At 39.6% G+C, this 144179-nt stretch overlaps 1 protein-coding gene across 1 annotated transcript; it reads right to left on the reverse strand.

The window, feature by feature from the left end:
• Positions 1-25008: 25008 nt before the first annotated feature.
• On the reverse strand, positions 25009-100958 carry SPTLC3 (serine palmitoyltransferase long chain base subunit 3; the record flags this gene model as incomplete). The annotated part of the gene is made up of 12 exons (XM_079532497.1): positions 25009-25122; positions 27521-27650; positions 28533-28668; positions 40339-40465; positions 42550-42769; positions 49206-49311; positions 59349-59442; positions 61113-61237; positions 71371-71519; positions 72388-72542; positions 73807-73998; positions 100842-100958. 12 exons carry the CDS (start codon positions 100956-100958, stop codon positions 25009-25011), a joined length of 1665 nt encoding a protein of 554 aa, XP_079388623.1.
• Positions 100959-144179: the final 43221 nt, after the last annotated feature.

The raw sequence follows: 144179 nt of genomic DNA on the forward strand, positions 1-144179 counted from the left end.
CCCTTGGCCCAGCAGTGTGTGTGGGGCATGGGAGAGCCGGAACTCACAGCGGACCTCGGACAGGTCTGGTGTGTCCAAGGGCTCCAGTCACAAATGAGTCAGAATGCTGGCATGTTCCAGGCAGACAGGTTGCCCTTCCAATGATAATGCTGTCAGACAGGGAAGTGGTTAAAATAATTGCACTGAAACACTGTTAGAAATGAGACCAAAAGCCACAGAACCCAACTGTTCAGTTTAAGAGTTTTTAACCTGCTATGAGCGCTGCGGTAGGAAGGATCTGCACAGACATCAGTGTCCTGAGCACTCTGCCTCATGAGATCACTCCTCGAGGAGCACCCCGTATAGCACCCGTGTGCCCAGATACACAGGGAAATTCTACAAAGCCATTCCACACTACATAAAGCCCTAACAGCGTGTGGGACTGTCATGTGGCTCTAAAAGAAGGTTGTGTTTTCTTTAACCCAAACATTCCTTGCGCTAATCAAAATACCGAGGAGATAAAAACACTGATGTGCTTCAGATGTCATTGCTCAGCCTCAGCTTCCCTGGTGCCATTGCTGGGATGTTGGCAGCCAGTGGCAGCAGGCAGGAAGTAGGGGGCAGGGGAAATCGAGCGGAAAAAAGGCAGAACGGTCCTCCAGGTGAGGCAGAGCCTGTCCCTGCCTACTGGCTGTTGGTGGCTCCTGGCTGTTAAGGAAAAGTGGAAACTTTCCACGTGAGTTGTGTATTTCAGAGCTCTATGGCACAAATCTATGCCCAGGGGGACAGGAGGCCGTAATGCGAAACAGTCCAAGCGAAGCCTGGTGAGACGCGCACACATGGATCTGCTGCTGAGCTCTGGGTAATGTATGTTCTCCCTCGCCTTACGAAAGACTGAACCAAAAGACATCTTTAATCCAGATGAGATGGGCCCAAGCTGGTGTGCATTTCCTCATGGGACATTAAGTTTTATGTGTTACGCTGTTGTGGAAAGACAGAGGGATGAAGCAGTGCTACTACTGGCAGTGATTGGCTGGCAGCAAGAAATCAAAGTCCCTCCCACTTGAAAAAGCTGGGACAAAAGCGGCACTCGTGTATGGCGACAGTGCTGTGTGGCTGTACTGGGGGAGAGCAGGAAGCACGTGTGCTGTAGATGCCAACTGAAATTCACAAACAGTTAAACATCGATGACTTCATTAATGAATTGCAACCTTTAGGGCAGATGTACTCAAAAGCAACCATGTTTTGAGGACTATCTCCTGTGGAGATGTTTCAGGGGTCGGTCAGGGCTCTGCTCGTCCCGTCCACCAAAACAGCACACCGTGGTCACTGTGCCCCTTGCAGTATTTATGGCCAGCAAGCCGTGCATGGGGCTGTTTGCTCTGAAGGGTGAACCCCACCCCAGCACCACACGGGTACCTACACTTGGTATGAGTTCCACTCCTGGAAACCAAGCACCACCCAGCTGAGAAATGACACCATATGAAGCCTGGGTGGTCCTGCTGACTGAAATCATTAGTACGTTAATTGCACCCGCTCAAGTGTGAAAAATCCTCATTTTGGATGATTGCTGCCGCCAGGTGACATCCTTCAAAGCTAGCTGAAGAGAGGGAGGGAAAACATAACATGATGTGATGTAGCACCACCATCAGTACTGCATTTCAGGAGTGCGGAGGAGGTGGAGGTGGGAGCAATAGATGAACCAAGCGTGAGTGCCACTGCCAGTGGTGTCAGCACTGTGGTTCAGCTGGGGCCCAGCTGTCCCAGCAGCCGAAGGATGCAGGTGCTCACCTGTTTGTCTAGGTTGTTCCTTTAGTGTCAGCCTTGCTCCAGGACAGTGGAGGTGCCCTGCTGGCAAGGCTGACAGCTTTTCAGATGTGGCTGCTACAGCCTTGCTCTCTCCTCATCTTGCTCCTCCCTGCGCCCACTCAGCATGCTGTCGTTTTATCTTTAAGCCCGGAGGTTGCTTTAAAATTGTCTGCGATGAAAACCTGGCTCCGGTAAAGTTGTTGGCAAAGCTCCCATTGACTTCAGAGGAGCCACGATTTCACCCGAAGACACTTTGTAGATGAGTGGTGAATGGAAAGCATATATCTGGCTTCCCGAGGGTTATTATAGGTGGTGACGACCTCTGCTCTGGTGAGCATTGAGCAGTGCTGGATTGAGACAGTTGGCTAAAGCTTCTCCTTCCTCTTCCCCACCTTTGCTCTACGGCTCTTCCTGGATCTGCTTATCAAGGTGGAATTCAATGCCTGTTTGCCCACGCTGCCCTTCCCCCAATGCCAGCAGATCAGCAGATAGGAGACAGAATGGCTGATGAGCTTCCAGCTCCAGCCTCTAAGCTGGGAGCTATAAATGCACACACAACACAAGGGTCTTTAAAAAAAAAAAAAAGAAAGAAAAAGTGAAAAAAGAACAACCTTCCCCCGGTGACAACATCAGCCTTTCTCTGACATGTTTATCTCAACAAATTACAACTGGAAGAGTAACACCATCTTTTTACAATGTCTGGTTAGCTCAATTTCCTGCTTCTCCCAGACCTGCTCTCTCCATCCTGCCTTCATACTCAGCCCCCAGCCAGAGCCGGTGGCTGGGACACCACTGCTGAATTGTGTGACAGACTGGAAATGCAGCGGCCACTTTATTAACACCTGAAGTGGAAACATATAACGAGTAGAGTCTGAATGAGAGAAGATGGAAATGGAGAAAACAGTGCAGCCCAGTTTCCCGCCTCTATTATTTTTAATACCGAATCGTGTTTATTTTACTCTCCCCCACATTTTCACTTTCCTATATGCTGTGCCTTTGTTACTGATGATGTGCAGCTGCACCACAGCGTTGGTCAGGGTGCACTGGTAGGTGGCTGTGGAAGTCAGCCCAACGGGGAAACATTCCAGAAGTGCCCAAAGAGTCTAAATTCTGCTGACATGCACAGGTACCCTCCGCAGCACATTTACAAGCAACAACCAACCAAAAACAAAGAGATAAACAGAGGAGTTTACACCTTCCACACTTATGGTTTCCAACCCCTTTATTTCCCCAAGGGAAAACATCACATTACTGGATTGCAATTGGCTTTTTGTTCAAGGTTGTTTTTTTGTGACTCTGGAAGTATTTAATTAAAACCCAAAAGAAAGCCGAAAGGGGAGGGGAGGATTTCACAACAAACACGGTGCTGGTGGATGAGACGAAGGGCTGTCTCCATTGCAGGGAACTTCACATCCCAACAGAATAAGTGAATAAAATTCAGCTCATTTCTTGATGGCATCAGACGATGTCACCTGGCAGAGGGCTGTGCTGGATCTCTGCTGCAAGGGCTGAAGATTTCATTAGTGAGGTTGTGCCTCCTGGGTAACGGCTGCTACAAAGTTGGCAGAAACAGGGACCAAGAGGACAGGTGTTTCCCTGCCATTCCCTTCTTTCTGAGGCTCTGGTGCCAAGCCCGCTGGTACCCAAATCCAAGCACAATAACAAACACTGTAAACCCTGCAGAGCTGTCTGAATGATCCGCTGCTTTGGCAACAGTCTTTTTAAACAGGTATGTTTGCTGAGATGAAGGGAAAAGGCATTAAATGTGAAGCGAATCTTCCATAGGAATGGTGGCAATGTGCTTGGTGTAAACTTAGCTGTTACGCAGCCATGTGGCACACTGTGAGGAAACAGCAGGAGGCAGCTCACAGTTATTAATGCAGGTGAAGAAACCAAGTAAACTAGCACATGTGCCCCTCTCTTAGGGTTCTTAAGTTTCTGTTCCTAAATTCTGTTGTGCCAGATTACATACAGGCGGTTGGGTTAGATATTCCTAACAGCAGCGGGGCACAGCAGGCTGGGTTTTGTGTCCTCTCTTAGCACAGCTTTTAGCAGAGTGCTGGCCAGGTTTGCAATACCCCAGTACCAACAATGGTAATCATAACAGCAAACAGGGTAGAGATCCTGTGGAATATCCCAGGCAGTAGAGGACGAGATTAATTTGAAAAGTCTTTGTAAAGGTCGATATTATGTTAAGTAAAGCAATGGAGAGGAAAAAAAAGAATCTGGGGCCTCTCATCTCAATTATTTAGTTAAAGAATAACATCCTCTGCTACCCAACTTCACACATTGTCTAGGAAGCAAATGCAGGTGGTTCGATAGCAACAGCTTCACCTGCTGTCCATGGCAGGATGTGGAATTCTCCGTGGATCTGGTGGCCAGAACACAGAGCTGGGCTGGGGAAAGGCATCCACAGAGCCTCTCTGCAGCAGGCCTGGGATTGGTGTGTACTGGTGGTGAGGGGATAGAGAGCAGGGCCACCCACCTGTGCCTGGGGAAATCACACAACTGTCTTCCCCAGTCTTGCCAGAAGCAATAGTTTTGAGGAACCTGCTCCAAACTGGATGCACAGGGGTGAGAAAGAGGGAGGCAACAGGCTACGGCTCAGCACACGTTTGTTCGAGGCAGCTATCCTACAGAGGAGAAGTTTGCTCCTTGCCTAACCTGAAGACAACAGCAAGCATGAATGGAACAGCATGCAAAAAGCAATACCTGGAGCTCCACCTTGCTGCCTGCAACAGTTACTTGCTGCTAAGCAAGGACAGAGATTTTCTTCTCAGTTTACTGGTAACATCCTAGAGCAATGAAAATCAGCTTCAGGAGGTAGAGCAAGCCTATGGAAATCCTCAAGGGAAAGAGGCTTCAGTTTTCATTGGTGGAAAACAGGGTCAGCACCACCACTGAATGTCAGCAGAGCCCTCTTTGATCAAGCATGGGCTTTCCCAGAATCAGAATAGCTTGGGCTGGAGGGGACCTTAAAGCCCATCCAGCTCCAACTCCCTGCCATTGGCAGGGCTGCCACCCATTCAATCAGGCTGCAGAGCCCCATCGAACCTGGCCTTGAATGCCTCCAGGATGCTATCCTTGTACTGTGCCAGGCATAACCTGTGTCACTTTTGTGCTGCAATATCTCTTGATAGTTTGTATGTTTCCAGTGCATTTTCTCATGCATAAAGTCATTTTCTTAAAATGGGGGCTGACTGGGCTTGCTGTTTCTATTGAAGCTGCTGGTGGTGTTTCTCTGGGAGAGTCCACCAGTCTGAGCAGAGGGCAGGGCAATCACCTGGCCTTCTGCAGTTTTCTTTCAGAGTTCACTCTTTGCAAGGTTAGAAACGGGAAGGCTGTTTCTAGCACTAAATCCACAGAGCAGGTGGTTGATAAGATTGTTAGCTCAACAAAACAAAGCTTGTGATGGGTCCCGCTATAAAATGAAATTATTTCCAAAAATTGATAATCACAGACTCATTAAGGTTGGAAAAGATGTCTAAGTTCATCACATCCAACCTTCAACCCATCCCCAGCATGTCCACTAACCATGTCTCTTGGTGCTACATTCCACATTCCTTAAATACCTCCAGGGACGGTGACTCCAGCACCTCCCTAGCAGCCTGTGCCAATGCCTGACTACTCTTTCTGTGAAGAAATAATACTCAACCTGATAACCAACCTTACAATCTTACCTGATAATACAACAAAGAAATGAATTTCAGCGCAGGCAGGATCAGACCCTTGTGCATGAAGGATCTCTCTACTGTATAAGGAGACGCTAAGAAGATCCTGTTTCAAGAAGAAACAATTTGAAACAGAATGAAGAAATCTAAAGAGAGAGAGAAAAAAAGCCAATTAACCCTCTTTGACTTCTGGTTCTTAACCTCAAGCAGCTTTTTTTTTAGATCCCTTGGGGGATTCATCTATAAAATGCTCCAGTTTACAAGTGGGTTTAACTACAACATGCTGCTTTTCAACCCCAGGCAGACAGGGACAGATCCAATTGACACCTGCTTCAGACAACAAATGGGACACAAAAGATGAAACTGATTTCAAAGGGTCTATTTGTTTGTCTCTTGTCATGGATTAAACCAGGGGGCCACTATTTCAGGATGGATTCTGCTTTCATTCCAGTCAATGGAAAAAAAAATAATCCTACTTGTGTGGATAGGATAATGCAAAGCTGGCCCTTGGCAAGGAGAAGTGCTGGTTGTTGCCGAAGCTTTACTGCAGTGAGCGAGGATACAGCACTTCTGAAATGCTCGATTTGCACGCCAGATGTTTGAAATATGAATATTCACACTTGTAGAACTTTAAACGGAACGATGAAAGTTTACTGAAAAACAAGTGGGAATACAAGAATTTTGGTAAGAATGCAAAGTACCACAGTGCTTTTTAAAAATAGATCTTCAGATATTTGATTCAAGTCTAACTCAATTTAGAAAATTCTTCCTGTCTAAAGAAATTTCTGTATGGGGGGTGGGGGAAGAACAGAGAAAAATTGCTGAAATTAGGCCGTTTCAAAACAGAAACGAAACGAGAAAAAAAAACCCCAAAGCCTGCCTCATTGCCAGCAGCTTCATTAATGGACATAACGAGATGCTGAAGCACTCTATTCCACCACCCCCTGCACACAGCGTGCTGGCTCCGGGCACGTGCACCCCAATGAACTCTGTGCTGTTGGTTGCCCAAAGGGAAAAGAATTAATAGGAAAAAAGCCCAACACGAACATTTTGGCAGCTCCTTGCTTCACAGAGAACAGAACTTCTGTCTGCGTTCTGTGTGTGTGACAGCTCCGCTTCCAATGCACGCACACAAAGCAGGCGACACACAGGGGAGCACTAACTCGAATTTCCTGCCTCCTCCAACAACATTAACATTAACAAATAATTTTGGGTTAAACATTGCTTTGTAGCATGCATTTATGCAAATGCTTTGAATTGGATTTCTGAGGCCAAAGGACACATGGCTTTGTGTCAGATCAACCCTTCTGGTTTGGAAGCGGAGCAACCTCTCTGCAGGTAGAGACCATGCAAACCAAACGCATGCTCCGATTTGCAGAAGCAAGTGGTACTGGTATTAAGTCCCTTTTGCTGACAACCTCACCTTCTTTAGGGCTTTCATTGATTTAACTGTTTCAGTTGTATCTCTAATTGGAGCAGAAACTCTATGCACAAAGCAGGCACAGGATGTATGAGGGCTGTAAAGCTGCATACTTCCAATTCCAATTCCACCTGCTGGTACAGGTATGACTGGAATATAAGATCTGGAGAAATGAACTGGATGTGTGCGGGACCAAATACCACTGATTGTTGGTGTGCTGCATGACCCAAGTGGTAGCAATGGCTGAAGGCACTGAGCCTGAAACCCTCAGGAATCCCAAATAAATTCACCTATGTTATACAGTTGCCTAATAAGTTAATTTGAAGTAGAAAGCATTTAGCATCATAGGAAAAAAAAATGATTATAGAGATGTTTAAATTGTTCTGCTATGTGGCCTTCTTGCAATGGTCTATGCAATTAAACACAACAACTGTCATTCTGCCCTTTAATAAACTCATGGCAATACTCTTGGAAGCAGTGGGACTACAAACAGTTCTGCTTCCCAGGGTTCCACCTCTAATGACATCTACTTATTGCAGATGTCATTACCATGTAAAATAGTTGATTTGGTTGCTAAGGGAATAGAGCACTTGAAGCATAACGTGACAAGAGATAGGATACCTCTGTGGTCCATTGGCATTCTTCAGCTGTTTCAGCAAAATAACAGACAAAGCCTTCCAGACGCAGCCTTGCAGAAGGACTCTCACTAGCAATTATTTATGAACTAAGCATGGTAGCAAGGACAGAATTTTACCAACAGCCAAAAACTGCTTAAAAAGTAACAATCCAGAACCAGCAGGATAATGCACACATGTGCACATACATCAATTAGACTGGCTGGAGCAAGGCTTTGGGGTGCCACACCTGTTCACTACTTGGGAAGAAGCTGAGAAGCGATGTGTTAAACAAAACTGATACAACTAAAAGTGAAAGAAAAACAGAATAAATTCCCTTCCAAACAGAGAATGCAGAAGTGAAGGAATTCAGATAGAAAAATGTAGGATAAATGACATAGCAAAAATAAGCTTCAGAGGCACTAAGGGAACTCTACCATTCTAGGTCCTACTGAGAACAGCTGAGAGCTGTCTGTGGAGGATTACTCAGGCGAGAAAGCTGTGACATACAGAGAGAAAATTATGCTGAAATCTCCTTTCTCAATGATTTCAGACCTCGGAGCTCTGTCATCGGAAACTCTGTCTCGGAACTCGGATGCAGTCATCTCAAGACTAATTAAAAAAATAAACTAGTGATGGGAATGGAAGGATCCTCATTTGACTTAATTATCTAGGGCAAGGAGAAAACATCCCTTTCATCCAAGGGTTGCATAATTGTCCATTATGGGCTAAAGTTTGGCTTCTTTAAAATGAGTGACAAAACTCATACTGAATTAAATGGAAGAAGGATGTGACCCATAAGGGTTCAGACCTTTTGAAGCATCCGATCTGTTGATCATTGACTAAAAGATCGTGGGAAAAATAGTTCATGGCTTTCAGTGTCTGATAAACCTCTCTACACTCCAACACTATGAAACAAAACCAAACCACCCCCCCAAAAAAGCCTCACAACACCAAAAAAATGTCTCTACATGTATATAATGAAATACGAGTATGGGAAATCCAGAAGCAATCAGCACCCAAAAGACTGGCCGAGGTTATCACTACAAATAGAGAAACCAGTCTTAAGAAACCAGCGATAGTCTGTGTTAGGCTGCTGAACTGAATTTCAAATTAAATTTTATCCAGAATGATTTTTTAAGATTATTTTTAGCTTCAACCATGTGAGAAGCACATGGCTCCATAAATATATTTCCCTCAGGAGTAAGTTAATGGGGAGGGGTGTGTGGGAGGAAACAACCTAAACAATTCATTTAAACTTATTAACTGCGTGAAGAATTTTATGGCTTCATGTCTTAAACGTTTGTCATTAAAGTGTGATTGACTTTCATAATAACATGCATACATGTACCAACAGTGCCTGGGACAGCAGACTGATGGAAGGATTCACACAGGCTCCTAGTAGCCTGCAGCATCCCTGGGCCCTTCCCAGAGCTGAAAGAGAGGGAAACGATTTGCGAGAACTTTTTGATGCTGCTGTGGTAGGCTCTGGCTCTGAAATGCTCCACAAAACAACTTGTCTTTTCCTCTGTTCACTCAGGGAGTCTTTGGGGGAGTCAGGTCGTGTGAAGCCTTCCAGCAGCCACTCTGGAAAACTGTTCATACGAATAAAGGAAAGAACAGTCATTAGCTAATGATCATATATTTCCACCAAATAGGAAAGGAGGAAGCCACTGAGTGCACTATACATATTTGCCCTTCCTGTCAAAGAGGGACCTGAAGAAGGACTTGTGTGACAGAAAATGACTGTTTTCTTTGTCCTGTAGATCTTACAGAAAAGCAGTGTTTCCTCTACTAACCTCTCCTCTCCTCTGGGCAATGACAAAGGTCTTGTACAGTTGGACAAAATCAGAACCTCAGTCTCCAACACTGCTCCCTAGCTTCAAAAAAAAAAAAAAAAAAAAAAAAAAAAAAAGGAAAAAGAGAGGGAAGTGGGGTTTGCTTATTTGCTTATTCTGGTTCTTCCCCTTTCTTCCCAAGAAGTCACAGGCCATCGGCTTGTATCCTGCACTCCGTCAGCCTGCAGGTTGACAAGTGGATTCACACCCTGTACGAGAACAGATCCCAGGTCTGTGAGAGAGGCCTTTTTGACACATTGTAAAGACATTATAAGCACCAACTTGTTATTGCCATGGTGGATTTGTCTCCCAGTCTGGACGGGGACCCTCTGAGGGGTCCTCAGGACCATCCTCTGCACTGATGAAGGGCTGGAAGCACATCGACAATCCTTTGGGTTTGGGAGATGTATTTATTTTCATTGCATTGGATGGGAGGCGCAAAGGTTTTTAACTCATTTTTTATGCTGTGTAACACACCTTGGATTTCTTCTCATAGATGATCCATGTAAAGGTTAAAGTAAATGCAATCACTGTGAAGTTCAGAAAAGGGATCCCATTAGCTGAAAGGGCAATTCATTGTATTTTTCAGTTTGCTGCAGTCTGGACTTCATCTCCCCCACTGAGTATGTCCATGTTTATATCTGATTACAAACTTGTTTTTTCTCTTAAACTCTACGGAGAAGTTTATCCTTGGTTACTTCTACTGTGGACTACTGGCTTTGCCTCTTTTCAACCTACGGATCAAAGACATTATATAAAAACAGTGCAATTATGACTAAGATAAACACTTTAAACTCTGTTGCTGTGATTTCATCCAGATTTTTTTTCTAGGTTTGTTATTAACACTCAAGTGACTCAATCAGCATTGGTAGCTATAAAACACACATTATAATCCCCCGCTGATCCATCATTTTCATTTGTACCAAGAAGACTTAAGTGGTGTAGCCTGTGTTTTATTTCCTTTTTCTAGCCTCCGTCAAAAGTACATGCCATTCTGCAATGTACACGTGATACTTAGAAATCAAAAGAATAACTAATTAATTGCATCCCACCTCCTCATGTGGAAAATGGATCTAAACTAGCATCTAAAACACAATGTGTTTGCTTTAAATAGCCAAATGCAGAGGGACCAGGGAGATCTGTGGGGAATTTCTGGCACCATGTGAAGATTCTTTCAGCCCTCGAATCCCCCACCCTTGAATTCTGTGGTGGGTTAGTGGGGAAAGGATATAAAATTGTGGAATTTTTTTTTAAAGGCCTTTCTCTTTGTTTTCTATTCTCCTTGGCTGCGCTCTTATATTTTAATACCGTATAATAGTAAGGAACAAGGAGGGTCATTCAAAAATATTTTTTAATCGTTATTAAAAACAGAACTGCCTTTTGCTGCTGCTGGACCACATTTACCTACAGAGTCCTAAAATGGCTGAAAGGGCTGCAACCATAGCTTCTTCTTCAGGCTTTTGAGGGGTGCCAACTCAAGCCTGAATGAATGCAAGTGGTAAAGAATGGCAGTCCCACACTCAGTTTTTACATGCTGCTGACCACTTTGGTGTCAAGGCACTTCCTAGGGGTCCAAAATTAGATACCAGCACTGCTTTCAGCCTTTTCAGCCTGGCTTTCCCCACTTACCACTCTTTCATTAAGGCATATTTAACTTTAATTCACCATGGTGGGACAGTAGCATGAATTTAAGGGCTTTGGTGAATGAAGAGGGGATTGCTCATGTATTAATAGCAATGTAGCTCTCTTGCAGTAACAAGAGAGGGAGTGAATGCTTGGTCCTTGTTGTGATGTCACTTAGTTCTCGTGTTTCTAAGACTACATTACGTGAACGTTCAGACGTTTTTGTGGTCATACATATATTGCACTTTTAGACTGTTTTACTGCATTAGGAAAAAAGAGCTGTAAATGCCTGAAGGAGCTTCTGGAAGGAAGGAGAATGGTATAGGGAATATGGGGATTTAGGATACAAGATTTAATTCAGAAGTATCAAGGCTGACTCAGCCTATTCCAGTAAAGGTGATGGAGTGCCTACATTTACTTTTTCTCTCTCCCCAAGCTGTATGTTCTCAGCACCTATCGCCACTTGCACAAATCAGCAATAAAGCCTCCAAACACTGGAATAACAGTTTTCTACCACCTGTGAGGATTTCTATTGCTTGCCTATTTTGTAAAGGATAATGTGGTTCTTAACTCCACATCTCCAACTTCTGTGCCGTGGGCAAGATATCAAACTTCTACACAACAGAAGTCAAATTCACTGGTCTAACTTCTTGAGAATAAGCAGATAATCCAAGTGCCCTGCTTACTCATACAGCCCCAGCTACTGGGAACTGAATCACAGACATTACATTGTATACAACGCAGAATGCAACACAGAACTATTAAGAACATTACTATCTATTAGCAGTCATAGATAAAAGCAAGTAAACAAGAATTAAGCATAAAAGTTAGAAGCAGATCATTGTAAGAGGATAATTTTGCTGTATTTATGCAAAAAAAAACCCCAGCAGTATAAAGAGAATGGTAATTTGGCTTGTGTAATGCATGAAGATCTGCCTGAGATTCTCCGTTACTACTTTTGACCATGGGGAAAAAAAACATAGCATGATTGGAGAGAAAAAAAACCCAAATCATTAAGAAGAGCAAAGTGCCATGTTAAAAATGACACAAACCATTCTCATTAGAGTCTACGTATCCTAGATTGTGCTCTTCAATGTAGTTACAATGAAATAATATTTTTTTCTCAAAAAGAATGAGGAAAAGATTACTTCAATAAATACCGTAAATCTCCCAAAATAGCTTCTTGTCCTGGATTATCTCAGGGCAAATGTCCAGCAGAAATTGCAGCAACATCACAGATATGTGAAGTGAATATCTTAGACCAGTCAAAGTATCTATTATTGCTCGTTTTTATCTTTCTCTAAAGGGAAGGAAGCTATGTTTGACCTCTGTGGAAGGTCAACAACTTAATTATTGTACTCAAGACAAAGCTACTCTGTGCACAGGAAATGAAAGCTACAGAGACACGCCATGAAAAGACAGACATTTTCCTCTCTTAAATAAATGAGACCTGCATAATTCAATATTGTTTTCATCCTGATCAAGACTTGTGGCTGGATGCTAAGTGATGTGCATTGGGAAGAACAGGGAACTCAGGAGCCTTTCTGCATTTGCAACACAAGTGTTAGGGCAGACAGTCAAAAAAAAATAATCTGTATGGAGAGAGCTGTCATCGCTGTTCTTTTGTTAGAATGTCAAATCCTACCTGTGGCAAATTCCCATCTGTGGAGCTGGCTGATCTTCATTTTTGACAGCTTGCCTGCTTGGTGATGACCCAACAGGATGATGTTGAGAGCACGCTGGTGACTTACAGTTAAGCTGGTGAAGTCAGGAAGAACTTAGGAGCTTCTATTGAAAAAAATGCAAATGGGAAAACAAAGGCAGAGGACCTGTGGAAAAACCTCCAGAGGTCATGCAATGAGAGGCTTAATCCTCTCTCACAAGAGAAATGGCTTTAGCTTGCACAGATAACCTGAATTCTGACATTTCTTACCTTTTGAATACCTGACAAATTCTTTCATATATAAAATGAAGAACAACCTGAGCAGCTCAGTCTTGAAAAGTTTATGAGTTTCAAGAAAACGGCAACCTTCCCAATCCAAGATCACCATTTAGCCAAAAAGTCTTCAGTGGTATTTTGAACTTCTTGGTTGCCACGCAGCCTTCTCTTATGAGTGGCAGAACTGCTGTGAAACTGGACTCCTTGTCAGGCAGTCGCCGTGATAACCGGCAGTGTTCACAATCACAGAGGCTTCACTTCAGATAAAGCATCCCAGATGGAAAAGCCCTAAGTTCCAAGTTCAGAAAGGATAATTTCTGCTTTATTCCCAACTATTGGGAAAATGGGAAAACTCTCTAAAGCAGGCAGATTTTTCAGTAAAGTCTCCACAGTGGCTGAGAAGTAAACAGTCTGGCTAGCAAGAATGACCGATTATACAAATCTAACAGAAGGAAATTTTAGGATGGCTGGCATTGGTTTTACGTATGTATGTCTGTATGTACTTACAAAGCCCAGCGCCTGTATCTGGGCCAAGGCTTTCACAGTCACTATTTCCAGGATGCAACCTATCATTTGTAGTCTTTGCTCACCAACACATGACCTTGCATTCTGCTGTTTTAAAATACACGTTCAAAGGGGGCTAGTTTACCAAGTGATGCAGTTTGCCTTGCAGACCTGACCCACTTTGTTTATTTACCACCAGAGTATATCTGCAATTTTTCCAGCATATTATTTATTTTTTCTTTCAAATCCTTGATAATGATGATGAATAGCCCAGGGACAAGAACAAATCATTGCAGAACCTTGATAAAAATACCCTCCTGATACATTTCTGTCCTGGTAGATCAGTTTAGTCATTTAGTATCTGCTACATTGTGGGTAGTGATATTTCAGGACAAATAGGACAAATTTGTACAAATTTTGTACAAATACAAAACTATACAGGATCAAAACTATAATGACTGGTGCCTTTATGTTAACATTTCTTTAACTAAATGTTGATTGTTTAGCACATCTGATTTTCTTACAATTGTCTCCGAACTGATGTGAGGTTAAATGGCCTGTATCTGTCTGGGCAGGCTGGGAAAAGGGGATCTCCTCCTTCGTCCTTTTAAAATAATGAAACATTTGTTCACTTCAAGGTCTCTGGAATTTCCACAGTACCTTATGAAATCTGGGGCTCAACAAGAGATGTTGATATAAAATATGGCCTGCTATAAGCAAGGGTAGAAAAAACTTGGCCTTAAGGCTTGGAAACAATTTTGTAACTCTTAGTTTCAATCAGATCACTGTGGAAATGGATAGTATTTGTTCTTGTGGGTTAGCAATTGGTCCTGGTTTTGATTCTGATGTATTCAGCTCCCTTAAAACAACATCGAATTTCTGCAATTTATATCCATCTAAAATCTCCAATGTCAAATTACTGAGTTGTGCTGACTCCAGCAACACCATGATGTGGCATTACCTGGCTTCCACCTGTTACAGTAAATTTCCTGTGTTTGCACTAGAGTGGGCCCCAGCTTGCAAATATCAGCAGAACTTGCCTGAAGTGCAGGTTTTTATGAGGCTGCCTGAAGTAGGCAATTTCACCTGGTTTTGAGTTTCATTAGGAAAGCTTTGCTCCAGTTACAACTATTTTTAAGGGTAACAGGGCATCACCACACCCTCTTTACAAATGGAAAAAAAAATGTTCATCCTTCAGGAGAACATCACTGCACAGAGACATCACTGGGAGACCATCTGACAGCAGACGTGCTTTTCTAATTGTTTTTTGTTTCGATCTAATTTTGAAAGCTCTGAAAGAGTTTTTGTTTCTTCCCCTACCACACTGAATGAATCAACTCCTCCTTCACTCTCCCATATTTTCAGGCTGTGCATATGAAGAGCCATTTCTGTGGGATAGTGGATTTGCTCTGAAGACACAGTGCCCTCTCCGAGAGCCTGACAGGTAAACAGATGGCAAAGAAAAGTTGTTGCTGGGTACCAGGGTACAGCCCTGAGGAGAAGTATGAAGTTTGTCCTGAAGTACAAGTAACTATGTCCGGTTGATACTACTCCCATAAACACTGGTGACAAATCTATTAAATTGAAAGTTCTGTCTTTTAACAATAAGGATATCTGAAATCAGATCCTTAACTCTGCAGGAAAAAGGGCACTTGAACACTGGCGATATATTAGGAGAAATCCTGCAAGAGAGAAAACTCTTTGATTAAAGATCTGTCTTTAAGAGACTCCCCATAGTGCTTTCCCTCATGCTTCTGAACAAAGATAAAGCTAGAGATCCATCTTGTCTTACTTTTCTTCTCAGAGTACAGAATACCTGTTTGCTCAGGACGTTATTTTCCTTTCATCAAGAAGGATGGTTTTCACAGATACACTGTTTATATGGGCGCAGGGTCAATCTCTGTGCATTTTCTTCCACCCCTACTCACAACAGAAAGAAAAAAAAATTGCATAAAAACGGAATAGCTTTCACCACTACTTTTAGGGCTGATCCAATGTCAGCATTTCTGTTTCAAGAATAACTCCCACTTTCAACACCACAGAGGTAGAACTGGTCTTTATTGTTCATTAAATATCTAGAGGGCAGGACTCCCTCCTGAAGTGCGTTAGGGTAAGTGGCTATTGAGCTCAGTTGAAAAGAACTCAGTTCACACCATGATTTCTTACAGTTCTTGTGGATTCTGACGGCTAGTTTCCCCTTATAAATCTGCAAATATACTTGCAGAGATGGACTTCCTAAGATAAAGAGGTAGCACCAGGTCCATGTCTTCCAGTTTCATGCGTATTTCTTTGAAGTCCTAAACTATTTGATGCCTTTTTGTAAACCACAGAGCAATTCTGTTCAGTGACTATTCTGTGGTAGTATAAAATTGACCAAAAAAGTTTGGTCAACAAGATGATTCAGGCTCTGCCTGGAGAAGAGAAGGCTCTGGGGAGACCCGAGAGTGGCCTTTCAGTATCTAAAAGGGGGCTGTGAGAAAGAAGGGGACAGACTCTTTAGCAAAGCCTGTTGTGATAGGACAAGGGGAAGGAGCTTCAAAGTAGAAGAGGGGAGATTCAGATCAGAGATAAGGAAGAATTTTTTACAGTAAGGGTGGTCAAGCACTGGAACAGGTTGCGCAGAGAGTTGGTCGATGCCCTGTTCTTGAAGACATCCAAGGTCAGGCTGGACAGGGCTCTGAGCAAGCTGATCTAGTGCAGGTGTCCCTGTTCATTGCAGGGGGTTGGACTAGACAGCCTTTAAGGGTCCTTTCCAATTCAAATGATTCTATGACTGTATGATTATAAGAGGAGTCTGGTATGGAGAGGGATGGAAGACTCTAAGTCTTAAGGTTTGTTAGTAATTCATTTATGCCCTATAAAGTTCCTTCTGCTCCTTACATGGTGTGTTTCAGGACATGTCCTACATTTACTTAGGATTTTTCATTGATGTCCCTCAAGTTTGTAGCAGAAAGACTGTGCTGAACAGTGGCATGACAGTTCAAGCAGTTCCCTCAAGTTCTTGACATTTTTGCAAAGACTTTACCCAACACAAATTTGAAAGCATTAGCTGTAATGCACAAAAAGTGCAATCCAGGAGTAGCCAGACAGAGATAACCTGCCTCTCTTTTCAAAATGACAGCAATGGAATCCCAACTGTGCTTTCCTGCAGGCCTGTTATTCAGGTCAGGAGAGGGACCCACCCGTAATAATTCCATTCTTCATCTAATTTTATTTTAACCACATCCCTGTCTTCTCCAGCCTAGCTGAGTGTGAGCTTTTAACAAAATATGCTGGCTCCTTCTTTTTTAATTTACTCCGCAGGCCTTATACTTTTAACTATTTATTTGTTTAAAGGAAATCTGTGAAGAATATTTTTTGTCTCCATTAATAAGATGGCATTAACTGTAACCTTGGTGCATTGGCTGCCAGAAAAGTTTCTTTCTGAAGAATAAAAAGACACCAAAAATCAGTGTTTCACTGACACAGCACTGATAGTAGAGCACTTTCAAAGCCATGCTTCCTACGGTTCTTGTTTGCAGAAAGTGGCTAACTCTGGCCATATACACATAGCAAATACATCCATTTCTGCCTGTAACTTGTGTCTTGGGATGCAGCAAGCAAGCATGGCAATTTATACCAGACACTGGAGAATATGAATATTTTCTTTACTACTCAACTTCAGGAAAGGATAATTACTGTAAGCAAAACCAGATGAAAATCTGAGAATATTTTATGATCCACTTTCATTATAAAAAATCTCTATTAGCCTTAGAACAATGGGGCCAAATTCACACTCAGGGTAACATCACTGACATCAGTAGAACACTAGAATTAATTTGGCCCATGGGATCTACTTGAAGATATAACATACTGTCAAAGGAATGACAGCCAAATTCTGTGGAGAAAAATCTTTCTATACTGACTAATTTAGCATTAAAAAGACAGCACAGCTGTACAAGCAGTAATCCAGTGGGCTGGATCTTCAACTGCAACTCTGCTTATGTCTGTACAATAACTACCTGAGACTCTGGCCAGATGCCTTTTCCAGACAAAGAAGAAGATCACAGAATAAATATTATTCAACACTGGAACGATGTTCATGTGACATTCAGACAAACAAAGAGAAGGACAGTGGGAGGCAGAATTTAAGAGGAACCAAGTAGCCAAAAATCTAAATGAAATGCTGACAACCCTTCCTAATCCTTACTGACCCTGTCTTCTCTGCCTCTCTTTTCCATTAAGCAGTCTCCTGAACAACAGTAAGCTGCACAGACAATCAACCAAAAAAGCAGAAGGCTTTTTTTTTTTTTTTGCTGCTTCTGTTGTTATTCATTTATTTTTAAACTGAAAATTCTCATCTGTATCAGTGATGACGTTTTAATGAATCCATCAATCACTACAAACTCCAAACTAGAATCCTACATAAAAGAGATCTATTTGTAATACGTGCCCTAAGCCCATACCTAACAAAATTAGTTCTCAGACAATGCAGGCCTTTCATTGCTGTCTCCATGGAATCGTAGACAATTAAGCTGGACAGAGCATCGTCGGTCCTCAAATCCAATCCCCTACACCTAGCATCGCTCTATCCCTGAGTGCGTTACCTAATCCTTTGCTGACTGATTTTGACCCACCTTACAACTTCTCTTCCACTGCCAAGTTTTCATTGTGCTTTGCCTAAGCTAGCTCTTGATCACCCTCACAAGTCTCTGGTTCCTTATATCAATGTTTTTCAGGGTCTTCTGAGTGCTATCTCCTCTTTCCTTAATTACTACAGGTCTTCCCAATATTGCCTTTTGCTTTTTCTTTACTCATTTGCCCTGCAGGTCTTATTTCAAGGGCAGGCCAGCAAAGGCTGCCCGTGACCTCTGCCACCAGACTGGGATCCTCAGGGCACATTCATAGCCATATCATAAACTTTTTAGCTGCTGCCATGTGCAGAAAATTCCCCAGGCTCCTATACCACAACTTGATTCTTTGCTTCTCTTTTTACAGCTAACAGATCTGTTACAATCTGCTTTCATTACCTTTGCACCGTTTCTCTTAGGTTGATATTTGGCAATTCTCACTTTGTTACTCTGCTGAATTACTGCAGGATTGCTTTTCTCTGCTGCCCTGCCATTTGTCCTGTACCTATAGCATTTGAACTACTAGGCTGTAGGTACCTAGGCCTATCATGCATAATAGAGAAACAGAAGACTATCACAAGCTGTTAAGCAATAAAAATCCCTACAACATGATCTCTTGTGGTTCAAGATTTTAGTGAAATCCTGGATAGTCATTTGCAAAAAAGCTGACATGCAGGGTTTGAATTTAATGTCACATTTCCACTCAAACTGTGGCATTGTTTGAACACAACAGCTTTGGGATCCTGGCAAAAGAGTAAAACTGTCCAAGCTGTTCCACTCTGGTTTGAATTATCTCTCTTTTTATTTATTTATTTTCAGCTTTGAAGTCTGTGTACTTTAAAAATCAATGAACATCATATTAACAAGCAGACACTAATTACATTTTAACAAACTGGAAAGGCTTGGCTACAAATCTTTGTAAAGATAAATTCCCATTTTAAAAAGTTGCCTAGTCCAATTGACATCACTGGAGCAAGACAAAAGGATCTCTTTCCCAGAATTTTTTTCTATAATACATGAGTCCTCACCATTGTACCATCTTGTAGATCAAGTCTGGTAAGCAGAGTACTCGTGTCTTGTACAGGATTAATGGAGAAATGAAAAGATTGCTCAGGTAATGACAATACTTAGCTCTTTGACAGCTCTTCTCATCAATTCATGTTTTACAAATAAATCAGGATCACTACCACAGTTTTACAGAGGAAAAAAAAGTGAGGCAAAGATCATTAATGTGTCTCATCTACAGTTACTTAGAAGGGTGGAGATAGAACCAAGTGGATTCTTTTAGACTGAGCATAGAGAGCTGTTCGGTACATTACATTGGTTGGCTGAGAAGAGGAACTCTTAACATTTGGGCACTGGAATATACAGTGGGAGACAGAGAGTTCGGATCCACATGTTCTGCAGATAGAGAAATGTCTAAAGTATGCGTATGTGGTCCACAAATTATATCATGTCTCTTTTGAGTGCTCTGGCTGCAGGCAGCTGCACCCTTAGTATTAACGGATTTTTCAGAAGTAACTCCCACATGGAAGTAAGATCCCCACCAATATGTACAACAGTTTCTGTACTGCACAGAGAGCCAAGGCATCACGAGGTTTGTGTGGTAACACGGGGAGTGTAGGACACATGGCATACTGGTGTCTGAGCAAGCTCCAGGAAACACACGGTGGAAGTTGCGCTTTTGTAACATTCCCATTGATTTCATCACTTCTGTGCTATTCCAGAACAGCTGCTGGAAGGGTCAGCAGATGAGAAACCCACTTCAGACAAGAGGCTACCACCTGCAGCACAGCAAAAGCCAGCCTGTGCCAACAGCCATTTATTGGGACTAGAGAGCATCATGCTGGAAGCCAGTAGGCTCAGCAGCCCACTTCATGCTGTGCTCTCACCAGATAAAACAGACCTGCTGCTTGCTGTGCTGGGAGCAGAAATGGAGCTATGGTAGGTAAGGACTGCAGACATAATGAATGATGCTTAATGGTAGCACGAGAGATCAGTTTGGTGCTCCAGAAACTGGAGGATACATACAGTTCTGGCCTACCCACAGGGTAACAGAGGCAGAGAATTTTCACAGAAAGTTCTTTGAGGGACTTTGAGGGACTCAGTGGGATGGTACAAAAGCAAGCTTCACTTGTCATGTTTGGCACTGTTGTTCCACAGTGACACATATCACATTTCTTCTGTTACTGCAAGTACTTGACTTACCTTCAAAGGTCCAGATTTCATGGCAACACCTTCTGGTTGAGCTTGTTTGTCAGAAAGATACTTATCTGCTGGAATAATCCACAGAGCATGTCCTTCTGTACTTGAAAAAAAAGAGATCCACCTGTAGCACTGGCACCTTAGCAAGGACGTGCAGTGAGAGCATCACAATCATCAAAGACTCTGTGCATGACTACTACTAGCATCACCTCTGAACAATTTTCAGCACCAATACTGTTCGCTGCAGATGGTGGCTCAAGCATCACTGCAAACCTGGCTATCCCTGCAGCTCAAGCTATTGAACTTGGGTCTATTGATAGTAATTAATACTACTTGGTCTTTGTGTAGCATCTGGTAGGTGTGACTATCTATAAAACATAAGAGAATATGAAGCGTCAGGGACATCTGCTATAGACTCTGTCTATTCTGCCTTCTCACCATGAACAACTTGGAGTCACACATGGGCTATAGCATCTCTTTTTGCCTAGCTCAAAATCACTATTTGAATATCAAAGATTTAAGTTTCCCTCAAACCTGATTTAAAAAAATGTAAAACTCTTCCAATGCTCACAGAAAAAAAAATTGTTTGCACACACTCAAATCTACCTCTCTATTACCTTTCCATCTGACAAACGTGTTGGATTTATCGCTGCTCCCTTACTACGTCCTGTCAGTGTGTCAAAAGAGACATGCTCAGCTCTTTGGTGACTGCTGAGCATCCGGTCTGATTCAGGCCCCATGCTCTCATTCTGTTGTTGCTGAATTCTTATTTTATGCGGTCAGTTGTGTGGTCGCTTTGGGGCTGTCCTGATGAGTCTGACTCTCCGTTTTACTAATGGACAGAGCGAGAGTCTCATTAGTTTGTGACTGGTCTGCAGCAAGCACAACCAATATTGGATGTGTGAGTAGATGAGAGAAACACTGTGATCTGAGCTCCTTAAAAATAACTGGAGGCTGGAATGTTCAGTTACCAATATTGGGATGGCATCTGCCATTTCTCAGCCTGCAGTGTGGCTTCTTTAAAATTTGGTCCTGATCTGTGTTTAATTTGAAGAACAATTAAACTTTAAGCACAGATAAAAAGCAGATTAGCATATATTAGACGATTGCTATTGCATTTCTAAGGAAGCTAGAAAATATATATTCAAAGAAACACCTTTAGTGTAGGCTGGTTTTCCTACTTTGTTATTTTTCCCTATTTCAACAGGATAGGGAAATATGCAATTCCCATTCAAGCAAACACATTTTGGGAAAAAGAAGAAAAAGGGAAAGAAAATTCAAATCCTACCTTAAATAAATTGAATCCCATGTCATGGTCATCTGTGAAGAGCAGCAGCTGTGGAACAGTCTGGAGACATCAGCATTCAGATCTCTCAGTAACAGACGCAGGCAGCTCACCTCACACTGACAGGTCCCTCTTTAGTTGCCACAGGTTTAAACTAACAGTACCGACTTCAAAGCAAGGTTTAACCTGATCTACACCTGTGTGAGTAATAAGTCAAACCTACTCTTGGTTCAGCAGCTTGCGCAGGTCAGATGTACAGCTGAGAAACTTAGCAACAGCAGTAGGAAACTTTTATGTGAAAATGAATGATTAAGGTCTGCAGGAGCTGTGAGGATACCAGGAAAATGAGGCAGAGAGAGGCAATGCCTACAATCCAGTGATAACACGCTTCAGGTCCCATGCAGGTGCCTGCGTGCTTTCCCTGAGACCTGGAGGATGGAAACTTGCAGAAAAGAAAGAACAATGTAAAGAGGGAAGAACCACCTTGACAAATAAGATAAGCCCAGGAAATGGAGGCTTTCTGAAAGATGAGGTGGGATAAACGTACAGGGAAGAGCAAACAACTCAGCTGCTTTGTCAAACAGACAATTGGAGTCTTCCCCTAGCATGAAGGTCAATCAAGATTTTAGGTAAGATAACGAGATGCTGGAACTGTAGTTTGCCAGCCAAAAGTTGGTGTGCACATACTTACATTTCCGCTGGGTTAAAATATGACGACTTGAGCAATTTTTATTTATTGAAAACAGTTCTTCAAAACCCTCTAAAACAACTACAGAGAACTACGTCTCCCAAGAACATGCGCACTTAAAGATGGACTATATTGCAGGAAATGTGATCCTTATGCTAGATGTGCTAATTCCCTAATAAATACTCCACCAGTTTCTTCTTAAGCTAGCTAAAATAGGGTCTTCCAAGTGGTGATCAGCTCTAAATCTACTAAAATTGATGTAAATCTGGAAAATCTCCACTGAAATTACACTGGTGGAACAACCAGTGCCAGACCATAACTCAGCCTCATGGGGAAAAATCTAAGAGTTTGGAGTTCCTGGGGGTTGTATTATAGTGGGGCAGGGATTTCTCCCAGAACATTCCCCAAGCACAGGGGTAGTCCGCCTGTACTTGCTCTAATGTGTAAGGGATGGAAGAAATCAGAAGAAAGCATACAATAAATCAACCAACAGTCTCTGAAAAATAGCTGTCCTGTCTCCTTAATATGAGAGAGAGTAATGTTCTGAGGGCAGGAGGAATTCAGCCTTAGACAGAAAACATTCCCCTATAGGCGGACAAAAAGTGATTATTCCATAGCTTAATCAATCTCAGGCCTCTCTTTGAGGAAAAAAGCATGCTGCCTGCAACAGCACATATAATAATGCTTGCTGAAATATAAACTACGGCCAGACACCCCAAGATGGAAGGTCAGAAGTCAACTGAGGATCTGGCCGCAGATGTTCGGCAATGGAGATCAAAATGCAATATATCAAGCTCAGTACTTTTCCTCGAGGAACAGGTTGTGAAAATTTCTCAGCCCATCTCCTTTGTAGTAGTGCACTCACCCTGCATGTAGCCAAGCTGCAAATCACAAATCACCAAGTTACTTAAAGACAAAGCCCACCTTTCCTAATTTCTCCATGTCCCATGTCCAAGGATATTTTAATATTTATACAGTGAATTTGCTCTTGTCCACAAACACAGCTCCCTTGGACCTCTGCAGTGCTTTTCAAGTCTGGAGCGAAGAATCACATGACACCACTTAGTCCCGCCCCAGCCCTTGATAAATGTTTCCTAAAGCCAACATCTGATATCATGGAATGTGTTGTAATCAGTTCTTAAAGTTATAGCACCACTGGATTTTTATTAACTTGCATGACAACAACAACAAAAACCCAACAAAAAGTGGCCCCTCATAACCAATCAGCCTTGTTATATCCTGAAAGCAGCTTTAACAAGCAGAGAGTAATATAGTGTAATTGGTACTCCGCAATTTAATTGTACTGTTCTTAAATCTAATATTGCAGCTGCGGGTTAAGTTTACACCACAGCTTTCAAGAGAACATGAAAGTGTGGTACATCTGTGCAACAGAAACCTAAACATCTCTCATCTGATGTGTTTACAATGACATTTGATAGTGTGGAATGGTTTGGAGTTCATTCTTAAAGCTGCAGAACCACTTTTCAACACCACAGAAAAGGGAAAAAGCTACAATATCCCTCCAACTACCCAGCCCACACGAGGCCGATGGTTCTGCTGCTGAAGGCATTGCAGGGAAGCTGCAGACTGTAACATTTCCTCCAAGCATCTTTGAGCATTTGTCACTTGAGCAGTGGAAAGGAGAACAAGGACGTCTTCCTCTCAGATGACATAATCAATTATTTGAAAAATAAGCCACTCAAAAAGCCTGCAGCCTGACAAGCAAAACAATCCCTGACATGCATAAACCAGACAAGAACATTTCAAGAAATGTTATTAAGTGGGTGACCTTAGTGCAGTTAGGAATGGCGGAGCTCTCAATTTAGCAGGTGGGAGAACTGCTCATGGTATCCTGAACGTCACAATTCTGTATAACTAACAACTTGGGCATTATGTACTTGTTAGTGAATTTATTAAGCCCATAAGTAGTTCAGGAAACTTAGGAATGGGCCCATAAATGTCATCTGCAGTTTGTGAACTGCGAGTATCTGACTGTTTTGATCAAGCTTTTTACGGGAAAGTTAAATGGTTATTAAAATTATTTACTGCTGCTACATGAAAAGGGAGCAAGCCTGCTGAGAAGCTCTCGTCGTGCTAAGATGGGGAAGGCTGTAGGTCAAATACATTAGAATAAAAACATTTCTTTATTTCTAAGCCCCAACTTTTCTATAATATGAGGCTTACAGTATATTGAAGTGGCAGAGAAAGGGTCTGTGGAAGGGAGGAAACATTCCTCTTTCCCATAATCTGTTGTCAGAAATATCTGATGAGGTAACTGTTCTTGTTCTCAGCATTAGCCGTCTTCTAACTCTTTTTTTGTCCCTGGAAAAAGGCACGATAGGGCAAATTAGTTAAGAGGTCACTTTCTGCTCTGTAGCAATCCACAGCGATGTCTTGATTTATGCTCTTCAGCAGACAGAATTCAATTTCACTGATGAAGCTCAGTTATACTGCCATACTACACTGGATCCATTTGGTTTTTAACCTTTATTCTTTCAGTCAAAATTAGGACTATCTGAAGCCTCTTCATAAAAAGGGGCCATAACAAAAGCTGTATGCTAGCAACATGATCAATGGATGCATTCATTCTGCATAAAAAATACCATAAGAAGAACAGATCTCCTGGGAGGCAAATCTGTATCAATATTCCAGTCTCTTAAATACAGAAATTTGATACATTAAAACACAAAAATCAAGCCTTCCCTCCTTTCAATTAACTGAGAAACAAAAATTGTCCTTAGAAGGAAAGAAATGCATTCATATTTGGTTTTTGGGTTTTCCCCCCTTTGTAGCATCATAATGTTCTCTTCATGGGTAGAAAACTTAATCTTCAAATTCAAACTGATTTTCTTCATACAGTTCAGGATGAGATGACTTGGAATACCGTGAATATTTCAGCTGTAGAAAATCACCCAATTCATCCAGAGCATTCAAAACCTGTGTAAGAACCATCACACTATGTCAATTCTCTTGGGAAAAGATATGGAGTTTCATTATCTTCAACTTTACAGCAGAAGAACAAGGCCATAAAGCCATCACACAAAGTGTACAAAGGGCAAATGTTGCTTTTACGTTTCTCATAATGAATATTCAGCCACTGATGTACAACAGCATCCATGAGAATGCATGAGAAAGGACTCCTTCAGTAGACCATGGTGTATCAGTCAGAATGTGAGCACAGATTAAAAAGATGACATTCTAGAAGCATGGGGTCAAACAATAATCCAGGTAAAAAGTGATGATTGCTTTTGAAAAAGACAGGCAATACTTCAAAAAGTAAGGCATTTTGAAGTAATACTTCAAAAAGTAAGGCAATACTTCAGTGTTTCCATACAGATCCTGAAGACTGAAATATATTTTCTTGGATGAGACTCAGAACAAAATGCTAATCAGAGTCCTCGTAAACACCCTGCAAGGTATTTCTAATGCGTTCCACTGTTTTCTTGTAGTATCACAGGCAGAATTAGTAATGCTTTAGGACTGTATTGCAATTTGCTGAGCTGTGCCCCCAGCTCTCAGCAGATTCAAAAAGTGCTACATCACAGAAAAGCAGCTAAACGTCTTGCAGCATCTTAACCACACTCAAGAAGTGCCAGACCTTTGGCAAAGAAAACAGCAAATTAGATTGTGAGCTTGTTTCTGTTAGGCCACTGAAACGTGCTCAAGAATAGAGAGAAATATTTCAGTAATGGCTCATGCAAAAAGATAGCTTCAAAATCATTAAGGAGGTTGTTATTGACAGCTTGCCCTTTAAGTGGATCTTTCCTTTTCATAGTTCCAGACTAAAATTCAAAGTAAGTTTTGCCAAAGGGAGGTGGAGGTTTTCACTGTGCTTGTTACCTGTTACTACACTGGATTTAGGAATGTTCACAAAGTATTTGCCCTAAGAAAACCTTTCAGCCTGCGTGTAATTAAACTCAGGGCATTTCCATTCCCCCACAATGTAAGGACATTTAAAGAATGCCACAAACAGTACAGAAATGACTTCAATTTCCAAGGTAAAACCACAGTATGTTCAAGAATGATAGCTGGGAAATGTTTCAGGCTGTCACTGGCACCAGGAAGCAGTGATGTGCAAGTAGGAGAAGCAAACATGCAGTGATGGCTTACAGATGTAAGCTTGACAGATGTAAGCTTGGGGTGGGTGGTGAGGAAGCAAAGGAAAGCAGCAACCTCAAGAGATTAATCTTCAGATCAACCTCCTTTATTTCTACCAGTTATGTAAGCCAAAATCTGTACAGCCAAAGAGTAAAAGGTGACAGCAATCAAGGCGTGTACATAACGTGATTTTACGACATCATACCCTGCTAATAACTACTGCAACTTTAAGAACAGCAGGGATTTTGCACTGCACACATGCAAAGCAGATTTCTCAGTGTTGTTCGAGTGAGGCCCACATTGGCACAGGAGCTGGTTAACCAGGCAGGGCTCCCACCTCTAGCCCATACGAATCTCAGGATGCAAACAGGAGTCAGGGGCTCTTTTCAGGCAGACACAGGTGTTTGCCTGCATGAAGAAGTGGCATCTTCTACTCAAATGCCTTCTATGTTCCCAGGGTTAGTTTTATGGTTTGTTTTTCCTTTAAGCATCATACTTGTACAAAGAGAAGAAAATGAAATCTTGAAACGTACTGCTACCCTCAGCACTGCCTGCCTCTAAGTTGGTTTATTCTGAGAATGATGATTATATATGAAGCCAAGAAAAAAAGACCTTCAGCAAGAAGGGTAGATGAAAAATGTCGAAGAGTTTGTTTTTTTTTTTTTAAACACATTTCTGACTGTGTTGGAATGGAAGTCTCAACGTATTCTTGATAGTCTTTCTATTGTCAGAGAAAGTTACGGAGCTGAAGGGGCCAGACAGCACCAATTAAACCTCATTAGGTTTAAACCATTCTAAATACCGTTTACAGTTTCCACCTGTACCCCCAAGGCTGTCCCATGTACTACTGCAATTTGAGAAACAAGTAGAAATACAGAATGAACACAGGGGCATAGAAAAACTGATCTGCAATTATTGCACATCAGTTCAGGCTTCCTACTCTGATAGTTTTGACCTATCAGTTAACTTTTTTGTCTTGCTGTGTTTTTCATGTATGTCTTCATTAGTTGTGACAGATTTGGCCACTACTAGAAATAGAAGAACATAGTAAGTTAACTGTCTCATAATCTGTATTTTAAAATAAAATATATAAGGCTACAATGCCTTTAAAGATCAAGTGATAAGACTAGAAGAACAAACATAAAAATGAATTACTGAGATACAAAGTAACAGAGACACAGCTCCTCCCAACCCCCTTGGCATCTGAAATTAATTTCAGCAGGACATCTGTGCTTACCGTGTCTAACATCTCCCGTGTATGTGCAGCTGACACACAAAACCGAGCCCTGGACTCTGTGATAGGAGTAGCTGGAAACCCAACCACAACAACCCCGATATTTTTTTCTAACATGCGTCTTGCAAAAGCCCTACAGAGGGAGAAAGAAAAAAAACAGAAGTAAATTACCTCTAATAAACTGACCACAAAGAGAAAACATTCAAGTGTAATAAAACAATGGGTAAAATCTTGACTTCAATTGAAGTGGATGGTAACATTCTCACTGAATTCCATAAAAGCCAGAATCTTATCAGTAGGACCAAATTGTTTGCTGTTTAACAGCTCACAAAACCAAGTGAGTATCAAATACTACTGGTACGACAGCAGAGGAAGTATTGTAGAGTAGAACCGAGTCATTTATGTCAATCAAAGGCTTTGAGTGCAAATCAAAGTGTATGGGCCTTTGCAGACCTCAAGCACTGAAGAAGCCAGGCCTTTGGAAGGTCTTGGAGCTTGTTTCCAGCTCATCAACAGGAATCAAACAAACTGTGTGATGGTTTAGTTGCTCCTACAAGCATTCTGCTTGTTTGGGAGCATTTTGCGAGGCCTGTACTACACCTAGAGCACACAACCACTCTAGGTAACCTGCAAAATCTCCCTGTGTGCTGACCACTATATTTGTTATGTCTGTGTCACAGCATAAGTGCTGCTTGATGGGTACTGAATGGTAAAACATCTTCTCTGTGCAAAGATTGTTCAAATATCAGATGGGGATAAAGAGAATCCATCAAAACCAACTCATACATCAAAGGCTATTTATCCCTTTCAAGGATTGCTAGTTAAAAAATCCAATTTCTAAATGATATCAGGAATGTTATTCCATGAAATCACCTAACAGATGCTGCTTCTCCTATGAAACATCTACCAAAAACAACTATATTTTTCTATATATATCAACTATATATAGCTTATACCAAGTAACCTTCAAAGTGAAAGATGTTGGTTTTGCCTATCAGATGTTTTCAGTACTTACCCTATCTTACCAGGCATATAAAGGAGTAATGGGACCACAGGAGAATCATCATTGCCATAGATGATGAAGCCCATTTCGTGCAGTCTTCTTCTGAAGTATCTCGTGTTTTTCCCTAGCTGGCGCACTCTCTGGAGCCCTGAAATGTGTCAGTTGGGAGAATAGTCAGTGCAAAGGTAATGGGCTGGAAACAGCTGTGGGTAACAATTCAGAAAGTTCAACTGAGATATACACATCGCCGCTTCATTTAGAATAAAAGCATGGAATGAGCAAAATGCAGATATATGGACTGTTATGGCATTGTAGGACAGACAGCTGATATTTCTGTGCTTTCAAGGTGCCTTCCCACTGGCAGAAACTGTCTTGTTTCATATCTTCTGGGGATATAGACGTGAACAATTCGCTTTACAGTACTGCAATAAGTAAAGTCTGCTGAACAACACACACAGAGAAGCAGGTATGAGTCATTACAGACACAGGGCATCATAGATAGGGTACATTCTCAACACAATTCACAGTAAGGAGAACAGATCTCAATACATCAATACATTAATGTATTTTCTCACTGAAGGCATTCTACAAGACTGCTCATATCTTAGGCAGCTATCTTACTCAGCCTGTGGTAAGCTTAAAGACAACTCGCTCTCACCTTCTTTTGCAAAGTAAATGAGGAATGCTCAGATGGAAAATGTGGTGATCCCATGAGATGCTTCCCTATTCTTTCCAGAGATCCCAGAGGCCCAACCTGACAATTCCTTCCATACATTTTGTCACTTGCATCAAACAATTCACACCCTCTCATTCACAGGACAACGCTCAGCTACACGCAAGCATTCAGAGTAAGCAAGTTACGGAATTATATGCAGTTGTGACCATACACGTTACTGCAGTAAGGACAACTGTTAACTGATGAGAAGCTTTAGTTCTGTGGCATGAAGTCTGATTTTATAAGGAATTCTAATTGATCCAAAATATGTTGTCTTAAATCCTGTCTTGCCTAGTCCTTGATACTTCTTTGAACTACCGTATTCACTTCAGTAATGTCCTGTAGCATGTACCATAGGTCCTGCTGCAGACACTCTGCAGACTTGCCCTGGTTTCTGGGGATTTGAGCCACTGCTGTGCTGTGCTCCAGCACACTGCAGGACTGTAGTTTTTCAAACATTTCAGACACAAATTTTGTTTCCTACATTATCCTCATTCAGCCACTAATCCACAGATATTTCCCCCAGCAGAACAGACAGAAGACTTGAAAACAATTATTTTAAATGTAAAAAAAAGAAAGAAAGAAGGCCAAAAACAGCAGAGAAAGTCCGCTAGAAAAGTCAGCTCAGCTTTCTTTTGCAGTGTCACCAAGAAAGCAAACTGACAAGCACAGTTGCCTCCCTACCCACTGCATGCAAAAGAGAAGAGCCACACTCATCATTACTGTAGGCAGGGGCCTACAGAGAATGCCCTTTTCCCACTCTACCCACATTATATTTCATCAGCAAGCTGATCCATGTGCTGCATTTCTAATGCTGTACGGTGCTGACAGGGATGGTGCCCCCTAACCCATACCCACACGGCTGCTGCTTCCCGCTGCCTCCCCAGCACCGGCCCTGGGCTCTCACAGTCACACAATGAATCAAGCCAGGTCCTCCATCTGCCTGACCCGGCCAGGAAGAAAACTGCCACAGCACTGTCATGCAGACGAATTCTCCAACCACTGGCACTGTGCAGGCACTCGTGCTCACAACAGAGGACGTGCTAGAAACATGTAGTCAGAATGGGACTTAGTTGGACAACATCTCAGCTACATTATCTTTTGTTTCTCTTGTTCACTAGCCCATACTTCCAGTACTGCTTAGATCACCTCACCATGCACAAGCACTGAAGTCCCCAGTACAATTCATTCTCTCTTTTTCCATTTGCTTTTACGTTGCCTTTGCACAAGTGGTTTTTGTTTTCACTTTCCATTTACTTTTTCATTTTACTTTCCTTTTCATTCCCTTCATTCTCCACTTACAGCTTTCTGCTGCCACTGTTTCCCAAGCGGGTGCCTGGTTCCTGATGTCCCATCTTGCTCCTTGTAACTCAGGCACTTCCACCTGCTGCACACCACCTCTGACAGACTCGTCCTCCAACCACATTCTGCTGCAGCACCTGCTGTGCCTTTTCTTCCTGTCCCCTCCTGGCTGAAGTGGGGATCACCATACCCACATAAACCTCTTCTCCACTAATCATTTCCGAGCGCGTGTAGGTCTGAACAAGATCTACTGCTTCATCTGTTCTGTATCTTCCCGAGCGAAGGCTCTGTCAATGTTCTGGCTGGAAAATTTATAGGGAAAGTGGGACTTGCCGAACAAACTAGGAGATCTCATAAAACCAGTGAATATGTAACTTTATGCATGAACTGCCCACGCAGACAACCTGTTAGTTACAGTTTCGGTCATTCAGCTTAAAGCATTCGGTGGAAGAGATCTGCTGGGTTAGAGAAGGCCACAAATAGTTTAACCATCTCTCTAATGCTGCTAAAACAAAAACAGCTGTGCCAGAGAAAAGAAAACAAATGAAACACAAAAGCATCCTACTACAAAGCTTTCCAGTCACTAATAAAAACAATAGTCTGTGGTATTTCCAAAAATATTTCTGGTGTAGTAGATCTTAAAGACCAGGAGGAAATAGTGGGGAGGAGTGATGGAGGCAGGGGAGGTGGCAAAGGAAAGGGGCTGAAAGAAGAACTTCAGGACAATGTGGCTGGAGTCTGACGACAGAACCTTTTAATTAAGACTTCATTAATGTCTCCTGTATGCCCACTTTACAAGGAGGTGGGTGGGGAAGTGAGCTGAACGGGGGGCTCACAGCCACCGCTGCTTCTTGCTGTCTTAGCCGCCCCTAAGCTAGTTTCCAAATGCTCAGCATTTGAAACTACTAGATTTTCGATTAGGGAAAGTTTTCATAAATACAGATGTTCTTGGCGGATGCAGCTTAATACTTGCTGCCTTCTCCTCTCTATTCAGCTGTTTACCACAAAGCTGGAAACAAAGTGTCAGCCACGCAAGATTCCAGGCCCTTCAGTATTTATCAAACCATATGCACACGGCATAGGAGTTGATCGTTTCATTTCTCTTTCTTTTAAATACCAAGAACTTCAACTCCAAAGCAAAAGAAACACAACAGCCAAAAGGGCATTTTCTGGCAACCCCTAAGTGCCAAACACCTCCTTTTGCAATTCTACCCTGCTAAATCCATGTCCTCGAACAGCTGGTGATGGGACGGGTATCCTTTTGAAAATCCCCACGGACCTCATTTGAAGAAAGCCAACGCCGATGCAAAAGAGCCACTTCAGTGTTTTAGAAACATCTCGAAATAGTAATGTCACTTGCAGAGATGCATTAAAGAGCCTAATAAAAGATCAGAGCATTCGCATATATCTGGAGGGGAAAAAAAGCACATTAGGAGACGATTGCTACAAACACTGGTGGGTGGCTGGCTGGGAGGAACCTACTTCTTTACCAAGTGTCAACACTTTCCTTTCTCATGTCAAGTTTTGTGGTCCAAGACCACATACACACAGCATATAAACAACCATCTTACGCGCTGTCCTGATAAGAGCAATAAAACCCTTAAGGTTTTCAACTGTATTTCAGTGCTTTTTCTTGTCCTATATGGGACCCTCCAAAGTCAGATAGTGGAGGCAGATCAGAGCAAAATGTTTATTTTGGTCTCATTGGCTCCATTTTCCCCTACACTGCAGATTAAATCAGCATAAAAGTGATGGAATTCAGTTTAGAATTAGATCTTAGACCAAATCTCACTGTGGTATGTTTAATCACAGGCACTTTATTTAAGAACTATTTTCTTTGATTCTTGAGGCTGTCATCTTGCATCTTTTAGTCTTGCTAACCACCTCTTTTTATGAGCAAAAATCTGCAGAGTCAGAACTAAAAGGATACAACTGCATTTATTTGAGGGCAAGAATTTGCCTGTACAGCACTAACTACAGGATCAGAGCCTCAGCAAATATATTTGTTCAGAACTTCCTAGTTTTCAAAATTCTTGAGGATTTACAGCCTCCACAGCCTATGCAAATAGCCTACAGCATAGCTTGGAGAATACTCAGGTTGTTACACTCCCTAAAACAAGTGAACCACAACACAGCACATGTTCAAAGAGAACACAAAGCCTGGACAAAGGAAAACCGACCCTTTGCTAATTGAAATGAAGCCCACTAATGCTCCCCAGTTTGCAGCTATGGTTGAGAACGACCTTATTAAGAGCTGCACATGTTCTTTTTAGCTGAATTGAAAAGGGACACAAAGAGGGAAAACTGAAGGATAAAGGATTCTTAAGCTTCACAAGTTGTCTTCATATTGCCTGGAACTTACAGTGATACAGAGGTTACTGGCATTGTACTGAAGTACTGATTATTTACTTGTACAGTACAACTACTGCTGGTACCTTCAGAGATTACACTTGTTACACTGCTTTAAAATATTTATGTCAAGATTCTAAAGTGTTGGAGATTATAGGAAAAATGGTTTATCTGACATGCATTATTGCACATTGCCAGTTTTAGCTCATTAATCTCTGTAGTCTTTTCAAAGGCATTACAGCTCACAATTAATATGGTTTAGTTTAGGATAAAAACCAATAAAAACTAACAAAAACTAAGAGAAGGCAAGAGAGAAGGCAATGATAAAAGACAGGTGGCCTGCTCATGATTTCTTTGAAGCAACACACTTGTTAAGAGTCACGTGGAGCAGAGGAAGCAAGGGACGCTCAGTGGCACGCTGGACTACGCTACAGACCTGCCTGCAGTGAGGAGCAGCTCTGCACTCTGACAGCAGGAAGGCATCCTGACTGCGGGCCTGATTGCAGATGGGTGTTACCTGGCACAGCTCCACACACTTCAGCAGAGCTGCGCTACTTACACCAGCTGGGGACCTTATCCTGGCAGCAGAGGAGGTAGTAAAACTATCAGCTCCTTGAAACAAAAGCTTGCTTTCCTCTTCCAGAGATGTCTGCTTTTTCCTCCTGCAAGGTTTTAATAATGAGAAGCTGGCTGCGTTCAGTTCTTGCACAAACACGCTGTCTTTGAACTCTTCCTGTAGGCTTCCAACCTTGGAAATTTTGACTCAGTATATTGAAAACAGGAATAAGCAACCTGTAACCTTTCCTATCCAGATCTCAGGTGTATTTTAATTGAAGGAAAGCTATTTTTTCCTGAAATAAGATAATAATAAGATAAAAATAAGATTTTTTTTTTTCCTGAAAGAAGATAATCCCACAATGCACTCTTCTTTGGCATGTGTAGACTCTTCAGAATACAAATTCACCTGCTTTAATCTCCTCCAGCTGCTGGTTCATTGGGTAGATGAATTAGTCACACAATCAAACTTTTACAAACCACTGTCAGTGTGTCTCTTTAATCTGCGTTCTTTGCGTGCAGAACTCAACTCCCTGCCATTCTTGACTAACTAGATAGTAAGGAAGCAAACTTGCAAAGGCTGGAAAAAAAAAAAAAGAAAAAGAAAAAAAAAAAGGAAAACAATAGCTCTTCCTCACTAAACTGTTGCAGATGGACAGATTTTTTTTCCTCTCGTTCCATTATAAGAGTAAGACACATGTACCTCCACATGCATTAAATCACCAATAGAACACTATAAAACTGGGATGCCTAAAGGAAATATGTTCAGACAAAAAAAATCTTTATAAAAAGTAACTTTGCTATGAATTGGAGAGAAGTGAGGACATTTTCTCCTCCAATCTAAAGCCAACTATAAACCTAGCAGTTTCAACTTAACTCAACTGCTAAATAAGCCTTTAAGGACTTACTTAGTTGATCCAATTTTAACTGTGAACTGCCGCAAAACACTTTCCAGAGCAGACTACAGGAAGAAAAAGAGGCAACGTCAGTTGAAGCAGACAGAGGAGAGATTGTACAAATACTACCATTTTTACCTTATTTCTCAAATGAGTCGATTACACCTACCAGCTTCTTATCAACATTCAGATATGTAAAGCCAGCATTCAGTGTCCCCCACAAAAACAGGGACAGAGCAGCCAGCCTTGTCTGCGCCTGATTTACTCCCAGCACAGGTGATTAATCTCAAAGCACATCAGCCTCTCAGCTAAAAGCCAGCCAGTGCTCCATGTGCCCCCTCTGTATCACACCAGGTTTTCTGAAATACCAATGACCTAAATGCAGTTAGAAAGGCATTTCTCTCCTTCATGCTCCTCTGCTGAAAGCAGTGCTGGACTATTTGGGCAAGCAGCACCTGGAATGGAGGAAGGCTCCCTGTGCTCGGTCTCAGCAGCAAAGATACCCCTAAAAGACAGCTGTGTCCCGCTGTCCCTTTAAGAGCATGGCTTTCTTTGCTGGGGGCAGGCTGAAAATCATCCAATAGATTGCACGCTGACACACGCAGAGAAGCTCACAGGCTCATCATATCTCTCCTTTACTTGCAGTTAATGCTTGGTTGCAAACAAAGTGAAACCTATCCATGGGTAGGGTCTGCTAAAGGATCTGGCACTGGTTTAACTTTGACTATGGAAAAAGTGGCTTCCGAAGAGGCAGGATTTGATCAATCCTCTGAGCTCTTGCAAGTTCCACTGTGAATACTATTATTCCAAATTCCCTTCTTAATCATATAAGTGGACTGTCCCTGGATATACTTGGCTTCCTTTAGAAGGTAGATCACACATCACGTGGCTTCACTGGAACAGCATGTCCCACTCTGAGTAAAGACAGCAGAATTCAGCTCTGTTTCATTATCCACCACTGAGACAACATCTGTGATGTTTAGCTTAGACAAATAACAGTCATAACAATGTATTATCAACATCAGCATCTTCACTGTCACACTCCACTAGTCACAGAGCCAACGCTGTGCAAACAGGGACTAAATTTGCTTCAGTGCTCTACATGTAGGCACATACCTATTGGGAATATTAACTTAAAGCAGGGTTCAAGTATTCTGCTTGACGGAGACCTGAGAGAAGCAATCATCTCAGAATGAAGCAGGGGAGAATTTGAGAGGGAACAGTAAAAACCTGTATGGTTCTTTTTTGTCTGCCTGCTTCTGCAAGCTGTTTCAAGCAGGTTCAAGGGGTCTGTCACTGCATAGCCTGCAGTATTACAGCTTACAAAATAGTTTCATGATCAGCTGAGTCTGGCACAGATTTACTCTGCTGAAAACGGGATCGTTCCCCTTGGCTTCAGCTGCTCAAGTCCTGGCACTAAGATTCGCATCCAGCCATATGGCAGACTGGCTCAGGGAACCATTTGGCTGTAGGCTAATCATTCGTGGGGACTTCAGATATTTTTCAGCTAGATCAGTTCCCTGACTCAGTTCACTGCATGGCTGCACGAACACTGGTGCTGGTGTAAGGAAATGGGGCACAAGTAAGGGGCCAGGAATGGGGAGAAAGACTGAAAGGAGTTCCAGGCTGCCCTTCTCAGTGCTGGCTTATGCCAGGTTATCATGGTGTCAAACTAAGGCAAAGATAATGTTCTCAAAAGGTTGCTGAACTCTGATAGCAGTGGAAAACGTTGGAAATTGGAATGTTTAAGAAGCTGGTCCTCCTCCAGTTATGCAAAAATCTAAGGCAGATGGAAATGTCTTAAAAAGGAACCTTTTAAAACCAGATACTCTTAATGCCAAGCCAAAGCAGAAAACAGCATTCTGCAGCTTCTTTGCATTCTGAATGCACTCAGATGCAAGAACTCACTATCTGCTGCAAACAGAAATAAAAAGAAGTAGCTGCAAGAAGACAAACCAATCATCACAAACTGCAAAGTACATTACATTTTAACAAAATACTTTCTGTCTAAACAGCGTCAGGAATTCCGTTTTAATGAAGACTTGTAGATAACTGAGGATATAGCTTTAAGTTTTGCAGCGTCCCATAAAAACACTTGAAAGCGCCCATTGCTGTTGATGAATTTCTGTATGCCATGCATCAGAGAGAAAACCAATGCCTTTGAAAATGCTGCAATTTGATTTTTATACAACTATAATTTATTTAGAATTAAGAAATTTGTTTTACATTTCCCAGCAATTTTAATTCTATCTGATTAGAGGTCTTACTCTTTACCTATCATATTGAAGCGTAAGAATGTTTTCAGTATTCTCAGGCAGAAGGGGAAAAAAAGGTCCAAGGTCCAGCTGGAGGAGCTGCGCCGCAAACAAGTAAGCGCACATGAACATTTGCACGGGTCCAAGCTCTCTGAGTAGGGCTAAAACCACTAAGGCAGCTGCTCAGTTTCCTGAGGTATCTCCAGTGGTGTAATGAGAAACCACAAGGAGCATGTATAGAGAATATTTACACTACAAATCATAAAGAGTAAATGCCAAGGGAAATTCTGCTTCCCATATCTTCTAATAAATGAGGAGAGACACATTTGAGATGAAAAGGTCACCAAGTTTTAAGAAGGATAAAATGAGTTTTTTATAGACTGTATGAGCTGAAGTGTGGAACTTGCTGCCTTATGACATTACTCACGGAAACACAGCTGCCACAAGTTCATACACTTTTGAACAACTCTACTGCAGGAACTATGATAATATCTATGATGTTACACTACCAAGAATAAATGTGCCTTGTTCTAACAGTTGTTGATTTTCAGAGTCCTGTAAAGCACACTGAAAAATGCCAGGAATTGCACTTCCACTAAAAATGCTCCCAACTTCTTTGACTGAGTTTAAGAGGATCAAATTGCAGGATACAGACATCACACTATCATGACATTAATGTTTCAACTTGATCTAGTACTTGATCTAGAGGCTGGCAACCCTGCCTGTGCCAGAGGGATGGGAACTTGATGATCCCTGAAGTCCCTTCCCACCTAAGCCATTCTATGATTCCATGACTGACCTCCAATCAATCATATTTTTAATAATTGAGAATGAAGAAGAAAATAGGGAGATCAATCATTTGGATACAAACCAGGATAAAACACAAAGAGTATTACTGCATTTCTGGCCTCAAGTATTATTTACCATATAATTTCAACTACCCTACTCTTTCAAAAATCAGATGCTTAACATAACTGTGGAGAATAACTGGCAAAACATGGAAGAAAACATAAAAGCACAATATCTGGGAAAATAAGAGAAAACTGTGAAACGCAAAAAAGACTGAATATTTTCTGAGCAGCAATTTAAATGATCAAATCAATCCTCCTTCCCCCAATTTTCTATTAACCTACTAAAGTGTTAGTCATGAAGTTCACAACAAGTCAGATTAACACATCTGTCACCCTATTATTTCAAACTCTTCTCAGAAAGTACCTGCTAGTTAACACAGAACTTTCTAGCAAACGACAGTTTCATTATTTTCCAAAATATTTGCAGTATTTTCTGCAAGGCTCCCTAACCTACAGAAATGCCCTTTGGAGGACAAGCCACCAAATCAGATGCTCTTAGAAAGGATTGCCCATTCTCCTTGGGAAGGGAATGCTATTTGAAATAAGCTGCAAAATAAACTCCCTTTGCCAATTCATCAGGCTTTCAGAGAAAAGCCACGGGATCTCAGTTCCACAGAGGGACCATTATCATTTGAAACCTCTCTGCCTGGTGTCTCTCTACATGGCTGATGCTCCCATAAGGACAGCTCACACCCAAGGTTCACCATTCTCTGCAGCAGCAGACCAAGATAACTCATTCACTGTTGTCCTCGGAAACAAAGCTATCTAGCAGAGACAGAGCTTTCTCTCTTTCCTGTCTGAGTCACCATACTCCTTTCTCTGTACGCCTAAGCAGCATTGCAGTGTGGGCCAGCACAACAGCTCTTCCCATATTTCGGTTTCTTTTTGGTAGTCCAGAAGACAGCCTAATAAAGGAAGGCCCACATGAAAGAAAACACAGCAGACTAAAATAATGAGTCTGGCTCAGAAGGGCAAGAAGTGTTTTTACACATCACAGTCAGTTTGCTAGCCTTTGTACAATACTGTAACCTCTGACATTTGTTTGCCCACTTGTTCTTCTATTTGCATTTCACATTACAAGACAAATTTTAAAGAACTAACAGAACACTAGTTTATTAAAGAATTTGCAAGATGCTTAATAAGCACTTTGTGCACAAATGCAAACATCGTGTCATTAAAGAACACTGTTTGTGAAACAGAAGACATTGCAAACTCTTCAGTCCTAAGACAACCTGACATGCATATAATAAAGGGCTCTGTCTTGAACCACGTTCTTCTAGTAGCCTGCGCTGAGCTGCCTGCAGAACCACACTAGCTGAAGGTCACTTGTAAGAGGCTTTGGAGGTTTGGAAATGCTGTGTGTGTTTAATATCTTACATGCAACATGCAGGAGAGCCCTGAGTATGGCACTCTTGGAAAGGCTCGGTGTAAGGCCGCCCTCTGACGGCAGCATTTCCTACAAACAGTCCAGTGCACAGCAGGATGGGCTGCACACAGAAGAAACATGTCAGAGTTGGTCTCTTACAAGGAGCATGATGTAGACATCAGAATACGTTGCCCTAACCTTTCCACTTGAGGAGGGTAAGTACCGTTTCCAACTTGCCTTCTCTGTCAAAATGGCAAAAGCATCATTTCCTCATTGTCTACACATTGCACTGGAATTTTGCTGCACTTCACTACTGGACTCAGAAGAATTTGGCACTGAAACTGGATTCTGTGTCCCTTCTTTCGTTCACTGGCACCTTGTAAACTCTGGCCTCACTGAAGGGCTGTGATAAACATCACAATAGTCTTGTATCTATCATGGCAGGAAACCAACTTCTAGGCCACTGCAGCAGAATAATGCAGAGCAGTGCAGTGTTCACTTACATCCTCATACATACTTTTTTTTCCTTTCCAACCCACCTTTCCCCCACTTAAATCTACCAGGGAGGGCTAATACAGAATTGCTGTTAGTCCTGTGCTCGGTATGAGAAAACAGCACAGCCCTGCTGGGCTAATATAAAACAGACTGCAATTCACAGCAGAGTCTTATCTGCACCCGCAAATCACACAATGATGTGACACTCAGGTATTGCTGACAAAGACTATACAAATTCAAAAACCACCAGCTTTTCTCTGAGGTACGAACTAATGTATTGATTACATATCAATATCACTTACAAACAGTCACGGTATATATAGATGGAAATATGTCACGGTATCGCTCTGTTGTGTGCTGCACAGAAAGCATGTTACACGGAACGCTGGACTGTACCTGCATCTGCAACTTCAGCAAATATATATATACATAACATTTTGTAAAGATGCCATGTACATGGTTGTTTTTTTTTTTTTTTTTTTTTTTGGGGGGGGGGGAGGCGGGCAGGAGAGAGGTGTGAAGTAAAGGTGGACAAAACACATTTCAAAACTAGTTCGAGGACACCATATCCAATTCTGTTGTAAGGTGGGAGCTATTATAACCATCATCTCATACCACAATTTAACATCCAACACACTCATGTGGAACTTCTGTGCCATACTTCAGATGCTTGCCATTTTGAAGGTTCATATTTATACAGAGCTGAAGTGGCAGCACTCATAGAGGCAAGCATTTCCAAACACCTACTGCAAACTCAAAGGATAATTTCTGTACTTCTTCTATTTGTTTCTGCAAAGCTGATGACTATAAGTGGTAGACTAGAGTCAGAATTCAGAATATGTCCATCTCTGCTGCATGTAATTGTGGAAAAAGTAGTATAGCTGATTGCACCTAGCAAGATGATAATCTAGATATTAATTGTACAGAAAAAATGATGCACTCTGTATTGCATTACCTTCTCAGTTTCCTTCTGTGTGCATCTGTACCCAGTAGATGTAACTGAAATAATGGACAGGCTAAAGAGGGTGGCTTACCTTGCGTTGTTCCATCTAACCCCATGAGACACTTCATCGCTCTGATGATCTGCTCTGCCACAGGTGGGCACATAGATGTGGCGTACACAGCACTGTGAGAATGAGTTCGTAAAAAGTCCACGAGGCCCTTAGACAAGGGAAACAAAGTATGAATAAACTTGGAGGTGCCCGGACATCACATCTCCCCTTTAACTAACACAGAGTGAGAAAGTGCAAAAAAAAGAGAAGGTTTCACCAGCTGTTTACTTTCTTGGCCGCTCCCATTAATACACAGCCTGAAGAAACATTAGGCAAGTGCAAGCACTTTGCAATTTAAGTGAGACAATTACAGCTGAAATAAAACAATGTGTATGCGCTGAGACTTATTATAAAGGAGCCAAAAAGGCCAACGAAGAGCTGCTTTTAAAATACTGTTCAGTCCATCCATGAATAGGAAAGAAATAAAACTTACATGACAACAGCACAGTTTCCCTGCCACAAGATCTAACGCAGGAAAAGTAGCCCTACTGGAATCTGTCTTTGGCTATTAGCACACACATTTCTTACAACATAAACTTCCTATTAGTGTGACAGGTCCAGTCATGTTACAGTCTGTAGAGCTGCTTTAACATTTCCCTGCATATCTAACAGCACAAACCACGATCCTAACAAAAGCACTGCTGTGCTGCAGGCATGATTAAAGCACCAGTAACTCCCGAATGCAGGGATTGAGTAGGAATTCAGAACTAGATTCAGACTACCACTACTGCAACAGAGCATATTTATGAACATATGTAAATTGCTGAGTAACTGTTACTGCACCAAAAGCTAAATGCATGGTAGTGAGAAAGAGATGATGTCTGCTTGAAACTATGCTTTGATAAAAAATGCCTCCAGAAAATAAAGATACTGACACAAATTATTGCCATAAAAGTTGCCTAAGTCTATGCTGAAACTTCAGTGCTAGGAAAAAAGATTTATTTAACTTTACATATGTTGTGCACTGCTGCATTGCTACACCGCAATTGTAATCCTATGGGTTTAACTAAGTAGCTGAGAAAGCTTCTGTGTTCTTACTGACTCAGCAAAAAGAACCCCTGTAAGTTTATGGCTGCATAAATGAAGGTAGGTGAACAGCTGCTGTCAAGGCCCAGAAGCCTGAGGCAAAGCTTAGTAATACACCAGGTGTGAAAAGAGTGACCACTTTCCTTTAAGAAAACTTCCAAGGATTAGATGATGAATTGCTATAGATGTTTCTTCACAGGTTCAGGCATCCTATCATTTCTAGCTTTATTAGCCAATTTTCCTTTGTAAAAGTCAAATCTTCAGACATAAATTCAGGAAGCAAACAAAAGAAAGTTGATTCTTTATGCATAACAGTAGTCTGTTTTAAGATCTCCAAGTGCAAAATCTGCCAAAGATGGTGAGAAATAGATGCTTCACACTTTCTTACATCCCTTTTATTCTACACAAGGGCTTCCTACCTTCCTGACAATATCCATATGAGTTGTCTGACTAGGCTATCTCCTCATTCAGTAAACTACTTTAGAAATACATTCCTGTATTTTTGAGGGTATGAAGAGGGTAAAAAACCAGCAACTACTTGACCTCTTTGCTAAGCAATAAAAATGATGATGTTTCACAATGGCATTGATTACACTTTCTCTTCTCCTACACTCCCTGTTAAAACAAGTTCAGCTCTACTTTCTGTTGACAAGAGGTTGTTTTGTCAATGCATGTGGAGAAACTGAGATCAAAGAGGTTGCTATTGCGAGAGATCCTCAAGTAAATCCTCTTTCTCCATCCTAAAACTGCAGCTATGACAATCCACAACTGTTCAGGAATTTTGTATCAGTGGATGAAACTGTGGCTTTCATTTCTCAATCTTGCTCCACACACTGTTTACAAACAGGAAATAAAGTAGCAAGCAGTCTGCATGAAAATTAATGTAGTGAGGTATATTTAGACAACCACAAAGATTTTAAACTTTTCCAAAACAAACAAAAAGTCATCAGGGTGGCATGAAAATACCCAACCTAAGCAAATTATATAACATGAACATGAGACAAAAATAAGAAATTCTGACAGTTTTTAATGTTCATTTGGGATTTAGACAAAAGTGGCACTATCTGTAGAATTGTGCTCGTGTAAAGCAGTCTATATGAAAAGATAAAAAAGTTCATCTCATGTAATGAGAAAGTATTTCCCCCCCCGTCTGTGTTTTCCTTTTACCTTTTTGCCAGCTATGTATCCTCCAGCTGCACCAAAGCTCTTTGTGAATGTTCCCATTAATACGTCAACATCATCAGGATTCATACCAAAGTACTCCACAACTCCTCGTCCTGTTGCTCCCACTGCACCGATGCTGTGAGCTTCGTCCAAATAGAGGTAGGCTTTGTATTTCTTCTTTAAGGAGACTATCTCTGGCAGCTGCACAATGGACCCTTCCATGCTGTGGAGAGAATCACAGATAAACAACAAATCCTATATCTTCTTTTCTCCTTAAAATACTGCCAAAGAAGCATAGGCATTAAGTGCACAGTGCAGTTACACCATGGAAGATCTTCTGCAAACTCCATTTGTATTTACAGTGCAAAGAAACACTGCAAGCATCTTCCAACAAGTATAAAAGTAAAATAATTTTAGAATTCAAGCAAATAAAAATAGCCAAAAAGTCCCTGAACGTTTGGAAATTGCCAACATGCCATAAAAGAGAAGGAAAAGTATAAAGTGAAGGGAAGATATTCACCAAAGTAGCATATTACGTCTGACTGCAATTATATATATATTGTAATGAATTATAAGGAACTGCTATAGTTCACAGTGGTCCTTCATCCATCTACTGCTACTATGTCAACATTTCTGGATAACAGATCTAGAGAAAAATCACCCTGGGGCAGAGGAATTGGCTCTAATATGGCCCACATGAAATGCACAGACAGTGCCATGGCTCAGAGCAGCCTCAGTCTTCAGAGTGGAGAGAATCAGGGATTAGAAAAGACAATTCAAACCCAATCTTGTTACTCCTACCAGATGAATGGAAAAATGTTTCCATTCTTTTTCTGTTTATTTTCTTAAGGCCACATAGGAAACAGAAATATTCTAAACTTCTCGTAACGGTGTATAGAAAGCTCTAGAAACAAGAAAAGGTGATATATCTTCTGTATTGGTAACTGTATCAGTAACTTAGAAGGCACAGGAGAGTTCTACAACAGAATGAAAGCTCTGGGAAACAATGGGAATGCCCTCAAATTCTATAAAGACGAAGTATCAATAGTATTGCTGTGAAGACTATTATGTCTTGAAAACCTTTGTGGGACAACTAAAGTTGTGCTTGGATATGCTTTGCTGCACTCAGCATTCACTTCATAACCAGTTGCACGCATTCTCTTCATCAGGTCTAGTGAGCAGGCCTTAAATGCTACATACTTTCTATCAAACCCAAAGAGAGTGCACTATGCACCCCAGAAAGCAGCATTCTGTGGCCAAGCATTCTGCAGCTAAGGCGTATCTAGTTGCATGTGCTACAGCAGTTTCAGGTGAGTAGAACTGTCACGTTTGCTCCCAGAGGACATGTAAAAATGAGCAGCGTGTTCAATACAACCTCTTGTTTTGTTTTTGTTTTGTTTGCAGTTTTGTGATCTTGGGCCAGTGGCTTTCACAGACTCTTCTGACTGTCACTCAAGCTGATCTACACAGCTGGAAGGTCAGTACCACAAAAGGGAAATGATGTGTTGGCAATGTTTTACAAGTTTTATACTTTTTCTTTTGTTCTCCTGAGTAAGCTTGGAAACAGCTTGAAGTTTAGGAGATATTTGTTCCCTGAAATCAGCAGTGTCCATTAGTTTAAATGAACAGTACTGGGGAGCAGCCATGGACAAGGATTGCCTGTGCTGATCAGGTTCAGATAGCCTCGCTGTGTCCACCTGTAGGCACAATTTTGGGTGTCAGGTGACTGGTGGCAGATCCTGCCTTTCTGTCTTGTCCAGCCATAGAAGAAGCAGCCATGGGGACATGTATGGCACCACAGTTTCTTGCAGCAAAGGGCAGACAGGCTTGCACTGCAAGCTCTCGAAGACCAAGCTTTCCTTCCTGTCACCCCATGCTGGGGACAGAGCCCTCCAGCAGTCAAGCAGCTCTTTGCAGCTCCGGGAGAAGCAACTTGAACCACCACAGGTATTTTCTTAATAAGAGCAGAACCCACAGTCCTCACATGACCCAAAGTCAAACCATTAGTCCATTTAGCTAAAAATTAGACCAAGCTTCTGGGTGTGTGCGGGTATGAAGCATCCCACGTGCTAGGGAGGGCAGTTTTGGCCATCTGGTCAGCTTGCAGGATGGCTAAGTGCTCAGAGAGAAAGTGCAGGGCCAAGGAGCACCACTGCAGGGAACAAAGAAGCATCCCCCACTGTGTCTTCCAGAAATAGCTGGGGAAGAAAAGAAGAAGGATGGTTTTTCCACATTCACACGGGCATCACGTAACAATGGCTCATGGAGATTCAGGTGAGAAAAACAGCTTTTCTCTTCAAAAAGATGAGAACAAGAGTGGTAAATTAAAAATACAAAGCTTGATTTACTGTGTATTTGTCATTTTCAGTGCTGGGTTAGTGCTCTTGAAAGACACTGGCTGACATAAACATTACAACAGTTGGCAGAGATCCTAACAAGGGCCTGAAGCATCCTTGGGGCAGGTAGAGCACTGCTGGTTTTGTGTGTACGTCCTGGGCTGCTATGCAAACAGGCCTCAGCCCTCCTGACGGCAGAGATGAGAGCCGTTTCTGTGGCACTCTATTGCTGGTTTTGCTTTTGACTCTGGAAGATGATCTGTGATACAAACACCGCTCAGTTTAGAATTGCTCAGAGATAAAACTCACTTCATGTGTCTCCCTGGGTAGTCCAAATGGAAAGTTTACTGAGTCCTTCAGTAAAAATTGATATCAACTGAGTTTAAATCAGAGAACTGGAAGTAAATGAACTGCAGTGCCTCTGTCTCAGTCTGGCTGTGTCACTTGCACAAAACTACTAATCTGTTTCCAGATCTGCTCAGGCACATCTAAAGAGCTGTGTGCAGATGAATATAAGCTGGGTCTGCCCATGCCAGTCATTAGCATTATGTGGTATTACATCCTGTCTCACAGCAAAAATTATTAGCTTGGTTGCAGGGATGTACAGCTTCTAGACTGCAGCTTACCCTCATCTTCCTTGCTCAGAGGGTGGGCAGAAGAGCTTGCTTCAGTATGCACAAAGTTTGAATCTCCTTTCAGACACGAGGACGTAACTCAAAATTTTGGGATCACTGAATTTTGAGGCTTGGTTCAATCCCAACAAGCCACTGAGAGTCTTTCTGAAGCAGCTGATGAATTCTACAGCCAGGTGTGGTGAGAGAGTATTTGTGCAGGCCATCTCTCTTGGAATACAAGCTTGTTCCTGGCAGGATATATATTCTGACAAGTGTTGTCCAGTTTATTCTGAAACTTATCAGTAAAAACAGTTTGCAACAATCTACCATAGTAACATAATTTCAATCTTTTTTTTTTTCTGTCAGAAAAAGTAATCTACCAACACTCAACCTATTATCTCCTTCATAATTCCATCACTCAACTTCTCTACATATGCACCAGCATTACAGTCCTTTCAACATTTGAAAAATTACCTGTTCCCCTTTCAGGTTGATTTGTAATTGGGAAATCCCTCCATTCCTGACCTATTACTCCCAAAATACATGCATTGCATTTTTTATTTATTTTAATATTATCTTCTTACATAAACCTCGGGCTTTCATACAACAATCTTTGTTTTGTAGTTTAGAGTAATAGTTTAAGGAAACTCCAACAGCCCTCACATACAGTGCCATACACTGAAATGACAGAAATGTTGACCTTTAACGCTGGTCCCTGGCCAAGGACATTAAATGTTACCCCACTCTTTTCTAAAGTCCTAACATCCAATCCCAGGAAATAAAAAAATAACCCCAATAAATTTCCTATGGTATTGAAACTCAAAGAACTTCTACTGCATGTGAAAAAGAATTGGATAATATCCAGTTAAGCAGAAAGCTGTTTCCTGAGCTGGAAGAAAATATACTCAAAACAAATGTGGGGAAAAATAGATCATTTGTTTTGATGGGTTTCTGATACCTTATAAATTCCTCCCTCGTCCTCAGCCTACCTGACTCTTAGGTAAATATGTGTGCAAGAGAGCAGAAGTCTACCAGAAACCATGTAAGAACTTAATAACTGATTAATCCTGAACTGGAAATAGTGGAAGCCAAGAAAAACATTAGCTGGATATTTAAATAATAGAAATATGATTTAGCAAGTCACTTTAATTTGTGTGTTAGACATGGCCAAAACTTGTTCATGCATTTTGAGCTGAAGATTGATGGCTGGATCGTCTCCCCATTTGAAACAAAAAGGAAATATATTTGCTCCTAGGCTATTCTGAGTCAAGAACCAGCTCTCACTAGCAGTTAAATTTACTTCCTATGATTTTTCTTTCAAGATGCTAGATACATTAAAAGCAAACAATCATATACTTATTGCTATTTGTTTGACATGTAGCTTGGGTGCTTCCCAAGCCAAAAGGCCAATTCTGCCTTCAGTTGTAACCAAAGAAAATCTGTGGCTTATGGTTTCAAACACAAGTCTGACTTCCAGAAATGTTCGTGTTGGCTAACAATGGCCCTTTTCAAATTTTGCCAGCTAGTAAGTCCAGGCTTACGAGCAGCGTAAATACTTTAACATACCCCTAACGCAAACACTAGGCAATTTTTTTTTCCATACCATCAACTTTACCTTACTAAGACTATAGTGTCCCATACAGCAATATTTATTTTAAATAGGAAAGCTTAGCATTTCTTTTACATCTCTGGAAAATGCATTTCTGTATAAATTTGCCAAATCAAACTTGCAAGTCAGGATATTTTAACTTGGAGAATGGCTCTGACCAAGTTATTTAAATTCTGTATTAGTTGTCCCCAAAGCAAAACTTATTTAATTCCTTTAAAAAAAAATAGCAATATTAACAGTCTTAAGAATGCATTAACAACAGTCTGCCTCCTCTTAAATCCACTAGATGAACGTTCATTTGGCATCTGGCAAATCTTCAAGAGAACTAACTTAGCCAACAGAGGGGCTGGAAAATTTTAGTCTATTTCAAAAATCATGGGCCAAGAAAGGAAAGAACATGCACACAAAAGAAGTAAGTGTATTTCTAGAGTGTGTTTCTCCAGCTTTTTCTTTTGCATAAGAAGTGTTATTAGCTCCATAGACTACATGGCTGGCGAGTCTGTTCCCAGCAGTGCAATGAGGACAGATCAGCTGCGTGAATCTCGGGTTGGCATCGATGGCAGGGACACAGCACAGAGGGGTGTGGTGGTATCCTCCCTCAAGCCAGAGCAGACATGCTTTGCAACCAAACCACAATCTTTAATTTCTGATCAGCTTAGACTACCAAAACAACTAACCAACCAACCTGACTACTGCTGGTGCTGGTTTCCAGTGACAGAATATTAGAGAGCTGAGCTCTGTTTTTGCTTTTGTTTTTTATTTGTTTGTTTATTCATTTTATTTTTTCTCTTTATGCCTTTCACAAGCTTTGACACTCAGGACATGAGTGGTCTTAGAACCGTTATGCTGTTATTCCCTGTCTGCCTGGTATTTCTCTGGTAATCAATAGAAAGTAACAAACTTTCAGGGAAATATAATTAATCTGACTGTGAAATCTCATTGAAAAGCAGTGATTTATGAACCACGTAGGTATCACCTATCTAAAGTAAAAGTTTCCTTTTGGTGCTGTTCTCTGAAGCCTAGAATGTTTTTATTTAGCATCTTAACAGATAGATGTGCAGACTTCTGAAAAGGAAATCTTTTTGAAATCCAACTGCAAAACACAGAGGAAAACAAAGCTTTATACTAAACATACATCTGGAAATGCAGCTGCAAGTATTGCAACTATCAGCTAGTGGGTTTGCCCCAATGTTTAAGTGGATCTATGCCTCACCAATCTAACTTCTCTCTCCCTAATGGTAAATATCCAGAGTAAAGGATTTTAAACTGAACAAAGCTCAGCAGCTAGAGCATTTTCTTGGGCCATGTAACCAAAAGGCATATTTGTCAGTAAAATGTTGGTGGTCCACTTAATTTCTGCGTGATCAAAGTCCTTAAATTGAGACTTTCTTTTAGTAGTGCCAAGCTATGTTTATTTGCAGTTTTGCTCTGTTTACTCTGATTGAAAGGGGACGTTCAGCCTGTTTTGGATCAGCTGATCTGCTGCTGACCTGTTTCAGCTCTGAGTGACAGGTGTTTAGATAAGGACTAATTTGTTCTCTGTGCAGATGGAGAACGTTCGGTAAAAAGAAAGTGCTGCTGACTATGAAGTTGTAATGACATGAGACTGTGAAAGATCTCTTATGAAATACCTAATCAACTAAACTGTACTAGCATTCCTCAGTAACAAGGCGTAACCATCTGCCTGTGTGTACAGACTACAGTTGAGCCCACATGAAATAATCCCTGCATGCAGACTTTACTGTTTTTTTCCTAAACCACGTCACATCCTGTGAATGAACAGTTCTGGCTCCCTTCTCTCTGGTACTACTCCAAACCCTGTCCTCCTTACTCTCACAGTGCATCTCCTGTTCACACTATATGCTTCTCACTGTGGCTTGCTAAATCAACATTCAAAACAACAGAGGATCTCACTGCAGCAAGTTATGCCAGGGTTCACACCGTCATAATGGAAATTAATGTTTTAACAGGATCACTGAAGATGCTACGTAACCTTCATTCATTTCAGACTTCGTTCAGGTACCAATGTTAGCTTCACTCAACATACCATTGTGTTCTCAGAAGCAATAAAGAGCACTCATGTATCTAAAATGCACATACCTGTAAATGCCTTCCACAAGGATGATAATTTTTCTCCATGCTCTGTGGCTTCGAGGCTGGCCATATATTATTGCATCTCTCAATAATTTCTCAAGACTCTGCATATCTTCATTTAAAAACAAGTAAAAGGAGAAAGGAAAATATTAGCACAGATTTTTTTTTGAAGAAATTTTTTATTTTCTATTTTTTTTTCCCCCGTAGAGAAAAAGACAACATTAAAAAAACAACGTATCCTGAAGATAAAATTCCTTTATTAGCAGGCTAGAATCAATAACTTTAGTTTGACTGTATTTAGTTTGATTTAGTTTGACTGAATGCAATCTTGTGAAAAATAGTTTCAAAAAGCTGCCAGTTATGTACTCTACCTGGGAAATTTCTACAGATCTTGACATATGTTTTTATTCAAAAGGAAAATGCAACCATTTTGCTTTAGTACTGAGGCTAATTGCCACCAGTTCTATATGGGTTGTTGATATTCATAATATCTCAAGTCTTTTGAACGAAGAACCTTCATTTGCTTCCCAGCACCATAAAGAACTTGTGAATCACAGGCACTGCTTCAGCAAAGGCTTGGATGAGGCTGCATGAAGTACATCAGGATGACAACAAGAGAAATCCTCACCTTCCCAGGAAGGAATGCTAGTGAAAGACTGCTCATGAGGGAGGGAGAGACAAATGGATATAAACACATAGCGTGGGTACTCTCAGTTGCCAAAATGCTTGGAAATAGCAGAACTTTGATACAAAGAGGCTTGGATGTTGTTAGACACTTAGAAGTTCTGAGTGTGGATCATCTAACAAAATGCTGAAAGGAAAGGCACTATGTTTTGAAAAACACAGAAAAGGCTAAAAAATAATAATTAAAAAAAAATCAAAGGAACAAGAGACAGATCAAAATCCAACTCACAGCGCAGAGCTGAAATGAGGGTTCTGAATGAAGTCTCTCCAGAATGAATTACTCTGGTACTTTTTGGAAATCCAAACTGACACTTCAAAATGTTTCCAAATGACATCTCAAATAACATCTTACAGAGACTCATAATACCCCAAGGAATGCTACAGATGAGGACAAATTGTGGGGGCTGGGAAAATCAGTGGCTTTTTTTTTTCCCACAATGTAACACCCCTTCTTGAGTAATATATCTTAATGCGGTTATTTTTTGCTAAAATGTTACAAAACTAATCTTTAATTCTCCCAGATGAGGCAAATACATCTTACCTATATTGATGTTGACTTATAGCTTTGTTTCTGCCTGACTGTAAGCAAGCTGTTTGTACAGCACTTGTCCATCATGAATAATCAGTGACCTGAGAGATCACCAGGATATGATCTAGCTCGTTATACCCTGGTACTTTGCCCTTTGCTGAGGTGCTGATTTCAGTGACAGATTTCTCAGGAACACCTGTGCCGCTCTGCACCTTACAGTCTAATCTCTTGACCTAACAAGACCTTGCTATATCTTACAAAGCACACTTGCATGATGAGTGGCCTCTTATTTCAACCGTGTAATCATCTGCACAGCTGGATAAGCTCCCAGATGGAAATGCTCCTACGAGTGATGCAATGCAGATAGCACAGTGTCCACTAGGTGGCAATAAAGGGAATAAAAGTTCCGTGCTGCTTTACAAAGCGAATTGATGACCCAGCTAAACATGTTTCATAAAAGACACCTGTTCACCTTCTCTTCTGAATAGATAAAATCTGGAAATCCTTTCTGGTTCTGAGAATTAAAGGGCTCCAAAGGATTACACAGAGCTCGTGAGTTACAGAAATGAGGTAAGATTTTCAGTCACTTAAAGTGAAGTTTTCTCCACTGAATTTAATTGTCTTTTTCATCAAAATGCCTGCAGGACCTTTGAACCTCCTCTCCGAATCACACAGAGTGAGACTTAATTCAGTATTCTGTCTATATATAAATTCTGTCAACATTGGAGCTAGACTTTGGGAAAGTTAGTTTGCCAAACTTCTGAACTGAAATTGTGGCTAGAAAATTCAGTTATTTTAATATAAGATCACAGGGAAAGAAAGAGGAGAGGACAGAGAGGTAAGAAATGTATACAGCTTTTTAAAGAGCTTGTTTTATAAAAACATGGATGTGAATAAATCCCATCCAATCTAGTGTGGAAGATGAAAATGCAAAGGGAAGAACATCTCCAAGTCAGGAGATGCCTGACTGAATTCCCATGTGACAGCCCTGCTTGAGTTCAGGCTGAGGACATGCCTGCTCAATGGAACAGAGCTATCTCATTTTGCTTTTGATGTCTCCTTCTGAAAAACACATAGGGATGACTCTCAAGCCTGCCAACATATAATTTGCTTAGATGCAAATAGATTTTACTGAACATTTTACTCTTGTTTGCAGAAAGGAAATTGGAAGGTGGAGAAAATCTATTACCTTTAATCTCTCCCCCTAGAAAACTGCTTCCTTTTTTCAAAGTGAAGATGCAGTGCTTTCTGTGTTGGGACCTTCCAGACAGTGGGATATAGAGTGTCAGGAAATAAACCAGTGCAACCCCAGCTGACTTTCTTCTATCAAATTATTTGGCCATTAAATGTAGTTAGACTATGAAACACTAGGACAGGGAAATGAGTTGCACAAGTCCATTGCCCATCTTGAATAAAATTAGTTATGGGGAAAATAACTGTCCTTCCTTGTTTGACCATCACTGGCCCTGGCTTTTCAGTGGTAGAGGCAAACAACTGTTTGCCAGGCCCAGGAGGCGGGTGGTTGTAGGAAGTTCACTTGGTTACTTACTCGAAGCATAATCAAATTTGTCCTTGTCTCAGTTCCTGACTTATCCCTGAAATATTGTTTGAATTTAGAAGCTAAGTTTTCCTGAGTAGGCACAGTGGATCACCTGCATTTTTAGAAGTTAATCTGAAGTTGCATAATCCTTGTTTGGGCTCCGTCAGAGTTACTTCAATGGAAATGCCACCACAAATTGCTGCTGGGTGAAAGCGAGCCTGGACCCAGCAGGCAGCGGTGTGTCATGCTGCCTTGCAGTGTAGGTGGGACTCGGGCTCCCGCAGGGCCCTGCCTTCCCACAGACATGCTGTGCCTCCCTGCAGGGAGACACGGAGTCTCCACCCCTCATCCCCACATCGCAGCGCTGAGGACATCATCATCATTCTTTTGCGTGGGCTGAAATCCTCCTGCATGATGTCAACTGAATACATTTAATTAAAATGAAAAGGCTACTGCTACCCTTATCACAGTCCTTTCCTTCAATTTGTGTTTGCCATTCTCATTTCCAGTTTCTCAGTTTGCCTTCTTGTACAAATTCATACAGACACTAGCTGCCTGCCCCTTCCCACTCTGTCCTGCACACAACCAGCCCTCTCCTCTTGTGGGCTCCTTTCCTGGTCACCATCCTGTTGTAGGTGACAAAGTGCGTAGCTCTGATCCTATCCCTCCTTGCAAATCCCTATAGCAAAGGGAAACCACTGCAAGGGTTTCATTCATCCAAACATTACTCGTAGGACTGTAAAATACAATTTTCATTCTAGTGAAAACTAGACTTTGAGAAGTTTCTCTCTGCTGGCAGAGCTCTCAATAGCAAGTGTGTCCTTGGAGGACTTTCCCTAAAATCACAGCTTTGCCTTTTTTTTAATTTTATTTTTTTTTATTATTATTATTATTTTTATTTTAATATCAAAGATTGGGATAGGGGGAAGGGCAGTAGTGGCTGCTGCATCTGTCATACAACCAAAGCCTGCCCTCCCTATCCCCCAAGAAATACGTAGCTGAGTGTAAGTGAGGAGCCTATGAAAACCTCCAGCTCACACCTGACAAGCCAGACACGGCTTTCTCAAATCAGGGAGGGCAAATGCAGACACAGCATGCTCAGAGCAGGATATTCCAGCCTTCTCACTGTGGCAGCGTCTGTGTGTGTCACAGGGAAATACATGCTGAACTGGATTAGGCTGAGGTCAACTTATCTAGTGTAATGATCTTGTCTCTGATAGTAGCCAGAGGCTTCAAACAGGACAAAGCCTTAGTGGGTAAAGCAGCTTTCATCCTGCTCTGTAAGAGCTTGAAAAGTGCCCTCCCCTCTGAAATCCATGGACTGCTTATGCCTCTGTAAGAACCCCCCCCCAAAATTAATGAACCATCTCATACTAAACCACTGCAACCACAGAAAATTTTCACTGTTTCTTACCCTTTTGTTTTATTCGCTTACTTTCTTGAAGGCACGCACATCTATTTTTATACTTCTTTCTTTTTTCCCTAGAGAATACATTTGCACAGAAGTATGAGGGCCCTGTGCTATTCTTTCAGTGTGAACTACAACCACTCCAGATAGCTGAATTTTCTCTACAAGGTCTCCTTGTGGCACACATACTCAACTCCAAAGCTCTAATTTGACTGAGTGGACCAAGAAATGCCATAACTGGAATAACAGCAGCTCACCTGTTGTCCAAACAGGAAACATTTTGTACAGAATCCCAGAGAGCTCACGCCTGCATGACACACATTTGTCATCAACCACCTGATCTCTGAGAACCCAAAAATACCCCTCTCTGTTTTCACAACACTCTTACAAGGTGTGTGAGGAGGAGCTGGGAATGTCCCACAGTGATCCTCACTTTTCAGATGTGGATTCAAGCACCAGATTAGAGGCCAGATTTTCATCTACCAATGGTGCTTGGTTGTGTCTTGCAATTCCCTGCCTTCTTCATAGTATCACTTACTCTGATTGCATGGTGAAGTGCAAGTCCCTTGCAATGAAGGGAACTGGATTTTTTTCCCCTGTGGCTTGACTTACATGTGTAGTCATGACATTCACACAGATTGCTCAAGCAATTGCAAATCTAACCCTGAAAATGTGACGGCAATTTAGTTGCTTGATGCTATGCGGGAAAAATGCAGTAGAACTAGAAAGGGCAAACAAATCCTAACTCTTATTAGGAGAGAACCTAACAGCACCTTCTTATATGAGCTAATATGAACAGAATCCACCTGGATGTAGTCAGGAACAAACTGATCCATTCACTGAATGATGCTATCTTACGCTCTCATCTCATGCCACTGTAAGACCCAGAATTGCTGTGATGGAAAACCCTTGATAAAATCACAAGCTGGTGAATAGTTAGATGTTTGCTTTCGCTTTTCAGCTACTGGAAGGACCAAGGGATTTGGTCAAATACTTAGCCAAGAAAAAGGCAGGAGGTTCTGAAAAAGGGCTTTACAGTATATTACATTACTAAAAAATCATCTTAGAAACAGAAACAGAACAAGGCTGCTACTGCCACAGAGGCAGGAAGATGTCTTCATCTCCTGCCCTTCTCCCTCTGCACACTGGCTGTTAGGCCGTGCTGCTGGAACCACTGCATTTCAGGGGTGTAAGTGCCTCTCTTTTCTAGCTTCTTAGACGGATCGCTGCCCAGGAAATGCCAACATGGTGCCCACACCACGGCAGGGGAGATGGAAGGCAGATGCTTTATGGGCAAGCGGGAACAATTTCAGCCCATTAAAAACACTACTGTGTAAATTGAAGAGTGCCCAGGTCTACACTCATATTTAGGGTTTTGATATCAGGCCAGACAAAATTATTCTTGGTCATTCTACGCCTGGAAAGGACCCCATAATGCAAACTGTTAACGTCATCAATTCCAACTTATATCTACTCAGTAAAGTACCTTCTATTAGGTTAAGAAATACTATCCTAAAAGAGAATTATTTCTGCTGCCAGAAGGGCCCTGCAGAACAATATATTAGAATAAACAAAAAGATAAAGAAAATGCATAAATGAGTATTTATTTTTAAGCAGTGAGCATCTTAGTGATTTGGCAGGTAACTGAAAGATCACCATTGTACCTCAACTCATTTTCACTGGCAACACAACCTAAGTGGCATTGAGTGAGGCTGGAAAAAGGCTGGGTGATGTAGGGGAGAAATTTTAGAAGACCAAAGCTTCCCTTCTTGCTGTGTGAATGTCATGAATGGGAGAGTAGATGGTAGGTTTCAGCCATTACAGTGACTATCTTCAGAAAACAGAAGAGCTGTGATTCACCAACTGGCCTCACCTCACTGCTGTGCTCTTCCTCAAGGTTGTGCTACCCCACTGTTCCCCACTGTTAAGGTTTGACTAGGCTGGGTATGCTCACATGTGCCTCAGCAACAGCAATGACTACAGCTATGCTCACTCCTGGAAGGTTTTGTTTCACCATACCTCCAGTGAAAGAAACCAGGATGAGCTGTATGAGCAAGTAACACAAGGCTCTTAATTCTGATCCTTTTAATAAGTAGTAATAACAGTAATAATAAACAGTAATAACCAAAATAACCATAAACCCTAACCCCACTCTTCACAGAGCATATTCCTGCGACCCTGGCAGGACAAAGATAGCAACATTGCTAGTGAGAGCCACAGGAAGGGAAGGTAGGCCAGGTGTTCTTCGTGACAGGAATCAAGTATTCTCCTAAATTTCTCTCACCTAGATGGCATGTAAGTCTATTATCTCAACCCAAGCCTGCAAATCCCTGCCTGTTTACAAGGAAGGGATTGATCATCCACAGTAAGGATGCAGGGCACATTCCTACATCCAAACAAAAATGATCCACATCTCATTTTTTGCTCTGTTACACACTTTAAAGTTTGAAAGCCTTCTCACACACTTTCACAGTGCAATAGTTTTGTCAAAGAAGGAGTTTTTTTTTAAGACTTAGGAGAAGCATAGATGTTTAACAATTCTATCAGCTCTTGAAAAACTACTCAGAATTTTTTGGCTGAAAATTGCAATGCTTTAGGAAAGCCACCCACTGACTGAAATAGAGTCTAATTAACTTTTGTAAGAATAAGATTATACATAATTAATGTAATATGTAGAGATTTCTTCTTTGCCAACTAATAAGTGTAATTATTTACTTTTGCATAATGACAAAGAGATCCAGTATTACAGATCATACACTCTGAAATAAAATGATTTTCACTCTTATGGATATAGCTATATAATAACTTTTGGAAGATGGATGTGCATCAGTAACAGCTATAAATAGCAGTTTTTAGTCTTTTCTGTAAAATATTTAGATCGTGATTTTATTTTTTTTTCCATAGAACACAGTTTCCTATTATGTTTTTGAAAATAATTTTTCTTTAACAGGTTGGAAAATGGAGTGGAGAGATTTACAGTGTCGAGAAAACACCACAGAAAGGGAAGTTACTGGCACACACCTTTCATTTGTACTATATTCAAGTAGCTGCTTCAGAAAATATGCCATTGCTTTGCTAAATTGCTACATAATTATTCATCCTCATTTTGATAATCATTTACAGTAACTGCACGAAACATTCACACCTCACTCTTCTTCCAGTGCCTTTTCTATACGTACATAACTAAGGAAGTCAAAGCCAAACCATGTATGTTCTAGGCAGTTTTAAAAGAGGCTGATGTAAGCCACAAGGAATGTGTAAAGAGTCTGCTTCCCCAAGATGGAATCTAATAGCAAAAAGGTGATTTCATAATCTGCTGCCTGATTTGAATTTATACTTCGACTCTCCTACATAGAAGGTATGTATCACAACAGTGGTGCTACTGCCTGGAATCCTTTGTTTTCTTTAGTGTAGGGCAATCCTAGGTCTGACAGTATTAGTGTGACTTGACACAGCTTTAAAGGAGATGAGCCAACTCATGGCAGTGGATGAACTTGGCTCTGCATTTAGGAATGAGAACGAAAAGCCTATTAAGCACTAATCCTTTTCGGAATAGGATTCAGATTTACTCTTCTGCACTTTGCAGGAAAATTGTTCCAGCCTCTCAACAAAGAGCCCTAGCAAAGCCTTTGGCACACTAACGTTGTCCAGTTGATGCCAAGAGCCAAACTCTTTAAAGGATCATTGACTTTTCTATGTGAAACAACACACATAAATCCCCACTCCATGGAAAGGGGGGAGGTGGAGGGTATCGAATTTTTCTATGACAATGCAGAGAATGATCTTGAAAAGGCAAAACATTTGACTACCTAATGCTGAAATTAACATTTCCTAGTGTTCTTCAAGTGTTAACTTTAGGTGCAAAGGAACCTTTCTTTCACATCAAGTAATACGACGTGCATAATGGCTTAATTCCCTTGTTTGTAAGCATGGCAGTGACAATACTAACACTGACTGACATTTTGGACACCTTTATATAGACAGAGGTGAGATGAATCATCTGGGATGATAAGAAACACAACTGATCTAGCAAAACAAATGAGCACCTACCTAACTGAAAAGAAACCCCCAACACAAGCTGGAAGTTTAGGTTATGTGTCCCCTTAATTCATTTCCTATACTTGTATTATACTACTCTTGGATGAATCCAGAGAGAGCAATGCTGTATACTTCATTTCAGGTGAAACTGAGCATCCTACAAAGATAGCCGCATTATCATTTCCACTGCAATCATTCCCCAATACACAAACTCTTTTCCCCAAAGCAAAAGGCACATAAATGTATTTCTGCGCATGATTTTAAAAGCTATTAAACAAAATTTCCCCTTTGCTGATGATGGCAGGTGACAGCTGTACCTGAAATGGATTGTATGATTTGATTTGTGCTTAAAAATGTGGACAAGATGATCTGAAGGATATTCTGGTTCTCTTTCACAAAGTGCAGGGGATTCTAGTTGGGAGTAGGCTAGTACTGCAGCCATGCCTAGAGTATCTACATGGAAGGGGACCAAGTTGGGGCATCTTACTATCTAATCTATGAATAATTACTTCTGTAAAAACATTCTGGTTCACATGATCATTAACTCTTACGTGATCTTCAAAAAATATTGCTTGTCCAAATTATGAATAGATATTAATTGCAACACCATCTTATATTATAATTATAGTGTGTCTTTCATTTCAAGAGATCCTTAGGCCTGTTACAGCATATGCATAATTCATTTTTGCTCACCTCAGGGCTGAACACAACACAATAATAGAAGGGACCGTATTAGTTATTAATAAAGGTAGTCAGAGCTCTTTTAGCATTCCTCACCATTCTCTAACTTCTTAATCTCTGTTGCAATCACTGCCTGGTGGCTGCAGTGGTGATAAATAGGAAATTTGCAAAGTAGAATAAAGGAAGAGAACAAACTCTTGTCATCGAAGCCAATCACAATGCCTCTGACTGTGACCACAGCATCATTAGCTAAATAAAAGTTAAAAACCATGAGCATTTTAGAAGATAATTACATGATTGCAAAGTTAATGTTTGGCATTAGTATGATTTCTATACTAAAATCATACCTCAAAGATTATTTGGGATGGTTATCTTAAAGTAATCATCTGACTTTGGTATTTCCCCACCTGGAATTTGGAGACACAGTTTCAAAGGTACACCATGTTAATGTGACTCTTCTAGAAACAGAGGCAGGAAATGTAGATCATATTTTTCTAAGTATATTTGTACTGTTTTGCTACGGTGACAATAACAAAACCTTTTCAGCAGCACACGGTCATTCAGCATGTCAAAAAAGACAGCAAGGAGGTTAAGACTTCAGATTTCATAGAATCTCCAAGGTTTGAAAGTTCATTCAGTTCAACCATCCACTTATCACCAGTATTTCCCACTAAATGATGTCTCTCAGTACAATATCTAAATGTTTCTCGAACCTCTCCAGGGTTGGTGACTCCACCACCTCCCTCGGGCAGCCCATTCCAGTGCCTGACCACTCTCTTGGAGAAATATCTCCTGATGTCCAACCAGCATCTTCCCTGGCACAACTTGAGGCCCTTCCATCTACTTGCACTGCTAGTTACACGGCAGAAGAAGCTGACCCCCCCCTCACTACAATCTCCCCTCAGGCATTTTTGGGAAGCGATAAGGTCAATCCTGAGCCTCCTCTTCTGCAGTCTGAACAATCCCAGCTCTCTCAGCCACTCCTTACAAGGCTTGTGCAACAGACCCTCACCAGCTTTGTTGCCTTTCTCTGAACACCTTCAAAAATGAAGGTCCAACCTGATAATCCAGACCTTGCACAACAGCAAATGCAATCTCACACTGCCAATTTCTCCCCCATCTGAGATCACTCAGTGTTGAACAGTTAATCCTTGTGCCTGGATAAAAACTTGATCTGGGAATTGAAAGAAAAGCATGCACTAAAAGGAAGTGCTCCTGCCTTAGAGACAGACGTTCACATCTCAAACCATTTCTAACTTCAATACTCACTATTATGCTTGAAGATTCTAATAGTAGCACCTGAAAGCCTCGCACCAAGAACGAGAGAAGTGTGGTTCAATTCATCACTTAGAATGAGGCAACCCTGTGGAGAAGAAGTACAAAAAGCATTTGCATGAAGTGGGAAGCTGTTTGCAAGTGTGTATGTGAGTGTTTCAACATACAGTTATGTCTGTATATACATAAATACATACATGCATATAGCATTGAAATAATGTTACACGTGAATTGGAATTTCTGAAAGAACTACTAGAAAGACAGGCAGAAACAAAATTCAGATTCTCAGACATTCTCAGAAAGTGCATGAGATTAACATAAGGAGGAACTGATACTGAAACCGGACTAACATCTGCAGTTTGATAATTGAAATAAGATCAGGATGGATTGAGGCTGCCATTAAGATTTAAGTAGAGCCAAGGCAATAGACACAATCTTACTCTTTCTCTGGTAAATTCATATACAATTTATCTGCAGTGTATGTTTCACCAATGAACTCAGTTGAAAACCTTCTTTATAGAATAAAAAAAATGCAGAAAAAATAATTTAGTATGCTGTATCAATGAGAGACAAGATTCTCAGTTGAATTCAAGCTGGAGCCCTAATTTAGCTCTGTCTTCTATTGTATATATTATGCTGTGACGCTTCACTATCCAGTACAAGGACAACACAATATTAGCTAAATAAATATTATTTAGGAAACATGGATTGTGCCTAGGATTGGAGGTATCCACACAATTCTGCTTAAAGACTGATATAACAGTAAGAGTTAGACATGTGCATCTTGACAAGACAATATAGCTACCAGATTTAACTATAAGGAAAATTTAGGAATAAATCTCGCAAATATAGGACAACTACACAATATCTGCAATACATAACACCATATAATAACATGTAATATTAGAATATACTAATTATATTCTACACAATACAGTAATAACTTCATGTCACTTGTACCTAAATATCCCACCTCTGACAAAGGCCTGCATCTCCACACGAGGCCAGCTAACTAAGGGATAAACTTTTTAGAGCTAAGCGAGAGAAAATTATTTTAGGCTGCTGTGCATGTCTGCGATTTCATAAATTTACCTCTATTAGTTTTTAACTGTTTCTTTGGACATTACTGGACTACTTTTCCAGCACCACAGTAGATTGAAGTTCATATCCTCATTGGCTGAACATTTTCTCCAGCCCAATCACTGCGTACAAGTACGTTAGAAATCGCTTATAAAAGCTGGATTCTTTCTCAATAGTGAGGAAATGACTTCACCTCTAGCTAGGTTTTTTGGAAGAAATCTTGAACACACATCATGTGGTGAATTCATTCCATCTCCATCAAAGGGGAAATAATGCTTCGCATTTGCCTGAATAGGAGAGAACAATTTTCCCAGCCAACATCATGGTATATGAACAAGTTGCGTCAGGAGCTGTGATGAATGGAATTATACATTTCCATGTCTTTGCATCGTGGTACTCCAATGGTACTCCAAATTAGAGATAAGATTCCTTCAGAATCAAACAAGAACCAAACTTTTGTCACATGGCCTCATCTTTAGACTTGCATTTGCCACCAGCTTTCTTTGCAAGGGCTGGCCAGAGATCCATTCATCAGAAATGCTGAAAGCTGTTTTGCCTTTCTGATACCAAGCTTTTTTCTTCAGTTGAGCCTTTCCATTTAATACAAGCCCAGAATACTACAGCAGTTGTTAAAACAATTAAACAATAGTTTTGTGTGTTTCATCAGGAAGTACTCACCTTTCCAACAAGTGCTGGAATATTCATTGAATTTGTTGCAAATCCCATGCCAAACACCATAGCATCTTCCACACCTAGGAATTTGGCCACAAGATTCTCTAGTTCTACATGCTTGTCTAGGGTCCCTGCAGAAACAAACACAGGCAATCTCATCAGATTGTGAAAATTATTACTTCTAAGGACACAAAACATTCAAAAGCATGAATCAGGCAATCTGTCATTAAGCCAATTGCTTTTTTTTTTTTTTTTTAGTTCTATTGAAGTTTTTCCATTTGTATCTAGTATCCTGTATGTGTGGGATAAAACAAGAAAAAGGAAGGATGCAAATCAGCTATAAGTAATGCTAGCAAATACTGTTGCTGTTAAGATAGCAGTTGCTTTGGGAAAAAAAAGTTTGTTTCCCACAGCAACAACTTTTAATGTAGATTATCCAGAAGAGTCATTTGTTGCTTCTCCCCTTGCTAGTACTACCCTGGTGAGGAATGAGACCACCTTTTTATGTGTAGGACAAACATTTTAGGCACTTTTTAGTTCTTTCTGAATGAGAAAGCAGATGACAACAACAAAGTTCTTCAGTTTTTCTTCTGAATGTCTGTATCTATGAGTACGAAATCCTTAATTATGATATTTTACGGACTGACAAATGGAAGCTTTTTCCATCCTGTTAGACTATGGATAATAGAAGTTAAGGTAAGCTCCAACACCAGTAACTATGTTCCTTCCTCCCTCGCATCGGCCAAACTTAAGTGCCAAGGCTACACTAAGACTCTTCCTTACTGGAAGTAATTTGTCTAATGTTACTGTCAGGAGTCTCCAAACAAATAAGGTTGTCCAGATGAACAACAAAAGCAATATCTTTGTTCACTAACTCTCAAAAGAGGATAACAAAATACAAAAGAGGATAAACAAAAGAGTAGTGTTAAGAGATGACAAATAACTTTGAACAGTAATAAATCATCTCAATTTGCCAACTCTCGTTTTTGTTTTCCTGACTGTGCATTGTGGTACCAAGGCTGAGGGAATTCTTACAAGATGATCTGTGGGGAAGAAAAGAGTAGGCTGTGGATTCTAGCAGTATTTTCCCTATGAATAAGGCTCCAAGCAGAGAAAAGAAGAAAAAAATCAAAGTTAACCTCATGCCTTACTTGAGTTGCACAAATTGATGTCACAGTAATATAGGCAAAGTGGATTACAATTAACTGGAACAGAAATTCAGTATTTACTGTGATAGGCAAAGGACAGAAAAATGGAAGAAAGCAGAAGTTTGGCTAGAGTGTCCCGACAATATTTCTGAGTCAGGAAGATGATCTTATCCTTACCGTGGAGGTAAGCTCATTAAAAATAAAAAGAAATCAAAATGACAATACAGTTTCAGCAGCAGCACTAACTCAGCTGTTGCAGTGAGGTAGTTCTTTTGTTAGTTCTTTTATATGGAACTATTTTATATTATATTAATTAAATAAGTTGAATCTCCAGTAGATGTGAGTAGACTGCACATGAAAGCCTTGTAGGGCAGCTACTTTTTTGCATTTGTAGATCCCAAGATGCACATAGATATGTGCTAGCCATGCACACAGCTTAGCAGTTCAGCTCCATGAAATACAAAAACAGTATTTCAGATTGAGCTGCCAGCTGGACAGGTCAAAATCGTATGTGTAAGGCTCTTTCTTTTGACTTGTAAGCCCAATAGGTCTTGGTATATTTCCACAGTTATCTCTGTGTTGGTTTTTTTTGGGTTGTTTTTTTTTTTTTCAGTCTTGAGCTTGGTTACAGCAGTCACTGATATCTGAGATTTCTAGTCAAGTGCCGTAGCGCTCCTTGTAGATATCATTTTATCACTATGGTCACACACAGAGAAGATGTAGTCTGAAAAGAAAGCTTGAAGCCAATCACATTATTGTGACAGACTGAATTAGGTTTGTGAAAGCATGAGGAAAAAAACCATCAGTTGCTTTGCAAGGCAGTGATTTTATAGCATGAGAACATTGTCCCTGACTCTTCCAGGAGTAAATCTTACACTGCTGGGGTGGAGTTAGTTAAATTGCATTTTGGGATTGCAATGTAGGTTTTCTGTTTTTGCAAATAAGGAGAGCCTGACTCATGATAAATTATTCTCTTCAAGCATCTATTAGATAGGAAAACCACACTTTTGATCCTTTTCAAGTGACTTGATGATGATGAAGAATCAGATCTCTGAAAGTAACCTATTCTTTCTTATCTACTAATCCTAACAGTGAACATGGATGAAGATGCATATCACTACTGCTTATAAATACTCGACTGAAAATTGGAATCAATAGGGACTTGTTTTGCAAAACCAAAACTTGAACAACAAGTATTTGCAATATCACCCCGAAGGTTGAATTACTTGAATTATAATGGCAATATGGTAGGTGAGGTGTCATAGGAGCAATATGATACACATCAGTACTGACAGTACTGATACATACCTGTTACACTGATATATACACTGATATATGACAGTACCACATATATTAGGAAGAGTAGAATTGATAAAGCACACCAGCTTGATTTTCTCAGCTTTACAGTAAAATGGGTATTTATTTAAAGTGTTTTGATTATTTAACTTCATCAGAAGATTTCTCCAACATGGATCACTCTGTAGGCAAGGTATAAACCGCAGTTACATCACAAAACTTTCTACTGGTGGGAAAAAAAGGAATAGCAAATAATAAATCCCCTCCTTAACAAATGCTGACCCAGTTTCCTTCCTCAGCTGCATTTTGGGGACAGGGAACACGAAGTAATCTTTGTCGTGGCAGACTTTCATAGACTTAGTCACATCCTTGGACTGCGAGTCTTGTCAGTCTACTACACATTGGCAACAGTGTCTTTTAGTGCAGTTTTTAATTTTAAATTTTGAAAGGGAATAAAGGAAAATACCTGTTTGCTTCAAGCAAAACCAAAGCTAGATGAGTAAACTGATAGAAACAACAAACAACTGAAAGAAAAATAACTGATTTTTGTAAAAGTCACTTCCACAACAACTGGTGATCTTGATGCAACTTGCCAATGTGAGTAAGAACCATCACTCTGAGCAAGTGATGGTTTGTCAGAGGTACTTTTAACTGGGTGTGGAACAAAGTAAAGTCACCTGAAGATCCCTGCCCAAGTGGAAACTTAAGGTCACCAACTCTATTAAGATGTTTGTCAGAGATAATACTACTGAGACACATACACACTTTTAGAAAGGAATATTAAATGAGTGATTATTAGAAGGATGAAGAAAGAAATGATGTAGAAACTGTACTGCTTTTTCATGTCACTCTACAAGAATGGATGATCCAGATGGTATCACAGTCCCACTGAGTCTGCAAGAGCAGCGAAGCCTAAACTTGTATGGTGATACAAGTGATCAAAAAGAGGAAGAGAATCACACAGTAATGTTATCCAGATGCCTCATTTAACACTGCATGTGCGTAAAAGAGCCTGTAAACAAGTGGGTTTTGAGGAGCATTTGAATAAAGGAAATGTTCATGCTTTCTAAATGTTGCCATCTGCTGACAGGACTTTCAAAGAAAAAAATACTTCAGCTATCACAGATTTAATAACATACCCATGTTATTTACTGATTCTCAGAAAAAAATAGATGGATTTTTACAAAACTTCCAGTTTAGTTTGGATTGTCCAGTTTTGTTTGATTTTGTTCCCTTTTTAAAACTACACAGCTAAAATTTACAGCTGAATTCAAGCCTTGATAACATCAAGACACGGATAGCAGCATCTTAAGGGGAGTATACAAAAGAAGGGGACAGACTGTTCAGCAGTGTCTTTTGGGATAGGACAAGGGGAAATGGTTTCAAACTAAAAGCAGGGAGATTTAGATTGGACATAAGGAAGAAGTTTTTATTACAGAAAGGGTTGGGAGACACTGGAACAGGTTGCCCAGAGAGGTGGTAGATGATACCCCATCCCTCAAGACATCCAAGGTCAGGTTGGACAGGGCTCTGAGCAACCTGATTGAGCTGTAGGTATTTCTGATCATTGCAGGGCAGTTGGACTAAATGACCTTTAAGGTTATATGATTATAAGCGTTTAGATATCTGTATGTGTATAGAGAATTTGGAATATATTGGTAAGTTAGCATGTATACATTTGAGATCTTTCATGTTTTATACAGACCACACAACCTCTGTTTACTCCTGACACCTCATTTAATCTGTCAGAAGTTGAGCTGTTTGGAGGTTTTTGATCATAAACTGGATTAGTTATTTGTGAGAGCCTAGGCTAAAAAGGGAAAACAATGTTAGCAGAAGACGGCAAGAAGGAAAATTCCTCTCATTAACTGCTTCCTGATGTATGCTCTGCCCTATCAGAAAGCCAAGTTTGCAAAATAGACATACACAATTCTTGTTTATGCAACTATTTTTTTTTCCTTAAGCTCTCATTTAGAAACTTACAGGAACTTTAATTCTTTATCAGTTTCTCTAAACTGAAAAATGAACCATTTAGTTATTTGTTCAGTGCTGAGTTTAAAATGGCCCTTGCCCTCATTAAAGCTACAAACTGATCTAAAAGAATGGAAAGACAAATTACTATTTTTTATCTTCTCTAATCTGCTGCTAGAATATTGGGCCTTAAAACCTAACAGAAGGATATGAAGAGGATGAAGTTACTTTTGCAATTTAATTGTTGGCTCATTTTCATATTTGCTTTTTAACAATCATATAATCAAATAACAAAAATCCTCAGAAAACAAAAAATTATACAATCAGTTCAAGGTAGGCATTAAAAGATAAGTTCCCAACCATGCTCTTCAGAATGAATCATTCTGCAAGTGTTCTGTGCAGGCTCCATCTTGTCGTTTGGTCCAAGACATAATGACAGGAGAAGGATTTCAAAAGGGCAGGAATCCTGCCTGGTTGCTTAAATAGCACTAATGATATGCTTGCTCCTGTTACTCATTTATGTAATCTCCATAAGGAATAATGGTGTGCTAAGATAAATAGAGCACTGGAACTACTAGCTCTCATACAGCATCCCTGTCACCGCCCTGGTGCTAAGTCTGGGAGCATTTAAGGCGTAATAATCTGCTTTATTTCATTTAAAAAAACAAAACAAAACGAAACAAAAAAAAAAAAACAAGAACAGCAAAACCCATAAATTGTATTATCTTCTGTAATTGGCAAAATGGGCATTAAATATTTTTTTTTAATAAGAAATAAAAAGCATTTTGCATATATTTCCATAATTCTCCCTTGCTAATTTTATGTTACATTCCTTAGAAAAGGCTGACTATAAACATAAGAATGATACAATGTGCTTAGAGAAAAGGCTTGTCAGCCTGTATCCAGCAGCGGCCAACTCCCATGCTAGCCATAAAAATGCTCCGATTTGCTTGGAAGAAAAAGATTTCATATTTATATAGAAGGAATACGCGCTATTTCAAATTTATTTAGGTACTTCTTCATTAATTTGACAAGAGGATTAAAATAAATAAAATAGAGTATAGACGTGTTGTGTTTTTTTTTTTCCTGCTAGCTTGCATGAAATTACCCCGGATGTTCTGAGTTACTTGAATAGGTAGTTTCCATTTCCATAAATCCAACTGCCAAAAACTGTCTCAGACAATTTTTATACCTGTAAAAGTGGGAAACAAAATGATCTGCTTTTGTCCTATCTAAATCAGTCTAATGAACTAGTCAAATTAAATAGTCAAATGAGTTTTTCATAAGAGAGACTGCAATGAAAAAAAACCTTTTTTTTTAAATTTAAATTACACCCATGGTCAGTTTTGTCAGACACAGTTGGTGCACATCTCTCTTTATCCTCACTTGATACCTCGGACAGTTAATACAGCATATTTTGTTCTGGCTTTGCTAAGTTTAACCTTGCTGTGGTCATAATGCTCTTACCATGGTACTCAAATGCTTTTTATTATTCCTCCTAGCCTGTACCTCTGACCAAGAAAGTCCTCATTCTACATCTCCATCTGCTTTGAACTTTCCCAAATGATCCTATTTGCGCTCAAATTTTCACTATCAAAATCTCTCAGGGAGTACTTCCATCACATGTACCATGCAGAACTGAAAAGTCTTTCATCTCTAAGCACACTATGATGTCAGCATTTTTGCCATCTGCAAACAATCACTTTAAAATATTCACTCAAGCTACTGCTCTTAGAAGGCATGCTCCAAGCAAATGTGCTATGGTTTCTTGTTGATCTCTTAAGACTCTTCGCTTCATCTCTTCTTACTCAGAGTGTCGTCGGAAACACTGAAAACAGCCAGGTTATGAATACTGCTTATGAACATTGCTTCATAAGTTCCTTACACTCTATCCTTACCATAAGTAATGTCTAACTTTATAGAAACATGAATGTGCACACATTCTTCATTCAAATCAAATTTCTATGAAGATTTGCTAGTGCACAAGTCCAATGTTAATGATTATACAGTAATGGCCATAGTCATATTAGCAGTAACACAGATTAATAGTAATCTAATTAAGTAAAATAGTGCTCAACAACTATCTTTAGATGCCCTGCACCACATGAAAGGTTCTGCAATCCTCCTGTGTGAAGAGCTGCCTCCTGTATTTACTTGGAACCTTCTACCAACTTTACACAATGCCCTGTAGATCTCGTAGGGGAAGAGACAACTAACAGCCAACTCAAGCCACTCTTCCAAGCCACACATCATTTTGAAGACTTGTATAGTTTTCCCCCATTGGCTCTTTCCAAGCCAGACGCCTGATATTTCTGCCAGCTGAAGACAGCAAGTTCAGTAGTTCTTTACCCAGAAGTTGAGACTTTTGATGATCCCTGTTGCCCTTCTCTGACACAATCCAATTCTGCTGAGTGCTTTTGACCAGAACTGTGCCAAGTACTTAAGATGACAGCAAACCACGTCTTTATACAGCAGCATACTGAGATTCTATGGTTAACTTTTGGTTCACTTCCTAATCATTTCCAGTATTTGATTTGCTTTTTGACCACTAAACAACAAGCTAATGCTTTCACGGAACTATCACTTATAACCCTAAGACCTTGCTCCTAAGGGATAACAGTTATCTTGGACTTAAAAATGAAAAATATTTTTCTTCCAGATCGAAAGTCCCAGAAAAGCCTCAGGAATGTGTCTTAAATGATACTGTTATACTAGGAAAGTGATTTATTATTGTTATAATTAGAAAAAAGAACTAAAAATGGTGAGAAAAGTCCTGAAATTTTTTATGAAGTACAAATCTAGAAAGACCAGCCACAATTGCTACCAAGTTCTTACGCTTCTGTGTTTAATTGCATTCAACTGACACGTGCATAATAATTTTATAGAAAGCATGAACAGCTCTCACTGTTCCGAGCTATGTTTATACACCGTCTTCAGTTACTTTTCTGAGAACGTGAGATAACTGTTCTACATTTATTAAGGTTTAGTTTCACTCAATTTCTTTAATGAAAGTGTTTTGTGAATATATAAACAACTATGTTAAAACTTTCATATCAACTTATTCTAAGAGCAAACTACTGCAACAACATCCTGACATGGCAGCATTTAATATCCACTCCATAGTCTGCGCAGTTTTGGCAGAAGGCCCAAAGGACAGGTTTACCATCACATATTCTTTCAAACTCTTATAACTCACTGCATTCATAACTCACACCACTTAGTTGTTGTTATCAGCTTAGTTAAAGCTTTGAAATGTTATCTGCCTGGGAACAAAGCCATTCTATTCTATTTTACTAAAATGAAGATGGCAAATAATAATTAAAGCAATTAAAAAGCAAACAACCAAAACAAAGCAAATAGAATTTTTCCAGTCTGCTTGAGTGTGATCCATAACAGACCTATAGTGCCATAAGTGGGAAAAAGAGAAAATAACAGAGGATATCCACACTACAGAGAAGTATTTTCCTTCAGATGCTTATAATCATAGAATCATAGAATCACAAGGTTGGAAACGACCTATAAGATCATCTAGTCCAACAGTCCTCATCACTCCTCATCACCATTGCCACCACAAGTACTAAACCACATCACGCAGCACGTCGTCTGGACGCCTCGTGAACACTACCAGGGATGGCGACTCCACCACCTCTCTGGGCAGCCATTCCAGTGCCTGACCACTCTGAGAGAAATAGTTCTTCCTATGTCTAATCTAAACCTCCTCTGATACAACTTGCGGCCATTGCCCCGTGTCCTGCTCATTGCCTGGGAGAAGAGGCCAAATCCCTCTTCACCACCACCTCCCTTCAGGAAGTTGTAGAGTGCAATGAGGTCTCCCCTGAGCCTCCTCTTCTCCAGACTGAACAATCCCAGCTTCCTCAGCCACTCTTCGTAAGACTTAATGTTCTTACTTAGATGCAAACAGGCTGCAGCAGAGCCACGGTCAGTGAAGTAACCACTCCGCAGAATTGGTCTGTGGAGGAACTTTTCTCTATCCACCAGCCATTCAGGCACAGAGCCTCTGCTAGCTGCCTAGGAGAAAATGCTATGACTGCTTCTCCATGTGACCTAAGCCAGGTCTTAACATTATTTCCCTATTTTAATAAATCCTTCCATCCTAGCTGCTCTCTGACATTCATTCTCTAAAAGACTTTATGCTGTACAGTAAATTATGCATGATGAAGTTGTGCTGAGACAAAAAAAATTAAGCTATCTCTTTTATTTCACGTACTTTGATATCAACTGCAATATGTCCCTCATGTAAAAAAAAAAGCCACATTTCAGTTATGTGGGTGCTGACCTGCCTAGAGATATACTTGTTCATAGCCCATTCCTGCCCTGTGAGTAGTCAGAGTGAAGATCACGGGACTGTTTGTGAACACACTTGAGTATGAAAGTAAAACTTTGCTGACTGTTTCAAGATAACTTCAGGAGTATTGCACAGGAGTACAGATAAAGACCTAGAAATCCATACATTGTGGAGTTAGATGGATAAAAGTGGAAACACTTAAGAGATTGTGGATCTGGTGCTCAGGGACATGGCTTAGCAGTGGACTTGTAGTGTTAGGTGAATGGTTGGACTTGATGATCTTATAAGCTTTTTTTTTTTTTGAGAGTAAGTCAAAAGTCATGAAAGTGTTCCACATCCAAATGATAAAGAAAGGAAACACCAGACATATTCTTTGAAGTACTCAAACGAACCCAAAATATTCTCAGATAAACTAGAACTCAAGTAAAAAAGACACAGGGAAACATACCTTAGATGACTAGTAACAGTACAACTTTTAAGCATGCAATTCATGTTAAACAGTATAATGCCACCACATGGGTCACCTAATGGAAAGATAGTAGGTCAATCTATAAACCACTTGGTGTGGTCTCACTGCCAATATTTTACTGGCAAATCAAACCATGATGACAAGATAAGTAGTTTACAAAGTTTCCATTATTATCATCATTGTTATTACTATTATTGTCTGGAAATGAGTCATAAAATAAAAATACGATTTCCCACAAGAATTTGGAAGGAAGATGTTTGCTTTGAGAAATATGAAATGAAAACAACAATTCAGGTTGCATATATATATATATATGTATATATTTTTTTGACAGCTCTCGAGAAAGATTAAAAAAAGCTCCAAAGGAGACATCATCCTGCATTTCTATGGGTGGAAAGAGTTTTCTCTGAATGCAGAGTGCAATAGTGATTGCACTATTAGAAATGCATGATTACACCCACATTTAATACTGGTTCAGTAAAAGGTTTTGTATAAAAATACAGGATTGAGGATACATGAGGTACGCAGCCCACAAAGTTAAAACCATTAAATCCAGAAATGACAGACTAACGATAATGCTAAGATACAGAACCTTCCTGAATTGCTTTACAGGCATAGTGGAAATTTATACTCTGTATCCAATAATGTCTCATAAAACATAACAATATATTCTTAGAAAATTGATAGAAAAAATATGGGAAAACTCATCTTCATAGTCAGAAACCCTTTCTGTGGTAGATGGCATATATCAATGACAGATGCAATTCAGTTTGCTCTAGAACAATTATCAAGTCTTGGTTTATCTCTTTGAAAAATAACCCTGTTACTTTCATAGTTAAAAATTCCAGGCCACTTTATGATCCACTCATTTTAGCTTTTCCAAAAATCAGTAATACCTTCTCATTTTAAAAATACTGTTCTGTGATAATTAATAAATCATCCCTTTTGGCACTCAAACAAGTACCTGTTAATGTGACTAAAGCATGACTAAAAAAAATCCAGTTTCTTCAAGATATCTGTAAGAAAAATCATGTAGTTACAGAAACTTTGGTCACCATCCAGCTGTTTACTCACCCATTTCTTGTCTAGTACTGCAGATTCCTGTTCCATATTTTTGTAGCTCTTTGGTTACAGTTTTCAAAGCGTTAGGATCTGTTTCTGCGAAGCCGAGGTAGTTATAAGAACCCATATTGATTACATTCTTGATGGTTCTTCCTGTAAACCTATAATCAAAGCAAATTTTAAAGAATGCTGTGACCCTTCTTTGCACTCAAAACAAAAGCAAACAAAATTTCCAAATTTTGTTCCATCATCAGCCTTCCATTTGGAATTCACAATCCTTATAATGTTAACATCTTAATAATTATTGCATCCTGCTCACAATGAGCAGGAGAGCTGTAGATGGCAACATACCAATATTAGGTGAAATGGCACTTCTGTAGATTTAAAAAAAAAAACAAAAAAACACCTAGAACTTTTTATGGTACAACTTAGAGAGATTATTTTCTCAAATGGCTCGCCAACAGCTTCCACTGGCGTTACTGTACTTACACACAGAATAAACATGAGGTGAATGACATGGGAAACACTGTGATACACTCCACCCTAAACACTGTCTGCATGATGAATTTCCATATCCATTTAACTCAGTAACAGATATGATAGACTGAAATTTTCAAGTTTTAAACTGGTTAAAACTCACTTTCAGAGACTCATTATGCAAGATAGAAGCCACATTTATGTAATGCAAGAAATTATTATTCTAGTCCAAAGGGATATAACAAATGTTGTAATATTCTGGCTAAGATGTTATAAATGAAGCACAGGAAGTTCTTTCTTAGGCTGATAAAGATAGGCAAAACTAGTTTGTTACAGAGTTCAGTCCCTTCCAGTCTTCATTGCTAAACACTGTTCAGAAGAAAGGGGATAGACGATCAGAACTGTACCGATTTCAGGAAAAAAAAAGTGCTGATGTATATATTAGTTGGGGATCTTGGTATGACACACTAGATGCATTTTTTTCCATGCTTTGCAGATATATCAGGATGAACATTTACAGAGCTGAAAGCTGAAAAGTGTCAGCCAACTCACCTAAATGTCCAGTTGTAATCATCTGTAACGCGTTCCATGAGGTCAAACTGCGGCCCTGGGACACTGCAAATTGGACGATTCCAGTTATCACGTATTCTCATATAGAGGTTTCTGGTGTAAAAGTTCTCAAAATCTTGATAAAGTGGCACAAAATCCTGGTTTGAAAACATGCACAGGGTTACGTTGCTAGGAAAGTGTCTGCTAAGGAACTCAAGCCATTCCCATTACATAGGAAAAACTGATGGATTAGTATGCAGAAGGTTACAATCACCACATATTTTATGCTACAAACAATTCCAATTGGAAATTATCTTTAATTTCTTTGAAGTACAGGTTATTTATTTATTTATTTATTTATTTAAATTTCATATGGTCCAGAAGTTGGCATAATTCTCCAATCCAATCTTTGGGAAGGTCAAGATGAAGTCACAATACTTTCACTTACATAATCCACATTTCTCAAATGGGGCACTTTGTTATGTGCAGAGTACATTCCAAACCTGAGATAAACAACAGGTTGTATCTCAGTAAATATTTGATACATTAAAGTCCAGTGTACCTGGTTTCAGCATTGTTGGCTAGACAACAAGTTTGGTTGATGGTAAGTTTCTGTCTGTGAATTTTAATTTGGAAAACAAACTAACAGGAAGGTACAGAATGAAAACAGACATTTATCTGAAACCCTAATACAGTCATATTAGACACTAGATAGAATAAACTGGTGAAAGAAAATGACATGGTATGTAGGAGACTGAAGAATGAACTAAAAGTGTTATGCCTGGTGGATGGTATGGAGATTCGACCAGCATGTCTGAAAGCAAAATAGTGCATGAATAGTCAAAACATGAAGTGAATTCAAAAGGAAAATCCAAAATAAATATATCATAACACTATGATATTTCATTTGAAAATGCACATATCTTCAAAAAGTCAAAACAGAAAATCTTTTTTGAGAATTTTATATGTAAGAGGAACAGAAACACTATTTGCATTTTTCCATTCACTATGCCAAGTTATTTTAAATTACAGTGCAACCTGTACAGGGCAGGGAAGGTGGAACAATAAAAAAATCTAAACAAATTCAGAATGCAATTAAACTTGCTGGGGTGCAAGTTTCATTTAGGAATATGCACATTCTAGGCAAGGACTCACAAGAATTCAGGCTACATTCACTTTGCACCAGGACAATTTCCACATGTTTTGTGACCAGCTGTTTGACAAACGAAAGTGAGCAATTACAAAGATGTGGCTCTGCCTATTGCTACGATAGACAAGGTAAGAAAGTCAAACGGGACAAAAAAAGATCAGGGTAAAGAGATCGGGAGAGATGATGTATTTAACAGTAAGGGGTTTCTGAGTTTTCTTTTTCTATAGATTGAACTAAGACACTGAGGTACATAACTTCTTTTTCATACGTACTTTTTGTTGTTGTCTCTCCTGTGCAACGTTACGTTTTTCTAGTCCCCAGGCTCTCATAAAATCTCGCAGGTAACCAAATATTGTGCCCACTCCAAAACCCACAAACGTAAGAACAGCAACATACATTGGTGCTTGTTCAAAGTGCTCAATAAATGTTTTTTTGTGGGGAGTTCCGTTTGTTACACCATTCTTCTGAAAATACAGAACAGAAATTTGCAACATTTAAATAAAATAATATTTTATTTGATCAAAGCTTATACCAAAACCTTAGATCTTGAGGAAGACATTTTTGTCTACTATGGCACAAATCCAGAGAGGCATTTAGAGCTCTCACCATATCAACTAATGCAACCTATCTTTGAAGAAGAGGATCTCTAAAACTGCCCTTGGTACTGATCACTGCAAGCATGTTCCATTTTCTCTCCTGCCAACCAATGTCTTCAATTGCAGATGTCTTCCACTTACCACTCCCATGTCTATTTTGAAACATTTAAAACTTATGAAAGACTAGCAACGCATTATTGTGTAATTGGACAACTATTTCAAAGGTGATTAAATGGAAACCACAATATTCTGTTTTTGCAAGACAACTATAAAAAGGGAAGGGCAGCATTGAAAACTCACCCACATCGAACCTGACGCTGCTTCTTGAAGTCTTTTGTAACACACTAGAGCAGCTATCCCATACACAAGAAATCCTGCCTAATACAGGGCATCTTTACCATGATGCTCTTCTTGATGTAAGTATCCAAAACAGCAGTGATCCCAGCCTTTTATTTTTGTTTCAGTTTGTTGTTTTTTTTTTTCCCCCCCAAAAAAAGGCTTTAAATACTTTCAATTACCTCATCCATACTTTTAAGGGTACTCTAGAATAAAAGAGGCAATATACATGGACATGTATGCATCCCTTGTCTGCTGGAATTAGTTACCCTCTTCTGAGGGACACCCAGAAGCTTACAGATGTGTGGATGAAATTATTTGGTTGTTAAAATATACCAAAACCTTCAGCAGTTGTTAGTGAAAGAAGCTAAGTTATTCAATTTCAGTCTTCTCAGATCAATCTATATTTGCAAGGTTATCAGATTATTCTTTTGAATAGAGGTCATCCCCTTAGTTCCTTAAAGTATGACAGTATTTTCCTGTTGCTTTCTAGTGATGTCCAACCTACCAATTCAAAAACATTTAAAAAAATGTAATCCAGAAAAAAAAAAAAAAAAAAAAATCCAAAAACAACCACTCTTTGCCTATGGAAGAATGAGCAAAAAACAAACAAAAAACCAAACAGCCACAACAAAAGAAGGAGGTTATCTATTGATTCAATGTAGCAAGTTGAAATACAATAATCATGCTAAGAACCACCACAGATTATCTGCACTTCCTAGACAGATCTAGTGTTACTGGTCTTCCTACTGCCTTAAGCTGCCGATATAGTCAAAAGATTTTCATTTCCATTGTAACGTCCAGTCTTGGTTTCACCATGTTTTCTTGGAAGAAAAAAGTGCTGAATACAGGACAGAACGTAAAGATTTCATAGGTAACCAAAAAAAGGAAAAAAAAAAAAAATCACTAGGGAATGGTGAAAATAACGTGTTTAGACTTAGGAAAGATTTACTGTGAAGGAGAAGGAACGAAAAGCTGTCTCTTCCAACATGAGCACAGAATTTGGAAGCGATTTTACACTAGCACCCCTACCTAAAGCTAATTGTTCTTTTAGGTCAACCTATCTACCATATAAAACATTTTGTGAGCCCAAATTAAACACGTCAAGTCATATGCCGGGTAAGACACAATGGCTATGTGCACACTACATCACAACACTGTATTTCATCCAGGACTAAGCTAAGTCCCGTTACCTTACATGTGTGATGGACTACAAGCACACTTATGGTCATCTATGGCAATTCCATTGACTTTGTACTTTGGCAAGCTGTGATGATGTGATAATGAACCTGAGTTCAGAGGAGAGAATTAGCATGACGATTCCGTTCATCCATTTTATTAATAAAACTTTACTATTACGTATTTCATTTGTAAAGAAACTGAGAAGCTTTGGCTTAGACTCCTGCATTGCAAAACTCTTCTGCAACACTCTTTTGCTATGGAACTCTTGTTTGAGCTACGTTCTGAGCTCAGATGCTCCCATTTTATGCATTGGTATATGCATTTAAAGATTTAACCACTGTCACCTCCTATTCTTACCGCAAACAGCTAGTGGTAAACTGCACATCAACAGGAGTAAAACACTAAGAACATGAAGTCAGATAGTGACCCAAATTTTCTAAAACAACAGACTATCAATGTTCAAAAACAAGAGTCTTCAAAAAGCAGAGGTTAGTATAAAGCTGAGAAAACAAATTCAGAAACATACAGTGAATTTTTTTGTAAAAACAGAAGTGGGTAACACAGGGGCATTCCATCCATCCCTGGAGTTCCACAAGAAGAAGAAAAAAAAAAAGAAGAAGTAGAGGAAGACTCCAAGCACTGAAATAACCAAAATAGGTGGATTCTAGGGAGTCATAAAACTGGATGCTTTTGTGCTGCACTTCAGATATACCATACCTGAACTCTAGCAATTCTTAGCAGATGATGAGGGAAAGATTCTAAAATAAAAACAGTGAATAATGCTTTCCTTAGTACAGTCTCCCAACTTCCAACAAACTGAAGCTTGGATATTTCGTGATCCTGAGACTACATTATCACATTTAATTGTCATTGGGGATACCCAATTAATTGGGGATAGAAAGGGTGGTCAGGCACTGGAATGGACTGCCCAGGGAGGTGGTGGAGTCACCGAGCCTGGGGGTGTTCAAGGAAAGGCTGGATGTTGTGTTGAGGGACATGGTTTAGTGGGAGCTATTGGGAATAGGTGAACGGTTGGACTGGATGATCTTTTAGGTCTTTTCCAACCTTGGTGATTCTATGATTCTATGATTCTATGAATATGTTCTTATTTTTGAACACACAAATAGTATGGGAAAAAAATAATGAATTTCAATAATTGAGTTAGTCTGAAAAAGAAAAAAAGTATTTCACAAATTTTTATTAGGTAATTGATACTTCCACTCGACAAGTTACTTTACAACCATTGGCTTCCACTCAGTTTTCCTATTCAGCTAATCATGCTCTCTCTCCAGCCAGAGATCCCTGAGGGACTCAATTCCCTGCATCTCCCTGGCCAAAAGTTGTATCTTTGTAACCCTCCAATTCTATCTTGACAATGCCAACTTAATCAGCAGCTCAGAGCTGCTCAGCAACTTTATTCTTCACAAATCTTGAGTAAATATTATCCTTTGTGATATGCTAATTCCAAATAGTATTGTCTTGTTTAAAAAAAAATAATTCTGCTGATGTTCCAAATCAAAATAGTTTCTCACAAGTCTGCCACAGAGTAAGAATACTTTCTAGGCACAAGGAATCCACCAAAGCAAGGAATAAAGATAAAAAAGACAGGAAGCTAATAGATAAAATTAAAAACAAACATATTTTAAAACCCAGCTCAACAAATCTAGGATTTCAACAGCTTTGTGGAAACAAAAAGCAAAATCAGGATTATAATATTTATCCTCCTTGCACTGAGGCTTACTTAGCTTACCAGATCACATTGCCTTGTACACTCTTACAACCAAAGATCATTCTGGCAGCCCTGCCTCATAATCTCCATCTGCAGTGCACAGTTATATAGAATCCTTGTTGACAGATCTGGCAGCAGCCTTAAACCACAGTTGCAAAGTGGTTTCCAGTAAGACAGTCACAGCAAGAGAATTTCTGGGCAAAGTTTTAATGCCAATGAAGTCAATAGGAGCAATTCCAGTACGGTCAGTCAAGCCAGCTTTAAATGCAATACATCTTGTATCCCTATATTGTGCAGTTTACAAGAGAAGAGGTAACCACGTACTCCAGTATAATTTATGAGTAAGCCCACGAATGGAATGGAGATGAGGAAACTGAGACCTGAGAGCCCATGTTTTCACACAAGACCATTTTGTAGAAGCAATGTACACTGCAAAGAAATCCAGAAATCACAGACTCCTTTTTGAAACCTCTCCTTAATTAATATTTTGTAAGTTATTACGGCTCCTTCCAGTACAGCAGCGGTAGGTGTATATATCCTTGAAATAAAACTACTAGGAGAATAAAGTCTTTTTCTTTAAACATATTTCCTCTCCTAGAAATAAAAACTGATCCAGAAACAGATGAAACTTTATTTTACACTCCTTCAGTTTAAGAAGCACATTTAATCTGTTTCTGGATCAGATGTTATCACGTTGTTGCATAAAACCTATAAAAACGCAATGTAAGCTGAGAGATCCACATAACGCTGACATGACAAACACAAATATGAAAGGGATAGATGTTGAAAACCATAAATCAAATGACAGCCACATTTGCCCAGTTTCTGCCAGATTCCAAGAAGCCATTGAAATCTCATGTGAATTATGACAATGCATTGCTACAGCCAAAAACCAATGGGAGCACAGACTGACAATCACTGATGAAACATCTGGTTGCTTGCAGATAGTTTGGTTCTACACAGAGATGAGTAGAGCTACTAAATGCCTTCCTTGCTTCAGTCTTTACTATTAAGATTGCTCCTTAGGAGTTTCAGATCTGGAGATAAGAGAGAGAATCTGGAGAAAGGAAAACCTCCCCTTGGTTGAGGAGGATCTGGTCAGGGATCATCTAGCCAAACCTGACACACACAAATCCACAGGTCCCAATTATGCACTCATGAGTGCTATGGGAGTAGGCAGAAGTGACTGCTGAACAACTCTCTATCACCTTTGAATAGTCACAGCAAATGGGAGAGGTGCCTGAATTCTAGAGAAAAGCCAATATTGTTCCAGTCTTCAAAAAGAGCAAGAACGAGAAGTCAGGAAACTACAGGTCAGTCAGCTTCATCTCCATTCCTGGAAAGGTGATAGAGCAGCATACTCTAGATGTCATCTCTAAGCAAATGGAAGAATCGAAGGTTATCAGAAAGAGTTAACATGGGTTCACCAAGTGGAAATCATGCTTCACCAATCTAGTAGCCTTCTATGATGTCATGACCAGCTGGGTAGATATGAGAAGTGGTTGTTTCCTACCTTCAGTAAGCCTTTTGACAATGACTCCTATAACATTCTCATAGGTAAACTTAGGAAGTGTGGATAAATGAGTGGACAGTAAGGTGGATTAGAACCTGCTGACTGAGAGAGCTCAGAGGGTTGTGATCAGTGACGATGAATCTAGTTGGAGGCCTGCCTGGAGCAGTCTGCCCAGAGAGGCAGGGGAGTCTCCTTTGGAGATATTAAGAACCTGTCTGAATGTTTTCCTGTGCAACCTACTGTAGAGAACCTGCTTTTGCAGAGGAATTGGACTAGATGATCACCAGAGGTCCTTTCCAACCACTATGATTTCTGTGATATAGTGTTTCGTAACTTGAGCGGTAATCTACATGAAGAATACATGCAATTTAACATCAGAAGAAAATCAGAAGAAAAATGGTTTGTTGCAAGTACTAAATAAACTGTCTACTCTGTACTGTTTTCTCCAAATCTACTGAACTGCGTGTTCTCATCTGGTATGCATGTAGTACAATAAGAACTACATATTGCTGAACAGTTGGAAGAATGTTTGTCAAAAGAAAAGACATCTTCATATAGCACAGAAGCTTAGGTACAAAGATGTGGGACTAACATGAAGAGTTTCTCTGGAGAGCTTCTAAGCCAGTAGCAAATCATGAAAATATAACACAATGATGGGGACAGTGAGTAGGACATGAATGCAAGAAAATTTTGCTTTGAACTGTAGATTTCAGAAATTGCTGTATAAATAGGTAGTATCCAATGTCAACTAAGATTTGTCAAACAGTATACAGGGAAAAGAAATTGCATAGTAAATTCTTCTAGTAACTATATACATTCATTACAAGCAATACTAAGAAACACTAAAATGAAAAAGAATGTGGAAAGCCTGACACAGTTACTATTCTGCCTGCCCTTGCTCCCAGGGTATTCAAAGTGGACTAAATTCAATATAACTGGAAAGGGATGAGAGCAAATATGGAGCTTAATAATTTCAAATTATTAGAGACATAACAGTGAAGTTCACTAACCAGAAAGACACTTACAAACACCAGAAGGTATTTCCTAACCTTATAGCAATTACAGAGTAGAAAGCCAGGCACATTGAATCAGACAAAAGAACTGGATGAGATGCTTAGGTTACAGCAATCCTGGCAGAGTTCCCAGCCTTTGAGCTGCAGCAAGTGTTTGCTATTATTTCCAAGGCTCATAGTGAACTACAGGAGTCACACTGCCCAGCCACATCAGATTATCTCCCTGTCATTCATATCCCATGGCTTTGGCTTTAAGAATGAGTGGCGGGAAAAAAAAGGAAAAAAGAAGTTGACGTGATATTGTATCACTTTGTGCACATCACTAACAGCAATCTACTAACACAGAAAATTTCTTCCAGAAATGACTTAGCATTTAGGAAGTCATTGAAGTCAATCAATCAATTTTCTATATATTTTCACGGATTTTCATGGATTGACACTGTAAATAAATGGAGAGATACTGGAGATCATCTAACAAGACTGTTAGTGATTTTTGTTAGTGATTCTGTGGGCCATGCTTAAAAACTATGTGAAGCAATCCACCAATTCAGTTTCCCACATAATGACTTCGCAATGAACACAGAATATGTTTTAACTCGCATCAAATTGCTCTCCACACAAAATTCCCTTGTGAGGAAAATGTTACAGGTGAACAGACAGATCTTACGCACCAACTTGCATGACTGGATGAGCACTGAATCCCAGTGCTTTTTCCATTGAAAATTACCATGGCTTGAAACAGGCCAGGATTCTGTACAGGAGCCAAATGGAAACAGCTAAATAATGAGACAAGCATTTCCTGTCAAAATGGATGTGTGTCCCTGAACTTCCCGTACCAAATACCTTACAAGCTTCAATCTTCTGTGTTAAAGCTTCAGAAACAGTGTCAGGCCATCCTTAGCTCTCACAATGATGGCACCAGTTTTGATAAAGACTTCTGTAAGTCATAGAACACCAGGTCCTTTGTGAAAGGATCATGAACGTAATTTCTATTGCTCACATTTCTAATCTCCAAGTTGTATGTCGTTAGAATAATTTGTACATTATTGCAATTATTCTGTGAGGAATGCAGAGGTTATGCTGAAAAAGTGTGCTCTCCAAAACATTCCTGTTATTGCCAGGAATTATATATCATATCTCAGAATAGTAATGACAGAAAAAAATCAATGCCAATTTTGTTAATGCAATCAGTCTGAACATATTTAAGGGCTTATATTTTCTAAGGTAATATTAGAAGTTCGTTTCCAACCTTGCGATTCTATGATTCTATAAATCTAATTAATTCTTGTAGTGGTATTAAAATACCAATTTCCAGGTGTACCATGGGCAGAGAGAAAAGAGAGGTGGCATTCCAGAATAAAAACATTAACAATTTAATGATGAAAAAAGTAGAAGGGCAGCTGGGAAAGGGGCAATCAGGATGTGCTGCTAGTTTCACATGTAAGAGGATTAAAAACTCATTATGAAAGAAAATAAACAGCTATTTAGACAAGGTTCTTTTCTTAGCTAGAACTAGATTCAGGCATCAGAAAGAACTTCAGGAAAACAGGATTGAGTATAAACTCATCTGACATATAGCACATAGCTACACGTAGCTATATAGGACATAAGTACATAGCTACATAGGACAAAACAATTTAAGGAAGAAGAGACAGAGAACCATCTCATAAAGGTGGATAGTCTCACATTATATTATAATGGGAAAAAAAAAAAAAGATGAGAAAATGAATAGCTTGACACTGTCAACCAAGAGCTGTTGTTTAAAAAAGACAACAGGAATTCATTCAAAGAATATTTAAGAAATCTGGCAGAAGTGCACGTGCCATGATTGAACTGGGATAGATCATACCAAAACTGGCAGCAAAAGTGGCATACACAATCCTACCAGTGCACCATTTAATATAACAAAGTGACATAGCTTGAGGATAGATAGGCTGGAGGCTATGTCACAAGAAGCCTAGAGAAAGTTTACAGAATAACCTGGATTCGTCAACTAGTGAGACTTTACTGAAGGTTATACGCTTTATTTCAGAAATCCTGTTTTGTTTTTAAAGTAATACTAATACCTGCCATTAGAGCTTTGAAATTGTCTCACTTCACATGGATGTTTAATCTGAAAAAAAATTTTCTAGGAATAGGTTCAATAATTTCACTTTGCAAGCTGTTCACTGTTAATTCTCTCTTTATTAATTCTAGCTTAATTCTCTAAATTAAACTGTTCCAAACCTTTCAAGTACTAATCATACACACATTTTTTTCTGCATGTCCTGTCATAGACTCTTGATTTACTTGCAACAGAAGTGCCATTTTTAAGCAAGCTGGGCTCTGAGCAAGCTGACTGAGCTGTAGATGTCCCTGTTCACTGCAGGAGAGCTGAACTAGATACCTTTTAGGGGTCCCAACTAAAACAATTCAGAGATCCCAGAGATGGCACAGTAAGTCCTCCAAGAGGCATTCTGTACCCACAGATTTCAATTGTACAATTGGCTAAGATGATCTAGAATTTGATAACTTCTTAATATCTACTTAATTGTAATGATGTTCATTAACCGTTATTACATTGGCTAATTCAATCTTAGAGCTTATAGTGAAAGGTACTGTACTTCAATTACTTGAAAATTAATTTAAAAAATCTAGAAATAAAATGTGCATGACTATTTTCAGTACATTACATAATAAAATACTCTTTCTAAGCTGTTACATTAATCATGCAAGTCCTAGCACTGAAGTTCAGAATGGCTTCTACTCTCTCATCTGAACTAACCTCTGCTATTCATTGTATTTGCAGAAATTATTCATAAATAAATTCTGTCTTTAGGTTTTACAGCAGTCTATGTAGACACAGACAACAAGGGAAGTCCTCAACCCAACATGTTGTACTAATTGCCATTAGCAAATACAAATCTATCCAGAGGCAAACACCTGGGAGCTGTGGTTCTTGGATTAAAAGAGAAGGATTAGGAAAAAGAAGAATACCAGAAATTAAAACACAAAAAATCAGGTCTAAACATACTGCAAGAAAGGGATGACAGAAGTATGATTTGTGTGATTCAAAGACATGTTTTCAAACCCATAGCAAGCACTGAAAATCTATTTGAATTTGCTTTTGGATATGAACAATTTTAACTTCTTTTCTAAGAAAACAACTGGATTATGTTAAGTAACTTCTCTGTTTGCACATACCCTCTAATACCTTTTGAGATTATCGACCAATTTTAATGAAATTTGGTGAAGAACTAAGGCTTCAAAGATGGAAACTTCTCTGAAATCTTCAGAAAAATCAAACCTTAATTCTCTCTTGCCCATCTGGAAAGTGAGAGATATGGTAGTCAAATTGGGATGTTCTGGAGTGGTTCTTGTTCTTGAGAAAATTCTGGACACACAAGATGAAATCAGGCTTCTTTATTTCCATCATTCATGGGAAAAAAAATACAGTTGTGGATACTTCACAATCATTTCTTTCTTACCCCCAATATTATTTCTAGTCCTGTTGCTGTTGGGCAAATGAAAAAACAATTACTACATCTTGGAAATAGTTTGAGTAGACACTAAGGTGCCTTAGCTCTAAGTTTTTGTTTTATACTGATCATAATGCCATAAAATGGTAGAAATTGGGGGTCTTACGAAAAGCAGAGAATGGAACAGCAGAATGACAGATTTTGGGAAAGCACTACTGAACTTGGAAATAGAGTGTAACTGTATAGGAATGGTTAATAAAAGGAGTTAAGAAAAGACAGCCACGTCTTAGGAAAACAAAGTCAAGTTGTAAAGGACAAAGAGCCTTGCTGAAACAGAGGGGTAACAACTTTAAACTAAAAGAAGGCAAATTTAGACCAAGCATTAGGAAGGAATTCTTTACTGTGAGGATGGCGAGGCACCAGAGCAAGATGTCCAGCCAAGCTGGGGACGACCCATCCTTAAAAGTGTTCAAGGCCAGATTGGATCTTTGCAACCTGGTCTAGTGGAAGTTGTCCCTGCCCATTGCAGTGGGTTTGGAACTCAATGGTCTTTAAGATTCCTTCTAAATCAAACCATTCTGTGATTCCATAATAATCTTCTTTCTCAAATATGATAATTGGCAAAAAAACCTAAAAGGAAGCCTCTCTCTCTGAAATAAATGCATTACTAAAGTCCACTAAAATGCAAAGACTTTAAGAGTTCAGAAAAACAACAACCAAACAAAGGAAAACAAACAAGCTAAGTTCTGAGAAAAACAGTTGTTTAAACAAGTACAGGATAAATACAAACATAAGCCAAAGTAAAACTTCACACAGAACATGAATAAACCTTTACTTGAACATGGTTTTATTTGGAAAATGGCAGAGATGAACACGATCTGCAGAAAAAAGAAAACTTTAAATTAAGAAAAGTTATTGTCATTTATAGCATTCCAAAACCATCTTCCTGCATCCTGAATCTCAAGTTACTATTTTTTCTTCACTTGATTTAAAAACTTAGAATTCTAAAAATTAATACCAATACTGCAACTCTTGAGAGAGATATGTTGAATAATTCCTTCATCCAGACTACATTATATAAAGTGGTAAAACTCTTTTTAAAGAGCTGTCAGTATTGCGCACAAATTAGTAATAATCTCATAAAAGACATTTTCAGAAAACTTTTTTTTAAATATATGGATCAAAGCTAATCTCTTTGAGTATAGCAGCTGCTGGAAGATAACAATGAGGAAAGCACTATTTGCACTATCTATGCCCTTTTTTCTCCCTTCATCCCACTCGGTAAGAGGAAAGTAAAAACCCAGTTAGAGTTTCCCCATCAGCAAGGAGGCAGAATTTTGCGTCTACCAGGGGAGCACTGCGAGCTTCAAAGAAAGCACAGCTTGAATGCTCAGGAAACAGAGGGGGGTGCAAGCACAAAGCCCTAGAGACTTCTAAAAAGGACAAATCTTTCTTCTGGAAAAACAGAACTTACAGATCCAAAGACTAAACGAGGTGAATAGCCTGAGTTACCTTTTTAAATAATTTCCTCTGTTGTAGGAGAGCCTGATGTTTCCAAGGATGCCTCTTAATCTTTGTTTCAACTACCAGTGAACCAGGTTGGCAGGAGATCACATAGCCTTCTCCAGCCAAGCTATAATCTTTATCTTGCCTCTGTGACATGAGATTCCTGGCTTGCAGCAGGTGTGCTGACTTCTCCCTAGGACACTTCAGCAGTGTCTTGCCCCTGTGAGAGGTGGTGGCTCTGTAGTCAGGCTTAGCTCACTAACAGAAGTGGTCAGGCTTGAGTCTTGCTGGCATCCGCAAAGAAGAAGATGGCAGTTTATACCCCATTCAGGGTTACAGTCTAACCCTCTATGTGTTTTAAGGGTTCCAGGTTGAAGTCAAGTTAAAAGAGAAGTGTATTTTTTTCCCAGTTGGAAGGAAAGAGGGTGAAGGTGGTTCAGCCAATCTAAATACACGCTAAGTGCTCAGTACTTGCAGCTTCGTTTCCAAAGAATCTTTATAGCACAAAATATGGAGGTAAAATCCAATATCCTCTGTTGTCTGTTAGTTAACAAAAAAGATGAGTAGCTTTAAAAAACAAACAAACAAAAAAAACACTGAAAAAAAAGAATGAAGTTTCCAAACTAAAGGTAGGCTAGGCTATACCCACTCACCATATACTTAAATTGCTTGGAAGTAGCATGATTGTGTCCTGCACCATGGCTAGACAACTGAAAACAGCTGTGAAACAGTTCAATGGTTACTGAAGATATAGGGGAAAAAGAAGGTACAGAAAGTAAAAGCATAGTTATGCCTTTTTCAGGTTCAGATTATGACGTTTGTCTGGACTGGCATGGAAGAGTCAAATCTTCACCCTTGCTCAGGTTCACCACAAAATGCAGACTATTTGCATTAGGAGAGAACACAAACTCTGGAATGGTGAAGTCATGACAAGAATGAAAAACATTTGAATGTGAACATTCCTGTACTGCCAAGAGAAAGGATCACAGACCACAATATTTTGAAAGATTTTCATTTTAGTGGGAGTCATTAGAAAAATCTGGCCACTTAGCTTGCAAAGCAGGACGCAACTGTTTCCCCTTTCCATCTATGTCCACCAGCCTGTGCAGTGAATGAGAGCTAAATGTTTCCAACTTTTCCTGTGTTTCAAATCTCAGCAGTAGAATGTGGAAGATTAATACAGGAAAAACTGCAAGCCTATTCTCATTTCCTAAGATCCATACCAGTTTCTCCTACCTCCCCCTCTCTGTACAGCCCTCAAATCTGCTTCTGCTATCTTAAAAGACATTCTGCAGAGGTGCCCACATCTGCCCACAAGCCCTATGCTTAACTTTGGAATTGAAAAGAATACTGTAAAATTGAATTATTTCCTTAAAGAACATATACAAAAAAGATTATAGTATGTTTAGCCCAGACAAAGAGAACAGAACAAGGCTGTTGCAAAAAGTTACAAGAAGGTTATTCTGGAACGATAGCATGGTTAAAAGCTGGCTGTGGCAGCTACGGCAAGCACAGCTCCTTTTATTATAACTCATGCTCTGATAAAAATGTTCAGTCAACACTGAAGCATTTCATTTTAGAATACTACATGTTAGTCAATATAAATGCTGGCTGTCAAATAATTTATGTTTCTATTTTTTGTGTCTGTCCTGTTGAGTAGTACTATTTCTTTGCTATTTGCAAAAAGGAAAGAAAAAATCACCTCCCCCTTTTGAGACTGCAGCTGCTCACTGACCTACATCTTCCTGCCTTTGCACCATTCCTTCCCCTCTCTTCCTTGCCTTCATCCTGAGATCACCAGCCATAGGCTCAACCCATCTACCTTTCACCTCCTCTTGGCTTTCCCTCTGTAGCCTCCAGCTACACCGGCACCCCAGCAAGCTCGGCACACCCCTGACCTAGTTCTCAGGGTGCATGTTCTGCCTTGAGCAGCTCCACCTCACTCCAGCTGAGCACTACTGCACCACTGAACACAGCTCACTCCTCGGAACAACCAAGCTAGACTCTCCAGTTCAACCACTGCTTTATCTCACCACCCCATTTCCACCCTGCCTGGACAGTTTTCACCTGTGAGAGTGCTCTTTATCCCTTGCACTAACACAGGTTTTATTGACCTTGAGTTAAAAGTGAGAAGTTACAAAAGTTCCTGTTTTATCTTCACATGATTCCTTGCCCATAACATACCTCCCTAATTCTTAGATATTCTACCAGGTAGGTACATGTTTCTCATAAGCACGCTCTTCTCATAACAGATGTGAAAGTGGGATGTAAACCAAACTATTTGTAATTGTAACCTGCCTGCCTTACGATCTAGACAACTTTGTATGTAGTCTGAACATGGTAACTAATCAATATTAGATAAATTAGATAATGCAGCTTATTTTTCCTATTCCAAAAGTTACCAGTATCCATACATAAGACATACTTCTGGTAGCTTTAGGGACATCTTTCCAATACCTTGCACGTGTGTGGTTTCAATTTCTTTTCAAGATTCAATCCTGTTTTCAAAATATAGAATATTTCACAGCCCTGGAAACATTATTAGCCATTAAACTGCTAGAATATTGTTGTTTAGGAGCTGTACTAAATCTTACACATTGAACGATATGGACTGAAAAATAATCAGAAATCAAAAACTCTTGTTCCATTTTGCAATCATCTGCCAGAACAGACAGAACTCTGCTTGTTTTAATCGTGGCTGAATGAGGCTAATAAAGAAACAGGACACCAGCTGTTGCATTAGGCTAAGAAGAAAAGCTCATTGCCCAGCAGCCTATAAAGTAAAACTGGTTCATGTGCTTCTACTATGAGTTTTAAGAAATTATGCCAGAAGATTTATCACCAGACTTTGTAACTCTCACTATCATCATGATCTGATAGGTAAATATGTTTCCTATTCCAAGAAAATATGTTTGGCAAACATGATTGCATGCACTACAGATTGCCATCTCTCATACTTTTGCAACAATATTGCATTGCAAAACTTGAGCAAATCCTGTGGAAAATTGATGCTTTTTTTGGTCCAAGCAGATAAGTGGGCATAACACAGCCAAGAATGCAATGCTCTATGCAATACTCACAAAACACAGCCTTTAAATGTCAGCCATAAGCCAGGAAGATGTAAAATCTGAACAAAGGCAAGATAGGAAGAAGTAGCAAACAGTGTAGTTTGCAAACAATTTATTCAGTCAGCCAGTTACCTACTGAGAAGTGCCAGAATGCTGAGATATTTCGATTTGTTTTCCCAACAAATCATCAGCCAAAATAATAAGAAAGCAAAAGAACCTTAAACCATCTTTCAGACTGTGTTTTTAAAGCAGAAGTCTTTCTTGTGTATCTGGTTATAAACTCCTTAATAGGCTTTTCACACTATTCAAGTAATTTTATTTTTTCTATTCTGAAAAAAAATCTTCTAAATTACAATCCCCCACATCTCAGAGAAGTAGACAAGACACTATAAAAGGCCTAACCACCAATTTTCTGCCTGAGCTAACAGAAACTATTGGCCACAAGGTGAGAGGTTTGCATTCATTATGTTTCTGTCTTTATGGTCTGTCTCAAAACACGTCTCTCACTAGAATGCCACCACTGAATGGGTGCAATATGCGATCAACAGGAGGTAAACCGAAATCATGCAGTCTTTGTGAAATGTGTAAGCATCAGCCAGATGACAATGATGACTTGCAATCTGCTTGCCTTCAGACCAGTCTCCTCTAAAGATGAAGAACTAATGCAGAACTGAATTGCAACAAATCAATCGATAAAATAGAATATATTTAATTTAAACTCAAATTTCTGTAGGTAGACTGCTAGAAAATAAATGTCCCACGAGAAATGAGACCAAGCTATTCTGGCTTAACCAAGGCAAATAGAGCAGTAGATAGATAAACAGCTTTACACAATACTGATGACAAATCACTGATAAATTGAGAAGGCTGATGAAAATCCTGTATGAATGAAGGCACGTTTAATAAATACTGCTCCTATATGTACAAACTATTTTACAAGAGAAGAACAGAAAATACAGTCTTTATCTCAGAAAATTTACAATCTAAATAAATTCCACAAAAATTCAATATTTGCCATGCAGAAATGAGTTAGAATACAAGTAAACAGAGCTCCGTGAATTCAGGGAGTAATAAATTCTTGCTTTCTATGTGTCTCTTGTTGACTGACTTTGCTACCGAATATAGAGCAACTCACAGATGGCAACTTCCTCTTATTTGGTACATAGATCAAATCTCTCTTCTACTAGAAATTGTCCAGCAAACAGGAGGAATGAGTTCACCCAGCAGCTTCTTTTTAAACAAGGAATTTGCAGGGCCTTTCTTCCTTTATCCAGCTGCCTACTTTAAGAAAGAAGCTTTGTCAAATCATAATGAAAATGGCTGACAAATTCACAAGTTGTTAAGGAGCCGACATATATGATCTTGTTCATTACTAGCAAAGAGTTCAGTAACTTCCACTTTGGGAAAGCCACCAGAGATGGATCTCTAATGGAAAAGCCACAGTGATTTCCTTCCCAAATCAAAAAGGTGGCGTCAGGGCTTCTTTTATACAGTAAGACAGAAAACAGAAGAGGTTTCCTTTGTCAAAAGAAAAATTTAGGAAGAGCCAAGACACTGACAAAGAAAAAAGACACCAGAAACAGATAAGTCAACTTGTGCACTTGAGAATACTACGCAAATGTAGAGAGATGAAAGGATCTTGTAGACGTCACTTAATACTGATAACTGGTGCTGGCTTTCTATGCTGAACACCAATGCCCAAAGACCAAGACTTTGGGGCCACTCTGCTCACCTATCCATGCTTACTATAGACACACCAAACGAACACAAGATTGCTTTCTTGTAGACCTTTTTAGTCCTGCATCATCTGGTTAAAGACAGTACTCTTTGGTAGAATTGTATGTTTGTAGCTTTCACTACTGAAAAAGGCACGAGAGACGGCCAGTTAATTCCTTCTCAGGGACGCAGCTACACTTCTCCTCATGCAAAAGGTTTATCCCAAGGTAAAGCTGAATTTTATTAAAAATGCTCAGTTTCCAAAGCACATGCCTCCTGTCTCAATACAGAAAATTGGCACATAATTATGCTGCTAAAATGCTTGGATATGCACACAGCATATCTTACATTTCACACTACTGCACGTTTACGTACCATTCGATTCATACACATCTCAAAATTAACACAGACAAAATTGATAAACTATCCATATCTTTAAAACACATGTAGATTTTAAGAACAGTTAGGCTTAGGGTACATTAACAGCATCACTGTCTGTCATAAAACCAGGATGTTGTCACGGTATGAAATGAACAAAACATTTTTTTCTTTAAAAGTTGTATATTTTGCTAAGATACTGTATTTGTTTTGAAATCTTTATTTATTCCTGCTTGGTTACGAGTAAGAATCAGACACTGGAATCAAGGGTTCTGAGTTCAGCTTGAAGAAACACTGTTAAGAAACATTTAAAATCAAAACCGACTGACAGCTAAGTTCCACCCACGTGACTTACTTCATACATTATTTGATAAAGCAATTTTACGTTTCTCAACCTGGGATTGCACAGGACTGTAACACACACACAATAGAATCTACTTTCTAATGCTCCTGATATAATCACAGATACACCAATCCAATACTTAAAGGCTTATAAAAAGCCCACTATTGGCTCTTATATAAACCTAATGCATGTGGAAAGCAATTGAGGGGTGGCTTACAGGTGGGGGAGGACTGTGATTAGAAGAGAGGAAAAGTGTTGGTGATTGCATCAAATCACTGTTTTGTTTTCTTCACAATGAAAACAAAACTACAAAAACCAACAAGATTTCTCCTATGGGTTTTAACACTCCCCAACCTCCCAGACAATCTCAGACCACCCACACATGCAAAACAAAAAACTGTTTATATAACAATGACGCAAGGAAAGATTGTACGGTGACAACACAAAAGAGTGATGCCTTGTACTAGGAAGATACAACATCAACAGATATGCAGACTTGTGCTGAAGTAAAATGCTCCCTTTGAGCACGCCTGGTGTCAAGTGACTGCCAGAATTCAAAAGCTCATATTAGTTGAATATGAATAATAATTTAAAAAGCTAAGAAAGAAAATGCATTGATTTTTCAAATGCTTTCTTGGATCATAATATCCCTTCAACAAACGCTCCCTCACTGCATTGTGCCTGTGAGTTTTTTCATTGTTTGGTGCTGGTATCTGTGCTGTACCTGCAGCTCTAGAAGTGAGGCCGATCAGCAAGTGGCCTGAGCAGGAGATATGTTTGATCAGATCACAGCACTGGGATTCTCTCTGAGTAGCTGACAATGAGATAAAAGCTGACAGTCACAGACAGTCTTGAATTTATTTCTCAGGTTATATTCCCCATCTCAGTCACTACAGTCACTGACACGTGGCTGCTGATGACTCTAACTGTATTCTGCTGTCTCCAGCAGTCATCTCTACAGATCTTTGCCACAACACCGTGCACAACCTACAGATACCTTTACCTTCAAGAAGTGCAACCTACAGGGGCCTCAGAAAGAGAAACATTACTTTCAGAAGATGAGCCCTGAGTTTTGAGGGGGCACAAGGAAAAGATGGAAATCTGATTATGCGGACAGACTGGGGTACTCTCTTGCAACAACCCCAAGCTCTGGCATGTATAAATGGCTGTTGTGATTCCAAGTGTAGGTCAACAGCTTTGCGAATTCAAGAGCAGCCCAGCTGAAGTCTCAGATAGTACACATGAGTCACAGAGGGCTGTATGCCAGCCCTGAAGACCACATTAATCATTAGCAGTGACAGGAAAGCAGAAATTATAATGGAAGTTCCTCGAGGAAGCAGAATGCAATGTGTTGGCAGCTATAAAGACTCCAAGTCTCAGCTCCTCACCACAGATTAATCCTTCCATATTCCTTTTGCTCAGTGAAAGAATCTTCACTTGTTGGTAGGCTGAGAAGGGTGGAAATAGATATTTATGGAAGATGGGGGAAATAACACAGCACATGCCAAAAAAAAAGAAAGGCTGCAGCTGAATGATTTCCAAAATGACTGAGATGATCAGAATATACTAAGCTCTGCTGTGCTACATCTACACTAGATGCTTTCTCAAGAATTCGAAATACTTAGAGAGATACGGGTCACTCTCAGATTGGTGTTGAACACCCTTCTATGAGCAAGGGAGAGAGAAAGCCACCAGGCCAGAGCAGGTTATGCATTACCTTGTGCTGAAGACATATGTGTGCACTTAGATATTTTCAGCCCTTCACCTCGAAATTTCAGACCAAAGAGATCTTGCTAAGTGCTTCAGATATCTATCGGAATTAACATATCCCAAAGTGTGCATTTTTAGTCTGGCACAATATTGCTTGTTCCTGCTGCCCGCTCTGTTCCTTGAATTCTGTTTTTCTTCCCAACTCAATATCCATCCTGCAAAGACAACTCTCTCAGACAATGACCTCATAAAACTTCTGGTTTGGTTGTATTAAAAAAGTGGGGCTTTTTTTTCCTGTGGAAAAATTAGCAGCTAGCAATGGTAGGAATTATATGGCTGGACCAAGGATCATTGTAAGGAACTTCAATTTCCTGTTCAGTTGCTTGATGCTACCGTCTCACCACAACAAATGCTAATTGTATTTACAAAGACATTAAAAAATAAAAATTCTTAAGAGAGTTCATACTTCTGTTGGCAGCAGAAACAGATCTGCATAGCATGATAAACTAAGGGCTCTTTATGTTTAGTAATAATTTAGTAATGCTCTTTATGTCTAGTACCATATAAAACAGGATTTGAATCACCACTGCACATTTGCAAACAGCAAGCTGTGAGAAGCAACATGATGTTAACCATATTCTGGCTTAAGTTAGGTTTTATACAGACCTAGACAATCCCCAAGCAACCATTACCTTATCATTCTGCTCATTATACTCATGAACTGCTTCTCCAATGAAATGCAGCCAGCTACATCCCTTGCTAAGAAAGTACGTACAAAAATATGTATTACCTTACTTTTTCTGAAAGCGGTATTACTGCTTACAACTTTCAAAGGTACGTAATCCCTATGCTGGATTGGTGTTAGCAGGCAGGAAACGGGACTAGCCACTTCATGACTTTATTTTTGTTTTTATTTTTAACTCAATTAGAAAATTACTCTAATGAGCAAGAGTAAGTTCCTGTGAAAAAAATGTAGTTATTTACCTAAGATGTAGACATAATGTCAATTTAGGAGTTTAATACATACGGAGCGAGAAAGGAGTTCCTGGAGAATACACAGCATTTTCCAGAATAAGTGTATCGCAGCAATTAAGGAGACACTGATAATGCATTATTTTAGACAGTCTGAAAAATGAAAGGGTGCATAATCACCTTCTAGGTGAAATTACCAAGCAAGTTCAAAGCATTTGTTCTTTGAAGGAAAGACTTGAAATTAAGCAAAAGGGTTGAGATTTTAGCTGTAATTTTGAGATCATCATTAATGCTGGCCAAATTGTTATCCTCTAAAAAAACTACCATTTTGGCAAAAGTTAATTAAAAAAATGTAGACTAAAACTCCAGTAGTATTGTGCATGGCACCAGTGAAACTCAATGAGATTATCTGACTTTTTTTTTTTTTTTTTTTTTTTTAATGTGGATAGGTCCTCTGACTCTTGACAAAGTGATTTTCCAGAATGCAGAAGCCTGAATAGCATGTAAAGCTATAGCTATCTCACTAGGTAGTTAACCACAAGAACCAAAGTGGGCTTCTGTAACAATTCTGTCCAACCCTATCACCAGAGAAACGCTGCCTTCTTATACTATAGGATCACAGACCCACTTACACTGGATGAGTCAGCAAGTCTCTGGTCCAAACTTCCTGTTCAAAGGCAGGACAGTATAAAATTCCAAGCAGGAATTTGCACAGAGATTTGCCCAGCTAGGTCTGGAAAGCCTCGTGCTGCAGGTTCCACAGCAGTCTGTCTCAGTGCTGTTACCTGCATCTTGAATTTTTCTTCTCTTCACATGTGAAATCTCTCCTGTTTCAACAGCTATTGTCTCTTTTTCTCCTGTGCACTTCAGTAAAAAGCCTTACTCAGACCACACAGCCACCGCTCACCAGGCAGGTGCTCCAGTCCCCTGCCCATCCTTGGTGGCTCCCCGCTGGAGCCACTCCAACTTAGAATCATGGAATTGTATCAAAAGGGACCCTTAAAGCCCATCTAGTCCAACTACCCTACAGAGAACAGGTACATATGTGGCTAAACCAGTTTGTTCAGAGCCCTATCCAGCCTGACCCTGAATGTCTCCAAGGACAGGGCATCTACTACCTCTCTGGGCAACCCGTTCCTGTGCCTCACTGCCCTTATTGTAAAGAAACCTTCTTTATATCCAATCTAAATCTCCTCTCTTTTATTTTGAAACTACTTCCCCTTGTCCTAAAACAACAGAACCAAAGACTCTGCTATACCGTCTTCTTTCTTAACACTTCCCTTTAGGTAGTGAAAGGCTGCTCTCAGGTCTCCTTGGAGCCTTCTCATCTCCAGGCTGAACAGCTCCAGCTCTCTCAGCCTGTCCTCATAGGGAAAGAGTTCCATCCCTTTGATCATTCTCATGGTCCTCCTCTGGACATGCTCCAACAGGTCCACATCCCTCCTGCACTGAGGACTCCACATCTGGATGCAGTACGCCAGGTGAAGTCTCACCAGCACAGAGTAGAGGGGCACGATCACCTCCCTTGCCCTGCTAGCCACACTTCTTTTGATGCGGTCCAGGATACGGTTGGCTTTCTGTGCTGTGGGGGAACATTGCTGGCTCATGTCCAGCTTACCATCCACCAGTCCAAGACCCCAACTCCTTTTCAGCAGGGCTGTACTCTATCCTTACATCTCTCAGTTTGTAATGATAGTGGAATTGACACGACTTGGGTGCAAGACTGTGCAGCGTCAGTGGGCCCAAAGCTGACTGAGGCATCCTAGATGTCATCCAAAAACTGTCAGGTAAAAGTGGATCGATATACCAGCTATGCTCCTGTTAACACAACCCAAGATGCCACAGTCTTCATCTCTGTCAGGCTGCCCTGCTGGCTCATATGTAGTGGGCTGCCTGTTAAGACTCACAAACCCTTTTGGGCAAAATTGTTCCCATGTCATTCTGTAGCTTGTACCAATGCAGTGCAGCTTCGCATTTGTACTTGCTGAAATACTTGATGCTTCTGCTGACATATCCCTCCGGTCTGCCTAAATCTCCTCAACTGATCTCCTTCTTCTCAAGTACATTGTCTGGTCTCCCCAGCCTAGTGTTATCCACAAAGTTGGTGAGCAGGTATTCTGTTTTCTTTCTCCAGTTTCATGATAGTTCCCACAGCAGACCCCTGAGAACACATGACCAACCTCCAGGCAAAGTATGAACCATTAATCACTAGCCTTCAAGCCCAATGATCCAGCCAATCATTAGTCCATACACTAGTCTACCCACCAAGACTGCAATGTCCCAACTAGGATATGAGAACTATATTGCTAAAGTCAAGGTAGATGATACCCACCACTCTCTTCCAATTCACAGACTAGTCTCTTTATCATGGAAGACCATCAGTCAGCCAATTAGCATTTACTTTTTGTAAATCCATGCTTACTGTTCCCAGTCACTACCACCTTTATACTTCCAGAAACAGTATTTGCTGGAAAGTACCTATATCTTGAAGTTGGCTGGAACATTTGCCTTTCGTAAGTTATCAGGGATCTTCTTTATGTCCATGACCTTTCAAAGATGAGAGTGTGAGACTCTAGTATAACATCAGCCAGCATATTCGGATGCAACCCTTCTAGTTCCATGCATTTATATGGGCTGAGATTTCTGAAGAGATCCATAACTCAATCTTCCTTTACTGGGGGTTCCTCTCCTACTTAAATCTTGTTGTTCAAGGCTTCAGAGACTTTGTTAGTGAAAACCAACAGAAGCATTAAAAAGCCAATACAGCCATGCCTGTACCTGCTGTCAATAAGTCATCCAATCTATTGTGCAATGAATCACATTCTCAACATTTATTTATTTACTAGAAATGCAGCACTAAGAGCTCTTCTTCCTTCTCTTGAGGTCCTTTGCAGTTGTTAACACTAAATGAAATCTGACATTCCTAACACAATTCAGACATGTCCTCCTTTGTAACCTGTTTTTGCTTTAGTCTCTTGTGGATTGCCTGGTTGCACCAGAGGTCAGTCATAGGTTAACTGGTTAGCTAAGCCAGTCTCCTGGTACATTTACATTTCACAAGTACAGGGGTGAACTGCTCTTGTGTTAAGAAGAGGCTGTCCTTAAAGACCTGACGTCTTCCTTAAGCTCATTTTTTCCCACCGAACTACCATTTGCTTTTCTGCATGCTAGGCCTCTCAAACCAAAGCAAATAAATACACAGTGTTTTTCCTAAGGCTTAAACTTTCAAAAGTTAATTACCTGAATATAGGGATTTCCAGGTGCTAACAGCACAGTGACTCCAGTCCTACTGAAAACTTATTTGTCCTATGCAAAAAAATCTCTAGACTTGTATTAAAATCTAATGCAACGTAATTAAATCATTGCTACAAGAGTCCTTTACTGTTACATGTGCTTACATACTAGTCACATCTCAGCTTGCTGAAGACTGACTTCAACATTTCCTGCTTCCAAAGCATTGAGCTCATCACATAGCAAGGCAGATGACAGAAACAAGGGTGTGGATCTGAGACCTGTGATTAATGGCAGAGAGTGCTGGTGCAAACCAACAAATTTCTGGAGCTTGGAACTGAAAAGTCAGGAACGAAGGATGAGGAGCTCATGTCTATGGTGTCACGGAAGCAACAGGTAAAGTAATTGGTAGGGAATGCAGACTGGAAACCAACTCTTAACATCTTGCTGTCACTACAGCTATACAACTCTGATGGGGACCCTGCTTTCCATCAGTACATGCACAAATGAACAAGTCTTAAAGGTTTACGGGTCGGAAATGAACCAGGTTGGGATCAAAAAAGTCTCTCTTTTTTTTTTTTTTTTTACCCCAAACAGCACCAGTCAAAGATACTTCAAGAAGAAAAAGAAAAGTTCTATTCTGATCATTACAGTTGCACAATGAGGCTACAAACTTGGAAAAGTTGTTGTTTGATCAGCTTTAAGCCCTCCCTCCTTTCTCTTCCCTTATTAGTAAGTCTTATCGTACCACAGTAATTGCAGGAATCAATTTATTTTTTCCCCCCCACAGGGCTCATTAATATTTATATTGAGCTTCTAAAGTGCTCCAGTTAGACTAACTACTAAAAAAGCATATGAAGTGAATGCAATATATATGTGTGAGAGTACACCACAGAACAACTAGAAGAGGCATTCAGAATATACAAGAAAATGAATTCAATGAGAACAGCTGCACGGCATATTCTTTTCATTGTTTGGTGTTTGTTTTTTTTTTTTTAAAACAATCAATGTTTTCTTCAAAATCTTTGTTAGAAAGTGAGTTACGCTGTAGTGCAGAAATGAGATGAAGAAAAGCGTAGAAGGAAAAAACACTGAAAAGACTGAGGATGACTGCTGTAGTACTGAATTAATAGAAGAATAAAAAGGTTAGGAGGAAGAACAGATGCCAGAGGACAAAAGGTAAACACAATCAGCCTCTGAATTTTAGAGCGCCCACATGCCAGAGGTCATCATGTCTTCTGGCTATCAAATAAGTGAGGTTTTCTGAGTTTGACATCGTCCTGGGCTCCTTTCTGCTATCAGAATAGTTTGAAATCCGTGAAGAAGATGGTAGCCTGTTCACTGCAAATTTCTTCCCAGCATTCTTAGTGTAGAATGGGGAAAAAAACCCAAAACAAGTAATGAATAGCTTCATTCTATCTTGGAGGATCTTTAAGGCATCCAAGGAAATGATCTATCAAATAAATACAATTGTTGAATGCATATCATAGAAAAAATAAAGTTCCCATTGGATCAAACGTACCTATAGTTTTAAAATATGATATCCCCTACAACTGACACTCAAAATAAACAGAAACACAATAGCAGAAGAAATCACAGCTGGACCTTTCCTGGCTACTACAGTTAGATAACTAAATAGGCTAGCTACTGAATTGTGCCTTACAGAATGACCAGACCGGGTTTCAGATTCTGGATTAAAAGCACAAGGGAAATCTTGGGTCTAACTGTAGTCTAGCTTCCACCAGCCAGAACCAAAGCACTCAGACAAAAAATATATTACGTATAATGTAATAGAATATAATATTTCTTGTATCTAAAATATAATAATATATATATTAAAAGAATCTCAGAAGCTGTTCAAAGTGGTCTCTCTCCACTAAAGTAGCATACCTCTTCCCCAGAAGCAATAGCATCTCTTCTGGCAGGACGCTTTACTTCATCTTTATTATGCAACTACCTCCTTTACTTTCCTTGATATGCTACAGATTGCTAGAAGCAGCCTCTCTGCTCCCCTGCATTTGATCATCCCTACTTACCCTCCACATTCCGTTAAACAAAATTGTTATTTCAGAAAATTGGAGGCTTTGATGCAGCAGAATTGTTTCTCTTTCTGTCATGCATGTCTGCACACAAATGTTCTTACATCATTAAAATGCATTCCTGAGACTGTTTTAAAAGGCAGTGTCTCCAGTGCAGTGCTTTCTGTGTGCTCCCTAGAAAAAAGGCTTATTGAGCCACTTTCTGTAAAGCCTGATGTTCTAGTCAGCCAACTGCATGCAGCTATTGCTACACGCTCCTAGCTTAGAAGGCTTCACTGTACAGTACTTTTACTGCAGCCTCAGCACCATCCTTTGTCAGACCAGAAGACCTACCTGTCTCTTTCCTCTCCAACTTGCAATATAACACGCCTGAAAGTAAGCCCAGGAGTTAAAAACTGCCACAAGTCTCAAGTGCTAGAATCAATATCATCAGCCTCAACCCGAATATTCTAGCACTGTATTTCCCACCGTATTAGAACTGTTTACAGGTGAAATAATCTGAATAGGCAGTAAAAATATGTACGTGTGTGAGTCCTTGGCACAGTATTAGGGGAAATCAGAGCAACACGGAGGAAGACTGGAACCTTGACAAAACTGTTTCTGGTTCCTGCACAGACTTAACTGCGCTCCCAGCTACCATTTTTGCTGCTCCTCAGATCCCAGTTGTAAATGGAGGAGTATGCCTCAGCAGGGTGTTGCAAACATAAGACTGTGATGTTGCACACCTTCAGCAGTAAGCCATGTAAACAGACCAGGTAAGAAGGAACAGTATCTATTCCTGTAAAATAGGATAAAGCATAAGTACCAAACAGGGTGAGGCAGTTGGGGTGGGGAAACAGACCAGACAGGAATGGGGAGATTCCTACCGGGAGTGAGATTCCTGTTTCATACAGGACTCTTGTCTGTTATTGTTTCCTTCTTTCCCAGTCTGCATTAGAAGCAGGAAGGGAAGGAAACGGCAAGTAATTTGTAACACAGTGCGAGACTTGGATTTATCAAATCAGCTTTTGACAACTCTCCTGAACTTCTTAAAACTCTACTTCCTCAGCCAAGAGCACATCTCTCCCCTTCCCTTCCAACCACATGGTGCTTGTAGAACTTCACTAATTCCACAGGTACATCTACTAGAATTTCTTTAATTGTCTTCCCTTTCAGCCCAGTCTTTTCTTTCCTTTTTGCTCAGCCTTACTAATATTCTTCTTTACTTCTCCAGACATGTCTTTTCCATTAAGGAGGATATCCTAATTAATCTCCTCCCTGTGAGTTCTTTAAAAACTGCTACTGTATAGCATTTAATAATAAATGAGTAACATGGCTTAGTCCTTGAGATTTGCTAATCGAACAGAAAACAAGGATTTCTGGCATCATAGTGGCAAATAATAAAATATAAAAAGATTAGGAGATAGAAGCTAGATTAGCTTTCTGAAAGCAGATTCCAAGAAAGGCCTTTTTTATCATTGCACAAGGTTTTGTGCTCTTTTCATCCCACACAAGCCTGTGATCAGGAAACACCCATACCAAGGGAGACACCTAAAGCCAGACAATCGTTAAGCTTGACACTGGGCGTGCCTTCATTAGCAGTGCTAGGTGCGTGAGAGCTCCATTTATAAAAGATATAGGATAGCAGTTTACTTGTAAAATAGCGAAGCCCTTGCCACACTTCTTGCCTAAAGCTTTCAACAGGCTCTGAACAGAGATGATCAGGTGAGCACTGAGGCTCCTGAAGTAACTTCTCCATTCGCCTTTAACCATCACACCATGCTGTAAAGCCAACCTCTCCCTAATCGCTACAAGAGTTCCTATTAATGACAACAACAAGATGCAGAATTGGGATGCTTTAAGACAGATTCCCAAGCAGATTAGGTACTGCAGAGAGGTACTTACATTCAAGAACTAGGCTCTTCTGGCAAAGGAATATCTTTGGTTTTGTGATTTGTTCTTAGAGATGCTATACACCCACTGTTCTACAAAATGCTCACGTAAATGAGAAGTGTTGATTTGAATGAAAACAGCTTGAGAAAAGGGACTTGGATTTTAAGCTGTAAAAGGCTGTAAAGCAGACATCAGTGAAGCAGGTATTAAATCAACCATGCAGCAACATACACATCAGGAAGACAGCTTCTCCTGCCTACATTTTTTTGGTTATATCTGTACAACAATAAATCTCTCTCTGAAAACCTCTCTACACACACTCAGCTTTCCACTGGTGATTCGTACATTGCACAGTGAACTCCAGAATCGATTAAGATTTAAAAGGAAACTGCTCCCTCTCAGATTGTTGTCCCTGATACAAACTAGAGAGTAGTTAATAAAATAAGTTGCATGAGCATTCACAACTTTTACTGCAGTTTAAGATAATAAAAAATATGCAGTATCACATCCTGAGATTACAAGAGTTAGCACGCAAGCCAATGCCATACCACCTGTGCAATGGAGACCAAGACCTTCATAAAACTACCTTAATGAGCAACGTTGTGACTATTTTCAGAACTGAGACAGTGAGTAGCCAAATCTTACCTTAACTCCTTTGGTAATTCCATTTTTCTTACAGACTCCACTTTTTAAGACGTTATTCTGTTTCTGATGGTGATGATGATGTAGATGTCCATTACAGACAGCACTGGGATTAGCCATCTGTTTAAATTAGTCAGATTCTCAGTTCTTAAGGGTGTCTTGGGTCTTTCTACAGTACAAAAGACAGTGGGATGAACAGATAAAGTCCTTAGTTAAGGCCTGAAAGGTATCCAACTGGTCTGTCAGGATTTTCCAGGATGAGAGGAGGAACTATCTTTTGCAATATCTCAGAAACTTAGAACTCCTTCTTCCATACACCTTCAGTTCCAGCAACCTAGAATGGAAAATGCATAGCAGAAGGTGTACTCTTAGAATCTCTGAAAAACACTGCTCATTGTCGGCTATTGTATGAACACAGCTTTTATGAGTCAACAAGACTGCTGCAGCTATCAAGAAGTGGGTGGACTCAGAGGCGGAGACACTTAAAGATATATTACCTCCAAATACCTCCCAGTGAGGAACATTACACTTTTTTTTTCCTCTCAATTACACTCCATACAGAGCTATATTTCTCCATTTAAGGCAAAATAATAAAATGTTTCGAAAAATTAAACAAAATAATTTGTTAATTTGCAAGCTTCATCTTATGAAGAGTATGCTAGCTGAAAAAATGTAGTGTTTACTGAGCAGAACAGAACACTCCTTTTTTTCCTGTTATTTTAAATCTCTTATAGGCAGTAATAGACACAAAATTAACCTTCCAAGGAAATGGAAAGCATTTCAGTATTAAAATGAAATCTTTACTTAGAACTAGAAACAATTTCTTTGGCTCCATCTTACAGATACATGCACGGGTCTTTACCATGGTGAAGTGGCCCTTTAAAATCAGTTTGGCATGCATTATGTGAAATTCCATGCTATTACAATCAGTAAGAACCTGATTTTTATAAAGTACATCAATTTAGGTTTATTATTGTACTTCAGGTTTTAGTGGCAAAGCATAAAAGTAAAGGTGTTCCTGGCAACGTGTGATAGAATTCCTTCCTCCAAAAATAATTAAAATTAGCATGGAGACAGATTAAAGGAAAGCTATACAGTAATATCCATTTTGGAAAACAGTAAGGATAAAAGGTTAGGAGAGTAAAAATATGTGGAGTGTTTTAATTAGAAAAAAACCAAAAACCTATGTCATCTTGGAAATGAAACGTAAGCAATATATAGAAAATGCAGCCTAAAACTGGAGTACAAGATGGAGGAGATTAAATACTACATGAGCACTGAGAAAATACACAAAAAAAACCACATTGCATTGACTTTGCAAACTTGTTTTAGCCATGTATTGAACTGCTAAAATATATTCTTCCTTTGAAGGTTTGCAAAGTAGGATTCCTGCATAGGTTGAGACCAAAGCATGCTAACGCAACACAGACCTGATCTGAACTGCATTTAAAAGGAATATCTGTGTATTTATTTCTTCTTCATTATGCTTGTTTCATATCACTTTCTGATTTGCTGAGTTTTCCATTAAGATGTGTAGATAACCTCCACAATACATTACCTGGTAGCACTTCAGTTGTGAGGAAATCCATCCTTTACTAGGTTTGATTTTGATCTCCTCGGAAAGAAGACTTCTACTTACATGTTCCAATTAAATTGAGAACTGACTGACTGGCAGAGCTCAGAGGTTACCATCAGTGGTGCAGAGTCTGGTTGGAACCCTTTAAGTATCTCTGTTCTTGGTCCAGTCTTGTTCAACATCTTTATCAACAAAGTGGATGAAGGGATAGAATCCACCCTCAGCAAATTTATTGGTGATACAAAGCTGGGAGGATTGGCTGGTACATCTGAAGGCTGTGCTACCATTCAACAAGATCTGGACAGACTGGAGAGTTGGGCAGAGAGGAAGGTTTAACAAAAGCAAGTGTAAAGAGTCTTGCACCTGGGCAGGAATAACCACATGAATTAGTACAGATTAGGGGCTGACCTGCTGGAAAGGAGCTCTGCGGAGAAGGACCTGAGGGTTCTGGTGGACAACAGGTTGGCCATGAGCCAACAATGTGCCCTTGTGGCCAAGAGGACCAATGGTATCCTAGGGTCCGTTAAGAAGAATGTGGTTAGCAGGTTGAGGGAGGATATACTACACCTCTACTCTGCCCTCCTGAGGCCATATTTAGACTACCGTGTCCAGTTCTGAGCTTCCCAGTTCAAAAAAGACAGGGATCTCCTCAAAGGAATCCAGTGGGGGATCTGAAAGATGATAAAGGGTCTGGAGCATCTCCCATATGAGGAAAGGCTGAACCTGGTTCTGAGCCTGGGGAAAAGAAGACTAAGAAGGGATCTGATTAATGTTTATAAATATCTAAAACGGAGGTGGAAGGCAAGTGGTTGAGGCCAGGCTCTTCTTGGTGATGTGCAGTGATAGGACAAGGAGTAATGGCCTAAAACTTGAACATAGGAAGTTCCATACTAACATGCAGAACTTCTTTATAGTAAGGGTGCCAGAGCACTGGAACAGGTTGCCCAGAGAAGTTGTGGAGTCCCTTTCTATAGAGATATTCAAGACCTATCTGTATGCCTACCTGTGTGAACTATTGGAGGGAACCTGCATTAGCAGTGGGGTTGGACTCAGTGATCTCTTGAGATTCTGTGACTCTGTGGTTGTGAATATGTAGTGATAAGATCAATTGCAAGTCATACTAACTGGCGAGAAGTTCATATTTGCAAGGAAAAGAAAGAGATGAGAAAAGCCCAGCATTAAATAGAATAAATAGTCAATAATATTTTACTGCACATCTGTCACTGATGAGGCCTTGATAAATGAAACAAGATAACACAGGAGAATGCTCTCAGCACCTAGCAATCCATTCCCATCAAGAAGCATTATTCATCTAGGAATTAGTTCCTTGGCTTTCATGGCATAACATTCCATTTGCTTAGACAGTTACTGTTCATTTTGACTATGCTATCATAAAGGTAAAACAAGAAAAAATGCCAAAGTAGAGGTTCAGCTCCTTGGCAGATTCCAGTAACTCACCTGGCAGAACTGCTAGCTATACTTCCCAACAGACTGAGTACCTTCCAGGGCACAAAGTGATAGTGATAATATCAACATTATTATTAACAACATGTATGTCTTCTTCTTATTATTATTTTCATTCAGTTTTATGTGGCGGGGAGGAAATTGCTGATTAGATAACAAATCATGCAATTCTGTCTCTAATCACAGACTATTACAGTCTGTATTTGTTATTCATTTCAAGACCCATGAACAAAGTCCTTTTGTATGAATACAGCAGTAAATTAAATATACTGTATGTTTATATGCTATATGTATAGTTTTCAACATGTCTGACACATTGACTGCAAACAGACGGAAGTAAAAAAAAGACACAACATTTAAAAGCGAATTTAAATAAGCAATTTTAAAAACCACAGAGAACAGCTGTCCTTGTAGACTTTTTCTAACTATATTCTAATAGCCAAAGCTCTCAAAACAAGTACAACTAGGGGATGCGTAGATTTCCTGCCTTGGCTCTATTTGGAGCAAGTGTTTTATAGAAGGGATGAGTCTGGCCAGACAAACATATTTGATCTGTAAACAGGATGTGGTACTGCTTCTGGAAAATAAAATGTTAAATTGGGCCCTTCAGAAACCCTGTCCTACTCAAAGCCATCTGTTACTCAGGCTTCTACATCCATTTCTATCATGCTGCTTCTTAGCTAAGAAGCACCTAATCTATTATTAGCCCCTAAATCTATTATTTAAATATATGGGAGTCTCTCCTGCTGACACTGAAGGAGAGACTCGGTAATTGTGTGTTACAGAACATCAAAACCACAAACACACACTTACACACTTTCTCTTTTTACCATTTTGAAAGTGGAAGGAAAAAATTCACTATGTTAAGTGTAAAAAAACTGTGTGTATTTTAACTGCAGGGAATCCCAATCCAATGTGCTTCATTTTACTAGCTTGGGTACTGGTCAGAAGTAAAAGTTTATCTTTGAACGCTGTCAAGAAAATGATGAATTCCTAAGGCGAGTAGCAGATCACGTGTCCCACAGAGATGTTAGCTGAGTTTGTAAGATACCTACCATTACAAAAGTACAATGCTGCAAGAACATATGAGAACCAAATGTAAACTGTAATTCAGAAGGATTCCACAGGATTCCCGTTCATCTTAGAGAAAAGTTAGTTATGAAATGGTCTTGCAATCTAGTTGCAAGATTGATAATTCCAGTTCATGACAGGTGCAAATTTACATGCCACAAGAAACAATAATGGCCTACACAAAGACACCTACAAGCTTTATGCTTAACTTTACAGGACAGATAACAAATGGGAGATGAAAAAAACTGGGACATCAAACTCATGGTTTTCACAGTATTTCAGTTAACAGCAGAGTATGCCCCAGTGGTGGAGCACAGAACTACAAAGCCTTCCTGCTATCCTGATCACTTCTCTTACAACAGAAGTCCATGCTATTACATCTATGTATCACTGAAGACTTATTCTCAAACTAGCATCCCAGGATGTTCAGTTTGGTACCTGAGTCATAAATATCTGAAACAATTTCTGCCTTAGATATGTTCATAAAATCGCTGTATAGTAACCAGTGAAGCTGAAATAAATGAACAAATAGTAAGATACTAGAGCAAAAAACAACATAAGCAATAGCAAATGCCATATAGCAGCTGATCAGTCATCTTATTTGGTGTCTTTCCAGATTCATTCAGAATTCACTGGCTGAAGGCTAAACTTCCAAAACATTCAAATAGAAGAATCCCATATCCATATTTGCTGCTTTAAACCTTATCTATCCGATATATCTGTGGAAATGGGCACGGACGTCACCCTACACTTTGGTGTAAAACTGCACATAACTGTTGAAGGATCTCCTGAAGTGCTTTTGCACAACTACCCCCTGAAGGACATATAAAACTGGTTCCAGAAATAATCTTAGAGCATAGAATCATAGAATATCCTGAGTTGGGAAGGATCCATCTTAGAACTAAGGCCCACAGCATAAGCAGGTGCACCCAACCAGCACTGCAACAGAGGACACAGTACAACAGGCAGGGCTCTGCTACAGCAACACTCCCACCTGGCTTGCATAACCTGGATGCCAGCCATATGCAGGCTGTGCTGAGTCAGCTGCAGGGCTACATCCCTCCAGAGTCCTGCAGAGATGAGGCAGCTCCATGAGCCTTAAGGGATCCAATCCCAAAGTGGCCAGGAGTACAGCTTGAAAAATTAGGCAGGGGCAAAATAGGCCTGAGTTGAAGTAGTGTAGAGTACCTAACTGAGAGGCTGCTTGGAAGAGCAGCCCCAGGGAAATTCCAGAAGACAGGCTGAGATCTCCAGAAAAAACACAGTAGTCCTACATCACCCCCAAAAATAATTTTCCTGAATTCACCAGAGAATACTCACTTGCTTACAGAAGAAGCACAGTCAGAGGTACAGGCACACATGCATGAAGCTATGTCCAACTAAAAAAGCTGAGCTAGATGGTTAGAGTCAGGACCTGAAGTCAGGCTGAGCTAAATCCAGGACTGTAAGGAGATGAGGCTGTTCCAGGGTAGTCCAAAGGGTACTGGAAGCACAACTAAAGGCTAGAAAGCCCAAAATCCAAAAGCCCACCTGAATTAAAAGAAAAAATTTTGTCAGAGACTGAGACAAATGTCAGGAAACCAGAGAGTCTATAGCACAGGACACCCAGGGAATTAATGAATAGGAATACTAAGCATGAAACATAGCTGAGGTGGCACGATGCAGAACTGCTGCACTGTGGATGGGAGACAGGGGTGGATTTGGATTTGGAACCAAGAGCTAGAGGAGCAGGCAAGGATGCTGGGTGCATTCTGTCAGATCCAGCTGTCAAACACAGTTGCTTGCCAGTTATAATAACTTTTCCGAGTGAAGCAAGAAGAACATTTCAGCAGTTTTATCCTGTCAGTGTGTACAAATGACTAATGTTCAGAGGGATGAAACTTTTTTCTGTCTATGTAAACTTGTTTATTTAACTTTTGCTTCACACTTGCACATCAAGTGTTGACGGGTTCTCCCTGTTCTAAGGGATAAACAGGTTGCTGGCAGAGGTCTGTCCCATCTTAAGGGGATTGGAGGCCTCTCTAAGGACTGATGGATAGAGAAGGGAGAGGAGTGTAACTTCATAGCTGGAAATGTGACTCCAGGCTTCTGAATAACATTTGTTTTCCAAAGGAGACATTTTTAGCAATTTCAATGTCATCTGGCAATTTTAAGATTGCAAGAACATAACTAAGGTAAAGAAAGGTAACTAAGGAAAGAAAGCCTGTTTTGCAAACCTACAGTCTTTATGAAGGGATCTGCAGACTTGAGGAATATATCAAAAACTAAATATTTAATTTGGTTTACTAGAAGAAGCCACAGCACTCTGCAAATTACATTTTTCAACTCCAGCAGACCAGACAAGGAAGGAAAGTGCTTAAACAGACTTTTTCTAGGTGAGCCTTGCAAACTTGTTGCTGTTTAGTACAGCTGTTTAGTACAGCAACCTGGAAAGATATGTTGGTGTTTATTACGAAGGTGCAGTTACTAATCAGCTTTCAGGCTTACAGATCAAGGAGTGGCACAATAGCATTGTCCTGTGGGAAGTCACATATACTTCCACAAAGGAAATACGAGACTCCTCATTTTATCTTGAGCTAGATAATTTCTGAAGGTCCTTTCCAATGGGATTATTCTATCCTTACTTCTGTCCCCATTTGATTCTCTGCCTTTAAAAGGAAAAGAAGAAACCTGTAAGCCTCCAAAACTCAGCTCTAGGCAGTCCAGAACAGGTGGCACCTTTAAAAGTTCGAATGGCTCATTAATCCTCCCCAGCTCTCTGATAGATGGCTCAGGAGAATCTCTTGGGAAACAGCATGGAGCAAGCAGAGACTTGACATTTTACAATCTCTGAATTTCCTATGTATTACTTTATCATTACGATCTGCGGTTTCTATCTTCTCTCCCTTTCAACAGATTTTTGTGGATGGGCTCTCAGTAAAGCAGAAAGAGATTGTGGCCTTCGTTCATCTTGCTTGCCCACAAAATCTTCACGAAAAAAAAACAAAACAAAAACAAATCCACAACACAACAGAGTAGCCACAGTAAATGCTGAGAATTCTTACTAGATGTTGTTAATAAAAAATAATTGTATGGGCATAAATAAGAGATTTCCAGTTATGATCGTATGCTGGCAGCCAAGCAGTGATGCGTAGAAATATTCATTGGGAATCCCAGTTTTCCTTTGATGTGAGTAAAGTTACTGAACTGGTCAGAGCTCAGCATGCAGTTAGAAATCAATATATCCACTGAAACAATGTGGAAAAGTATGCACCCTGTCTGAACACTTGTTAGACCACCCAGACTGACAGTATGGGTAGCTTTCCAAAACCTTCCTTCAAAACTAACTCCTACAAAGACAAGGATGAATGCAGTTTAACAACTTGACTACACTAGTAGGTTCATGAAGGGATCAGAAAACACATAGAAACTAAATGACCATTCTTATCTCAGAAACTATTGGCTTAAGGACTGCAGATAAGTGCCACTGAAGCAAAGAATTTTTCAAAAACTGCTTTTGAAAAGAGTTAAGTGCTAATAATTTAAATGAAGATAGATTTCTAGTTCTTTGTTCACTTGAGTGAAAAAAGTTTCCTCACACCTACATGAAAATACTTGTTTTCAAAAGGAAGCTCAAACATTGCTGACTAGAGCAGATGCTCTATTTATTCTCTTTGCTTACACTTACTGCAGAACTAACTTCTGAATTTGGTTTCCCATCAGCTCCATCTCTTACGTTTCAATTTTTTATTTTTTTTTGTAAGCTCTGCAGAGTAAGGCTCTCATTTTACATACAGAAGATAACAGAGCTCCAATCACACCTCCAGGTGCTTATATACCCATGTACCAAACTTATATATCAATGTACCAAAGTTACCTTTCCTTGAAAAGCAAAGTAGACTGCAGCAAGGAATTTTGCTGTTGATATCAATACACTCAGACCTACTAGTGAAGTTAATTCAGACAGACATCTCCTTGCAGATTGCCAGACCATCTCTGATAACCCAAGTACCCCCATCTGCAATGGACACATCCAAAAGCCCCACACCAAACATGGTATGCATAGTATGTCTCATTTTAATGCTGTGTTCTATAAAATGCATTTAATGCTCCAGTTGCTATAGGAAGATATACTGAAACCTTAATATACAGTGAGACTAAAAGTCCAGCTGTTTTACAAATTCGAATTATGTGGGAAACTACTGTATGTCCAAATGCCAGGTCATTCGATTGTTGGATGTCAAGATCTTTGCTTAGGTGCTTTGTTTAGATTGTTTGTGCTTTTGCAACTTTTGTAGCTGTTAGAGAAATCCAGCCTATTTCTTGGTACCCTCACATATAATTCCTTCTTTGAAGTTTCATTTTCTCTTGCACAACAGATACACGTTATTTATTTAAGTCACTCCCTGTTAGTGGACTAACAGCAGTGTAAATAAACAACCAGTTACAACCAGTTACAGTCTTCAATTTCAATTTTCTATTTATAACATTTGTCAAGTGAGTGTGAGCAACTAGCACAAGTTTTAGTGGATTTTTTTTTTAAAGACTTTAGACTGTTAAATCCATAGATTATGTACTATACATCAGTGAAAGATGACAGATTGGCACATTACAGCCAGACCTAAGCTTCACATATCATCACATGAACAACATTTTGTTATTCTTGAAATGACAGGGAATGCACACATTTCAAGTTTTCAATTCATGTTCCAGAACCATTAATAAAGGATTCTACTATTTAAATAAATAATAAATAAATAATAAATAAATTAATAAACTACTCCCAATTTTTCTGTTTCTACTCAGAAGTACACACCTTAACTGTCCCATGTCTGCACTAACTTGGTGATAAAAATAAGGGAGAGTAAGTTTAGAGTAGAAAAAAATCAGGCATCCAGGTAGCCAAGTTTCTTCTAGTTAAAGAAAGCTTGCAGATGTATTATGATATGAATGGAAAGCATCATGTATCAAAATAACTTGGTTTTCACAGTTAGTAGTCTGGGGTGTTTTCTTGGTGTATGAAACTTACAGATAGTTTTGGAGGTCAATTAGACTTGTGAGGCTGTATTTGTTTGGATAATTTAGGTCTGTTATATCCCAGCAAAAATTCCTTTGCTGTTTTGCTGTTATTACTATCATTTCCATAATCTTTTTTAAGTGTTCATAAGCAGAAAAATAAAATATCTCTAATATTAGTTTTGAGTGATGAGGTTTCTAAGTTCTCCTTTCTTTCCCTTTTGTTAATTTTACCAGAAAACTTAAATCCTCAAACCTGCTGTACTCTGCATTAACAGTGCATCATTATCATAACCTATTCTACAGAAATTCAAAGTCACAGTTATGCTTTCCCCTGAAAATATCTACTTAGCTTTAATATTATCAGTAGTTATGTATCTTATAAAATTATTTTACCATTGGTTTTCACAATTTACTGGATGCAGCTAACCATCAGGTATGGAAGTATAAAATAAATTTAACATTATTATGATCTTAGACCTTCTCCTTTCCTAAAATTTCAGATGCATTTGAGTCCTGTTTTTAACAACTGATGCAAAACCCATCAGAGCTCAATATTCTCTTGTAACTGAAAGCTGGTAGTCTTCTGACAGAAATTTAAGTTCCATCACTCTTAAATCATAATAGCTAGAATTACAGGTGTTGTTGCCATATTCTCCAAGTACTACTCTAGAATTTGCAAAAGTGCAGGAATTTTTCTAAATTTTCACTTTCAAAGAATTCTGCTAACTCTTGAATGCAGACAGAAGCTCTTATAAACACTTTTCTAAAATTCTCTCAGATGGACTGACAGACTTTGCCTCATGTAATAAAAAGGAATACACTACAAGCTGCTGCACTTCTGGGGGAAAAGTATCAGAAATTAATAAAAGGTTAAGTTTTAATATTTGGGGGAACTGTTCATACATTTAGGAGCAGACAAATTAAATAGTGCTCAAGTTAGGAGTCTAGAATCCCTGTTAAAGTAATGACATGAGGTAGAGTCCTCCGAAAGCTCAAGAATTAGAAGCTTACCTTCTTCTACACACTGTGCAAATAATCTGGCAGATGACCTCTACACCGATAGAGCAGTCAAGAGTGGAACAGGTAAAAAGTTTATCACTTTTATCATTCCAATAAGTGATCTGGAACTTATTCATATCTCTGTTTCCAGTCCAGAAAAATAAATAGCCAATTTTATTCACTTTTTATTTACCAACCAAGCAATTTTACTCATTTAATGTTTCTTTTTGATTCGCTTTTTAAAATCAGTATTCTGAGTACTGCTATTCTTTCCAAACTATGCCCATGTTGAAAACAACACGTTCACTAAGCCACAGAAGAAACTTCATAAAATTTATAAAGTCTCATACCAATAAATAACTCCTACCAAAAAAACTTGTATTTGGTGGTCTGTAACCATATGTACTACAGGTCTAAGTAGAAAAAGCCCAATAAATTTTCTTTCTTTTGGAACAAAATCTGTTTTTCTTTAGTTATAAACTGTACCCCTTCTTATTCTCTTATGATGTACAACAAGACAGAATGAAAATGGTTGCAAGCCATAAGCACATACTGTCCCCATGGGTCCTGAAGTAATATTACTTAAATTTATCTTCTGCATGTATTAAAATGTCAATCAGCTGCGAGTGCTCATAACATTAGGAATTTGTTGGAATTTTTTATTTATGGCATATGTATTTGCATAGGAATCTGTACACAAACCAAAGACATTCTGTGGCATCCCATACTTAATCCTTGCAAGGATTAAGACTTAATAAATTAGACAGCTGAATGCAGTTCTGTCTCTATCCCACTACACAGAAAGAAAAAAAACATCTGACCTGAATATCATAGTCATACAAAACCAACAGTAATATAGAAAACTGGACCTAAGCAAAAATAATAACAATACAGTGACTAAAACTCTGCTGCAAAAAAAAAAAAAAACAAAAAAAAAACAGCAGTAAGCATAAGTAGGCCTAGTATACCCTTCTAACTTCTTCCATAGTAAATATGCCATTCTTACCTACTATTTGATAAGTCGAATTTGCAATTCTTACTCCTTAAATGAAGAACTTCATGCAATTAGATACCTAACTACTCATCCAAGCCAGAAGCTGAAAGAACTTTGCAAACACCCAGGCAGTTGCTGCAACTTTTTTGGGACATTTCTCTATCGACATCTTTCATCAGCCCAAAGCAGACTCCAGCCTTATTTTATAAGATCTCCTGTTAGTCAGGTTACTCTGTTTGCTGGTCTCCGTAATTTGGAGTAGGCCAGAGTGGTACTGTCATTATTTCAATTTGCTGACTCAATAACACAGAAGGGACAGCGCTGTGCTCTTTGTCAATCTGTTGGCTTGCCTGGGCTGCAATGAGTGAAGAGGAATTGTCTTGGGCTACATATAACATTTATAATATAGTTAATGTACGTGGCTCTAGGTCCAGATGACAACTAGTAATGCTACTTAAATTAAAACAAACAAACAAACACGTATCATTGTGAAAGAGTCAAAACACCCTTTTTAATAAAAAAGGGGCTAACTTTTGCAATTCTTATTCAGTGAAACACTTCATGTGATTAGACCTTGTGAAGGTAACAGCACTACTCACCCAAGAGTAGTTATGCTTCAACACCTTTTTATTAGCATCACTAAACTTAGTGACAGCAAATTGCTTGCCCTTCCCAGTGCCAGTGAACAAATCGCTTCAAGATGTGACACAGAATTGGACTGCGTTAAGAGTGAATCTGTACATGGGTTAACTTTAGTCTAATTTCTCATTGTTATTGCCTCTAATTTTGATATTCATTATTTCAGTTCTGTCCCTACTCCTTTTCAGGGAAGTACATGAGACATACATACAAAAAATATCTGTTGCTTACCAGTCATAGTTAAAGTGCTGGTAGGTAAATTGCCTCATAAAAACTAAGACTCTTTTACTTTGCAGTCTCACAAAACTTTACTGTTGTTGATAGTTTTTTCCAAAGAGATAGAATAAATGGAATTATTGTTCCCTTTACCTACATACTGTAAAGATTCCAAGGGTTTTCTAGATCCGATTTCTTAAATTTTGACATGAGCAGAAATTCCTTAGTCTGAACTTCCGGAGTTTTGCTCTATCCACAGCCATGTAGATTTAACTGTTATTTTGTTTTAAAAACACTTAGTGTATTTTTTTCTCAAATTTGTGCCCCTCTGAAGTCAATGAAGCTCTAAACAGGTACAAAGGTGAAGATGGGAGGAGGATTAGTCTGAATGAAGTTAAAACTGAAATTTTGAAGTTCATCCTAGAAATTAATCCTATTAGAAGATTGGGCAACATTGCAAAATTATCCCCTAATTTTTTTAAATCCACAAAATTCTGAGATAGATAGTGTTTGGAATTTGTTTAAGCCTTATATTTAATTGCACTGTATCACATTTAAACAACAGCAACTACAAGAAAGATGTTACTGTTCCTTATCTGCGCTAATTTTTATTTCAGATTTAGTGTAGATTTAGTTTAAAACTCCCTGCATTTGTTACAAAAGCATTTGGAAGCTGAATGCACCCTGATGTTCCAAAAGTACTGCCATGTATCAAGAGCTAAGACTCCAGGATTATACCTCAAAGTCAGTATGAACCCAGGGATATAAAATACCTGGAGGAATCCAAGAGCAACAGGTTCATTTTCAAGATTTTAGCTTCAGTCATGAGATTTTCATTAAACACACATACATATGATCGAAGTCGTTTACATCATGGAACGACACCGAAAAACTAAAGCTTCTCTCCCATGGTGTTAGTTCATTCATTCTTATACTCCATATGAACTCTGTTACATTATGCAACACGAGTTTGACAGACCACAGGAAAGAGCTGGAATCAAAGCTGGTTTTTCCAGTGTCTGTAATTCTGTTTTGAAAGAAATCCCCAAGTCAAAGAAAGATGCATACGTTATATTCTATTAGTGGAGAAAGTTAAACAAGCTGGGACTTGATGTACTTTTAGTCAGGCTTTATTCCACTTTCCAGCTCCATGCTGGGAGCTCTGTGCTCCCTTCAGCTTTGGAGGTGACTTCTCCAGCAATCTGTAGCAGCCTTCTTGTAATGGATTTCCAAGCAACCTTTTTTCCGTGCATGAGACTGTAATCCAGGACGACTCTCTGGTGCTGCTTATTTTAATGCTGCTTTAATTTCGAGCTATTAAGTGATCAGCTGTCACTTGCTCTGAGACTGATGTTCCAGAGTTCCTTCAGTTACAAAGCTCCTTCAGTTCCAGGGTTTTCATTATGGGTAACAGATATCTCAGTGAGCGTTTCACCTTTAACAACTGCTTTTCACACCAGTTGTTCACTGGCAAACAGCAGCTGACGTCAAAGATTTAAAGGAGCATTAATGTAGTTTCTTTGCATATTGTTTTCTTCAGAGGAGGAAAACTTGCTTAAAATAGAACAGAGATGAGTCAATATTTCTCACTGGGAAAGGCACTGTGTTCTTAGCAGAAGAGGATACTAGAATTCCTTTCCATTAAAAAAGGTGGATAGAAGGAAGGGATGGAGCAGGAATAGAGAACTGGCATGGGAAATTCTGGAGAATGAAGCTTACTATTCTACTTCTGTGAAATAAGTAGGAGGAGAAAGCTTTATCTTTTCTTTCCTTCCACAGCTACTGCCACACTATAGACCTTGTTGCCTCTAGCAGGCTATTTAGCTCCACAAATGTCTTGTCCTGTAAGGGAGGCAGCTGAGCCATGACTGTACCATCCCAGGTACTAACTGATCTAACTTACTGCCTTTTTTACACGTTATTTAAGGAAGCTCTTAAACAAATTGATAGCAGACCATGTTTTACTACCTAAGAAATACATAACTCTGATATAGCTTTTCCCCCTTTAAAAAAAAAACAGAATGAAGATGACATCTTTATTACTAGATATCTGAGGCCAGAAAACATCACTTAAATCTTAAATTGTTAGATCTTAGACCAGTATGATTTTATTCAGTGAGGCTGATGTATTCCTAGTACACAGACTATTATTTTCTAAGGGATTTGAGTTTGACTAAAGGACATCTGAAAAATTCTCGGACTTAACCACAATACCTCAACAGTGGAAAACATGACATTTGCTTTAGCAATATATTTAGGATTACCCATGTCCAGACTTTGATGCATTAGACCTGTAAGTCTAAATACACCCAAAGAATAGTTCCATGTAAAAGGACAGTCTAGAGGAAAAAGAATTTTATGATGACTTCACAGTGAATCATGACCCTCTCCCTAGGGTGACACAGAGCTCTGTTGGCTTTAAGCACTCTGCCCAAACTCAATCTTACAATTTTAAAGACTCAGAACAGAATACTTCCAATCCTGTGTATGTTGCTCTGAAAGTAACACTTCCTATTTATTGCCATGGATACTACAGCAGGTACAAGGAGAACAATAACACAACTTGATACAGCAAATTCTCAGCTACAAAACCCTATTTTTCAACATAGTCATCACCATTAGCTATGTATTTTGGCCAGCAGTGAACAAGAGCCTGGATATTGCACTTGTAAAAACCTGCATCAGCAGAGGTTACCTACTGTTTCATAGCTGCTATGATTGCATTGTTGCTGGGAAAATGTTGCCCACACCATCCAATTTCACTGTGCTCACATCCACTGTTTGCTCTCTTCAAACCTTCAGCAAGCGTTGATGAGTGTCGGTGGGTGCCATTTTTTCTACATGGGGAATTCAGTGCCACACCTTTGCTCCATACGACTGCCATGTCAGATGCCACTGTATCAGGCTGCCCCTCTGCTGCCATCTGTCATGTGGCAACAAAATGTAACGTGACATTGGTTGGAAGGTTCAACCTCTACTGCCATCCCACCAACATCTGCCTCCAACATTATGAGCCAACAGAATAAAGTAGGAGGCATTACTTTCGGAGCAGCGCTTGTAAATACTTAGCAGATTTTCTTCCTACATTCAGCATGGCCAGCTGTCACTGTTTTATTGCCAGTCTCCCTGCATTTAGATTTTGCTTGTTTGTTTGTTTATCCTATATCTCTACCTCCTGGAGCAACATGCCACTGTAAGTTTGGCTTCATGCTTTTCCTGTTGTTTGTTTTCATTTGTCTGCTTTATGATGGTAGAGAAACAGTTGAGTTGGGGATTTTTCTATTTTCATGTGTTCCTCTACAGCCACAAAGGCAACAATATGTTCTCTTAATGAAAACTGAGATTTTCAGATGAAAAATAGCTGCAGGAACTATGATTCAAGATAAATAACCAATACTATAAAATCCAAGTTGAGCCTGAAGCCTTGGCAGTTCTGAGTATGGAGCATTTCTGTAGTATTTCTTGTCCTCTGAGGCTGAGTTTCAGTGTTTTTTTCTCAGTAAGTCCATGTTAGTAAATTGCATTATAAGTTTTTAACTAACCTTCTGCACTTGAATTCTATTTTCATAGCTTAGCTGTAAATAGGAAGCAGTTCACATTACCATTTCTGTTGTCTGGGAAACTAATATAATATTTAATTGACATTTTTTCTGTGTTTCAATATTTCTTTTGGGTCAAACTCAAAATCATTTAGATTTTTTTTTTTTCTGAACAAAAACTCAAATCCATTCTAGCTATTAATTTTTGTTTATCTTTTACATTTGGCTCTAGGGAGAGAAGATCCCATAATTGATAGCCCATATTTATAACAGGGGACATAAGTTCAAATTCATTCTCTGCCAAATTCATAACAGAACTTCCGAGCCCTTTTCTGCAGTGGGGACTGAAACCACTCAGTTCAGTGTCTGTCTTTCACTCTCCCACACTATATCCAAACAGAATTTTATTCCTGTTCCTCTGAGGAAAAAATTATAGTGAAACAGATGCAGAAGTATTCAGAACCGAGCACCAGTTTTGGGAAATAACTTCTGAACTTCCCATATCCTCTATTCCTCAGAGTTTTGTCATACTTCCAGTTTTTTACATACGCACTTTATAGTATATTTGTTGAAATAAATCTAATGTATGGTAAAATCAGCTACAAATCCACAGATTGCAAGGTTCAAAATTTCATTCTCTTTACCTCGAGATTATTTAGATAAAATTTGTATTTTTTTGTATTTTCTTTAGAGAGCAGTTCCATCGACATGGGGCTTAGATGGGTCACTAAAATAGTACACTGCAAAGTGCAGGCTCTTTCCTGTTGCTGTCCTGGTGCCTGCCCTCGAGCTTGAGCTTCATAACCAGTAGGATGAAAAAGAAACAAATCCATAGCTGTGGAAAATCTATGGAAGGTACAGGAATTAACCAAAGACTGGAAAAGCCCCTCCATAACACCTGTCACTCATTTCAGTTTTCTGACATTCACTAAGTTATGCTCCCTGAAGTCGTACACACACAGAACTGAGCATTTTTTGACACACTGCGTGGTACGAAGATGTCAGCACAAATACCTGCTTTTTGTTCACTAGCTTTTTACAGTTCTCAAGAATCCTATTATCTACTAAGATGTCACAGAAACAAAGTTTCATTTTCATCTTCATCAAAAACCTGTTGTAAAGCTCGATAAAAGGTTCCAAGTATACTCATATGAATGAGCATGTGCTGACCTCTGATGGTTATAGATGTGTATGACACAGTCCTAAAATTGTGTCTTGGAGATCTGCTTGTGGTAACATTGACGTATCAAGAAACAGGATCTTGTGAGAAATAATTTATAAGGAGATCCTGGGATTATTATTGCTTTGCACCATCATTTTCTTTTGAAAAGAGGGTGAAAACGTGGGAAAGCCAAGATAAGAACTTGCAGAAAAATTATTTCCAATGGAAATTCTCACAGCTGTTCAGAAATATCATCAGAAGGTTTTACTAAAATAGCTTTCCACCTTATTCTTTCTTTATAAACGAGCCAACCTGATCACATGGCTGAAAACATTTGGAAGAGAAAAAAATATTTTTTTTCAAGTTTTTCAAAAATTTTACAGATGCTGTGTTCAAAATACACCACGTAAGACACAATTCCTAGCACTACTAAGGTGTGAGGAGCACATGGACTTAAATCCTCAGCGGTGCATTAGAAGATGATCAGCAGGGGGGGAGAGAAGAAAGGAGGGCAGAGGAAAGAAAAAATGTCTTCAGTCTGACAAGGTTTTCTCTCAATGGCTTTCCCTAAGGCAAACTGACTGCTTTATCTAGAAGCCCTATTAGCAGCAAGTTTGAGCCTCCTTAGCGAAAATGCTGCTCTTTATTATTAAACAAACAAAGCTACTTGGGCTTTGTGAAGATACAATCAGTCACATTGATAAATAGACCTGGAGAGCGAAGGGGACAAGTGACAAGTGAAGAACAATCAGTTCCTTTATGCAGAAAGAAATTGGCAAACCAAACATCCACTTGAGCGCCTACCAAAGACTGAAGAAAAGCAACCTCCCACATTTTAAATCAGTCCCGAAGTATCACGCCTCACAAAAGTGCAATGGCAGACATGGAACACAGTTTCAACAATGCATTACTGAGTTTTCAAGAAAATCAACTGCTCACCAATTCCGTTCCTTTCTGTAAAACTCTGCTAAAGTGCCATCTGCTCCTTTATAATGTCACATCTGTTGGCTCGTGACACAGAGACAAATTGAAGGTCATGTTTTGAGTTTCTGTGCTTATAGTGAATGGCTGAGGAGTGTTCCTCAACGGTCCCTCCTGGTTCACTGTGTAACATCTGATAAAGGCTCCTGCTACAGCAGTGCGGTAGGGCACAAGTAACGGTCCCACAAAAAGCATTTTGTACATGGAAATTTCTGATCTCTTCTACCTGCTTACTCTGAATAGGTATGTTCATGAAGGTGTAATAGAGGAGGTGACCTGGCCTCTTGTGTGACAATATTCTTGGCATCCTGGACTTGTTGGAGGGCTCAGAAATGACAGTGGCATCACAAACGCAAAAGCATCAAAACAGACACTTTAATATTAACATGTGACCAGCATCACTCCTGTTCTCCACCTCAGCTCCACATACACCAAAGCTTCCTGCCAGACTCTGTTTCCATACTGTATGGGAACTGCTGAGTCACGGCCTGAACCTCTGATTGATCACCTGAGGTGAGCCATGAGTCAGCCAGAGGAGCACAGGTGAAGGCAATTCAGCTGTGCTGCCGGAAGGGGTGGAGCCAGGCTGCACCCCTCCTAGACCTATTTAAGAGCTGGCTGCCAGTGGGGAAGGATCTCCTTTGGAGATCACCTCTCTTGGTGTTTTGTGGTGAGCTCAGCCGAAGGGTAAGCTCTTCCACTTATTCTCTTTTTGTTATCGTTGTCTACTTTGCCTAACTCTCTTGATTATATTGTGATTATAACATCTTGATATCTATTGATTATACAATTATATTATGATTATAACATCTTGATATCTATTGATTATACACATACTCTTCAGACGTGACAAAAAGAACTGCATTTAGCTGAAAGTAACAGTTCTCCAAATCTCAGTGAGAAAAAAAAAAAAAAAAAAAAGTCTGCAGAAGCAACTTCAAAAAGTGACAGAAGATGAAAGCCTTTCTGCCTCAGTAAAATCAAAACTTCTGTGTTTGCCCAGATCCAGTATTAAGGAATTGGAACCTTAATAATAGCTCATAGCAAATTCCACTATAGTAATCACCTAGTATAATTAGGATTCTGTGGAGGAACAGGGAGCCCTCATAGCCTCAGACTGAGTTAAATATGGATCTTCAGCATGGATTTCTTACTGTCTGTTAGGCTTCCATAGAACATAGCACCAGGAATATTTAAAAGAGAAAGACAAAAAAACTCTTGGCTTCTACAATTGGTTTGAAAAGACTTTGGTCTTAAAGTTGAGTCCAAAGATATTCGATTCCATAGAAAGATTCCCATTTATTTTGGTGGGCACTGAATCATGCACTTGAAGCTCAAAAACACAGATGGAAAAATTAAACCAGCTATAAAATTTCCATCTTATTGAATAGAATGACTTTATACCATTTAATTTAGACCTAAATTTGAAGGAAAAAAAATCACTATCTTGAAACAATAAACAGATCAGTAATTCTGTAATGCCTTTGATAATCTGATGATATTAAACCTGAAAATATGGCATAGCATGCTATCAAAATAAAAGGAAATTAGAAAGTCAGAAGTAAACCAGAAATCAACTCACTGACTTTGGAAACATCTACAAGCATATCTGTCAACAATATATTTGTGATGAAAATAGCCTTGCAAAAAAATTACTATTTTGATGAAACTAAAATTTTCCAAAAGGAAACAAAGACAGCAATTACAGCAGTCATGGCATAGCGACCCTGGTACTCCAGGCATTACCAAAAGCCTTTCCTGAATTACAGATGTTTAGTTCCTCTGCAGGGAACGAGCAAAGAGGGTTTTATGCCAACTTCTTGTTGATAATGCAAGTCAATTTAGAGACTAATACAGTGTTTGTTTTAAATCCAAGGAGCCTCAACACTGCATGACCTGGCTGCATATGAGGACAGAGAGTCTAAAGGGTGAACTTTCCAGGCAGAACCTGAATCTTTCAGAAAAACTTTTGCTAATCATGGCTAGATGGATTCTGATTCAGAATAAATTACTTCAACTGAAAAGTACCTTAAACCTAAAGTAGATACTGAGAAAAAAGCATGAATTGAGAAAAATCTCTCTGGTATTTTGCAGCATATCCCTTGCACCTACTTCCATCCATAGCAGCAGGTCAAATTGGAATATACAATTGAGGAATGAACCAGGAGGAGGAGGAACATTGCTTGTCTGTGGGAAAAGATAAATTTCCAACAATTTTTGTGATCTCCATAGGCAGCATCACTAGGAATTCTGCTGTTAAAACAATTCGTTTGGTTCTCAAGGTGTGCTTCAATTCTGCTGGGGTAATCAGCATGCACACAGATTTATGTGATGTTAAAAAAATAAAAATAATGTCAAAGTACCTCAGTTTTAATGTGAGATAAATTCAGATAAATCAACTTTAGGTAGATGTATAGTGTCAATCTCATGAAGTGAAGTGTCTGCCCTTCACTATGTTTTACCTCAGGAAAGCTAAGGTGTGTTAGATACCTCGAGGTTAACAGAAGAAAAAAAAAAAAACCACAACAACTATTTCAGTCACAGTGAAGACAAGCAGTCAGTTCAATTTACAGTAAGGTAAGCAGCACAGCTGTGCCTAGATAAGAATATAATGCTGGCTTTATAAGCCTAGCCAGAGGCAAGCACCTGAAGTGTCATCATCTTCTTTGGTATTTGTGGTGACATACTCCACATTTGTTATCTTGCTCTAATGATCTCATCTGTCTTGTGCAATAAAGGCAAAACCTTCATCTATCTCAGTTGCAGGGCCAAAGGCAAAGCCTGGAGGAGATTATTAAAGGATCAAACATATTAGGAAGTATTGTTAAAATGTTTTGTTCTATTTTAAAAAGGGCTTTGTTTTGCTCCTAAATTTCCAAGGGTTTTTTTTTTGTTTTTTTGTTTTTTTTAAATTTCAGTAAACATACCATAGCTTTTGTCTCCTTTTGTTGAATCTGATTTACCTTTCCTTTGCCTTTAACACAAACTGATACCTCACTTCCCATTTACATATCCCATTCCTCATTACTTCTGAGAATGAAGTTTTTATGTAGGATACATCCTGTGCTTTCCTCTGAGGGAACCTACGAGCTGGTGGAAGCGAGCATCTCCAAAGAGCATCAGTCAGCAATTTTAAAATCAGTGAGCACCAGGCTTTACAGTTTGAAATGGAAGCAAAGTCACAAAATTTATATTAAGCATAACATGAAATCAGAACTAAACCAGGGCTTTCCCGTTACAATTTGCTGACTAGCCAAGAATTCTACTTTACACAGCAGAGAGGCCAGCTTTTCTTAAAACAGCACACAATCTGCCAGGCATCTCCCCTGAAAAGCAATCTAACTATTGTTTTGTAGTAACAGTAACAAAACTATTGTTTTGTAACTAACTGTTGTACTCAGCACTGCTGATGCTGCACCTCAAGTGCTGTGTTCAGTGTTGGGCCCCTCACCACCAGAAAGAGATTGAGGCCCTGGAGGGGGTACAGAGAACTGGAATGAAGCTGGGAGGGGTCTGGAGCACAAATATTGGGATCAGCTGAGGTAACTGGGATGGTTCATTTGGAAAAGAGGAGGCTCAGGGGAGACTTTATTGCCTTCTCCAACTGCCTGAAAGGAGGCTGTGGCAAGGTGAGGATTGGCCTCTTCTCCCACATAACAGCAATTGCACAGGAGGGAATGGCCTGAAGTTGCACCAGGGGAGATTCAGGTTGGATATTAGGAAAAATTTCTTCTCCAAAAGAGAAGGGAGGCACTGACACAGGCTGCCCAGGGAGGTGGTGGAGTCACCATCCCTGGAGGTGTTGAAGCAATGTGGAAGTGCGGCACTGAGGGACATGGTTATGGGCAGGGTGGGGATGGGTTGATGGTTGAACACGATGATCTTAGAGGTCTTTTCCAACCTTAATGATTCTGTTACATACACTGAGTCTGGAATGGCTTCCCAACTGAATTACTAATTGTGTTTGGGAGCATTTTAGGATATCAAGGGCCTAAGGCCACATAAAAGAGTCATTTGAATTCCCTCCTAAAGGCTGTAGAATTCATGATTTGCAATTCTTAGAAGCTTTGAGATCTGTATTTTAGCATGTTGTCCTTTCCCAGCTCTTATACTGTCCTTCCATGTACATCCTTTCAGTACAAGCTCAACCTTCCTTCAGATCATGATATTAATCTATGGTTTATCTGTGGGATAAACACACCACTATCTACTAGCACCAGTTGTAATCTAAACTGAACTATCAATTAAAAAAACCCCGCAAACACAGACGAAAAACAAACACAAGAACTAAGGATGTGAGAGTTTTGATTGTCACAAGGGATACCGTGGTCAAAAACTTGGTATCAGCACAGTTTGAATATCTCCACCAGAACAATCACAAATATTAAATGTTCACAGTAGACCTCTGCCACAGAACATGGGAAACAAATTATTAGTTTGGATCGATCACTGAAACTCTCTACTCCATTTAACGTAACCAGTTATTCAGATACCATTCCTATGGTTCAGAAGACCCTGTTCCCTCATCTTTACTTTACTTTTTACAGCCACTAGCTATAAAACTGCAATTTCACTGACCTGCAAAAGAATTTAAAAAGCAGAGAATGAAACAAAATTAATTTATAGCCATTTGAATTACATTACATTTGAATGAACAAGCAACCTTTTATGGCACTATAATTTTTAATTGAAATTCAATTTATTTGTTTTTCAGAGGAATATGCAGTGTGTGATTTTCAGCATTGATTCAGTTCTTCAGCTTTAAATGTAATTGGCCTCATCAGGGTCAAAGAAAAGAAAAAAAAAAGAAGGCAAGCCAGGGAGGTCTCAAAAAATTCACTTTTTCTTTGCACAGATGAAAAGACCACTGATAACATTTCCATTGAATTCACTGCTTTGTCTCAGGTATCAATGTACAGCTGTAAAGGCTAGTGGCAGCAGCACTATAGGAGATGCATTATAAAATACCTTCCCAAACACTCAGCCTGTGACAACATATCCGGATCTGCCCTTTCTATTGTCGCCTGGAACAGTAATAACATGCTCATGTATTACACTGAAGAGTGGAATTACCTCCACTGGACAGGGAGCCAGTATATCCACTATTTTATCTATTAAAGAAGATCTAGGGATGGATAATAAAGTGAAGTTACCTTTTTGGAATTGGAAGCTAAGCCTACTTAGGTGGTTCCACATCTGAGAAAGATATAAAAATCAGTTCAGAATGGCAGTCTGGCACAAGATTTCAGGTAGGAGGAAGAATGTGCTGGCTTGATTTCTCAGCATGAACATGCAGCAGGCCATGACATGCAACTAGGCTAATTTATCAAATTGTGTATCTGCATCAGTAGACCTGGGATAATCAAAGGCTCAGTTACTAACCGTGTCATTTAATAATCAATACGTTATAAAAGGTTTTAATTATAAGGTACTAATACACAAAGGGTAACGCTCTAAAGTGCCTAATCCAAATTTTACACTAAAACAAATATTTTAAGGGAGATGTTGCGATCTTCACAAGTACGTTCCTCACAATACATATCTGAAGGTGTCACACAAGGGCTAAGCTAGACTTCTCCTGAGCAGTGACATGCCTCTTACGATCATCTGCACGTCTGCTCTCCCCAGTGCTGAATCCATCATTTTGATGGCAGCTAGCCACGAAAAGATGCAGAAAACCTCTCTACATCCAGAAACATATAGATGACAAAGCCTTGTCTGCATCCCAGATGCCTGCACTACCTCAGGACCCAATTTCACAGGAATACATTGTCTTTTAATTGACTTACATTCAAACTGAATTTACAGTGTCCACAAACACCATCTGCCCTAGCAGTAAGCCCTGTACGTGTTCCTTTCTGTGTTACTAGCAGCCCACACTGAGGCCTGGAAGCCAAACACATTGCTGCACAATCCAACAGATGGCTGTCTTGCATTTGTTTCCACTCACAAATCACATTTGCTGTAGAGAAACAACTACACTGTTCCCCAGAATCTATTTCCCACCATGATTTTATATAATTTTGCAAGGAGGAATAAGAAATTCCCTAATTTCTTCCACTTTGTATAAGGAGGAAATTTTAACTGTGATTTGACAGCGCTGCTCTTTACATATAAGAAGATTGCTACACTAAACCACTAAACTTTTCCTTTTAATCAATAAGCATCCAATTACTATGCTAGATTTTTTTCTACTTCAATTTAAACCTTTTCACACTACCTACCCTCAGAATTAGAAGGATAAATGCAGACCGATGTAATTATGCAAAACAATTAGTTAGAATTATCCAATCTACACTACCCATGAAGTCAGAAAAATTATCCAATATTTCCACCTGGTCTTCACAATCTGTAAGCCAGCAGTTATATAGATTCTAAGCAAAAAAAAAAAAGAAAAAAAAAAAAAAAAAACTTTTTATAAGTAGCATAGGCTCCTTCAGTCATTATTTATATCTTATTATTACTTGCTGCGTATGCATAACTGCAAGGCAAATATTTTTAGTCCTGAAGATAATTATGAGTCCTAAACAGTTTACAAACAGACAGTGAGTAATCATCCATGCTGAAAAGTAATATTGCTAGTCACCACGGGTTTGATGTTTTTGCTTATTTTCTCATTTGAACAGACTACATTATCTAAGCATAGTGTACAAAGAGAAGACAACTAAGCAGGGATATGAAATAAATGCTTGAAAAAAATACCCAGTCCTTAAAGAAAAAGTAGCAGTGAAAAGCTCATTAAAAAACTTTCATAATCAATTTTTCAGCAAGTGTTAGATGAATTTTTGAGCAATTAACACATTCATAGAACACCAGATCAGCCCGGGATTGGGGAAAAAGGCAAAAGATGAAACAGTTCAGTAATTCATCAAGAATGATTTGAAGATTTCTAGTCCATAGTGCACTTTGAGATTTACAATTAATCACCATTTTCAGAGTCCTATTCTTAGGATTTGAAATAAATTAGGCTGTATTCTGGACAACTCAATTGTTGAATTTGAACACAGCAGCTTGAAAGACTATTTTGTTCAGATCAGTGGACAGAAAAGTGAAAGAGCAGAAAAACACTGCTTTACAAACATTTGCATGATACAAATGCAATTCTGGCTGCATTCACATTTGCAAGTGACATTCCACAGAAAGCATACATGTTAAAAAAACACAAGCAAAGATTTCTGCAGTGGTCACTTGAAAACACATCAGTGCTTCTTCCTCATCACCCTCAAACTACAGACGACTTTGTGGAAGAATACTAGCTGCCCCATTTTACATACTTTAGCTAAAAGCACATTTTATCAAACAAATTGGTTCATCTGCAAAAACAACCTTCAAACTAGTTTTAGGGACTGGGATGGTTTGGGGTTTATTAAGGCTGGTGTCATTAAGCCAGACAACAAAAGGACAGTGAGGTTTATACTATTAAAATGTCTTGATCCTCTATACTTAGGACTCCGTATTTTGATGCTGAGATCAGAATATGAACAAAAGACAAAATTAAAGAACTAAAGGACAACAAGCAACCTTTAAAAGATACTACAAATATCTTTCTTCATCCTACAACTTATCAGAAAAGTTTTTAAATGAACATTCACAGTTTACTGAGTCAAGAGGCTGACAAGGCAACGAAGGTCTTTGAGTCTATGAGGCACTGGCTCACATCCAGCCTAGAACTGTAAGCATCACAGGAAAGCTGTTTGTATTAAACATATGTATTAAATTTGCTGAGGTAAAAAATGTTTTGAGGAGACAGGAATCCCATGATGTCCATCACAACTGACACCTTTTAAGCAATTTGAAATCTGCTTAAGACTAAATCCAGATATATTCTCAATTAGAAGACAAGGACACTGCTAGAGAATCTTATTCTCTGAGATCAGTATAAAATTAACAATTTTAGGTCTTCTCCTTGTTGAGTGTGCACTCTAATTCTTTTAAAGGCAACAATAAAGAACACATTGACTACAACAGAGCAGAAGTAACTGGTGTACAGCAGTGTTCTTCAGCAAATGTCACTCATACATTATGAAGAAAAAAAAAGGACAGTATTATACCTCAGACACAGATTGGGATGCAAAAAATCTAGATTCACCTCCTAGTTCTGCCTGAAATTTCATGGTTGAATGAAAAAAAAAACCAACAAAAAAAACCAACTCACACAATACCTCTGTATAAGAGTTGTCAGATGAAAAATAAAGCAAAGCAGCCTTACGTTCCTTGATATTTATTCTCAGGTTAGATGAAGATGGAGGAGATTGATACCCATCTACTTCCTCAGCATCACACCTGTAGAAATACCATAGCCACAAAGTGCTCTTTTATGCACGAGGCATAAGTCTAAAACTAATGAGACCAACACCAAACAAAACTCTGCCTGAGCTCAAGCTAACAGGGCAGCTGTCAGACACTGCTGGGGAAGCCATCTCATTCTGTATAGCTGCAGAGAAATGCCCAATTTAAACATCTATGAAGCAGCTGAGCTGCAACAGCAGAAAACTGAATACATGTAGTTTCCAATAAGCCAACACTGGCATCTCCCCTCTGTGCTGCAAGCACTGATGTACCTTTTGTTAAAGACAGGACATCACTCATCTCTCTCTCACTCTTCCAGTGCAAATGTCTTACAAGTCAATTCTGTGGTTAATACAAGCTGACAAAACGAGGTTTATGTGCTGTGCAACAATACCCACTGCCACTCATTCAAAGAGAAGACACTTCAAGGGCAGCCTGCTCCTGTATGACACAACTACTGCTTTGCTAAACGGAACAGAGGTCTTGCAGCAGTAAGAGTGCTTCCCACTTTCAGTCCCACAGCTAGGTTGTTAACTTCTATCTTGCGGCACATCTGAAGATTAATTGGTCTCTTAGACTGCAGTGGCCCAGATAATTTAAACACAAACACACTCTGTGGAGAGCAGAAAGCTGGTGGAAGCTGCAGAAGGTGCAGCCAGGTAACACCTTTGCAAAAGCTGTATACAAAATGGGTAAAACCAAATTAGAGTTCTGTTAGAAATAAACTAATGGCACCTACAAATGAAATTAAATTTAAGATAATCACTCTAATAGCAGGGTCTCTGGTGAGCATCAATGCTTCATTTTTTATTATATTTGATGAAAACATCTATTAATAAAAAATATTTATGCAAGGTAGAGGCTTGACAAGAATACTCTGTGCAACCATTCTAATGAGAACTGTTTCTATTAATCAGCTGTTTTAGAAGAAAATGCTTCTATTCTATACAATGAAGGCAAGAATGTACTTCAATAAATCTTATTTAGGGCCTGTGATTTCTAAATATCCTCTAGGGCTAGAATTGGATGGAGTAGGCTGCTTTCTACAACATGATATAATACACTCTCCTTCCTATTGTTTAGTTAGCTCACTGAAAATAAACCTTCATCTAATCCTCTGCTTCCCTTTCTATTGTTAACCTTTTATTGAACTGTTGAACATGCAAGCACAAAAGCAGATGATCTGGTAAGTATGAATAGATTGTACAAGTGAGGAGGACAAAGGCAAACATGTTCAGCAGTCGGTATGAAAATACTACCGCCCTTTGAGGCATGGGCAAACCAAGACTGTTTGTCATTAACGAGTCTATTCAAAGTCATTTTGATGAAGTTATGAATCTTTTGTCATTCAGTACTGAGAATGAAATGCTTAACATTGGAAAAATAATTGTTAGTCATTATGTAGCTCTCTGGGGCACTAACTCTTTCAGGATTTCCCTCATTCCTTCCCCTCCCCATCTTTTCAATGTGAGCAATGCTATGAAAATGGAGAAGATGAGAAGTTGCCCCTGGCGTATTTCGTTATAAGTTGTTAGTTTTGTCTTTCTGTATTTACTACTTTGAATTCTGTATGAGGCACCTGTTGGCTGTGGAGAATAAATCAGCGGGGAGGTCACAAATGCTATATACTTGTTTTTAGGCCTGTGGAGCTCACTGCTTTGCTCTACAGGAATAAATGCTAGAAAGATGGCTATTCATCCCGTCCAGTACTGTTTTGTCATGTAAATTGCATCATCTCCACAAAAAAATTAACTCCTTTTACTAACACAAATCAGGTTAAAGATGGCAGCAGCCTCAATTAATGATATCAGTTAAGTAAGCTACAGTTAAATTTATCCACCATACCTACTGCTACGCTGCAAGAAGAGAAACAAGCACTACGAAAGGATACTTAGAGAAAAAGCCATGGGAGTATAGATGGAGTTTATGCAGCTTTCTGAAAGCTCTGATAAGAAGGCCTGGCTGTGCAGTCCATCATGCTTGGTAAGTCAAGGATGCATGGTGTAAAAGCAACAGTGACGAATGCATTAAATTGAATAAGAGTGGAACAGCAGGAAAAGTGTCTGACTTAATGATTTCTTTTGATTATGCTTACTACTGCAGTACAACACACGTTGCCAGCCATGTAGAAACAACAGAGAAAATGCTGGGAGCCTCTTGCATCCTCTTTTTCTCTATCCAGCTGCAATGCAGCCAAACGAAGGAATGTTTTTCAAGAAAGGGGAAATCAAAACTTGTTTTTACCTATGTCCTGGAAAAACTGTAGTTAGGGTATATAATGCTACTTCTCTGCAGTGCTGCCTGTATATCGAGCACCACAGTGTATTTATGACTACAGCACCTGCCTGAAAAATGGAATACAAAATTCATACCCTCTTGGAGCAGGAAGGAGACAGATACAACCCTGCTAGAATTCAGAAACCTTGTTCACCTGGCAATAGGCCCTTCGTCTGGACTCTTTGTCGCTTCCCAAGATGCTGTGCTGCTCCATAGCAGAAGAAATCAGCACTGATGAAATGAAGGAGAAACAGTAAGGAGTACCGTGCTCCTGTCCCAGGACTTGCTTACGTGTTTTGACTGAATATCATTATCAGATCTAAGTATTAAGGATTTTCATTGTCTTCTGAATTGCCCAGATAAACATATTCCTTCTTTTTTTTTCTTTTTTCTTTGTTTCTGTATGGCCCCAAAGATCTTTAATTACTTTTGTAGTTTTTAAGGACTCATACTATGCATGTATGTGTCCACAATACTTGAGGTCTGTGGCCAGTTATATTTCCTTTTCTTTTTCCTTTTTAATTATTGAAAGACACAGCTACAGTTGTGTCTGTGATGTTTTCATCTGAATGGATGTTTGATTAAATATTTATTTTCCTCATACAATTCCTATCTGCAATCTGGAACTGCAGCCAAAATGAAAGTCAGAGCACAGCTAGAACACCCCTTGTTGCACAAAGTGAAAGCATTAAGAATTGTGAGTGAAATCCATTCCACATTGAAGTTCATGCTAAATATGTCACTAGCTTCAGGAAAGGTAAAACTCTCAGATATTTCAGTAAAAAAAGAGACAAATATTACAATTCAATCTATTTTAATCATAATTAAATTTCAGGAACATTCAAGTATAGCAACAATAGTCAGCAAACAAATAAACACTATTTTCTCACTGAGGAGATCTTCAAATATTGGCCAATCGGGGTCTTCCTTTTCCCCCATAAACAGAGCATCTTTCCCATTCCAATCTTACAGATGCTGAACATCAGGAATTTGTATTATGAACTTTCAAGAGATTATTCCAGTAGCAACTAATTGAGAAATCCTGAACTTTTAGCATTTGCTCATCATTAACGTATAGCACAAATTGGCCTATTCCCCAGACATCTCACTCAGCAGTACCTTCTGATGGTACCAACATATTAGCAGCAAAGCAAAATAGACAATGAACAGAAAATGAACTATCAATCTGTCTCTAAGTGTTAGCAGACTGCATTATTAATGGCTTTCCCACTTCCAGTGATGGTTACCATGCTGCAAGCACCATGCAGTGCCAGCTCATGTAATTTGTCATTTTTCTGACAAAGTCAATAGAAATGTCCAAGTTTTGCACCCAGGTGAGAATCTGACCCAACATTCAGACGTAATACTACTCTGATAAACACGCAACATAAAGAGGACGGTGCTGTAACAAGCAAAAGGCTCATTGGAAAGGCAGAAAGAGAGACAACTGTAGTCTGTCAGCACAGGTGAAAGAACAGGGACTGAAGAACAGAATAATAGTGATAAGTTCCAGAATTTGATTTCATTAGCCAGAGAATACTGAAGCTCTTTGCTGGCCATTTTACAATTCTCTCACTTGACTTGTTTACTGATGGAAATGTTTGCCAAGGAACTTTGGAAAAATAGTGACATACGAACAATCTGTTGCGGCATATTGTAGTGGTGTTGTTTGTGCTGCTTTAGTTACTAAGCTTTTAGCATTTTCATAACTTGTCTTGAAAAAGCTGGAACTTGGCATGAAGTTTTTGGGTGACTCTATCTTCAAGTCAGATGGTTTTTATTTCTTTTTGTTTTATATATGTAGCTTTTTCTTTTCTATGTGTGGAAGAGCCCGAAGAGATGCTGTGTCAAGGAAAAGGAAAAAGTGTGCTTAAGAGTGAAAGAAGAAGGTGGGGAAAAAAACAAGCACTGCAAGATGAAAAGAAACAGGTGCAAATTTGTTTTCAAGGTGAGAAAAGTGTTTATACGTTAGTCACAGGTCTTACGTAGCTGCAAAATCAGTAGGGATATACGTGGAATCCTTTGGGATTTTTACTTTCTTTTAGTTTCAGACCTTAAAGATGATTTGCATCATTGCTAGCTGTCTGTATGAGCCATTAGCCTGACACAAAATCCTGGTTTTGAGTGAGCTCATTCAACACACTCCAGAAAGATCAAGTCAGTACACTTTGGAAGGAAGTGCTGCTGGCAGCTGAAATCTGTTTACATTTTGGTTTGCAGCATGGATCACATCAGTGAAACGGAAGTGTTTGTGACATTACATTTTTCAGACCTTTCCTTGCATAGACCTTTCATCTTGCATGGCCCTCAATCACGTTGAATAAGAAAGAAAAACACACAAGGAAGCAAATTTCTGCACAAGTATTTTAACCTTGGACACAAAACAGGTATGAGAAACTGCAAGGACAAAAAGATGGACAGGCAAGATAACTTGAACTGCCACATGGCTCTGCTGTGGTGGGGCACACAACCACCTACCAGAAGCATGGTCTGCAGAAGTACAGCAGACACCTGGTGGAGAGCAGGCTAAACTAGGATCTAGGGTGGATTAATACAAGTACTTAAAATACGGGTACATGTTATTCCGTTTGGGACTCGCTCCCATCACACCCTGGAGCTCCATAATTGCTACTTCCTTTACCACTAAAGGCATATGAAATATTAAGTTTCCATCAGAAGAATAATACTGTCATTTCACCCCCCACAGAATGTGCCCTGCTTGCCTGCCAAACATCATCCTAAATGCAGGAAATATCTCATCTGACACGTGTAAGATTAATAAGGCATTTAGCAAGTGTTATGGAAGTCTTATCCGCTCAAACGTCATGTGTTATCACAATTTTGCAACAATTTTCTTGACACCCTGAACTTTCCATAGGTCTTTTTGACGGAAAGGGAGGCTGAACGAGAATATCACAGCACTGTTGATGAACCCATTAGCAATAATGCTTGGTGTGATTTGGAGAAGAAAATATACGGATAATTGTTCACTTTCGACGTTTTGTCTTTCATAGTAGTTTAACAAGTGGACTCATAGAGAAGCTCATTACAGTAGCTTTAAAATCAATCAAAAACTAACTGAAAAAATTATACAGTGTATGCTTAAACCAACAGAATTAACTGAAGATAATATGGCTAGATGTTTGGTGAGATTAAATGGAATTAGATGTGTATAGGCATCACGGTATAACCTATCAAGGTGCATGTAGAGAGTAATGTCCTTTATTGGATCAGCTAAAATACATATTCATATCTATATATAAATTCTGATATCTCTGCATGTATTAGACATGGTTATGAACCAAAAGAACAACAGCTAACCAGATGGTGATTAGAAAGAAATTTCCCCCCTGGGAATTTTATTCCACAAAGTATCTTCTAATTTACCCTCTTCAGGAGCTCACACAAACCAGTGTTTCATGGAAGATACTGCTTATGAACCGCTAGTTACCTCTATCCTGCAACATGTCTTGTATGTTCTGATGTTTCCCTCCTCGAGTCCCTGCCTGGCTATCTCATATAATAAAACACAAATTGCCCATAAAAATGATAATTCTCTTACCAGTTTTAAAGGTCAAATCAAATGATGTGGAAAATCTGCAGTGGTGTGACATATAATTTACATAATTACCACAAAACACTGCACTAAAGCTGTGTGAAAAATCAAGCTTCACTCTGAGGAAAACCCACTCAACCGGAACTGCAGAGAGAAAAGTGGGGCTGCATACCTGACATGAGACCTGATGGCTCCCACCACAATGTTCTGAATTTACTCTCCTCTCCTATCCTGTCTTCTTTTCCTCAAACATACACACACAATGAAGCTTCATGCAGCTTCAGACAGACAGGGCCTGAGAACAGTGACCCCAGCAGAGGACTCACAGGATGATAAATCAGCAGCTGCTATTCTTGTACAGGGAGGAATGAAACTCAGACTGCTAGCTTTACACAGATTTCCTAAAAGCTCTTATAAAAAACAGACTCTGGAATAACATAGATTGCATTAATTAAAGAAAAAGCAAAACCACAAACAACACGCAAAACAAAATCTGAACTATTTAGAAGCAAACTTGTTCTAGTGCCCTGTTGCTGCATGCTTCGAGTAATTAATATGATGGTTGGGTTTGGCTGATGGTTTTAGAGGCATTTTTACATGGGAATTATATAACTCACAGAAGTGGTAATAAGCTTGATTCCTGCTCATTTTTCTTACATTTGAAGGTGCATCTCCCCTCTGTCAAGAGTACCAGCCATTATGCTAGGCTTTCCACATGGCGCACGTGGCAGCTGACAGTTATGCTTATGTCTGAGAGGCACACAGGACGTTGTCCCTTCTTTGTCAATGAAGTATTAAATCTGTCTATATAACTGATTGACTCAGTTTATTAGTATATCCTATTACGTTCTGCTTTCTTTATGTATGCATATTGTATTAAGCATTCATACATCTGCTTTGGCTATTTTTGTTGCTTTTAATATTACAAAGCCAGTGTTTCTTTGATTAAGACTGATTTTGCCTTAAAATAATTAAGCTGACAATAGCTGTCCACACTCTCAAAAAATGAAGTAAAATATTGAGAAAAAAGGGTATTTTATTCCATTATGTCTATATTTTGGATTTATTACCTACTTCATTTCATATCATACAGATTTATCATCTAGGCTCTTAATAGAACTTTTTAATCAGCAGAAGTGAGAAAGATAGCTTATTCATTTGACATATCACAAATTAATAAAAATGTAATGAATAAGCAAATCCAAATGGTCTTTCAGACCAGAAGCTTCACTGCCTCTGAAATGCAAAGTTCTGTTATGAAATAGAAGAGGCAAAATTGTCTTTGCTATCAACGGGGGTTTGTATAATTCACTGCATATATTAAAGGAATCCCCACAAGGTAACTATTCAAGGACAAGTTATTCTACATTTCCATAATATTAAAAAGAAAAAAAAAAAAAAACTAAGACACATTGAAAGAGGGCACCAGGTAATTAGACAAGGAACATTTGTGATTCAGGCATTCAGAGAACTTAAAACTAATTTTAGAAGTGAGCAATACTGCTCATGTTTTTAGGAATAGATTAACAGCAACTTCCAAAACACAGCAGAGCTGTAATACAGCAGTATCATGATAAAAGTCACTTTGCATACAGTTACCAGGGACACAGATGGAAAAATTCAGTTAGTACTGATCAATCACTAGAAAATCCTTATAGTTCTTAAATGTTGACAGAAATGCATACATATAACTAATTGTCACGTGAATTTCCTTTTCTCTACACTTCTACATATATCAATAGATATACGACAAAGTTATTTAATGCTAAGGAAATAAACAGCAAAGCAGTGCGTATACAAATACCTAATTTTTATTACCCCATCTCTCCTTATCCCCTGCCTCTTGTTGGTGGGTTTTTGTTTTATTTTTCTGTTTGTCTATGTGCTGTGCCTGGTCTCTGACAGCAACTTTGAAGGGTGAAGGCTGTCACTTATGATGTTTGTAAAAAGCCCAGCGCAATCAGGCCTGTAGATGTTAGAATAATAATAATAAATCACATGTGGAAGGACAGCAGAAATGAGGGAAATATTCTGAGCCAGGAAGCAGATACTCTGACACCATCTGGGCAAACTGTCCTGCATTTAGTGCAAGTATACCTTGACACAGCTTTGGAAGGGAACTGCTGGGAATGAAGGCCCTATTCAAGTACCTTTCTTGGATCTCCTTGACTGACATCACTCACGTTGATAGAGCGGATGTGTCATACAGAAACCCTCCTACTAACATGAAACTAGGTATTTTTTGCACAACACAGTCTGGAGTTAAATTTGTCTGTTTCCTTGGATGAGAGAAGGAAAATGTTTATAACAATTACTAGCTTTTAATTAACATTAGGATTCTCAGACATTCTGAGACCAATTTACAGACTTCTGTCCTCAGACTGGAGGTGTAAATAGCATTATTACACAAATTGAAAATAAATTACGGCCCTTGGGCCAAAGCAGCCTTCAAGAATTTGTAAGACTGACCCTGACATCTTGTTGCCAGCCTTGGTCAAGGGTCACCATATTAATGAACTGCTCCTTCATTCCATAACCCAATTTCTCCCAATATTACAAGGTTGACAAAAGCAGAACATTTGCCTTTGTTTTCTTCCGTGATTTTAAAAATACACCTATCATTTCTTATTCCCACTGACTTGTTTCCTTCTCTGATATACACTGTTCATTAGCCTAGACAGCAGAGTTTCAAGGGCAGACACTCTGTGTTGTGTGCCAAACAATACGATGCTATCTTTGTAGAGGATAGTAGTGCTATCCTCTAGTTTTTAATAAAACTATTGCAAACATAGAACTAACACACAGTTCTGGATTGTAGGGAAAGAAATTGGGAACGGTAAATTCCAACTTTGATTTGTGAATGTCACATGGCGCAGTCCAGAGTGTCACAGCAATAATGAGCTGCTGAGGGATCACGCTGCAAGCTCTCATGCACAGCCCTGCACTGCAGGTAGGTGTGAAAGCTGCTGAAAGCCTTAAAAATCTCATACTTACGGTCACTTCTTCCTATGTATGTTCAAAGGCAGTGGAGAATGTCACAAACCGGATAGAGAAGATGTTTGAAACAAGAAGAGCTGCTGAAGATAGCTGGAAATCTCAAGTTTGGGCAAGATTTATTTTTAATTTGTAGCTTGCTCAATATGGGAGAATAGGAACTCTGTAATCTCTACCTCTCATACAATAGCTCCAGACAGGATTTAGATGATAAAACACAGTGAAAGAAGAAGGCAGACCTAAGCTACAAAATGGAAGATTACACACGTGTGCATCAGCTTATACATCATTACTGCCATCAGTTTAGAGCAAGATTTTACCTGGAAGGCCAGTACTGAGGAAAGCAAAAATGCTGAAGGCTTCTTTTAAAGCACAGTTTGGTCACAGCCTGATGATCAGGCTGCCATGCTGAAACAACTGCCGTTGGCCAATTTCACAGTTAATATTGGTGCTTTCTTAGTAATGTATGAAAGTACAGTAGTGGGCAATTCTGTGCCACATAAAAATACTGAAGTTTTAATGCAGATGCACTATTTCCAAGTTGTTTCCATTGCTGTACATCTTGCTTTACAGTGTTCTCCTGTATTATAAGGGCTACCAAGAGGGGGACTTTTGTCTCTCCCCAAAGTTATGCATCAGCTGAACTGCAATTCTACTTGCCCCACAACGATTACAAGTTCTTTTTTTTTTTTTTTTCTTTTTTTTTTTTGCACAACTGCAGGCAACCAAATCATTTTCAACAAGAAAGGAGCTCCTGAATTCCTGAGCCGCAAGCTGTTCTGGTAGGAATGACAGAGATATCAGGAACAATGGCAAGTTGTATCTATAGGATAACTTACAGGTGTGCAACCTTCTGGCTTTCTGGGCCACACTGAGTAAAGAGGAATTGTCTTGGGCCACCTAGACATAAGTTGCTCTGAAAGTAATGACTCCTATTTATTTATTTGGAAACTACAACCAATACAAAGAGCACAATAACACCGCTTGTTAGAGTAAGTTCTCAGCTGTAAAGCACCATTTTTCAGCATAGCTACCACCGCTAGCTGTGCATTTTTGCCAGTGATGAATAAGAGTCTGCATGCCATGCTCATATAAATCTGCACCAGAGGAGGTGACTGCTGTCACCACTGCAGAAACGTACCACCCACCCCTCACATGCTCATATTCATATTCTTGGTCTCCAGAAACACTCAGCAAGTGCCAATGAAACAGGTGCCATTCTTTCCGTAAGGAGAAATTCAATGACATACCTTTGCTTCATTCTCAGTTCAGTGTCAGATGCCATTGTGTCAGACTGTCCCTCTGCTGCCATCTGTCACGCAGCAACAAAATGGAATGGAATATGGGTGGATAGGTTCAATCTCTACTGCCAGACCACCAACATCTGCCTCTGACACTGTGGGCCAATATAATAAACCAGGACTTTTGGAGCAGTCCTCATCAAATATACAATATTGTTAATATATAAATAACAAAATATTTTAATTTTTAATGTTTTTCTTAACACATTAAAAAGGAACAAAACCATAAAACTAGTGGGATATTTGACCTCATTTTTGTGAAATTAATGCGTTGGTCTGGTTCAACTGAAAAGGTTTCAGTTCTTAGTGAGGTCTCAAGGTGTTCATGAGAGATTTTTGATGAAATTTTACTCTCTGTATACTTCATCCTTGACAACTGTTCACAAATGTGCCTACTGCCAGAAAGTGATGATATGAATGGTTGTGAAGCAAAGGATATTTCTCTGTAGTAAGAGAGGTCTTATGAGAGTCTGGTAAAGAGACACGATCAGATTTTTGAGTTGAATGTCTGATTGCAACTCTATATATTCCATCTGAAAATCTGGAGGCAACATATTCACATCATCTGAAAAGGGTGCCACAAACATAAACTGAAGATTTTTTTTTCTGCAATCCTGGAGCATATACTCAAACTACTTTATCAAAACAGAAAACAGCCACATTTTCTTTGTTGTTCAGAGCACTGCATTCAAAATGAATGCAATTATTTGTCATCACTTGAGTCAGCACTGCCCTCCCTGTGCCCTGGTTTTAGTCGATGCTGCACTGATAGGGCTTGGATGGCTCGCATGTTGCTGAGCAATGAGTGCATGCCAAGGAGCGCTTTGTGAGGAAGAGCTGCCACCTCCATAGTGAGGCAATGGGTGGCTGCATTGCCAGCCATGTCAGCCTGCGGGTTGGACATTCCTGGTAACTCATACCAGTGAAAGAATGGGATTGAGGGATCTGCATGGGGATTTGAGATTATGACAGGCAGAGATTCCCTTTACATAGCTCTAGCCTTGATTTACTTGAGTGAAAAAGATTTTCCAGAAAAATTTCATATTCAAAATTTACATTTCAATGTGGAAATGAGGGATTGAGGCTTCAGCAAGTGCTTGGATCTGTACAGTCATTCACAGCCCCGAAAACGACCAACTGCTAATAAATCTGAATCCCCGCTCAGCTAGACATTTGTATCATTATTTGGGGGCGGTGGGAATGACTCTGATATTACTTGAACTGGTTTCAGTGGTGCAGCAGCAGTTATTTGTCTACCTAAGGTTTGTCTTGAAGTGGCTGCTGAGACATCAGAGTCAGGTCAAGCAAAAACAGTGTTATGGATCATTGTGACAGCCAGTCTGTAAGCAAACTGTTACTTAATTGACAATTATATGTGGATCATTGCAGGAAATTAAGTAAGGCTCAAAACAGATCATAATGGAATCTATTTTTAGTGCGAAAAGACAACCAGTCTTTATTGCTTTTCACTCAAAAGAGAACCAAAACCACATTCTGCTTGCAGAATTTAATGAAGATAATGGAATCCTCTGAAAAACTTTCACAGCCATATTTTAAGAACTGTTGTCTATATTTCTGTAAGAGGTTTGGAAGCTTTTCCCCTAAAAAAGCTCTGTTTAAATCAAGGCACAAGTGAACACACATCAAACCACATTGGTTTGGTGGGGTTTTATCATGTACTTATTAAGATTAACATGGAAGACTGTTCTGGGCTTTCTGTCACTATTATTTATAAGTAAGCTACAGCAGGGCTTCTGTCAGCAGAAGTTAGATGTACCAATTGAGGGCAGTATATCATCTGCACAAGAGCTCACTTCGATAGGCAGCGTTCATTTGCTCTATAAAAAATTTTCAGCCAACTAACTTTTCTTTTTCGTCAGAATTTTTTCAAGCAGATATTTCTAGCCAGTTACAGAATATATGTTATGACACACAAAAAAATCCAGTCTGCTCCTGTCTTTTCATAACAAAATATTGCTCTCTGGCTTACTCTTTCAGTGCTTACCAAACACAAGCAAATTACTGCTGCAGGAGGTCTGAAGAAATTTATGCAATATTTTGCTCACAAAAGCTTGCTGTTATTTCTCAGCAGTCATAATAGAAAAATATATACTAAATACCTTATTGCTTTTTAGCGTCCATAGAGTTTACAGCAAACATGTTAGGAGTTGCCAAATGCATCACGCAGATGGAGGCAAGGCTGCTACAGCTCTATGTTCCCAGGTCTGGTGAGCAGTAAGGCTGAGCATACATCCCGCTAGGTACACACAGAAACACAGCTACACAACAAACGTATGCAGAAGCACATGGCCAGCAGAGAGAAATGCTAAGTACTCGCACAAACGGACAACACCAACTGCCTCATCTCATCTCCCTCTCTGGCTGAGAAGAATAGAAACATGTTAGTGGGAAACACACAAAATACATAAACACACACAACACATGTCCTAAGTAACTGGGCTAAGATAGCCTATGCTGCAGCTAGCCCTCAGTCCCTGCTCTCAGCCCCAGCTACAGGCACCTCAGCAGCAGCAGCCCATGACAGCTGCTGGTCCACAAACCTGCTCGTGCACACACCAGAAATCTCTGTGGTAACTGGCCTTAGACACTTTGTCTACCCAGTGACCAGTGCTGGATCCTCTCATCTCAGTGCCATATGCAGACACACACACATTCTAACTTTTATATGAGAACATACTTAACATATGTGAGATCAAACATACACAAAGCACTGCTGAAGTCCAGAGTTCTTTAGATCATCTGAAACTGACATAGTTAATGAAGTGGCAAGGCTGAGATGATACTATTAATGGTACCAATTTCGCAGATGACACCAAATTGGCTGGAAGTGTGGATCTGCCTGGGGGTAGCAAGGCCCTACAGAGGTACCTGGACAGGCTGGAGAGCTGGGCTGAAGCCAATGGGATGAGTTTCAACAAGGCCAAATGCCGGGTCCTGCACTTCGGCTACAACAACCCCAGGCGACGCTACAGGCTTGGGGCGGTGTGGCTGGAGGACTGCGTAGAGGAAATGGACCTGGGGGTATTGATTGGTGCTCGGCTGAACATGAGCCGACAGTGTGCCCAGGTGGCCAAGAAGGCCAATGGCATCCTGGCCTGCATCAGAAACAGCGTTGCAAGCAGGAGCAGAGAGGTGATTGTTCCCCTATATTCAGCACTAGTGAGGCCGCACCTCGAGTACTGTGTCCAGTTTTGGGCCCCTCACTGCAAGAAAGATATTGAGGTCCTGGAACGTGTTCAAAGGAGGGCAACAAAGCTGGTGAGGGGTCTGGAACACAGGCCATACGAGGAGAGGCTGAAGGAGCTGGGAATGTTCAGCCTGGAGAAGAGGAGGCTCAGGGGAGACCTCATTGCTCTCTATAACTTCCTGAAGGGAGGTTGTAGTGAGCTGGGGGTCGGCCTCTTCTCTCGTGTCATTAGTGATAGGACCAGAGGGAATGGCTTCAAGCTACGGCAGGGGAGATTCAGGCTGGACATTAGGAAGTATTACTTTTCAGAAAGGGTGGTCAGGCACTGGAATGGACTGCCCAGGGAGGTGGTGGAGTCACGAACCCTGGGGGTGTTCAAGGAAAGGCTGGATGTTGTGTTGAGGGACATGGTTTAGTGGGAGCTATTGGGAAGAGGTGAACGGTTGGACTGGGTGATCTTTTAGGTCTTTTCCAACCTTGGTGATTCTATGATTCTATTAGGACTGTTCTGTGGCTGATGGCACAGGAAAGGTTAATTTCAAACTCAGATCATGTAGTTTCCATGCAGATTATTCCTTTCCATCCACTTTCCGATGATTTACTGTAAATGAACAGCTCAACTCAGGATGCAAGGCACCAGCTGAACAGCTGACAAATCACAAAGCAATAACTTCACAGTCTAAATGCCAGAGGAGATTGGTATCAGTATTGTAAGAAAAACAAAACAAAACCAACAGGGCTGTTTGGTAAGGAGTCTGTTCCTGACTACTGGGAACAGAAATTCTCTCTGATGACCCCTAAAGATGATGTTGACTGTAACAATAAAGTGGAGGAAATCTGCATCAGGGAAAAGTATCAGAAGGGAAAAAAAAAACCAGCTAGAAATCCAAGTACTTCCTAGCTCATAACAGAAGGGGACTGTTATTTAGACAGGTCAAGCAGTTATATTTAGACAGACCAGGCAGTTGGCATCACAGGACAGGAATTCACAGAACAGCAGGTGTCCTCTTTTCTTATTTCCACAGTTTTTACAAGACAAGTGGCAGCTTGCAAACATCCTTATGGGATGCAAGAATGAACTTGAACGGTTGCATGAGTATGAACTGGAACACTTTTGGGACACTAGAGTGGAGGGTGGCCTCCAAGAACATATCCAGTACACTTCAATATGGCCAGTTCACAGGGCCATGCTAACGCCATTAAAAATTAATGTGTTTATAATAAACAATATAAAATTTGACTCCAATGTGATACCCCTGTCAAGTACCCATCGTGCACCCTCTGCACCAGCTGCTTTGCTCCCTGTATCCAGCCATGCTTGGCTGCCTTGCTACTTATTACAGATTTCATATGGCCAGTGGCCCCTGAGCTGCTCCATTAAGGAAAAGCAGAAGAGGCAGTAGTGCAGCATATGCAAAGCTGAATTATTCATTTGTATTTCCAGGCACAGACAAAATGGTAAAATGAATAAATCACTAAGATGTCAGTATTGCTGTACAGCAAATACTCCCAAGTCTAGAACAGCAATTCTTGAACCTGCACACCAAGGTAGGAATTGAGGTCTGTCCATAATGTCACACGCTTCCTAGCTGCCCTCTGATTTAAAAGCCATCTCAGCAAGCACTGAGCTTGGACTGAAGGATTTTTGGAGCCCCACAAGCATAAAGTTTGCTTCTGATCTTGCAGTGCTTGAAACGTAAAAGCAAAACAATCAACCTAGGCTCAAATTAGGCTCTGAATCAGTTTCGCTGTCTTTGAAACATGGGCACCAGCATCATTGAAAGTAAAAGCAAAGATCAAGAAAGTAGAACAGTGTCTAGTTCAGTCAAGGGTAACTGCAAACCAGAAGTGACATCAAGGACAGAGAAAAAATCCAAAGCATTTTCTATAAATAACAGCGTGTGAAATTAAGATTACATAGCATCATAATGAAATCGAGAACCCTCAGTTGACATAAGCCACAACAGAACTAAAGTCAAATTTTCTCACTGGAGCCATATGAGGATTACCACAAATAACCTGTCTATACCAGAATCAGAAAGATGTTATGTATGGTGGAGGCTGAGGCAACAACCCATGTGAACCTGTGTGCTGAGAGCAAGCCCACAACAGATCTCAGCAATGAGGACAGAGCTCGTGGGAAAGAGCAGCGGGGCAGAGCAAAGCAAAGCAACTGCAAGAAACAGCAATGAAAGGATGAGGTAACAGTTCAGTCCTTCTTCGGTGTGCAACAGAATTGACACAAGAAAGACATACAAATAAACATGGAACACCAAAATGGTGTTTTTAAAGATCTGACAGATACTCTTGATATCAAGGTAAATTGGTGGTGACCGTGCAGACATGGACCCCAAACATAGACATTAAAAATTATTTTGGTATTATTTTCTAGTCCATGCTTGAGATCACAATCAGGAGAGGGACAGAGTTCATGCTCGATAGCAAACAGAAAACTGTGGAGGTGGTAGTGAGGTAGCATTCTGAAAAGCAGCCAGATTGCAAATGTTTTTTTTTCTTCTCTTAGGAAAGAATCTTTCCTCCAGTCCAGCTGAGCAGCCAGCTGTTCCCTATTGTGAGATAAGGATTTACCATCCAGCCCACGTAGAGTCAGTGTTACTCAGCTGGACTGAGTCCATGCTGTAATTTAGGGATCTATGGAAAAGCTCTTTTGCACTGCAAACAGGCACCTCAGCTGTGGGACTCACGACATCCAGCATACCACTCTGCTAGCAAACACAGTAAGCTCTGAAAAGATCTGACTGACTGATTCAGCTCTTAGGGAAGACATCTGAAATCATGCATAAGCACAGAAATGATTGCCTTGATTTTCACAACTATAAAGCACCTAGTGCTCTGGAAGTTCACAGAGTTAAGTGCTAAAAGTTTTAGTTCTGGCTATTTCAACAAAAACAGATGCAAATTTGCATCTAGCTGAAGATCTCAACAATTTGAGGTGACTTAGCTTGGTTATAATTTGCACCCATATCATAGAATCGCTCAGGTTGGAAAAGACCTTAAAGATCAAGTCCAACCATGACCCAACCATCTTACCATAACAACCCTCTGCTAAATCATTTCTTCATTGAAGACAAAGATTCAAAGATTCTTTTGGAAGGGTTTCAATTTGCACCTTCGCTCAGTTCAAAATGAAAGAGTAACTAAACTAGCTAATATATATTGAGATAGACTGTAAGGATGTCCTTTTTCTACTCCTGGAGTTCTTTATCCTGGAGCAAAAATCTGGTACAATACGAGGTTTCTAAAAAGAAAAATTGTATTTCTTTTCATACATTTTGTCCGCATTGTAAAAATCTCTTTATTGTTATCCTGCATAGCTGTTGTGTGTCTGCCATAATTGAACAGCCTAATGCAAAAAGAAATATTATACAATCTGAACACAGACATAATGGATATTGAAAAAATCCTGGCAACAACATGAAGTTTAGTAAACAAACAAATTATCTCGCCTAGGCACAGCATTTCTATTAAAGGAAACAAACAGATGAAATGCCTGTGTTGGAAAACAGATTATATCTATATGTTCATATATATATATATATATATATATATATATATATATATATATTCAATTCCAGCTAGTTCTACAGATTTCCTTAGAGAAATATCTGTTATTTTAAAGCAGGAAATTTCCCTCTCCTTTATGATATCTTTTGGCCACAAAAACTTAGTTACGCCAAAAAAATCACAAAGGTGTGGACAAGAAGAAATGGAGGGAAGGGAAGTAGATTGGTGGTGATTAGAACAATCATGCAAACAGCTGTACAGGAATGGTTTCAAGATTTTTCATGATAAAGCTGCAGACAGAAATAAGTGCTTACAAGAACAACTAGAGGGTTGGGACAAAGCCATCAGAAGCAGTGAAGTAGGATTAATGGTGCTTGTAGATTTGTTGGGGTTTTTTTTTTGTTTGTTTTCATAAATCGATCATATCAAAAAACGTTAAGGAAGCTGCATGTATTTCTGTCTTCTTTTTTACTTATTTGCACAGAACAACTATGCTGGCTTTTTTTCATGACAGTTGGACAAGTTGATGAGGAACAAGCTGTAAATCATGCA

The sequence above is a fragment of the Tetrao urogallus genome (genome assembly GCF_951394365.1).
Source record: "Tetrao urogallus genome assembly, chromosome: 2".
NCBI classification, from domain to species: Eukaryota; Metazoa; Chordata; class Aves; order Galliformes; family Phasianidae; genus Tetrao; species Tetrao urogallus.